Consider the following 144,179-nt stretch of genomic DNA (forward strand, 5'->3'; position numbering starts at 1 on the left):
GAGATGCTTTAACATATTCCATGCTTTGCCATTGCGCATCTGACCATCGACAGATTTGCAGATTTCGTCCCATTGCTGCCTGGATAGTGCGCGACAATGTTCCTCGACTGATCTGTTTACCTCAGCTATCTTCTTCTTCAGTCTTCAGTTCAGGCGCTGACCCTTCCAACGGTTCAGTAGTGCCTGTTTTGCCTCAAGAAGATGAGTGAGCCGGCTATCCACTCTTTCAACCGGAAAATCTGTGGTAATGGTGGAGGAGACGGATTTGATGTCATCTTTAATCTGTATGACCCACTGCTCCAAGCCTTGTCTGTGGCCATCTTGTTCCCTTTCCATCCTTATTTTCCTGAACTTATCCCAGTCTGTGAAGTGGAATTCTCTCTGCGTTTTACGCTCCACGGAGAAGGTAGTGGCAGGAATGCAGTGGTCACTCCCTACGTCTACAGCAAGGTTCATCCACTGGGCCTTCTTGATGTTCCTTACAAATGTAAGGTCCGGGGTGGAATCCCTGCAGTAAGATGTACCAAGCCTTGTTGGTAGGCTGGGGTCTGTGATTAGGGTGAGATCAAGTTCACTGGCACTTTGCCAAAGTCGATTTGTTTTCCGTTTGTTGTACTTGTAACCCCATGTACGATGAGGGGCGTTGAAATCCCCTGCTATGTCGAGTGGACAATCCCCGGCGATATTAACAGCTTTCTTTGGAACCATCTTGAACCCTTGCTTTTGTTCCTTTGGAATGCTGTATATATTAAGAATGAAAATGCTCTGACGGTTGCTGGTACCTGGCACGATCTCTACCATGACGTGTTCCAACCGGCCTGCTTCTATCTTGAGGTCGTGGGTTACGTGCGTTAGTTTGTTGCATACGAAGGTGCAGACTCCTCTCCCTTCAGTATCCCCTATTACAGGCCAGAATCCAGGCAACGTTACTTGCGGTGAAAGGGTTTCTTGTATTAATATAATATGAGGCCTTTCTTGGCTGCTCTTGATATACTGCTGCAGGGCTGCCTTCTTTTTAAGGTAACCTCTACAGTTCCATTGCCAGATACGATATGCTTCACGTAGCGCTGCCATCATGGTTAATACATGGGCGGCCAGAGCCTGATGCTGCACCTGTCTACAGGTTTGGTACGACTAGTTGTGGTGGCCGAAGGGGTGAGTTTGGTGCATGAGGAGGCCTTGCTGTATTGTGCAGATATGCTTCGACCTTTGTAATACGCAAAGTCATATGCTCTTCCAGTGCCGCCAAGCTTGACTGTAGCCTACCCATCTGCTCGCTAAGATTGGCTACTACTTTGCTGAGCGTGTCAAGAACCTCTTTCATATCTGACATGCTCGTTTGGTTGGCTTCCACGTGTTCTGCCATGACTGCCCTCTTTTTTTGTGGTTCTCGAGTCCCCCCCGTTTTCGGCCACAGGTATATCGACTGGCTGAGGCATTGGCTGTGAAGACTGCGTGCTGGTTAGCTTAGTGAGAAGAATTTTTATTTCCTTTAACTCAGCTGATAGCCTCTCATTCGATTTTGTAAGTCTCGCGTTTTCGTGCTCTAGCTGTGCAATTCTATCATGCTCTGCAGCTTACCTGTCATCAGCTCTGCCGCGCCGTTGCGCACTCGCTCAGCCCAGCGGCCTTTTGATGCAACTGCAAGCGTCCTCCCCGAGTGTGAAGCCGTGATCTCGAACTGAACGCCAGGCAGCTGGCCATTGGGGTGCCGCCCAGGCTGATTCCGACCCTCATGGTAATTTTGAGAACTCGAGCACCCCCGGGATTGTGAGTGGGTCTTGGGTCTATAACCTCTTCTGGAACGCGACCTCCCCCTGGAGTGGGGCCGCCTTTGCTGTTCTTGAGTAGTCTGGATGCTCTGGGTCCCGTAGGCTGGAATAAGCTGCTTGTCGTTGATGTCTGGACTCGATGTGATTGATGCGTCCCGGGCTTCTGCGGCTGCTCACGATCTTTCCCAACGTCTGCGTCTGACAACGTATGGCACTAAGAACCTGTTCTTGCACTCTTTGTCTGCCGTGGGATGGTGACCGTCACACAGCCTGCATCTTGGATTGCACTGGTGCAGGCTATCTGGGTTCTTGATCTCGCAGCCTCTGCAGATGGTTTCAGCTGGGTTCGGACAGACGTCAGACCGATGTCCCAGCTTTCCACAGACGTAACAAATATCGATGTTCTTGCGGTAAAGGGAGCACTGCAAAAGTGAAGGTCCATATCTCACGAATCTGGGCACCTTGTGTCCTTCGAACGCTATGACGATTGTCCCGGTGTCCTTGATTCTCTTGGCCTGCAGCGCGAGTGGGTTGTTCGCGTTCACAATCTTTCGGGTCAAAATTTCCCGAGTATCGCTTACGGGGATCCCGCGAATCACTCCTTTACAAGTATTGTGGGGTGCCATGGCGTACGCGCTAACCTCGAAAACTTTGCCTCCAATGTCAATTTGCTTGACCTTGAGGTATCTTGAAGCTCTCTCTTGGTCCGGAGTGCTCGCCACCATATTGTTCTGCTGCAAGTTGGAACAGATGATGTCCTGCATGGCCTCCTCCTCTTTGATGCCGGCCGCCAGTACTATCGCGTCTGCCACGGCTCCAGTGCCGATTCTCGAGATATTTAATCCTCCACGTGGTCGCAGCACAATTTTGCTGAAGTCCTTGGGTAGTGGCGGCATGCGTCCAGCTCGCACGATTGTATGCTTGGTATCATACCTACTACGACTGGTTTGAGCGTCTCCCGCAACGCCAGCCTTGGTCGAACCCGTGGCAGCAGGAACGCTAACCGTGGCTTGCTTATTCCTTGAGCGTCTCGTTTCGGCTTCCTTCCAACCCATGTCTTCCGTGAAATCCTCTGGAGAGATGTCCTCTCCATCTACTTGGTATTCCATTCTCAGTTGCAGGTTCTGGAACGTGCAGAGCGTTGCGTCACGTTGGCGCCGGGTCGGCGCATCGGCGACAATCGCCTCCTTGGTTGTTAGGCTTAAATCCCCCGGTGGCGTCGCCGTGTGAAAATGCCCCCAAAACGGTTTAAAAGTCCACTCACCAGCACAAAGGTGGTATCTGCTGAGTTCTTGAGAACTTAGGCACACGATGGGACTGAAAACTCAGCGACAAATTCGTGAATACCACAGGAAAGTATTCTTGAAAGCAGGAACCGATCTTCGCGCGTCCGCACTGGTCGGCACCTAGAGCGTCTCCTCTACATAGCTAAATGACACATTCGAACATCACAATCACAACATGTGCGTTATGCAACAATAAGACTACATGCCACACTTACGATGGGCTCGAAGCCGTTTCGCTTGCTTCACACATGCCAAATTTGGTATTACGTGACGTCAATGAATGACAAATGTATGTGACTGATGAAAACATGATAACCATGCGATGTGTGTCACGTGAGAACATGACTACATGCCACAGTCAAGGTGCCAATACGTCTCGACGTGACGCGGTAAGCGTGCTCGCCGGCGTTCATTTCGTTGCGTAACGCAGGCGTTGCCACGCCAGGCGCCGGTCCTGCCAAATACTCGCAGGCGCGCGCCGCGCTGCGTTGCTTTGACGCATGCGCGTTTCAGCGCGTCCGGCGTCCCTCCGTCACGAAAAGAGGGAGACGCAGTGTTGTCTGAATAACGCATAATATATGCGAAATGCAGCATGTCGCATTTTGCGCCGGTTGCCGTCGGGCCGCGCCGACGAATTCTGGTCGCGCCGGGCGTCAGACTATAATAGAGCTCCCATTTCGCTACCGTAGGGTCGCTGGGCCCAGCGTGCGCGTGCGTCAACAGCTACATTGCAGTAGACTGGGCCTTTTTGATGTGCTCGTGGCTGTCTCGCTAGCTTCACATATACTAAATTTGCTGTTACGTGACGTCCACGGATGATCAAAAATATGACTGGTGCCAACATGATAATCCTGACCCACGTGTCACGAAAGAACATGACAACATACCACGCTGGTAGCGTGCTCGCGGCCATTTCGCTAGCTATACATATACTAAAATTGATATCAGGTGACGTAAATAGATGACGAAGGTGAACGAGACATGAAACATGATAATAATGACACAGAAATTATGTACGACATCATTTACTTCCACCTCGTATAGTTCTGCTGATTTTAAAGTGACATATCAACATTTCTCATTAGGGCTTCGTATATCAACAACTCCCACTGTGCGTGGGGTCTGTCAATTTTTTTTCAGGAACTTTGCACCGAGGCTGCTGAAAGCCTCGTTTTCTGAAGAAACTGAAAAGAAGAAAAAACGTACAAGCATTATTATGTAGACACCGTTCCAACAAGAAATGTGAATAGATCTACGAAACATTATAGGCGCGTTTGCGAGCTGCATCGTTTCACACGTGCAGTTCACCCTTCAAGCAGCCCTCAGTTGTTTCCACCACAACAGCGTCCTCAATACGTTAGAAATAAGAAAACATAGCGTACAAGCTTCCTGCACGTAAGAGGTTTCAGGTAATTTTATTAGGCAGCCATCCAACATCACAGAGTGGCAAACAGGGTCTGGTGATCCCGTGAAAATCGACTTGAGCCTAGCCGTCCATTATATTGTATTGTGAACATTCTAGGCTGAATAACTTTGAACAGCGTCTCCCAATCGCTATCGTTCTTTCTGCACTAGTCTTTAGTCTACGCTACCCGCAAGTAAAGCATGTGAAACAATGAATTTTTGAAAGTGTCGAAGGGCCCCTTTAATGCGTATTTGCGACGATAGAATCTCTGCATATGCCTTCAGCTTTGCTTGCGTGTACTACAAGTTCTGTCTGAATCCTTGCACGCAGCCTCTTTCCTCTTTCAATCTAAATGTATTTTTTATAACTACGAAGGGGGCTTTCTGCGAGGACGCAACAAGGTGAATACCTATTATTTCTATTTTCTATCATTTTTTGTTCGAGCCTGAAATTCGCGTAAGTTTTACACTTGCGCATATGAGCAGACTTAGCCGCCAGGAGGCATATAAAATGCAATACTGCCGTTCACTTTAATGTTCATTGTTTGCGAAGCAACTGATGACGGAAGCAAGCAGACTTGCTATCAAACACGAGAACCGTAGGTGCCGTTAAGCATTCTGGCGATGCTCCGCCCATAAAATCTTGATAGTGAGTTTAGATAAAGATAGCATACTGAAAAACGTAGTTTAATTAGGCGACATAATAGTTCACATAACAGTTGGTATTTAAAAAGTACATTATTTTCGCTTCTTTCACTTTGAAAGGTCTGCTGGTCGTGCACATCACGGCTAAAATTAGTTCCTAGGATGAAGAAAATGTTCTTTACATTGACTTCGAGTGGAATGGAGTAAAATTATTGTCAAAATGTGGACACATACTTGATTGCAATGCGCACTTTCTAACGCTTTTACAAACTTTTTTGTCTTGTATTATGGGCCCAGAGTCTGTTTATTTTTCAGATTCAGGTGCTTTTCTTGTAAATGAACATGTGCCTACCAGCGCTGAATCAAATTGCTTAAGGATAACCATGAGGCGTGGGGCACTAACAAGGCAAGGTACTCCAATATTACATGTTCGTTTCTATATGAAGCCTGAGTCTGTCTTACAAGTTCCCTCTGGATCCACACAAATAGAAAGGTAACATTTCTGGCTGACTTTAACACGGTCTTTTTCAGAGAAATAGCTATTCGCTTGTGTCAACGAACACATATAAAATAGCAAGATGCCATTGTCGATGGTTAAGGCCAACTACTTGGAACTGGTCGCTGACCCCTTGCAATGATCGCGGAATATCGCGGTCCTTAGTGAGGCACGTCACCCCAGCTCAACATCATTTGGCGTAACTATAATTACTAGAGACTATTTTCAGTGTAAAAATATAGGTTGAAATCTGCGTCAGCACTACATTCGCGAGATTCATCTGTTCAACGTCGGCAGTTTGAGGTGTCATTCGCTGCGTACAGACCCCGGGCGTATTAAATAGGGTTTGAGGCCATTCCTAACTGTATTTCATTTTGAACGATTCGTATACGTGTATAGGGGGGTCTTTTCATATTGCAGATAAAGGAATTTTTTTTGCTGCAATGTTTTTATTGTAAGGTTGTCTGCCTTGCATAAAGCTTATGCTAACGCTAATTACAAGGCCTCCCCAACGAAGGTAAACGTGATAGAGCGATGCCATATGGGCAAAAAAACATTTTTATGGTTTTGCGCTACCATGCACAGTACTGCTAAACTAAGCGAATAAATGCAATTCGTTGAACGAATCAACAGCACAATGACAAGGCATTCTGCATAACGTTTCATCTCGCTCTCTCCATGAGTCATTTCATGCCTGTCGGACAATTTATGGTGCTCAATCGAAATCTAGTTGTCTAAATAAATATGAAAGAGTCATCCTCATGAGAGTATTAGCGGCACAGAATTTGTCACAATATTTGAAGTGGCAGCACTTTTTCGGCATACAAGGACCGTTTCAATTTGACAAAATGGCGAAAAACAGGTTTCCAAAATTAGCTGAAGATAAGTGCTTGTAACCCCAGTAAACTTACCTTGCGAAAGGTATTTTTACTTTGGTTTTGCAGAGACCATGCCCAGAGTGAATCATTATATTCAAATCAAATCAAATCAAATTTTATTTCCACCCTGTACAAACTTACAAATGGAGGACTACAAAAAAAAAGCGGCTGAAAGGTGGCTTGACTAGTCCGTAGCCCAAAATACTCAAGTCATGTGAGCAGCAGCGAAATAAAAACAGTTCACAAACGAAAACATGAAAGCATACGATTAGTGCAGAATAAAACTATACTGTAGCCTGCAAAAAAAACAAGAATACAACACCAGGATCAATTAAATTAGTTTTCCTATACAAACTTAGATATAAGTGCAGGTGAGGAACAACAAAATAAATCAAAATCGATTAACTAAAATAGTTTAACTACGATGTTAAAGAATCACATAAGCGCTCTATACCAGTATTCAAATGGGGCGTGACAACTTTTCAATGCTCTCTGTGTCTGGTTTTATAGTAGTAGTCATTTGTTTCCAAATGTGCTTTCCAAATTCACACCATCTTTCCAAAGGAAAAAACACAGATAAGATGCAACGCAGCAGTGTTGGGCACGGATTGAACGTCGTCACGAATTGAACGGCACTAACGCTGGTGCTGCGGTGAGTGCTGGAAGATTCGCTTGAAGCGATGGCTGGCGTATGTCTTGTGACACGTACGGACATGTCCCGACGCGTACGGTAGGAGCGCGTCAGGTTCATTGCACGTGAACCGACGATTCGGCGGTGGAACGAGCAGGTATCGTGGTAGCGGAGTGAGTGGCGATAGTGGCAGATGTCGCGGGCGAATGTATGAGGGTAAAGCCAAGAGGCTTTAGATGAGGCGGCATCTAAAGGTGGGTCGGCAAGAGCACGGGAGGTGAGAGAGAGAGAGAGTGACGTCAGCGAGCACTACGAGGGAAGCATGACGTCAACGCACAGCGGTGGCTAGTCCTACTTCGCACCGCTTCAACACTTGCGACAAGGGAACGCGTTCATACGGACGCACGTACTATGGGAGCAATATGAGCTCGAACACAAGAGAGTGTTCCGGGATAACTTAACCTGAAGTGTTCCGGGAAACCGCGATAACGTGATACATGGGTGCCGCTGCCGAAACAGAAGGGGAAAAGGAGGACGCTCTTCCGCTGGCTGTTTGTACTCCCGTATATTCGCTGCTGTGAAACGGCATGAATGAGAGCCACCTTGTTTCTATTTTTTTAACTCATTTTGATAGCAGCAGATCATATCGCCCACGTCTCAGGTGGATGCAAGCATATAATATTTCACGTGCCAAGACCATGATAACATTAGAAAGAACGTCGTGGTTTGAGACCCCAGGTTTATTGATGCAACCTGAGATTTATTTAACGTGCACCTAAATCTGTTTGAAGTGCATACGGTGCGATGACAACGGACAGAGAGTGCACACGCATCGAGTGTCACTTCTGCTTACATTGTGCGTCACACCACTACGCTTGACATATGCAACACCAACATGCCCTGTCTGTCATTGTTGCACCAAAATCTGAGTGCACTATTACTGCGTTTTGCTCTCGTATAAATGCAGCAGGCGTTTGCGGGAATCCAACTAATGACTTCGATTCTAGCACCACAACACCTAATCATGCTAACTTACCGGTGGCTGTTGCTTGCAGGACCTGTCGGTATAAACGCTCTGCGTCAACACGCAGCACAAATCTGTTTACAATGAGCGGCGACGAGAAGTATACAGACACCAGCTGAATAAAACACTTGCAAGACTCGCAGTACGGCATTTTCAGTGTATTAAACTAGCAATCTCCAGCGCTTTCGCAATTCCAATGGTTGTCTCGGAAAGCAAGAGCCCAATCGCGAAATGTACAGTTGTTGTTTATTTGCTGTTTTTTTAGTTTACAAACACGCTTTTATTTATTATGAGAGCGGTCATCGCGCTGCTTTCAGTTAATTAATAGTTTGAAATACTGCGTGTGACATAAATATTTTCAATGTAACGAGAGCGTGGAGTATCGGTGAACTGTCGTAATCCACTCTTGACACATTTGCTTCTCGCACCACTTTCATTGGAAACGGCAGGATTTGACGGGCAGTTTTCAGGTCTTCGTCATATTTAAACTTTAGTAGCAGATCTCAATGCAGCTGTAGTGCGTGCCTGCTTTCTAGATGACGAAGGAGCGCTGCCCATAGCGTGCAAATGCGAGATAAATCCTCTAAAGAACACGTTTTCGTGTGCGCAGTGGGAAAGCAAGCAAGCGCGGCCCGTCCAAGCTCAGGGAGCTTTGCTCTTTCTCCGCTCCGTTGGTGAATGGCGCTGCAAAAACTTGAGCTTGTTCTCTCTGTAGACGTTTTTTTCGTGGGCGCCACCATCTTATCTTGCTAGCGGGCGGCCCTTTTTTGGTCCGGCAACCCATCTGGAATGCGGGAAGCTTGCTGTTAGCATAGGCGGAAAGCGTGCGGCTGCGGTTTTATCATTCCTTTTTTAGTTTTTACACAATTAATTTCGACTGAAGTGACGCGGGTTCTTTAGAAAATGAATCCATGAGACGTTATGACAAAGTTCAAGTCGTTTAGGGTCAATTGTTTTATTATAAAGTGCCACGAACGATTCCCCCTCTGTTGCAGTATATTCACAGCACCAATTTTCTGCTAGCAGAAAGCACGGGGTTTTCAGGTCTTTCTTTTCCAGAATGAGCAGCAACACTTCGAGAGCATAGTAAATATATTTCTTGAGCTGTAGTCATCCGCTCTCTAACAAGAATTCTTTACAGCACGACGTCAAATCGGCTACCACTTTCATGAAGCCGTGCGTCGGAATGTAGTGGTTCGTCTTTATTCTGTGGTACTGATGGTTTTTCTAAACTGTGAGCTAACTGGTGTCTCAATTGTTCCTCAACTATGAAGGAGTGACCATGTCCTACTTGCTCGTTGGTTTTTACACGTGTGCACTTGCATACAGCTCGTACATGAAACGACGCTGACGTGCCTGCGCGTCCTCTTTTTATTTTCTTTTTCTTATCGCGATGTTTGAGGGACTATCGGTGCCGCGGTACTTTGACCTGTGATAGACAGAAATGTTACGTGGGGCTGCTTATCGGGGAAATATTGTAATCAACGGAATAGCTGTAAGATGCCTACCTTCTGTTCTTATCCGAGGTTGAGCATCGGTATCGAAGTCGTTGCGGTTCGTTCACCTGAAAAGAAGTGCTCTGAACATACCCGAGTACTTGTGGAAGGTACAAAGTTTTTCCTGTTTATATTTGCAAGTCATAGAAGCCGCTGCTTCTCGTCAACGGGAAAATGATGCAACTTGAAGAGTCTACAGTCACAAAAACACCACGTCTGGTGATGCACACGGCCTCTTTCTTCCGACAGCAGTTTTTTTTTTCTGGATGTGTTGTTGCCCTCAAAAACAGCGCATCGGTTCCCTGATGATCAATTCTTGGCCGCCATATCAATGAAGAAAAACAAAATCCGCAGGTTGGCCTAATACACGGCAAATTACTCGATAACGCCACACATGCCAACATAGACGTATACGCCCGGAGGGGGGGGGGGCAAGGTGGCGCAAGTTACTCCACTGAGAAAAGTTGCTCCCCGCCACTTTACAAAGTGGTCACTGTCGGCTGTATGCTTAATAAAACAACCAAGCTGAAGTTTTTCTTCAGTGTAATCATTCAATTTTTTTCGTTACGAGGAAACGAAAATATTACGAGAAAGATTACAATATAGTGATAATTTTCCAAAATTTCAGCAGCGACGATTTTCTTGAAGGCTCTTTAAGACGCTCTTCACCCTGTGCTGCAGCGCTGCGGAGCAGACTGGCGCTGAATAGTACTACATTACTCCTTCATGCCTTTATTCTGCTGCGACTGGCCGATGTAGTGGAAAATGGGAACGAACCAACTTTTCATGGACCGGTCAAAACATTTGCTGCTTCGCGAAAATCATTTTCTTTCATCAAAAAGCATTACCATCACCGCTGCTTTGTTGAAACTGCTGTGAGCACATGATTTCGACTAATCTTTCTAAATAGTTTAGTTTTGCCCTACTGTAAGCGCCAAGAAAGATTAGCGCTTTAGTCACCAATATATCTTATAAGCCTTGCTTATGTCAACTCTAAGTGACGGCGGCATGCTTGCAAAGTGGCCACAAATAAAGTAGTGGACTCAAACTCTGTGGGACGCTAAGTAGATGAAAATACTCAGCATACCTTAGGTTTCTCAAGGATTGCTTCACATTTAAAACTGAATTCTTGGTGAGCTGTCTTTAGTCATTTAAAAATTTCATTGAATGATAAAATGTTTACTGTTGAGGAGGCCGCCATCAACTTAATTGTATTCATGCGGAAAGTTATAAGGTAGCCATAATGCACAAAAATCATCACGTGTATTATCATTACATGCATGACAAACATATATGTGTTGTCCCAGTGCATGCTGCTTAAAACTGACTGTCATTTTGTTACGCGTTTCAACAAGTGCTTTGTTTATGAAAAATTACATGAAGGTGCAAGTACGTCAAATAAGTTGTATCTTCCATGATGCTTACACACTCGCGAAAGTGTTGATATGCCACTGCATGCCAGCGTCAACACACACACACACCAGGCCGCCGCCCACATGCCAGGGAGGAGGAATGCGTTGATTGCCAGACCGGACATCCTCAGCCGATGCAAAGGTTTATCAACAGCATTTTGAAGCAACAATATCGCAGCGGGAGTGTTAACAACAGGTGGAAGTCTGCCGCCGTTTCCACTTCGTTCCTGAAAGCAGCCGTTATGAACAAGCAGATGTAAGGTTCGGGGCTATTCGCCATGCGCTCGCGTGTTCGATCTTATATTGCTCACGATAGTTCATAAGGCGCTACACACGTAAGTCAAAGAGTTGATTCTCATCTAAAATTTTGGTGTGATGGTTACTAAGGAGGTTCGTCAGGATGTTTTGCGACATCAGATGGGCAAGCATTCGACCAAACTCCTACAAGAAGGAAAAAAAGTATATATTTTCAACGTTCGAGGAACAAAAATAGAAAGAAACTGTAAGCGCAGAGCTAAGTGTGAAGCTTTATGTGAAGTTAAACCGTAGCACTCAGTCGTAAGCAAAATGTCCATGGCCCAACTACGCTACCATACTAAAGTTCTGAGCGAGTACAGCTCTTGAATAAAAGTGATGGCTTCATGATTTGGTACGATGACTTCGTAGCGTGGTGAGCTGAACGAAGCTAGTCAAGACAGAAGTGGGGGGGCTGCAGGTGGTTGCAGGCACCGTCGTCGGCACCCGTACGCGCTATCATGTACGGCGTCGTTGTGTAGTACATTGCGCACTCTAAAGAACACAGCACTCTCAAAAACCCACTCAAGAACCCACTCTCAAGATTCCAGCACTCTCAAGAAACGTTTTTTGGCGATCTTCAGTGACTTTGATTGCATCTATCTATCTATATATCTATCTATTTATCTAGCCGCTTACGTTTGTTGACGTGCTGGTCAACCCATGAACAATGTCAACATCTCGTCGCGTACGTTGACGTTGTCAAACACTTCCCGCCTGACAGTGGCACATACCCAAGGGCGAGTATGCGGCGTTAGTATGCGGTTATGTTTCACCGGTGACTGACACATTGTATCTAAGTACGAACTACGAGAACACACACGGGCAATTTTAACGCACGAGTCCTAAGATATACCCAACATAAGTAACATCGACCGGAAGAATGCAAAGGATAAATGGCAGGGTCCCAGCTGAAATTCAACCCAAGCATTCTGCGTGGTACTGAAGCATTTTACGGCAGAGCTACGCCAAGTATCGGCACTACTTTTCAAATGGACGCTACACTTCATGAAAATCAATAGTGGTTGCAGTGCAGCCAACCCAATTTCATAACCATTACAGATGTACTGCTTTGATACAGCCGTCACGTCGGGTTAACGTCAACTGCGGTTAGTTGCCATGCGCTGAATGTAGCAGTGTGCAGGGCCAGCATCCTCACGAGCATCAGCGCTTCATATCAGCTTCTGGTGTTGCTGATACACATGTTCCAGTCCACATCGTTACGCAAGTGCAAACAACTGGTTATATAAACATCTGCAACTCTTCAACATGTGTCTGTGCGTGCAACATTTTTGCGTATATTTGGCGTCATTTCATGACCTGTCACTCAATAAAAAAATTCCAACACGGCCACCTTTCCTCCACATGCTTCACATACCGTCAATTCCCGGGTACGTGGAATCTGCCAAATGTTTAATATTGCATTAAATATTGTCTGTTTTAAGGTGAAAAAGTAACATTGCAACAAATTGCAAGCATTGAAAATAGTTTGAAATAAATGCGCGATACGTAGACGAAGACATGATAAGCAGGGACAAACGCTTTTTACCAAAAGGAACTTTTAATCCAGAAGCCGTGAAATATTGCTAGACAGATGAAATATTTTATCAATTTTGCTAATTTTTGCAATTTGGACTTGTCGAATGAGCTAATGAAATGTTTCATCTGTCAGTATATATATTTTAAAAATTTCCGAACATGCTTTCAGTTGGTATTAAGCGTTTGTTCCTATCTATCCTGTTCATATCTACGTACTGCACCCTTACTTCAAACTAACATGAATCACGAATTAGACTAATCAACCATTTTGACAATTTGAATTGAAAATAGATTAGTAAAAAACGCAGATGATATTATGCGGCAGGTGTGACTTTGGAATTACTTATTTTCTGAAATTAAAATTATATTTTCTTCTTCCTTTCTATGCATTATTGCATATATAATGGTTAAACCACTCAAGGGTGGAAATTTAGTTGTGATGTGCAGTTGTGCGCGAGCCTACAGCAAGCGCTGACGATGTAAACATGTTCCTATTGCGTTCAAACACCCTAGGAACAGGACATCGCTATCGCGTTCAACTTTTAAAGACGCAGTATAAGGGTCCCCCAATTTTGGGGGACTCTTCAGCTTCTATATTACGTTCCCAGGGCATTGTTAAAACATTTATTTTTTGAAATTCTTTTTAACTTGCTGTGCACTCAATGCGCATTGCCTTGAGGATGCAGTAGCGTGTGTGCCTTTTGTAGAGGATGACTGTCTTTAAACTATGAAGTCACAATGATAATTCCATGTTTTGACGCCCGACGGCCATGTACGCTGGTACCACGCATGATTACAGCAATATTTCATGGGGGAGTGGGGAGGGACGTATTAACCCCTCTCACCCGGTAGCGGATATCGGCTGTGGCGCCGTACACGGAGTCCGGACGTTTCGCGCGCGCGCGTCGGCGAGTCAGATCTCTCCGGGACGACTGAGGGTGAGCAGGCATCTCTTTTACGTCCGTCGACTCCTATTGTTTAGGGCTCGTTGGACTTCGCCAACGGTGCTTTGCGCCTACGGCGAATGCTCACCTTTTGTTACTCCTTGCGAACGTTAGGCCGAAGAGCGGTGCAGTGTCCTAGTGCGTGGTAAAACTGCGCCGACCCGTATTTATCCGAAGCCAACGCGAGCGCATTTGCCCTCGCTCGAGCAACCGGGCACTTGTTCCGGTATCTCCGGGAATCACTTTTACCACGGAGACGTGCTCGCAGCTACCCTATGTAGTACTTCTCGCCCATGGCGTGGATAAGCCCATTTGCTTTCCCACCGCCCTTTGCAACAGGCCCTGTACAGCATTTTGATGTTGCCGTAGAAAATAAAGTGTTGCAACCATGAGCAGGACCGTGTTCTTGCCACGGTGATGGTTAGGCGTGTCCTGCGGCTCGCTAAGACTGAACCCACGCTAGTGGCCGTAATCCTTCGGGATACGTGCGCATTACACTGGCGCCCACCGCAGTATCAAAAGCTCTGAACTTTTGACTCCTCTTAGCGAGGCAGTTCGCCTGCGTGATTCGGGCTCGTCGCGACATGTCTGCTTCACGTGATTTTTGTCCGCTGTCCTTTTTAGCGGATGTCTCGTTGCTCAAAGAGGCCGTTGCCACTATTGACGAGAACCTTTCAGCACATGTCCATGTCGCCACCCCCTATTGCGGTGAAGACACGAGGCGCCTATCCGCTCCCTTTGGAGATGGTGCGTCGTTTTGGAATGGGCCTTTTGCCCTACCCGAACGCTACGCACAAGCGCCACGCACAAGGCTGCTAATGTGCCCTTCGGCGTGCGTGGCAGTTCATCGGCGCAGCGCTCGCAGTCGGTCCTCTGCGGAATTGATAAGGCGCAGGCTTTGGCCCATGCCAACTTTTTTCCGCCGTCAGCCATGCAACCTACACTTCGAACGCACGCTGAGCAGGCGCCAGGATTGTCAACGTCACCCGCAACAAGTGCGCGTTATATTCGACGGCAGGCAAATTTCACAAGGAGCCTGTTTTGCTTTGGGATTAACGCGCAGGGCGGTGGTTCGTTTGAAACCGCCCCACTGATCGAGCTGGGCGACTGCTCAGCTTTGCTTGACCGCGCCGCTAACGCACGAACGGTAATTTCTGCGAAGCTGGTGTGACGACGCAGACGTTGCTGCAAAACGCCAAGCAGATGATCCAAGCACTCTCGGGAGCTGTGCAAACGCTTTCAGCTGGTCCGAAAAGTGGTCACCCCGCTGTTATGTTACATGTGCCAACCTACCGTCGATACGGTGATCTGCTCACCGCCCGAGATTACCTCGACTCTCTGTCCCGTTATCAGAGAGTAATGGGTTTGGATGATCAGGTGGTGCTCGAACGTGTTGTTTCAGCTGCACTGACTGACACGGTGGCGAGATGGTATCGGCTTGCCAGTTACCGTGCAGCGACCCTCGAAGAATTTCACGCGTGTTTTTTGCGCTGTTGCGACTCCAGGTCCCGCGGGTCTCAGTTTGGTAGCGGGCCTCCATTCTAGGACTCATCGTCGAACAAGTCAGATGAGGCGCTCGTAATAACGTCAACAATTTATTTACATGATTAGGAACTGAGAATTCGAAAGGAGAACAAGAAGTCAAGAACTGTACATGAGAACTGTTGAACTGTAGAACATTAAATATACAAACAGTCTTCGGCTTATATAGCGCCTTGTTGCCAACCCTGGGCGCATTGGCCGCGGCTTCCGCCAATAGGGCGCTCCATGGTCTAGGTGCTCCACCCACGAAGGAGGGGAAAGACACCCCACAATGCATGTGGAGAGGGCACAGTCTACACGATGCGCAAATATGGTCATAAACGCACTGCACCAACGTTTTCGCACACGTCACTAAGTTTCTCGCACATCTGATGATCTTGGTTTACAAGATTCTTGTGGCAGTTGGGTGAGGTTCGAAAAAGCGGTTGCCAGTACACGTGTCAAACTTGCCTGACTGTTTGGGTACGACAATGTAGTGATGGGCCAGCATATCGTCAAAATATTGTCACCAATCTTGTCTCACTCAAGGAAACCTTCCGCAGAACTGCTCGTCAGGCTAGGACAAAAAGAAAAACTGCTCCAACCCAACCTCTTCGTCCTCTTCCACACGAAAAACCACGCGAATTCATGCGGCATTAGTCCCCCCTTTTAAAAAGCATCGACTCGATGCTTCTAAATAAAAAGAAGAAGAAAAAAAAAACCCATAATTAGAACACGCGTTGACGCAGAGAATGACAAAGTGAGTGCCAGGGAAAACAAAGAGGGCGCACAAGCACTTGGACCATGCGCGAACACAACAGCACCAGTGGAAGAGTCAAGAAAAAAAAAAAAACACCACATGAGATCACTGTCACGTTTGCGAAGTAACTCGCAAGCACAGAGACTATTGTGTGTAGTACGGCTTGAGTCGTACGACATGCACAGTTTCGGGCCGATGTTGTCGACGTGACGACACTGTGCCGTCCGGAAGTACTTCGTATGTAAGGTCACTCACACGTCGGATAACCTTGTATGGTCCGAAATAACGGCTCAGAAGCTTTTCAGACAAGCCTGGTCGTCGGACAGGAGTCCACACCCACACTCGTTCACCCGGGTGGTATGCGACGTTTCGACGGCGAAGGTTGTAACGTCGTGCATCTGCGTCTTGTTGGTGACCGATGTTCACGCGAGCCAGTTGACGAGCCTCTTCGGCGTACTGCGTGTATTGCTCGGCTTCTGGAGAAAGAGCATCGCTATTATCGTACGGCAGCATAGCGTCAAGCATCGTTTGTACGTTGCGTCCATAAACAAGGTGGAAAGGTGAAAATCGGGTTGTTTCCTGCATTGCCGTATTGTATGCGAACGTGACGTATGGGAGGATATCGTCCCAGGTTTTGTGCTGCACGTCCACGTACATTGACAGCATGTCCGCTATGGTCTTGTTGAGCCTTTCCGTCAGTCCATTACTTTGTGGGTGGTAAGCCGCTGTTTTTCGGTGACTCGTGCAGCTCAGTCTGAAAATGTCCTCTAGCATTTGTGCCGTAAATGATGTTCCTCTATCCGTAATCACACATGACGGCGCGCCGTGCCGGAGGACGATGTGCTGCACGAAGAACTTCGCCACTTCAGACGCCGTGCCGCGGGGTAATGCCTTTGTCTCAGCATACCGGGTCAAGTAATCGGTTGCCACTATAATCCATTTGTTACCAGTGGCCGACAAAGGGAAGGGTCCTAGAAGGTCCATTCCCACGAGGTCGAAAGGTGTCCGTGGTGGTGTAATAGGGTGGAGAAGGCCCGCAGGTTTCACGGGTGGCGTCTTGCGACGCTGGCACTCGCGGCAGCCTTGCACGTAGCGGTGTACACTGGTCGAAAGTCGTGGCCAATAGTACTGCTGGCGCACTCTGGCGAGAGTCCGCGAGTAGCCCAAGTGTCCCGACGTGGGCTCGTCATGGCACGCGAGGAGGATGTCATCCCGCATGTCGGCTGGTACAACGAGGAGGAAGGCTTTGTTGCTACCTCGAGCATTTTTCTTGTAAAGAATGCCCCTCCTTAGACAAAAGGATGACAATTCGCGAGCGATGCGCCGAGGAGTGTGAGAATTTCGGCCTTCTAAGGAATCAATAATAGGGCGCAATTCCTGATCGGCTCTCTGTCTAGACATAAAGTCAGAATCACTGAGGGCTCCGAGAAAACCATCAGCATATTCCGAGTCCATATCAGGATGTCCCACGGGTGCTCGAGAAAGTGCGTCGGCATCTTCGTGCTTGCGCCCAGACCTATACACAATCATGATGTCAAACTCTTGCAAGCGCAAACTCCACCGAGCGAGACGACCAGACGGGTCACGGAGATTGGCCAGCCAACACAGCGAATGGTGATCGGTCACCACCTTGAAGGGACGGCCGTAGAGGTAAGGTCGAAACTTTGCCGTTGCCCACACGACTGCGAGGCATTCCTTCTCTGAAGTGGAGTAGTTGGCCTCGGCTCGAGAGAGAGTACGACTGGCGTAAGCTATGACATGTTCTACGCCGTTGTGCCGTTGTACAAGGACAGCGCCAAGTCCGACGTTGCTTGCATCCGTGTGAACTTCGGTATCAGCGTCCTCATCAAAATGCGCAAGAACAGGTGCCTCTTGCATTCGCTGCCGTAACTCTGTGAAAGCTGCTTCTTGCTCTGTAGTCCAGGCAAACGGTACATCATCTCGGGTGAGTCGCGTGAGCGGTTCGGCTATCGTCGAGAAGTTGGTAATGAATCGGCGATAATAAGCACACAAGCCGAGAAAACGCCGTACCGCTTTTTTGTCTGACGGCACAGGAAAGGTGGCGACTGCTGCAGTTTTTTCTGGGTCAGGCCGCACTCCATCCGCACTCACAACATGTCCCAGAAATTTCAGCTCATCGTAGCCGAAATGGCACTTCTGGGGTTTTAGCGTGAGTTCGGCCGAACGAATAGCTTCCAGAACCATTCTTAGACGCTTCAGATGTTCTTCGAAACTCTCGGCAAAGATGACCACATCATCAAGGTATACAAGGCAGCTTTGCCACTTCAAGCCAGCGAGGACGGTATCCATCATTCGCTGGAATGTTGCGGGAGCCGAACAGAGGCCGAAAGGAAGAACTCTGAATTCATAAAGCCCATCGGGAGTTACAAACGCTGTCTTCTCTCTGTCTCGCTCATCGACCTCTATCTGCCAATAGCCGCTCTTCAAATCTATCGATGAAAAATACTTCGCGTGTCGTAGCCTGTCGAGAGAATCATCAACCCGTGGAAGCGGGTAGACGTCTTTTTTGGTGACGCTATTGAGTTTCCTGTAGTCAACACAGAATCGCAGCGTTCCGTCTTTCTTCTTTACTAGAACGACTGGCGAGGACCACGGGCTGCTCGACGGTTGTATCACCCCGTCGTCAAGCATCTCCTTTACCTGCGTCTGTATAGTCTCGCGTTCTTTAGCCGAAACACGGTAAGGTTGCTGGCGGATTGGGCGAACATCATCGTCGGTAATAATTCGGTGCTTTATGAGGGGTGTTTGACCGACTCTAGATGAAGAGGCGAAGCAAGATTTAAATTCCTTCAGCAGGGTATGCAGTGCGGCCCTCTTCTCGTCCGAAAGCTTCGAACTGACGTCGATGTGGTCCAGAAACTTATCTCCATCAACCATTTCCTCGGATGCGAAGCACTCGGTGACATCCGCTACACGGTCTCCGAAGGCCACGGTGGTGCCGCGGAAAAGATGTCGGTGCTCGAAGTTAAAATTTGTGACGAGTATCTGCGACCGTCCGTCACGCACACGCAGAATGCTTCGCACTGCACACACACCTTGAAGCAGTAAAAGGGATACGTTGCTCTCGGCGACCACGTCACCGTCTTGGAGGTCTTCACAGGTGACTTCTACGAAAGCAGTCGCTCGGGGAGGCAACGTCACGCTTTCGTCGGCAACACGCAGCGCAGGTCTACGACAGCTATCAGCGCCTCGATCGGTTGCAAGTTGCGTCGAGAAAGTCACCATTCGCTCGCGGAGATTTATGATCGCGCCATTCTCTCGAAGGAAGTCCATTCCAAGGATGAGCTGACGAGAACAGTCGCGTAGTACGAGGCAGGTTACCACAAACGTTGACTCGCGTATTTCCACTCTTGCGGTACAGCGACCCAATGGAGTAATAACGTGGCCTCCAGCAGTGCGAATACGCGTCCCATTCCAAGGTGTCATCACTTTCTTAAGACTGGTTGCCAATTTTCCGCTCATAATAGAATAATCTGCACCTGTGTCCACCAATGCGCTGACCTGAAGACCGTCTATCAGCACGGGAATGTCGAGTGAGACTCGGCCACTGGGTTCAGACGCACAATCCGGCATTTCTCTCGCACTGCACTCAGACGTCAATTCAATGTCTGCAGCGTTTTGTGGAAGCGTCGATAGGAGGTCTTCCGCACTTTTAGTCCCAGCGACCTCGCCCCCGAAGGTCGCTGCCTTCAGTTTTCCCGACGAGGGCTTGGGGAACGTCCCCGTGCCATCGTACTGAGACGTGGTCCAATAGCTGCGGGTCGTCGTGGAGATGGAGACCGCGATTGACGCCGTGGGAAAGGCAGACGTTGCTGCGCGAGGTAGTCCTCAATTTCTCTTGGCCTCTGACCAACTAGGGGACGAGGCGAATGAATAGAGAAACCGCGCAGTCCAAGTTGTCGGTATGGACATTCCCGGTAGATGTGACCGGCTTCACCGCAATGGAAGCAGAGGGGTCTTCTATCCGACGTACGCCAAATATCGGACTTCCGCGGAGGGGCACGGCGACCGTCGATGTCCAAACCAGCATGCGCAGATTGAATTGAAACTGGCGGCATCGTCTGGATTGGGACTGCAGGGCTTGAGACCGGCATGGAAGTGCGCAGAGCTTCGGCATATGTGCGGTTCCCAACATCAGTGGACGCAGGAGGTGGTTCTAGATTTGTAACCGTTGGTTGAGGGCGACGGCTGTGAAGCACCTGCTGGACCTCGTCCCGAATAATATTGGTGATGCTGCTTACCTCCGGCTGTCTCGCCCCGTGTAGTTTCGCGATTTCCTCGCGGACGACGGAGCGGACGATTTCGCGAATCCACTCAATGCTGTTGCTCCCGAAGCTGGCGGAAAATTCAGTAGGTGATGCAGAATTCACTTGCCGGTTGAGTAGGGCTGACCGCTGATGAAGTACCCTCTCCATCGTAGTGGCTTCGGTCAGGAATTCTGCTACACTCTTCGGAGGACTCCGCACTAGACCAGCAAAAAGCTGCTCCTTCACGCCTCGCATCAGATAGCGTAGCTTTTTTTTCTTCTGGCATTGCCGGATCCGCTCGCCTGAAAAGCTGCGTCATGTCCTCCACGTACATGGTGACGGTCTCATTAGGCATCTGGATGCGTGAATGCAATGCACGTTCAGCACGATCGCGGCGGTCGGGGCTCCGGTAGGTCTCCAAGAGGCGATGCTGGAACTCGCGCCAGGATGTCAAGACATCACTTCTGTTCATGAACCACGTTCGGGCGCCGTCTTTCAAACACGCGTAGACGTTGCGGAGTTTGGCGGCTTCGTCCCAGTAGTTGATCGCTGCGACGTGTTCGAACTCGCTCAGCCAGTCGTCCACATCCTCAAACAGCTCTCCGTGAAAGGGACTAGGCATCAGCGGGTTCTGGACAGTGCAATAAATTGGTGCCGACGACGTAGGAGTTTCCATGACGCCTTGAGGCGAAGTCATAGTCGCTCTATGGATAAGCTGTGCCGGTGTCTCTGGTGGTAGGCCTCGTTGGCGGCGGCTTGTTCTGTGAACTGGCGTGTCCACGGGCACAGGGCTTGTGTTCCGGCTCCTGGATGGGCTCTTGTGCATGGGGTGCGTCGTCAGTTGTCGTACCCAGCACCTCCACCAATCTTGTCACCAATCTTGTCTCACTCAAGGAAACCTTCCGCAGAACTGCTCGTCAGGCTAGGACAAAAAGAAAAACTGCTCCAACCCAACCTCTTCGTCCTCTTCCACACGAAAAACCACGCGAATTCATGCGGCAATATGCTACCCCATTCAGCCAACCCTATGGAGAAAGGGGGAAAGAGGAGTAGACAACTACTCCCTCGTCGTCGAGGCGGGCTCCCGCAAGGGCTGCAGCAGATAGTGCCTTTTCCTTCCCTTCAACCCCACATTCCATTCCTCGTTGTTTGCTAGGAGCAGGGGCTTAGCTGCGAATATCCTTGTTTGCCTGAAAAGCTTTGCTCGCAGCAAACACAATGGCCTTTCTTGAGTCAAGCTCACAATGGCCTCTCTTGGCTCCTGTGTTTTCTTTGCGCGAACCAGTCCCGAAGCCCTCGTTCAGATTTTGCCGAGAGGAAATCAACCTGTCTTGACGGCACACCCTTGCTTGGAATGCGTCGACATATTTTCGTCCCGTTCACAGAGGCCGAAAAACTTCAGTATTGATGACGCTCGTAACATCACCGAGCACATTAACAGAATGTGGAAGACTGGCAACGTTCCGCCTGAATGGCGCGAGGCAACCACCATACTTATCCGTAAACCGGGTAAACCGTTAGCGCTAGGTTCACTTCATCCCGTCTTGCTCACGTCCTGCGTGGGTAAGGTGGCTGAACATGAAATACTCAATCGAGTCACAAAATTTGTTGAGGAGCGCCAGATTCTACCGATCAACCAAATTGGCTTTAGTTCGTCCCTCTCCACGCAGGATGTAATGCTCATGCTCAACTATGAGCTCAAGGATAAGATCACCAGAGACAATAGAGCCATTCTAGCGCTCAACCTCGAGAAGGCGTTCGACCGCGTCAAGCACTCTCATCTCCTCGACTTGATTCGCGAAGCAGGATTAGGTACGCGTTTCTACAACTATGTTAGCTCGTTCTTGCGCGAATGGATGGCTAGAATCCAACTCGGCTCGATGAGCTCGAAGAAATTCAACCTGGGACCGAGGGGCGCACCCCAAAGGGCCGTGATATCTCCGTTCCTGTCCAACCTCTCCATGCGCGCTCTGTCACAACTCTCACAGATCGGCAGCATCAGTCACGCCTTCTACGCAGACAACATCACCGTCTGTTGTACGAGTGGCAGTGACGGGCATATCGAGGAGCGACTGCAAGACGCGGTGAACATGATACAAATATTCCTACGCCAGGCCGGTCTTTCGCTATCAGCAGAGAAATCAGAATTACTTCTATACCGCCCGAAATACAAGGCGCGCAGAAATGTATACGCGGGGATCAATGTCCTGACGGCGGATGGTACAACCATCCCCACGGTGGACCAAGTTCGCATACTAGACCTGGTCATTCAGGTCAACGGCCATAATGACGTCAGTATTTCTCATTATTCCAGAAAGGCCGAAGCAATGGCTAAATTAATTAACAGATTAGCTAACAGAAGTGGCGGGCTGTCTAAGGAGAATCTCCGCAGACTGTTTCACGCTTTCCTCATGTGCTACATCAACCATGTGGCTCCCGCCCACCTGTGGCAAAAAGGAGACATACGCCGTTTCGACGTGATCATCCACCGGTCCGTTAAACAGGTGCTCGGGTTACCTGGCAGCACCCGTACGGTCAAGCTCAATGAGCTAGTCATTCATAACACATTCAAGAAATCGTAGAAGCTCAAAAAGTATCTCAAGTTGTATGGCTGTCTTCCACTGCAGCTAGGAGACGGTTACTAGCCCACCTCATGCTCAGATCTCCCGTATCCCAAGAATGTCCGCGGCAGCTCCCCGAAGACCTGCGAGCAAAATTAACAGTATCCCCGATACCCCGTAACATGCATTCCACACGTAACGTTGGGAGACGTCAGGCACGGGCGCGAGCCGTACTCCGTACCGCAGCCTCTATGGAGGATAACGTGGCCTTCGTAGACGCTAAGCACTATGGCTCTACCGACCACTTTGTCTCGGTGGTTACAACACTCAAAGGCGAACACTTGTCGTCTATGACTTGATTAAATTGAAACGCTGATTGCGCCGAGCAGGTCGCTGTGGCACTAGCTGTCACTGCCACCGATCGCACCGCCATTTACACGGATTCGCGCGCAGCCGCACGGGCCTTCATGACGGGCTCAGTTTGTCGGGAAGCCGCGCGCGTTCTCTCTGCTGCCCATTGGTCAGGAAAAAAGCACATAATCTGGTTCCCGGCACACGTTGGCCGACACGTACACGGAACTATCCTTAATGCCAACAAGTTGGCTCACTCCCGGGCGCGAGGTCTCACATTCCACGCCGGGGAGGACCTCTCGAAGGCTGAGGACGTCACTTGTTTCTTCAGAGACCCGTTGCTGACTTTTAAGGAAATTTGCAAACACTACCAGTTGGAGCGCCGGAAATACCCACTTCGCACCCACACTTAACAAGACCTCAGTCCATAACTCTACGACTCTTATGCCTAGTTCACACTGAAACATCCGCTTTCTACAGCGACCGAAATTCTCCTGCCGCCGAAACGCAGCGTCGTTAACACTGGACGCGCCCCGCGCCGCCGAATATGCCATCTACTACGGGGCGAACACGGGATGGATGCGCTGTCACCCGGTTGTTGTCGCGGCTCGCAAACGCTACTACGCTATTCGGTGGTGTATACTTCGACGATTCTCGTACGCAAGAAGCAAGAAGACAGTACTGCTTACTTTGCTGGCAAGTGGCTGTCTTGTAATGCACGAAGAGCAGTAAAACCACCGACGCCAGCGGCGTTGGTGGGTTCGTTTTGCTCTGCAAGACCGCAATAAGCTCGGTCACGCCAACAGCAAGCTCGGTCACCTCTTTCACGAAAAACGGAGGCGAAGTAGGCACAGAGTAGGTTAAACTACCGTTCATTTCAACATTGTTACGTGCACTGCGGCATAACAAGTGAGTAGGGCTTGGCCGCCATTTTTCAAAATTCCTTGACTAGTACTCCTATTGGTCCGCGGTGACTGATTCGGCGGCAGACGCCGCAAAAATCGGTCCGGGAGCGATCGGTGCGAAGAGCGCCCTTTCAACGGATCTCACCGCCGCTGAACCGGATTCGGAGCACTTTCGGCGCCTGGAATGCTCGGTGTGAACGCGGCCTTACAGACGGAGGCGTATGCATCGTCTCTAACTTGCTCTAAATACATAGATGACATAGATCTGTTGTGCCTGCGCTGTGGTCATCCCAAATGTACTCTGCAACACATGCGGTGGCAATGCCCTGCGTTGCGCGAGAGCAGCGAATCTCCCTCTACGGAGGCGGACTGGACCTGTCTCCTCACAAGCCACGACAAATGAGACCAGCTTAGGGCCATCCAGAGGGCCCACGACATAGCCGTGAAGTTTAACCTCCCCGTCCCATCGTGGGAGTGGCCTACCGATGTCGCCCCCTAAGGGGGATTGAGCGCTGCCTCCGGATAATAATGAAGTTCTTTGCCTGCCTGCCTGCCTGTCAGCTTCCTTCCTTTCACAATTTTGAACCTCACAGGCTTGAAAAAACTCAAAAGACGCGCAAAACACGAGTAGCTGAAACACGAAGAGATGCACATTAGTAAAGACGCGGCGGAGAACGCTGGTTCTGCGAACGTGGGACGAACGCGCGATTCCGGCGTACCGGCGTACCACAAGGATTTGCCACTTGATGACACCGCCCCACCTGCTGACGTAGTGCGAGTGCAAAAGATTCATTACTCATCCCTCCTCCTTTCACGGTTGATGTTTGTTGCACGCGGTGACTAGACTTACCTTGTGAGGCAAACTATGAAGCCTAGAGATCTAATTCTTACCTGTTTTACCCATTTCACTATGTTTAATTGCGCCACGTTCGGCGAACGTTTGAACCACCAAAAAACGCCTGTGAGATTTATCATTCATTCAAAATATATAGTTTGTAGCAATGAGTGGTCAAGTTAGTGAGCACAAATAGATACAAGACACAATATGCATCTAATATTGTGCAATACTCATTGCTAGTTAGCGTCTAAAAGAAAATAATTGAGTTTCTCCGGTATTGGCCTGCACAAAAATTAGCTATATTTATTGCTGCCTTGTAGGTTTCCTTATGAATATAAAGGAGTTTTTCTCTTCATAGATTCTAAGAAAGGGGCCTGCTGCTTCATTATAAAGAAGTTCAGAGTATCCGCTTGTATGTATAGTTTTGTCGCTTCAGCGGCAATGCCTGACAGAGTACATCTATAAACTACCCAATGACGCAATATTAATTGATCAATTTTTTTGTCAAAGAGCTAAGTGACTTCGCATGAAAAATAAGTTTAATGTAGTTCAGATAGCCGCTAAATATTATGGCTCAGCTATGTAAAGAAAGATATTTCTAAACGAACATTCATTATTTTGCCATGTTCATTGGATCGTAAATACAGTACAACTTAGTTTACGTCCAATATCTCGTCCAGAAATTTCGAATGGCACTTCGTCTAAAACCACAGTAAATTTCGCTTTGTTACGTGAAATAGTTTTGCTATACTCGCAGTACAACGAAGGCTTGTACAGCAAAAATGCTCTAGTTGCTCACATTATTTGCCTTGCTACTAGGTAACGCTTTCGACCAGGCATTAAAATCTGATGTCATTGAAAAGAGGGAACAAAAAGCTTCTTGAAGTAGCCCAATTCAGTTTTCTTTGTGAAGCGCCGCGAGCCCAGTGAATCTGCAAAAAATACGTAAGAGGCGGAGTGGTTGGAGCCGGAGTGGGGCCACCACCTTAAGCTGAATAAGTTGCGGCGTAACTTAAAAGTAGGCGAAAGTTATAGCGCGAGAACAGAACTACGACAAAAAGACAAGAAGGACACGAAGGACACTTGTCTCTTATCTCTTTGTGGTCATTCTGTTCTTGCGCTATAACTATCGTCATGTCATACCAACTAGCCCAAACTACCTTACTTCTAAGTTAAAAGTAGGGTTTATTCGTGAATTTTAGCGCTGATGGTAACATACACTTCGTTCTGGACAGATCAGAATAAAATAACACAAAAACGTCTATTGTCAGCACTCGGGAAAGACTCGTCATAAGTAAAGAAATATAAGCCTCTCTGCACAAAAGACATTTATGAATAATTGAAAACATTTTGAAAGGCATCTGTAACCTGTGCACAGCAAATGGCACTTGAAACATCCGATGACCGCTACATAAATCTCGCAAACGTGGCCTTGACGCAAATTTTAATATATATTTCATGCAATGTGAATTACCTCTGAAGTCCATTTCATACCAAAGAGAGTGAGGCGTCATGTGCGTGCCTTACTAAGGACAGTACTTTTTCGCATGCACTACTATCGGTCAGTGATTACTTCGAAGTAGTCAGGCTTAGTCACTGGACACACTGTTCTCTTTGTAGACGTTCATCGACACAAAGGAACGGTTACCCATAAGAAAAATCTTAGGGGAAATGTCAGTCAAGGGCATTACACTGCTGTTATGTGGTATTGAAGCCGACGTATAAGCCAGACGCTGACGTTAATAATTTCGGGCATGTATTTTCCGTATCACTTATTTCAATATACTGATTGTCTAATGCTTTCCTGAATTCATCTTCGAATGAGTACCTGAGGCCACAGAATGAATGAATGTTAAGCCACAATCATGGACCAATATCTGTAAAAGCCTCAAAAAGTACGCACTGAAAAGAAGCACTGCTTGTGCGTCTTTCCCGTTTTGCAAGGTAGTAGATTAGAAGCCAAAACATAAAATATTAAGATCGTCAGACTTCAACTCTGCCATCATTTTGGGCCTCCAATTTTCCAGAGCACAAGAAGTGGACAGTATGTAGTCTTTAATTGTTGACTTTTGTGAGCAATATCACACAACATGATCAGGGCCTTGTGTTCGATTGTGACTTTTCCAAGTAATTTAACTTAGTTTGCTTTTCTTCTTCAACTTTCCAAGAACCTTGATAGAATCAATGCATGCAAGTTTATTAGCTCTGCTATTACAGTCCAAGTCTGACTGCTGGCAACGTCCAGGGCTTCGCTAACAACATAAAAAACACAATCACTTACATTTTTACCATTTCCGATCCACACAGCTAAGCCTGCTCTTAGTCGTAAACGCTAGAGTTACAGAAAATGTTAGAATGAGACAGAAAATACTATGATTTGGGGAAAATAACTACAAAGACAATATCTCTGCATGCCAGATCTAGGCAGCTCTTAGCCCAGCTGAAGATGGTCTAAAACTGGTTGTCTTTCACACATTCAGACGTACTAATCCTCAGCCCAGCTGAGAATTCGCCTGTCCCAGTGAACATCTGGCCCTCGTTTGTTCCAGTCCCACCTGAGGATTGTCCCGTCGTTGTAGGCGTTAGGCTTGCGCCTCAGTGTTCCAAAGCGGAGGGTTTTACCGTATTCGCTAGTGTTTTCCTGCACCATCGGTGGCTTGGAAAGACGAATGAGTCCGTTGATTACACTAGGCTTCCTGTGTTGGAATTCAAACGGTGCAGCTTGCTCCTTATCTATCGTAGCCAACCTTCATCATACAACGTAATCCAACCTTCAACCTTTGTTTCTCATACAGCAGCGCCTTTTGTTTCTTAACTTCATTTGGTATTAGGTGGACATCTAGCACCCACGTTTGATCTTTTCTGGCATTTTATTGTCATGTAGTACCCTCTTTTACACTATTTTGGGCATTTTGTCATGACGCCTAGTGACAACATAATAAGATAACTTGGCTGCATCTTCGAACAACATTCTCACAATGCACAGAATTCTGTGTTTACACATTATAGAAAAACTCGAGGCCTCCGCAGAACAGAATGACTGTTCAATACATAGAAGGAGACCACATGTACTCGGTTGTCAAACAGCCGCTACATGATAAAGACACACCTCAATGACGTGAATGAAATTTAAAAATAGCCAAAGTTTCCTATATATTTCTGAATTGATAGTTCTACTTTTGTTGAAACAATCAAAAGCAATTTTTCACTAAAATAATTTAATACCGGTACTCTCGTAGACAGCATCATAAATGGCCCTCCTGTACATTTCCTAGTCTCATCAAAAAATAATGCTGAATATTACAGTCGCATTTCAGCTCGTCCTCATCATCATACATCTAGCAAAGAAGGCCCTTACAGTTTCAATGGTATTGGCCTGTCTTTAAGGAAGGTGCAGCCTCATCTCTTTTACCAAAAAAAGTTGGTCGTAAGTCAGTAATGTTCCTGTCTTTTTTTTATTTACACTGCCCGTTTTGTTTTAATACTAGTCGTAGTGAATATTTTTTTTCAAATTAGTTACTGCATGAGCAGGTATTTCTTCAAAACAAACAGCCCCAAGCTCAAAAAAAAGAAAAATTTACAACAGCGTGACAGAATAACTACGCAATAAAAGGCACATACATTACGCCAACTAATCCAACAGCATTTTCACATATACTGACGGAAAAAAGATGAGGATGACCAGTTTCAACTTATAGCTCCGTGCAAACGTCCGGAGGCCCCAAAAAGTGATGCACGTAGAGGCGTCGCGACAACCGTGCATGGCTTGCAGAAATACTCTTTTCCCCTGTTCTGTTCGCAGGCCAACATTGTTACATTGTCCAAGTCAAAATTACGTCTCATCACTGTTCATCGCAAAGAGATAAAAAAAATTGACGGAACTCACGTACAGTGGGAATTGATGATATGTGAAGCACGGATGACCGATGTTTAAATGTCACTTTAAAATCAGCACAACGTTACGAGGTGCAGGTAAATGATGCCGTACATGACTTCCGTGTCATGATTATCATGTTTGGATGTGTCGTTTACCTTCGTCATCTATTCACGTCACGTGATATCAGCACATGGTTACGTTACGTTAGTGAAACGCGAGCACTTATAGTCTGACGCCAGGCGCAACCAGCGTCTGTCAGCGCGGCCCGACGGAAACCGGCGCGAAGTGCGACATGCTCCATTTCGCACCGATGCGTTACTCAGACAAGACTGAGTCTCCCTCTTTTCGTGATGGAAGGACGCCGAACGCGCTGAAACGCGCATAAGCACAATGTTACGAGGAGAAGGTAAATGATGCCGTACATGACTTCCGTGTCATGATTACCATGTTTGGATGTGTCGTTTACCTTCGTCATCTATTCACGTCACGTGATATCAGCACATGGTTACGTTACGTTAGTGAAACGCGAGCACTTATAGTCTGACGCCAGGCGCAACCAGCGTCTGACGGCGCGGCCCGACGGAAACCGGCGCGAAGTGCGACATGCTCCATTTCGCACCGATGCGTTACTCAGACAAGACTTCGCCTCCCTCTTTTCGTGACGGAAGGACGCCGAACGCGCTGAAACGCGCATAAGCACAATGTTACGAGGAGAAGGTAAATGATGCTGTACATGACTTCCGTGTCATGATTACCATGTTTAGATGTGTCGTTTACCTTCGTCATCTATCCACGTCACGTGATATCAGCACATGGTTACGTTACGTTAGCGAAACGCGAGCACTTATAGTCTGACGCCAGGCGCAACCAGCGTCTGTCAGCGCGGCCCGACGGAAACCGGCGCGAAGTGCGACATGCTTCATTTCGCACCGATGCGTTACTCAGACAAGACGGCGTCTCCCTCTTTTCGTGATGGAAGGACGCCGAACGCGCTGAAACGCGCATAAGCACAACGTTACGAGGTGCAGGTAAATGATGCCGTACATGACTTTCGTGTCATGATTACCATGTTTGAATGTGTCGTTTACCCTCGTCATCTATTCACGTCACGTGATATCAGCACATGGTTACGTTACGTTAGTGAAACGCGAGCACTTATAGTCTGACGCCAGGCGCAACCAGCGTCTGACGGCGCGGCCCGACGGAAACCGGCACGAAGTGCGACATGCTCCATTTCGCACCGATGCGTTACTCAGACAAGACTGCGTCTCCCTCTTCTCGGTATGGAAGGACGCCGAACGCGCTGAAACGCGCATAAGCACAACGTTATGAGGTGCAGGTAAATGATGCCGTACATGACTTTCGTGTCATGATTACCATGTTTGGATGTGTCGTTTACCTTCGTCATCTATCCACGTCACTTGATATCAGCACATGGTTACGTTACGTTAGCGAAACGCGAGCACTTATAGTCTGACGCCAGGCGCAACCAGCGTCTGTCGGCGCGGCCCGACGGAAACCGGCGCGAAGTGCGACATGCTCCATTTCGCACCGATGCGTTACTCAGACAAGACTGAGTCTCCCTCTTTTCGTGACGGAAAGACGCCGAACGCGCTGAAACGCGCATAAGCACAACGTTACGAGGTGCAGGTAAATGATGCCGTACATGACTTTCATGTCATGATTATCATGTTTGAATGTGTCGTTTACCTTCGTCATCTATTCACGCCACGTGATATCAGCACATGGTTACGTTACGTTAGCGAAACGCGAGCACTTATAGTCTGGCGCCAGGCGCAACCAGCGTCTGTCGGCGCGGCCCGACGGAAACCGGCGCGAAGTGCGACATGCTCCATTTCGCACCAATACGTTACTCAGACAAGACTGAGTCTCCCTCTTTTCGTGACGGAAGGACGCCGAACGCGCTGAAACGCGCATAAGCACAATGTTAAGAGGAGAAGGTAAATGATGCCGTACATGACTTCCGTGTCATGATTATCTTGTTTGCATGTGTCGTTTACCTTCGTCGTCTATTCTCGTCACGTGATATCAAATGTGATATATGTGGAGCTAGCAGAACGGCCGCGAGCTCGCTATGAGCGTGGTATGTTGTCATGTTCTTACATAACACGCGTGTCAGGATTATCATGTTTGCACCAGTCATATATTTCGTCATCCATTGAGCCCACATAACACCAAATGTGGTTTATCTGTAGCTAGCAAAACAGCCGCGAGCGCATCATGAAGGGCCCAATATACTGCTATGTGGCGTTGACGCACGCGCACGCTGGGCACCGCGACGCTACGTTAGCAAAACTCGAGCACTTATAGTCTGACGCCAGGCCTGACCAGCGTCTGTCGGCGCAGCCCGACGGCAATCGGCGCGAAATGCGACATGCTCTATTTCGCGCCCATGCATTACCCAGACAACACTGCGTCTCCCTCTTTTCGTGACAGAGGGACGCGGACGCGCTGAAACGCGCATGCGCCAATGCAATGCAACGCGGCGCGCACCTGCGAGTTTAAGGCACGACCGGTGCCTTACGTGGCAACGCCGGCGAGCACGTGCCCCGCGTCATGTCAAAATGTATTGGTGTTTTGACTGTGGCATGTAGTCATGTTCTCACATGATACGCATCTCATGATTATAATGTTTGCACCAGTCACATACATTCGTCATCCGTTGGCGTCAAGTAATATCGAGTTTCGTACATCTGAAGCTAGCGAATCTTCCACTAGTGCGTCATGAGCGTAGCTCTTAGTCATGTTGTTACATGACACGCATTTCATGTTTATCATGTATGCACCAGTATCATACCTCCGTCATCCATTCACGTCCCGTAATACCAAATTTTGTATAAGTGAAGCTAGCAAAACGGCTGCCTTCACATCATGAGCGTAGCCTGTAGTCATGTTATTACATGACACGCATCTCAAGATTCTCACGTTTGCACCAGTCGCATACCTTCGTCATCCACTGACGAACCAGTGACCGCCGGGTTGCTCAACACTCGCAAGATCACAGAGTGTCGTTGGCTGTTAGGAACCATCACATGACTATAAAGTTAAATAAACTCCCTTCTGTCGATGATAACCTTCGTTACCCCCTGTAGTCGCCTCTAATATCCAGCAAGTGCGCAGAACAATTTCTTCTTCACGAACGCAGCCGAAGGCTTCTCACAATCATCACTCCACTGGCTTAGTCTGTTGGTTTGTGGGGAACGACCGCCTGGCAGCGAGGCTGCCTATCACTACTCCAACAGCGAATGAAAGCCACTGAGCGATGCGCCGGAGAAATTGCAGAACATCCACCGAGGCATAAGCCATGCGCCGGAGTAGTTGCGGCGCGGTTACAAAAGCCTAATTAGGGAATTAGCCCTGTTTTCTTCCGGCTTTTTTTCGTTCGTGATTCACCGGAATAAAACGGTGGAAATAAATTTTACATGCTCCAGTACGCTCTAAGGCAAAACGGTGTTAAAAAGGTGTGTGGTTAATCCTTTTGGGGACTAATGGGGCTGCCACAACCATTAATTCCTTTAGGGACTAACGGCACCGGGTTTTGCAGTTAGTCCCCACAGACGAACTCAAGGGACTAACATTTAGTCTTCAGATTTCCACCTTATAGAGCAACTGGTAATCTCCACATTTACACTTTACCGGGCAACCGTTAGTCCTCTAAGTTGCACCTTGTCGGATGAACGGTTGATCCACTCAAATACTCCGATCAGATGGACTTTTTGTCCCCAGTTCAAACATTATTTTTGTTTATTTTCCGCCAGGCCGAATACTTTTTAGCCTGTTTTTCTGCGCAGTGAGCAACAAATTGCGCGGAAAAGACCACGCGAACAAGTAGTTAGCCACCTTTGTGTAACTGCTTTCGCAGTCATAGCAACAACAAAAGACAAAAGTGAGACATCGAAATCTTTTATTTTTCTACATATACATGGATTGGCCGCTAGGGGGCCACGGTGTGTGGACGCGCGTCGCATCGGCTCCGCAGATTTTCTATGGTTTTCGGCGATTTCTTTCCAGCCAATCAGTTGAGAGTATTCCCAAGTGACTGCGAAAGTCCTGCGGTCTCTCCCGATACCATTTGTGCAGGTGAGCCCGTGTTTCGGTCACTTCAAAGATGTTTCGGTCACTTCAAAGCCCTCAAAAAAAAGGCAGAAAACTGGCACTTTGAAAATGGAACTATTTCAGCGAAATTCGAGAGGAGGATGCGGATGACACCATAGTGAATACAGAAAAGGGCGTATAGAAGCTCCAACAAAGCCTTAAGATAGCCACTAAAATTGTTCCTAAAGAAGCGCAGATGGCGGAGATCGACAGCACACTATTTCATCTGTGGGAGGCAAGGACTAGCATCTGAAAGCACTGGAAAAGATAAAAATACAATCGTAATTTAAGAAAAAAATCAGCTGCATTAGACAAGGAGATAGAGCTCCATGCGAATCGGCTGACCCAACAACAATGGGAAGCCACGTGCAACTTGATGGACAGAGAAATGAAGGTGTCCAAGACTTGGAACATTCTCTGAAGTTTCCTAGACCCGCAAAGTATAAAGACTACACAGAGGCACAAGCTGCAACAAGTAGTACATAACTATGCAGGAACAGAGGAGAAGCTCTTCCACGAGCTACGAAAAAAGTACTTTGCAGACGCAACAAAAGAACCACTTCCCAGTTACAAGAGCCAAGACAACCTTATACTCGATGTTGATATAACGGAGGCTGAAGTTAGATTCGAGCTCGCTTGACTAAGCGCGAGGTCTGCTACGGCACCTCATAAATTTACTAATAAGACGCTTAGAAACTTGGATGACGAATCTATCAAGACCCTCGCTAAATACATGATTAAGCGTTGGGAGAGTTGGACCATTTCACGTGAATAGAAGACTACTCGGGTCATTATGATTTTGAATCCGGGAAAAAAAGCACAGTTAGATAACCTTACACCAATTTCACTGACTTCATGTATAGGCAAAATTATGCAACACGTCATTCTTACGCGTCTGACTACCTACAGGGAGGAGAACGCACTCCTCTCACATACCATGATGGGTTTTAGAGCTAACTTATCAACGCAGAACATCATGTTAAAGATGAAGCATCAAATACTCGACGTAGAGACCCGATCTTTAGACTTCAAGGCTAGCCTTGGCCTTGATCTCACTGAGGCCTTCGATACTATCACACACTGAGCCATATTACAGAATCTTCAGAACTAAGGATAGGACAGCGCACTTACGCATAAGTGAGATACTTCTCATCCAACCGCACTGCAAGAATTGCGATTGGAGAAACAAGGGCTGAAGAGATTGAATTGGGCAGTAGGGCGACGCCACAAGGTTGGTTGTGGTCTCCCCTGTTATTTATTGTAGCGATGATTGGCCTACCCGCAAAACTTGACCAAATCGAGGACCTTAGACATAACGTATACGCAGATAACATCACCCTCAAGGTGACGGGTGGGAGTGACGGCGACATTGAAAACATATTACAAGAGGCTGTTGATACTGTAGAGAGATATGTAGAAGGTAAGAGGCTTAAATATTCTCGCGAAAAGTTGGAGTCGCTAATTTATAGGCCCACATGTAGGGGACGCAAAAGCCTACAGGAAAGGCCAGACACCATGATTGTTGCAGGGGGAAGTAAAATACACACGGTAGCAAACCTACGAATTCTCGGCCTCCGTATATCTGAGAATGAACACAATAGAGAAACCATTAGGGTATTAGAAAACAGCGCCCACCAAACAAGCAGGTTGATCAAACGAATAGCCAAGAAAACTATGTATGAAGGAACACAACTCAGTTCGTTTAGTCTAGGCTTCTTTAGTCAGCCGCATCGTGTACGTCACCCCATGTCTTAAACTACACATAGCCGAACAGAGCAAAATAAATTGCATCATTAAGAAAGCATCTAAACAAGCGGTAAATCTACCGTTAAATAAGTCGAACGAGAAGTTCTTGGCTCTAGGACTACATAACACGCTCGCACAACATATAGAGGCCCACACGATGACAGAGTAAACCAAGAGCCCTACGGAAAGGCATAATTTGGACATAATTGGCGTCACGTACAACGTGCAACATGTGGTCAAAAAAGATATTCTGTGGGAGGCAAGGGGGCGTATCGGGGTACCTCCATTACCTAGAAATATGCATCCTGAGCATCACCACACTAGAAAAATAGAAAGAGCGGAAACCCTACATAAAAGGTTCAGCAACACCCGGGACGTGGTATATGTAGATGCAGCAGAACACGAGAATGGCCGTAACATGATAATCGTAGCTACAAATATTCAAAGGGATTCCAACGTCAGTGGCAGTGTACGCACAGATAAGGCAGAAGTGGCGCAGGAGGCTGCTATAGCACTAGCACCAGCCTCCACAAAACCCGAAGTCGTGATGAGCGATTCCAAAACCGCTGTTAAAAGTTATGCCAAGAAGAGCTTCTCACTGAAAGCGCTAAATATTCTGGGTACCTTTTGCGACGAGCAGGTAGTTCACATTATATGGACACCTGCTCACTTCTCCTTCCCCGGGAACAAAATCGCGCACGACCTGGCTCCAAATCTGGCTGCCCGAACAAGCGCTGCGCTAAGCCCGGGGACGGAGAGGACAACATGGTTAGTTATGAAGGTATCACAAAACACAACAGGCTAGGAAGGGTACGATTCCTCCAGCACATAGATCGCTCAACAAGCAGCAGGTGACGGCATGGCGCCTCATACAAACCAAAACTTTCCCGAACCCGGTAACTTATTACTACATCTACCCAAAGATATCCTCAGATTTGTGTAAGTTCTGCAATCAAAAGGCGGATCTCTATCATATAATGTGGGCTTGCCTCTCAGTGACAGAGCAACATAAAAAATACAGCAATGAAGAGCATTGGAAGACCACACTGCTAAGCACAGACCCAAGAGTGATACTCGACGTCTTTCGGCAAGCCGAGGATGCCATCAAAGCGCGAGGCCTCATGGCCGACACTTTGAAGACTGAGACAATTCTTCCAAATCTTGCCGTTGTTTTTCTTCTTTACTAAAGTCATTTCTTCCTCGTATGGTCAAACTGTAGTTCAAACTGTGGGTAAAGCTTCGCGAATCTTTAGACCCTTGCAAGTCACTCTCTCAATTATGGCTAACCATGCGAGGGCTACGCACATTCCCTGAACAGCGTTTTCCGTTTAAAGCCTTGGCACTATTCTAACGTAGAACGGACATCGACGTAGCGGAAATCTTTTGTAGGAAGATTGCAGGCCCTTCCTCTTGCGCAGGAGTCTGCTGCTACCACACCACATTTCTTTGATCTATGCGTGAACCAACCTATCTCAATGGTAGTGCTGGACACGGCTCTTGCTTCTTGTAATCGGTCTTCGTCGCCCGGGCCAGGTGGCAAATCATACCGGCTATTGTGCAACCTCAGCGATCGCGCACGTAGGGCTTTGCTGGACGTATTCAATGAGTCTTGGCAAGCTGGAGCTATTCCCAGAGAATGTAAAACAAGCAGTTTGGTTCAAATTCTCAAACCTGGAAATCACCCTTAGAGCTAACGTCAGAACACCCAATAGCGCTGGCTAGTTGCGTAGGCAAGCTGTTGGAGCGAATGATTCTTGCCAAGCTCGAGTGGTTTTTAGACCGCCATGAAGTATATCCAGACGGCATGGCCAGATTTCGTCATCTTCATACTCTCTAAAAAATGGAGTATTTAGGGAGCGTTTTCGCTATACAACAATAATCGTCATCTACTTCGAGTACTTTCTTCAAGCTATCGTCATGGTTCTGGTAGTTCTAGGTCCAAACGCCGCACGCACTATCAGTGATGCTTTGCATTTCCCAGAGCAAAGTGACCAGCGCTGCGTTTTCAAAAAAGGAAATGAGAGCAAGTCAGATGACGATTATGGTTGTGTAGCAGAATTACTCCCCAAATACTCAATTTTTTCTTAAAGTGCAGCTCTATTGACAACGTCAATCACTTGGTGACATACGTACAACACCAGAAAATAAGCCGATGGCTATCTGTAGCACCGTTTAGATGTCAAAGCCGCATATGACAACGTCTCTTACGAAGCCATGATTGACGTCCTCGAGTCCGTTGGTATGGGAGGGCGAGTGTACCGCTAGATCGGCTGCTACCTTCATATGAGATCATTGTTTTTGTAAACTGATGACGGGCCAACGCCACATTACATATATTGTCGTGTTTTCCAAGGTGGTGTGTTGAGCCCCACAATATTCAGTCTTGTTAAGATCGGCCTCGTAGAAAGCATGCCAGAGTCTGTGCAGAGATCTATCTATTTAGACGACATTTGTGTCTCAACGTCAAGTGTAGACGTCCACAGATACGTGCGAGACTTCAAAAAGCAGAGAACTCTATTTCAGCGTACCTTAGAGAACGAAGCCTCGAGACTTCTCCAGAGAAATTGGCGCTGGTTGCATTCACGTGGAAGGCAATGACATCATATCATATCACTATGAATGGGCAAATTCTCTGCCACACGCCTAACACAAAGGTGATTTGGGGTCACCATTGATTGATCAAAACCTCTGATGGAGTCATCGATGATGATACCATAGCTCAACTTTTCTTATTCCCTGGAGGACAAAAGTGGGGCACGTCAGTGCACGCAATGTTGAAGATATACAGGACGCTGCCCATGAGTTACCTGCTGTATAGCTTTCCATTTTTGATGAACGCTTGCAAAAGTAGTATACCTTTAATCAAAAACGCCCAGGGTCAGGCACTCAGAGTTTGTCTTGGACTACCATGGTGCACATCCACAGCGGAGACCATGGCAATCACGAAACATCATCCAGCCACAATGCACATTCTTGTGGAGGTGTTTCGAGCTCTCGCTCCTGCCCACCACCTCGCTTCGATTCTAGAAGACTGTCCAAGTGCCTCCTTCTGTAAAAGAATATTAGGTTACCGTGAGTGCCTTCCAGCAGGGCGTACGCCTTCGGAACGCATCCTGACACCCCTTGGTGTTTGGATCGTCTGAACCTACACTTGGCGTTGCCGGGAATTCGCAAGAAATCGGATCTCTCACGCCTGCTTTGAAGCAACTAACCATAATTATGTTACACGAAGGATACAAACATACGGTAAACTTCATGCGTATGGTTCGGAAAATGTTGGGGGGTTTGCAGGAGCTGTGATATTTCCAGCAAGAACTGAAACTGTCCCGTTCCGAACCTCTCAAAACAACTTCGACAGCCGCAGAACTCACGGCACACTGCTGCGCACTCCGCATCATTGATCAAGAAGCACCTCTAAAATGGTTCATTTTCATTGATTGGGAGCCAGCTCGGCAATGTATTCAAAATGCGCCACGTCGTGAACCTCGAGACCAATTGGTACTGCAAACACGACACCTGTGTCATCATGTAATTGTAGCGTGAGAGGAAGACGAGACGGCGGCCAACGTGGTCGTGTCTTCTCTCGCCACTTTATTCCACGCCTCAAACGGAGCCGCGGTGGCTGTCCACGTCCCACACACCAAGTGCGCTAGATTGTTCTAATCCTCGCGCAGCTCGAGCTAGCATCAGCTGCGCGATAGGCGCGGCGCCGTGATTGAGAAATGATGATGGTGATGATGGCACTTCAGGGCTCCCCCCCCCCCCTAGCGCTTTGCGCGATTTGAAGACGTATGAAAAAAGAAAGAGAGCGACAAATGCTATATACCTGAACGACGATCCATGAAGTGTTCATTTGGCAAGTCCAGGTTGTCAACGTTTATGGGCCATCGGTAAGCAGTGTGTCTCCGGTGGGCGACTCTGGGAGAAGCGCAAGGAACGAAGGAGGAAGTGCCGGGTCGCTGTGGTAGCCGACAAGCGGGTCTCACGGTGACCTGTTCGGACAGGCCGAGAGTGGACCGTGTGTCGCGAGGTCATGCTGCTAACGTCGGCAGAGGGTCGGCAGTGCGGGTTTTGACGTTGGGGTCCACGCAACACAGACCTCAAAGTCGAGCGGCGTCTGACGTGCCGGTATAAATAGACGTGCCGACGCCCGCAGGAACGTGTCCTAACAATACCACCAAGTGTGCGGTGGGTAGTCGGTTACACGACTAGTGGTGGGACATTGCGTCGGATAGGCCGAGTAGGCGCTTGCGCCGTCTTCAGGGCTGTGACTGCAACTCGTGGCTGCGTAGCAGGGCGGCTCAAAAGTTGCCGCGATGTGTGACGCCAAGCACGTTGTCGTCGCCGACGTAGGGTAACGGGTCGTAGACACGTAAGAGGTATGAGCATCGTCGCGGTTGTGACACACCAGCTGGCGCTGTGGACACACGTCTGGTTGTTGCCGTCCGGAGGCAAAGGCTCCGGGTAATGGTGGTGGTGGAACCCAGTTAGCGTGGGCTCGCCCGGAGTATTGGACAGGACACCTGTGCTCGTGTAATGACCTCCGGTAGCCCGCGCACGAGGGTTGGCGTGCAGGTCTGCATAATTGATGACTGCTTCCAGCCAACACCCCTTAGATTGCTCTACCGCAGGCGTTGCATGCCTGGTGAGCCCTGTCTGAAGCGGACCGGGCACGTCGTCCTCAAGCGCGTCAGTCATAGTCGCAGCGTCTTGGAAGCTTGGCCGTGGTTGATGGCTGGTGGCTTTAACTTCAGCTGCGGGAAACTGCGAGGACGATGGTGGTCGTTGCTGGCAGGACGTGCAGAACATTGAGGCTGGTCGACAGTCGCCTTCGGACATCGGGGAGGGTGAAGGTTCCGCAACCGGGAGATGAATAGCGGGCGTGACAATACCCATCGTCGTGGTAGCCACCAGGGCGTTCGGTGAAGTTGCCGTCGTAGAACCTGACCTGTCAGCCGTGTTGTGAGCCATGGAGGTCGGCCGAGACGAGCCGGTGGTAAGCGTGCCTGCGGCGTCGTCAGCCGAGGACGATGAAAACACAAAGCTCGTGGCTGACTGGTTGCATTCAGCCCAAATGTCGAGAACCTTGGCAGATGGGCAGTCGGGCGCAGGACACGCGTCGCTAGTGGCCAGACGAGAGGTCAAGTCTCGTTTATCGGACGTTGTTGAAGGCGAAAGCTTCGAGGTCGGGAAGTCAATAACGGGCGAAAGGCCACCTGTGCCAGACTCCGATGCGGGCGGCAAGGTGGTCGTCATGGAGTCTGGTGGGGCCACGGTATCGCGTGCCGTCGCTTTCGTGGAAAACATGGAGGTAGCAAGCAAGCCAGAAGGACCATCGGCCGAGGACTTCGAAAAAACGCACTTCGTGGTGGACAGGTTGTCGGCAGCAGGAACGACTTCAAGAACCTCGTCGGATCTGTGACCGGGTGCGAGACTCACTGCGCTAGTGACCGGACCCAGGGTGGAGGGAGACGTTGTCGGGGAAGTTAGGTTGCGGTCAGATGAGAGCTTCGGGCCGGAGGGTCCAGCACGCTGCGACGCAGGGAAAACCTGAAAGTCGCGGGTAAACGGCAGCGGGTGGTGGGTGAGGCCAAAGCTGGCAAGCACCGCAGAGCAGAGGTCATCGTAAGGTTGCTGGCTGAAGGTTGAAGTGGCAGAGAGATGACGCAACTTTACCGGAAGGGTGTCATGAAGAATGGCGTGCATCAGCGGCTGGTCCGTGACGCCATTCAACGCAAGAACGGCATCGAGCTGCATGACCCATACCTTGGGGTAGGTCGATTGGAACGGCGGCAGTGGCGGGCAGAGTTGCGGGAACATGGCCGCGGGCCGCTCGGCGAAGGGCGTGTTCTCCGGGTCACCAATGTAGCGTGAGAGGAAGACGAGACGGCGGCCAACGTGGTCGTGTCTTCTCTCGCCACTTTATTCCACGCCTCAAACGGAGCCACGGTGGCCGTCCACGTCCTACACACCAAGTGCACTAGCTTGTTTTAATCCTCGCACAGCTCGAGCTAGCATCAGCTGCGCGAGAGGAGCGGCGCGGTGATTGAGAAATGATGATGGTGATGATGGCACTACATAATGAAGCAATGACATGATGTAAATTTTTGATGGTTTCCAAGCCACTCCGGCATCATCAATAACGAGCATGCCAACGATGCAGCAGAGAACGCTCTCGAAATGGTATTATTGACTCTTTCGACTATCACGAAGTGACGAAGCAGCAAGGCTTAACACACACGCGCACACACTCGCAAGATCTGTGTGGCACATGCCAGGTTTGCTTCACACGCGTCTTAATCGCTTGGATCCGTGCCCACAATTTACCATTCCATTTGGTTTATTCCGAGCTGAGACAACCGTTCTTTGCCGCATGTGGCTTGGAGTGTCCTATACGAACGCCTTTGCTTGCAGCATCAAATAGGCAGACAGTGCTGCATGTGACCATTGCGGTGCTGACGAAACCATCGAACACATTTTGTGCCAGTACCCTCAGTACAGCTGTCAAAGGCAGTTCCTGTCAGCAGTGTTCGCATGCCTTGACGACCAGCCGCTCTCCGGAAAATCAATTTTTCATTGTAGTAGAAAGAAGTTTTCATAGTAGTAGAAAAGAAACTTTCATCTTTACAGCTGTGTGTTGAAGTCGGTGAATGTCAGGCTATCTTTCGTCAAATAACACTTCCTAGAAATATGCTATGACTGTGTCTAGTTTTTATAGGCCACCTGGTTCATTCGTTGATATACTACGTCAATTTATATCTGCATTTGTAAAGGTACAGGTTGATAACCTCCCATTAGTTGGGTATTTTTATCTGCCAAAAGCTCTATGAAGTAATCAGAGTTCGCTGATTTTTTGTGGTGGTCCCTTGTGCCAATAAACGATGAATATGGTCACTTTATTTGCGCTGTCTCAAATGATGTGTGAATTTACAACAGGAAATTATGTACTTCACATGCTGCTCACAAACGAACCTCTTTTGGGGATTCGTCTCAAAGTGGCTCGTGCAATACATATATAATAAAGGTACAGTTTGTTGGTGCTCAGCTCAGCTTTATGAAGCTGAGCACCAACCAACTGTACCTTTAATCCTGATGAAGGCCAGACTCTAGGCCGAAACGTCGAAATAAACCATGTTGTGACCGCTCACGAAGGATCTACTTGACTATATATATATATATATATATATATATATATATATATATATATATATATATATATATATATATATATATATATATATATATATATATTTATATATATATATATATATATGAAATCTAACAGACAATAATGCCAAGAAAAGTATAGGGGAAGACATTAGACCGAATCGTAAAGTACATATGAAAAAAAGTGGGTGAAAAGATAACTTGCCGTGGGCAGGATCCGAACCTGCGACCTTTGAATAAAGCGTTCGATGCTCTACCACTGAGCTACCACGACAGCTATCCCCCCAGCCACTTTATTGGGTTTATAGGTGAATTAAACGTGAGAGTGTCAGTCAGTGCCACCAGTAGCCATGGCGGCGAGTGTAGCACACTCTTTTGAGCCTATTTGGCGTCACGTAGCACGTGAACTTATTACGAGTTGGCAGCTGACCAATAGTCCCTCGTACTTAACCTAAAGGCGCTAAGTCTGCCAGTACGGGGCTCCAACTATATGTACATATATATATGGTACGCAAAAAAAACTAATAAACGTGCTTGTTAGGATATATATATACAAGGTGCGTACTTTGCTTATGTGAGGTTATATGTGCCCAGAATATATCTGTTGTATTTATTATCACAGACATAATGGCTAGTATTAGGTGGTATTGGTGCTGGTAGAATCGTAAATGCCGCTAAAGAAAAAAACGACGATTGCTAGCATGCGAAATAAGTCTATGAGTTCGCTTTGTCATATTTTTAAGGAAGCAAAAGAACAAACAAAAACCAGTGATCGGACCATCTTGATGTTCGGCCGACCTCAGGTTGCAGCCGTTTTCCACAACTTTTTTTACGTGACATTTTCTGGTGGGGGTGCTGGGTAGCATACTATGCATTGCGACTAACACGAAGATTATCCTTAATTACCTAGTAACGCCTTAAAAGACCTAGGTGACCTTCGACGCTGTCGGCGGCAATTAGGCCAGCTGCCTCAGTTCAGCCCCCTTAAAGAACGCTCCGAAAACATGGCAATTGCAACAACGGCGACCCAGACTCCACAGGCTCCAACTCCGCCTGCTGCATGGTCTTTCTAAGTCTTTCGAACCTCCAAGCCATTTCATGGCTACACTTTCGAGGAGGGTGAAGACTGGCTGGATCAGTACGAGCGTGTCGCCGTCGCTAACGAATGGGAAAACCGCTGGAAGCTCGGGTACGTGTACTTTTAACTCGAGGATGCGGCACGCATTTGGTACGAGAACCATCAAGCTGCCTTGAAAACCTGGTCGGAGTTCTGCACTCAGCTGCGGAACACGTACGGGTGTTCAGACCAAAAAGAACAAGCACAGAATCTGCTCAATTGCAAGAATCAAAGACTTGACGAAAGCGTTGCGATGTTCGCTGAGGAGATGTCTCGGCTGCTCCTGCGAGCTGACTCCGCAATGTCGAAAGACAAGGAAGTACGCTTACAGATGCGGGGCGTTAAAAAACAGCTCTTTGCAGGATACGAGCGCAACCAGTCAGGCACAATAGCGGAATTCCTCCGTCATGCTACAGCGATGGGGTGTACGCTAAGGCAGCGGTCTTCACAGTAGGAGTGGCCGAACAACGTCACCTGACATACTCGGCATGAATTTTCAGGGTGAGCATGGCGCCGATATGAGCCTTCGAGAATCGCTCGTGACGTTTCTCGAAGACCATGCACAGCCACCTTCATTTATTTTTTAGGCGGCTCACCTGACGATGCTGCGAGAATCAACCGTGAAACCGTGTGCTCATCTGCGCAATTCAGAGCTTACCTCCTTCGAACGTCGAGGTCCTAACCACCGCCGCAAGTGCCATGGTACTCGCTTTTTCCGCAGCCAACGCCGCTGGTTCCTCTGGATCATCACTCGACTCATCCACAGATATCATGCGGGGGACGTCTCGTCTTGCGCAGGCGCTTGACTGTTTTGTGATGTGAACTTCTGGATCCTAGCAGTCCACGTCAATGTCAGTAGTTGCATCGGAACTACCAGAAATAGGATAATTTCCTCAGGATGTCATCTTGTGGATCAAAACGGTAAACGCTCTTAGCGTCTGGCTGGACCATCGGAAATGGCTGGTAGCCATTGACCACTTTTGTGATGCTGCCAAACTATGGCACAATTATGAAGGCGTCAAGAAACAGTCCTGGCCTCAATGGAGTGCCACGTTCGGATATGCATTTTGCCCAGTTTTTTATGCCTTCAACTCTATTCCTGAAAACCAACTCTACGGAAGATGGGGGGGGGGGGTGAGACATGCCACCTCGATGGGGCAGTTAGGGTGCCCATCAAACCCTGCCTCAGAAATCGACCTTCCGAGGAGCAGCATCTCTTATTAGCTGCTCCTTGGACAGTTTTGCAGATCATCCTGAGGCAGTCGTCGACACTAGCCCTTAGGTGTACTCATTCCTACAGGTATCAGGCTCGCCGCTGATACTTGCCACAGAACTCACCTTGACAGAGACCAAGATGATCTCTAAGCCACAGCAATGTCTGAAAAGACCTCCATGTTGCTCCGCGCTTGAGTGCCTGGAGCCGTCGGTCTACTGTGTGACAATTTCAGCTCCGTCCCAACCACCTGGGAACGAAGCCCTAGCCACCCCTCCCAATTGGGTGCACATTCAGGAGCTACGTCATTCCCGGCTATCAGCTCAGTCATGGCCAAGTATCAGGGTAATAGAGAGTTTGAGAATTGAGGACCCAAGGCACTGGGTCCCCAAGCTTCGTTGTGCGGCTGCTCTTCCGTTCACAGGATCATAAGAGTTTGAGAACTTGGTCAAACGCAGGCTGCATTAGGTCAAAGGCTCCTCACGAATAGGCAGCGGCAGTCAGACGCATGTCACGTCAGCTCCGTCGGAAATCGACCAATGTTGTGGACTTTTGGCAAATATCCACCACAAACTGGTTTCAGCGTTTTGGCGAAGTCGTCAGGAACCTCTGGATACCCATTTTATCCAGGTAGGCCCGTTTCTCGGCAATCTACGACCAATTGAACATCCCGCGACGCCCGAGCTTGGCTGAGCCCAACGCCGACGATGCTTACGCCCGGGCTCCCCAGCCATGGCAGCATCCACGAAGACAGGATACGGCCCCAGCACGATGCAGTGGGTTGACATCGAGGTGGCAGAAACACGGGAAGACTCCTTACGAGGTGAAGACGAGTATCTTCAGATCATGGTTCGCCAACTGCAAGAGAAGCTCGCTAAAATGAAGCCCCGAGGCTCGATGGCCACCGCTCAGCCACAGGCTCGCAAAACAGGATCAACACCCGCAGCTTGCGTTGAGTCCCCGCGGCAGCTGGTAACGTGGAAGCCAACACACACGCCTCGAATACGGTCGGACGAGTTGGTTATTGCGCTTAAACCAAAAATAACCATGGACCTGCATGCTGCGTTCGGCCCAGGTGGGATTGGCACCGCAGTGCAACGCTTCACCGGCAGCACCACGAACGCTGGTATCTCCGTGTGGCCGGTGCGGGACCAAAACATCGTTGTTGTAGGTGTGAAAACGGAAAGCCTGGCCTCGAAGCTCATCGGGAACATCACGCTGACGATCGGGGACCGCCAGGTACCGTTTCAAGGGCATTTGAATTCAGCCGGAGAAACCTGCAAGGGTGTCATCACCATCGCAGACAATGAAACTTCGGAATCCCTTCGACGGAAGCTCGAGAGGATCGACGGCGAAATTTTGTATGTGCGTAAACTCGGAACATCCAACGTTGCAGTGGTGACCTTCAAAGGCCGCCGCGTTCCAAGATTCATTCACTACTGCTGTGAAAGCGTGCCAGTGTGCTACTACAAAAAAAACGGTTCCAGCATGTTACCGGTGTGGAACAGTGGGCCACAGTCTAGATGCGTGCCCCAATCCAGACAATCAGTGGTGCATTCACTGTGGTGCAAAGGTGGAACTCACTCTGGAGGGCCCAGCGAAGCACGACTGTCAACCCGATTGCCTTATATGCGGTGAAAACCATTTCACCGGCTCTGCGCAGTGCGTCGAAAAATTTCAGAAGGCATGGAAGCCCGCTTTACCACAGCGGCAACATGGACTAAAAACAAGCAAGAAGAGCTTTCACCACCTCTCAAGACTGACGAAAAAGCGAAGCCTATGCATAACAAGCCCAAGCCGATCAAAGCCCCAGCCGGACTGAAGTCGAAGCCACCTACCTTCAGCGCCGAGGATTTCCCGTCACTGGCAAACCCGCCAAAACAGGTGAGCAATTGGGTAGGGGTCTCTTCTCAGTGTCCCACCACCACCACTGTCTCCCCCTCTAATCCTGAAATTGTAAAACAATTGGAAGCCATAAAAAACGCATTGAAACTCTGGAACGCGAAAGACGGACGCTGAAGGAGTCGCATGCTGCTACTCTTCTACCACCGTCGGAACCGGTGGCTATGCACACCACCGACTGCTCGGACGATGAGCAGGACACTCAGTCAGACGTATCGGGTAACACTAGTGTGTCTAAAACTGTAGTAGGTGCTTCGAACGACATAGAAGGTCGACTAAGCAGACTAGAGACTAAACTTGAGGAGCAGAACAAAATGATCCTAGAACAAACCAAGCAAAGGTTTCAGTCCAAGCGGCTATGCAAGACCTCAAGCATAGCGTTTTGCCAATTCTCACAGCCAGTGTACTACAAACAATTAAAGATTGGCTCACACCCCGATTGGACCAACTCAAAACTTGCATTAGGACAACGGAACAACTCCGACGCAAAATTGTTCATAACCAGGCAAATCCTGAATCCAAGAGCAGCATAGCCCAACCGTTAACAAACCAAACTGAGCTCCCCACGCCTCTCCAGGCTCCCACGCTGGCTGCAGTGGCGAAAATGACACCTCCTCAATAATAAATCCATGATGGCAGGCAGTTCTAAACGTAATAATAAAAGGTCCAAGCAACAGCAACTCGATATTTTTCAGTGAAACTGCAGGGGGTGTAAAGATAGAAAAAAAAGGGCCACTCTCAACCTTTTCCTGCAAAGTCAACATTTTATCCCTGCAGTTTTGGCGCTACAAGAAACTGGCTTACAGGAGAAATCGCCTGGTTGCAACTAATTTCAGGAAAGTGCGTCCACCTGTGTTCTGTACACAAAGAGCATACCGCTTGTCAGATAGACGTTGATCTGTCAGAGGTGCAGGAATACAAAATGGTCAAAGTCCTTCCCAATAAAACATGAGATCTTAGCTTGTCCATTCTAAATGTATACAGTTCTCCAAAATCTAGGCAATGCGTCTTCAACGAAATGTTTTATAAAGCGAATAAGGAAGCAGATAAGTGCCCACTGGTGATTTTGGGTGACTTTAACGCCCCCAGCTATCACTGGGGTTATACCCGTGAAGTCCCCAAGGGACAGAAATTGGCAGAACTGATATCCACTTTCCGTCTATCGCTTCTCACAGATCCGATGAAACCCACAAGAATTGAGAATTCTGTAAACCGAGATACTTGTCCGGATCGATCACCGACTAAGAACCTTTCCTACGCAACATGGGAAAACTTAGAAGAAACGCTCGGCAGTGATCACTACTGTCTCTTCAGAATCACACTCTCCACCAACATAGGCCCTAGAACATGGAGCCAAGCTAAGCTGCCAGATTGGACAGCCTTCCGCTCACAGGTGATCTCCTCTGAGCCAGGGGCGGGAGGATATACGGGATGGGCAAAACAGCTCCTTGCCGCCAATTACAAGTGTCATAAAATTATAAAGACAACGGAAGACACCCCCACCGTCAATAAGTACCTGCTCCCCCTTTGGGACGCCTGCAGAAGCTTAACTAAACGATGGCGGAAAAACAAATTCAACCGCAAGCTCAAACTTAGAATAGCCAAGTTGAGTAAGCAAGCGGAGGAATAGGCTGCACAACTGAACGAATTCAATTGGATAGAACAGTGCAATGTTGTAATTTAGAAAATGAATACAAGGAAAGCATGGCGCCTTTTTCGAGCTCTCATGGACACGGCCCAAACCAAAGGAGAAGCGCAAAAGCAGCCCTGTCGAGCCCTGCACAGTTTTCAGGGAACCAACTCTCCACTGGCTGATGCTTTGTGCGCTATATACCTATGTCGCACCACAGATCTAAACAGTAACGCATATGAATATGCAGGTAGAGAAAACAGTTAGATCGAGGCCCCTTTTGAAATGTGCGATCTGAAAGCAGCACTGAAAACAAATGCGCAGGGGCACTGCCCCGGGCCGAGACCTGATCACGGTAAAACTGTAAACTATTAGCGAACCTGTCAGACGATTCTTATCGGCATATATTGCAGTACATAACGTGATCTGGGATGGCCAACCACTGCCAACTGAATGGAAAACAGCAGTTGTCACATTCATCCCCAAACCAGGAAAGCAAATCAGCATGGACAACCTCAGACCTATATCATTAACTTCATGTGCCGGCAAATTAATTGAAACAATGGTTAGAGACCGTCTCGCCACGTACCTAGAGCGCAAGGGGTATTTCGCAGATTCTATGTTTGACTTTAGGCCACACCTGTCTGCGCAAGATATCCTCTTGCAACTAAAACGAGACATTGTCCAACCCATTCCCTCGATGCACAACGACAGGGCAATCCTTGCACTCGACCTTAAAGGCGCATTCGACAACGTTAAACATGAAAGCATCCTGAAGAACTTGAGTAGTACCCATTGCGGTAAGAAAATCTTTGCCTACATCAGAGACTTTCTCTCTGAGAGACTGGCGTTCATTCGCATAGATAACGAGCAACATGAACCATTCAAAATGGGGACGCGGGGTACCCCGCAAGGAGCTGTCCTATCTCCGCCGCTATTCAACATTGCCATGATGAAGCTCCCGCAAGCAGTGACAGTATTCGAAGGAATATATCATGCAATATAGGCCGATGATATAACAATCTGGACAAATCGGGGCAGTTTAGGAGAAATTGAAGACCGCCTGCAGCAGGCCGCCTCCATTGTGGAGGACTATGTGGCTCAGTGTGGGTTGCAGTGCGCTCCAACCAAATCTGAATTCCTGCATATCAGAGAAAACATTAAAGATAGGACAACCATAAACTTAATGGTATCAGGATCAACCATACGAGAGGTTTTAGAACTACGAATCCTTGGCCTTCTGATTCACAACAGAACAAAAAACGGCACCATGCTATACAAGCTATGGAAAATTGCAGAACAGGTAAGGCACATGATCCGCCGAGTGTCAAACAAGCGCGGAGGGCTACGAGTAAGGGACGCGATTCAGCTCGCCCCTGCTTTTGTAACTAGCAGGATTCTATATTCAATACCATAATTAAGAATGACAAAACACGTAGAGAACAGAGTCGATGCCATTCTTAAGAAAGTAATTAAGCGCGCACTTGATTTACCCATCAGCACTTCAGATCAGAAACTCTGCTAGGGAGTCTTTCACTCTATACAAGAGCTCCAAGAAGCCCACCTCACAAATCAATATACGCATCTTACGCAGACGCCCCCTTGCGGCGCCTACTGGACCGCCTCTTGATTCGGCACGAATGCGAAATTGAAAACGCGGAGCGTATTACTGAACTTTGGATAACAAAACTCTGGGTGTCCGCGCTTCCCCGCAATATGACCAGGCAGGCGCACCAGGGTAGAAGGCAAGAGCGCGCTGAGGCACTTGAACAACGGCTTGGCTCCCGTAATGGGGTCTGCTACGTCGATGTGGCCGGGCCGTCACCTAGGGGATACTACACGGCGGTAATACATCAAGGAACGCAAATGGACGGCTTGACCTTCAAAGCCACGAGCTCAAGTAAGGCGGAGGAGGGGGCCATTGCACTGGCAGTATCCCATCCAAACTCAAAACAAATAGTTACAGACTCTCGAAGAGCCTGCGAGAGCTATCTTGCAGGAGAAATCTCTCCATTGGCTAATATACTTTTAAAATTCAGCATCAAGACCGCGATCCTACCCCAAAACGTCTTATATGGACTCCGGGACATCAGGGTCTACGGGGTAACGAGGCTGAACATGCAGCGGCCCGCGTGCTCACTTCCCGGGAAGCTCCCCGTTCCCCTGAAAGACCTGAACGTCCCACACCTTTAACACGGTTTCGAGAAATCAAAGAATACTACATTGAGCAACGCCGCTTGTATCCCGCACCAGCGAAGGGTTTCTCGAAAACGTAGGAGCGCCTCCTGTGGCGCCTACAGACAAACACGCTGCTCTGTCCAGCCATACTCAAATATTACGATCTAAAAATAAGTGGGCAGTTCCAGTACTGTGGGGAAATGGCCAACACTTACCATATGATCTGGGCCTGCCAAATGAACCCAAAATTAACCCCCTTTCCCAGCCCCACCAAAGAGGACTGGGAGACGACCCTACTCAATAGCTCCACACTAGAGGAACAGTGAGCTCTAGTCTAGCGGGCTCAAGTGGCGGCCTCCACTAATGATGTCCCGGGCTAGGGATGTCAACCAGCCCGGTGAGGATAAGGGCTAGCTGGCAGAGCCGGCGTTAATAAAGGTTTTTTCCTCCTCCTTTTTCTTGGGTCAAACGCACGGGGGGCACACCGTGGCCAAATTCAGTTATGCGAGACGTGGGCCATACGACAGCATGGCTCGCGCTGCGTTTTCTTCGTCTCGCGGGTGATCCAAAATGTCTTGGCTCCTTAATCTTCACCACTGTGGAGACTACAGGGCCCCTAAGCCAATAAAAACAGTGATGAGCCTCTCCACATGGATTCATTCGTGCCGTATCATCTGCTCACCGTCTCCAAGGCATCCGCTCGCTAAATTGTCTATACACACTCATCGTGGATAAGGCTGGTTTAATAATCTGAAAGTACAGTAAAACTGTAAAACTGTGAAACAAACAGTCGCACCAGGAAATTGAAGCGTGGATTTGTTGTTCTGCAGGCTGAAGCTCGGTAGGCACTTATGCCGGTGGATAACTACACTTTGTGCCCGTTTCTCTCCGACGCTTATCGTTGCTCTCGTATAACTGCTTCTCCGTCGACGTGTTCTTTCACGTCTCCCGCTGCAATAATTCTTTTCTCTCTTTTTTTGTTTCCATCGCAGAAGTATCTGACGCGCACGAAACACTGTGCCATGTTGCATGTCAGATGTTTGAAGATGCGGCGATCTTGGTCTGGTGACGCAGCCCAAGCCATGCTTCGGCGTGTTAATCTTAGCACATGCGGCTAAGCAAGCAGCATATCTCGCTAATAACAACAGCCCATACCTGATGTTGTATCCTCAGAGTAAGATCAAACAAATCGATGGTGGAACTCAACATTCATTTGTTGCTGTCAGCGCAGTGGGCGTGTTGCAAGAGCAAATTTGGATCGAAGCGGGCGGTCGCTTTTGCATGAATGCTGCCATGTTGATTTAGAAATGCAGTTACCGGGGGTAAGAGACAAAAACTAATTTCATGCGTACGAAATAAATGCGAGCAACAAACGTATTACATAATGATGTGGCGTATTATACACCAAACAGCACCAACTTTAGTCAACCCGGTCAATTTTAAGGCACTTAATATATCTGGGACATGTTTTTTTTCTGCGCAAGTGCGTGGCTTTCTTACATCCCATAGCTTTGGTAGTGCTGAAGCAAAAGGTTCTCGGCCTTGGGTAAGCATGAACACAAAATCCCAAAATTGGCTTGAGTTCTGCGCATGCGCCCTGGTGCGTCGCAAGCTTATTGGGTCCCCAAGCTCCTTGGGGCCCCAATTCTTAAACTCCTTAATAGCAACGCAGGGACGCGTGCGCGTGCTAGGCGATAGTGAAAAGACGAGAAAAATGAGGCAAACCAATAAAAACTTTCTATCTATCTGCATGTATGTCTGTCTGCCTGTCTGTCTATCTAGCCGCGAAAGTGTCCATGCTCTCGCAGTTGTTTTCTTGACTTGGTAAAACTAAAATGCTCATCGCGAGACTTCCATGTAGGGCGAGCCTAAATAATCACAAGTATACACCCCACGTGATAGGTCATCTGGTGGTCTCGGATTGTGAAATGACAACACAAAACAAAACCTATTAACAGATTGATTGATTAGTCGTATGTGAGGGTTAACGTCCAAAAACCACCATATGAATATGAAAGACGCCGAAGTGGAAGGCTCCGGAATTTATGACCACCTGAGGTTTTTGAACGTGCACCCAAATCTGAGCACACGGGCCTACAGCATTCCCGCCTCTATCGGAAACGCAGCTGTCACAGCCGGGATTCAATCCAGCGACCTGCGGTTCAGCAGCCGAGTACCTTAGCCACTAGACCACCACGGTGGGGCAACCTGTTAGCAGCGGAAACACAATTTGAAACCGAGACATTATGAGAAGAAGGCGCTGAAACACCTCGAAATTCTCTAAATTAATTTCTCATAACCATTTTATAAGGCATTAGGTATACAGCTGATATTTGATCCCTAATATTCGTTTCTTGGCCACTCCCGCAGAGTGGGTGTGAGCCATTTATACAAGCCATCATTATCATCATCATCATTATCAAAATCATCATCATCATCATCATCTCACGTGTTCGTCTGCTGTTTGTGTGTGAGTATGTGTATGTGTGTGCGTGTGTGCGTGTGTGTGTGTCAGTGTGATTTGCCGGCGGCTCTTTTAACGACACGCTCTCAGCTGCTAAAATATCTTCTAATCTCGACGACAACAGGTGTATACCAGGTGAGATGACTACAGAACGTGACGAAAGTATGCTTCATAAATTTCAATAAATAATGAAAACACACATCAAGTTTCCTAATGATGATACCGCTTCGACAGGGACGTGTGTCGACAACAGTTAAATCGTTAGAACACTAATAAATTGCCCGAACGTGTTCGGTAACAATTCGGACGTAACAGTTCCCGATGCTCAATTACTCAACCGGCAGTTGCAAAAAGCTGCATTGTCATGAAGAAGAGCGTAGCGTATGGCCACCTACGCGAACGGAAGTCTACTCTTTAGAACAGCCAAGAATAAACATCGTTGTTTCGCGTAATAGAATAGACATCGTCCAGTAAATCACTAAAATTTATTCCTAAGTATTAAACATGCCAACTTGCTAGGTTTTTGTCGTGATAACTTTTCTCGTAAAAAGCACAGGGTTCCTGCGTTTCTGAAGAGCACAAGTCGAGTGAATTTTCTTTCATTCTGGAAATATCCTACGTGGGCTCAGCAGATTACGTTCATGACATACCCTGCTTTAATCTTGAGATGGTACAATGACTCTGAACAAAATTCGTAAACAGGGCAGCACCGTCATTCTTTATGTATAGAGACAGAACGATGTATTCACCTTTATTAACTTAGGTGACGAGCCTCAGGTGAGGCATTCTTTAAAAAGCGAACTTTACAATGGACTGGCAGATAGCCAGAAGTAACCAACTTGATTGATTGATTGATTGATTGATTGATTGATTGATTGATTGATTGATTGATTGATTGATTGATTGATTGATATGTAAAGTTTAACGTACCAAAACCACCATATGACTATGAAGGACACCGTAGTGGAGGGCTCCAGAAATTTTGACAACCTGGGGTCCTTTCACATGCACTTATATCTGAGCACACGGGCCTACAGAATTTCCGCCTCCATCGGAAATGCAGCCGCCGCAGAGAAGTAACCAACTCACGCATTGCATCACTTGCCAGTGTGCGACAGTGCTACCAGAATCCGTTGTCCCCCTTGCTAGCGACCCCGACACGTGTTTGGCACTTTCAGTTTACCCTAAAGCTGACACTCTAAGGCAAAATTACCCGAAAAAGGAGTAACGGAGCCCAATAGGCGCGCACGATGAACGGATAGACCGTTGAGGAGCAACCACAGAGGGAAGCGTGCCGCGCGAAACCACACGCGCCAAAAAGGATGAACCGCCCGCACATTGCTGGCAGCGCGAAAAGCGTGGCCAAGGTGCCCAGCCCTCCAGGCACTGCGCCGTGCTCCCGATAGGGTAGCAGAAATTATGGGTCTTTTCTCATCTTCTAACCACTTTCACCACCACCACCCAGCCCTCCTCATAACTTCTCCTCCTCTGCTGGCTCAGTCTTTCCCCGTATTTTGCCGGCGACGGTTGGCGTATTGAGCCGCGCTCGGAGTGCTTGACCACGGCCGCCTGGTTTTGAGGATCTAAGAATTACGACGTGGTGCTTGTGCGTACGCTTGGATGAGCGTGGGCTGCTGCTATTTTGTTTCGCTGCACCCATGAAGTCTGGAGCAAGTTTCGACACGTCACCACGCCGCGCTGTATATCTCTGGCTTCAAGATAGTCACAACCAACGCACGGCAGCAACAGTTGGGAAGGCCAATATGGCGGCCGAGAAGGCAGCAGGCCTATCGGATATATACTTCAGTCCGACTCAGGGCAGAAAACAGCGCTGGATTATAAGGCAAGTAGGTTATCATTCGTTATTCGGCTCTACTTGTCGCGTGTGCGATACGATCGCGCTTGCCGGCAACGGGCTCGGTGGTGTTGTATATCGCACGCACGAAATGCATCGCGAAGGTCAGCTTCGGCGTATGCAGTTCGCCTGTGCTTTGCGACTGCCTGTAAATTGGCCGCCATTGCCGAAGGCCTCCCGTACGCTCGCTGATCGAGTGCTTGCCTGTCTTCGCCGCCGCGATGAGCCCCAGGCTGACGATATTGGGCTGAGACCTCGTCGCTGTATTGGCAGTCGTCGAAAACACGTTGCGGGTTCTCGCAAAGAGCTTGGTTGTAGTATGTCGCGCGCTGTAAGTGCCCCAGCACGGGCTGGCGGGGATTTCGCTAGCGTCGGAACTCACTGAAAATCGGTCGCCATTACAGTCGGTCGCAAGCAGGTCTGCGCCGTCCGCTGGTCGCGGTGGCAGACTCGCGTTTGCGCGCTGCACTCGCTCGAGTTTGTGGAACAGGGCCGCATTATCGTCGATTTCTACGGCGCTAGCTCCAAACCAGCTCGGCGCTGTTCGTGGCGGTGGCCAAGCGTACGCTCGCTCTCCTGTTCGATATTCTCTTGCAGCAGACACTGCGCGTGCAGCGCCATGTTTGGTCTCGCGTTCGCTTGCTCGAGCTGAACGACGTCGCTCGCTTAGGACTCACCGACTTGTTAGCGCCACGGAGGTTCGCGGAGTTATGGCTGCAGCCGCCGCTCTTTAGTTGTTGCGCTACGGGGATCGAAAGGATTCTTTGACGATGTGTAACATCATGATGAAATTATTAGCATGTCATATCTCACGTACGTGTTCATTTCACTTTGCACGTATTTCTCATATGCATTTTTAATCATCCTCTGTCACGTGTGACTTACTATTTTACGTACCTATTGTGCAGTCGTCGGCACACACCGTGCTGAAGGCTGTGTGCGCTGGCAATCTGTGATGCCTGACATCCATATCTTTCGTCAAAGCAGCTTCAGATGGACTGTGCGACATGTGGAGGTAAAGTTATTTGTGTGTCATATTTTAACACTTGTTTTTATATTAACGTGCACGTACTTGTCTTGCGTGCATCTTCATCTTCTGTCTTGTGTGTCTAACTATTTTTGCTATCTTATTGTTCGTACAGCCGTGGGAACACAACAGGCTGCGTGCGCTGACATCTTCAATGCCTGTCATCTATCGCTTCCGTCGGAGGAGCTACCCAAGGAGTGAACATGATTTGACAACGAGACTGGACTTGTACACTTCACCATGAATTCACTTAAAATAATGGAGAAACTTTATGTGTATGTAGAAAATTAAAAGATTTCGATGTCTCACTTTTGTCTTTCGTTGTTGCCGTGACAGCGAACGCACTCACACATAAGTGGTAACTACTTTTTCGCGTGTTCTTTTCTGCGCAAGTTGTTGCTAACTGCGTAGAAAAACAGGTGAAAAAAAGTATTAGGCCTGGCGGAAAATAAACAAAAAAGGATGTTTGAGCTGGGGACAAAAAGTTCATTCGACTGAAGTATTTGAGTGGATCAGCCGTTCGTCCGGCAAGGTGCAACTGTGAGGACTAACGGATGGCTGGTAAGGTGTAAATGTAGGGATTAATAGTTGCTATATAAGGTGCAAATGTGAGGAATAAATGTTAGTCCTTTGAGGTAGATTGTGAGACTAACGGTTACTCACTAAGGTGTGAAATTGAGGACTAAATATTAGTCCCTTGAGTTCATCTGTGGGGACTAACTGGTAGACCCGGTGCCGTTAGTCCTTAAAGGAATTAATGGTTGTGGCAGCCCCATTAGTCCCCAAAAGGACGAACCATACACCCGTTTGCCTTAGAGTGCACGCCTATCCGTTCGACACACCTGACAGCTTCTTGTGCATTAAACAGTTGGTAGTTGGCGCTGTTCTGTCTTCTCTCCTGCTCTTCCTGCTTCACGATATGTTTTTTGCGCCTCAGTCTTCTCCACCAAGTATGCACCAACTAGCCCAAAAACAAGTCCTTGTGCAATACGACTTCTGAAGAGCACTGCAATTCCTTTTAATCCTTGCGTTGACCTCATTGGATATTATACCAAACCATGGGCACATGGCAGTGTCTGTCTGTCTGTCTGTCTGTCTGTCCGTCCGTCTGTCCGTCTCTCTGTCTGTCTGTCTGTCTGTCTGCCTGTCTGTCTGTCTGTCTGTCTGTCTGTCTGTCTGTCTGTACCACCATCTTACCTGCCACCCTACATTCAAGGCATCACGAACAAATTAGAGGTGTTATGGCCACATATTACAATTTTACAGCACGAATAACGCATAAAGGCATCCGTTCAGTTGAAACGCTAGAATGAGCATTGCTTTTTCGAAGGCAATTCTCATAGGGATAACCATTTATTGAAATCGCATGCTGATTTGAGGTCACTATACCACTCCGAAAATTTTTTGACCAAGGTATCATATTTTCAAGTTATTTTGCTCTAAAATGAATGCTCTCAGCTCTCATTAAAGGGGAGCTTCAAACCAGTGCTAGTAAACTTTATTAGGTACATTACTGCTGTAGAAAGAACACAGCATGACCGCTTTAAATTACCTCCAAGAGCTTCTCGGCTGCAACTAGCATGCTCGCACCCACTTGCAGCACTCTGGATAAGTTCCACTGTGACGTTCACGCTCGCAACCATCCTCTCTTTCTGGCTTTGTGGTGTTGCAGCTGGAGGGAAAAAGGTCACCTTAAATACATGTTCACGCTCACATGGAGAACACAATACGTCTAAAATTATCTACGAAGTACAAGTGGACAACCATCTCAAGCACAAGTTTACAATGAGCCGCAGATCTCAGAAGTATTAATTTATCCACAAAACTGAAGATATCTAAAACGAATATAGCGTTAACATCGCAGGTGAAAAAAAAAGGCAAACAACAACTATGGGAACGCTTCTTATGAAAATGTACCTTCGTGCTTCATAGGCCCTTGAACTAATGAACTGCTGATTTACGAACAGAGCCCTTACACACAAACCTTGCTAACTTGTGGAGCACGCTGCAACCACCATTAAAATTATGGTACGACAAAACAATGTACTTGAAGCACAGTCTGGGATCACTCCGAATAAACCGTGGCATCGACATTCTAGTAACCGCCTACACACTGATATTGTGGAAATCCAAATGAACTGAGATAACTAGTGTTTGTCAAAACGTTCACTACATCAGTCTGTGGCAATGTCTGGTACTATCTGCCAACTTACCAACTTAGTAATTTTGCCAACATGAAAGTGGCTGCTTAGAGTGACTGCATGAAGGGAACTAGTAATACAAGGATTGTAACTTTACCATGGCATTCACTAGGTTGTTAGCACGCTTAGTAACAATAGAATTACAATTATGCAGCTGCAAGCTTGCACGTATTTCGCTTATGTGTGCTGTTCACTGCTTAAGATTGACTCAAAGATTCATTTAAACATCCAGCTCGTCTTTTATTATCTTCACCACAAATCTTACTCTCTTCATTTTGTGCCCTATTTACTACACCGTATCTACCAACGATTTCAGCATCCCCGCAACCAGAATTTTCAATACAGTAGTTGAAGAGGTTGGTAGCATATTGCTGGTGTCCTAACAGCTGAGTATTAGTACTACCGTGACTCATTCCGGAATACAGTTTCTGGAGGCCACCCTCATGTCGAGTTTGGCTGATAACTAATGCGGCACCTATGACCTACGACTATGCAATCACTCATGTGATGATACTGCACCAATAACCCATTTGTTTTGATGGGCTCGAAATATTCATTATAACACCCCCCCACCCCCCACTGCTTTGGGTCCTTGTTAAATTGAGTTTCTTAAGTCTCTAAATAAAAGTACTTCCGTCAGGTGTTGAATAATAATCTATTTGAAAGCCTCCTGGAGGTTAATTTCTGCTTGTTTTGTTACAGAGTGTTGTTTTATTTTCTATGGCCTAATTTCAATTAGCCAAACACACTGCAAGCAATATGCACGCCACCTCTGCCATTGCACCCCACCCTTTTTTAACGGGCGCAGTAAAAGTCAGATGGGTGATATCTTAGAAAATTCAAACGGAGAGCCTCGGTAATAGAATGCGTCAAAAATGACTGCGATGCTCATTGCTGACGAAAAACAGTGTCTTGTACACACAATGAAACAAAGCAGCACGGGGTCTTTTTATTGTATAATATTGTATATATAAATACTAAAATAAAGAGAGCGAGAAAAATTTTCAAGTAAAAAATACTGTCTTGCTCTATAAGTGTCAAAGTACCATTGGTGCAATTCAGACCTACGCACGGGGTTTCCAAACCATGGGTCTGTCCATCGACTATTTTCGTCCAATTAAACCAGCACTCTCGTCCAGCAGCAGTACTGTTTTGTACTAAAAATAAAGAACATTTATGTAGTCAAAACCATTTTGTGCCACAATAAATTTGATAAACTTTATAATACGACGAAAGCTGCGCAAGCAGCAGATGGCAAATGTGGAACGAAAAAAAAAGGTCGATAATACTAGAAATAACATATGAAGGCAGCTTCCCACTAGTGGTTCCCAGCTTGATAAAGGACGCGGCTGGGCGGCTTTCTTCGCTTTTGTTTTTTATCTTTTTTCCACAATTATGGTCTTTTTTTCCTCAGCTCACTATTTTCGGTATGTCTGTTTCTTTTCTCGGTTCTTTTCCATGTGTCGCTTTCTCCCTTTGCATGTTGATTTCTTTACCACACATCAGTTATATAATTATCAACAGCAGAGCTTTTTGAGCTAGCCGTAATTTATGTCTGTGGCCTATTATAAAATATTGATCACCACAAACTTAAACAGCTGTGTGCCACACGTTTGGTGAAAGCTTCACTATTTATGACTGATTTCATGACTATTCGTGACTGAGCAGGAGAACCTGAGTACTTACATTGATAGAATTCTAAGGAATGGGAAAGGTAACTACAACAGCGAGAAACGCCGAAGCGATCGAAGGCTTTGGCGAACGACGACGTGACCGCAGATCTATGAGAGGTGGGACCGCTTGGTATCAGCTGCGATTTCCGACTACGTTGTTTTGACATGTGTGTCCGGTGTGTGTCTATCTGTGCTCTAAATCTAACTTCTCTTCGCAAGCTACAAACGCAGAAACAAGTTAGCATGACCTCGTTATAAACTCGCAATGACCTAGAAACAAACTTGACACAACCTGCTTCACCTACTTAGCACTAGGCACGACCTTGAGGCCATGAGATTATTCTTCATAATCGTGAATTTCTGCTGCTTCAAGCCTTGTGCGGCTCGTAGCGAGCTTCGCTTTTTTTCTCCCTCTGCTTTTTTCCCCGGTCTCTGTATAATGAGCCCCGCCGCGGTGGTCTAGTGGCTAAGGTACTCGGCTGCTGACCCGCAGGTCGCGGGTTCAAATCCCGGCTGCGGCGGCTGCATTTCCGATAGAGGCGGAAATGTTGTAGGCCCGTGTGCTCAGATTTGGGTGCACGTTAAAGAACCCCAGGTGGTCGAAATTTTCGGAGCCCTCCACTGCGGCGTCTCTCATAATCATATGGTGGTTTTGGGACGTTAAAACCCACATATCAATCTCTGTATAATTATTATTTCCTTATCCTTACCGTTTTTCATGCCTACAGACTTCATGCTGTTTCTTTGAATAAATTTCTTCAGCAAATCATCATCATCAATCATTTTACCCTTAAGGGCCTCTCTCGGGGCATTACATAAGGGGGGGGGGAACAATCCAAGTACAAATTTCAATGAAAATGCAGTTCATGGTTACAGTTTTTAAATTACTAAAACATACAGGTAGCAACAAAAAACAAAAAGAAAACAGAGCATGTCAAACGAAATATTCAACAGTCAATTCGCGGTCAAAAATATACAGGCGGCAGAGAACAACCAACGAAGAAAGACAAACAGCGATTAAGAGTCAAGGGTAGCTAGTAATAAATCTCTAAATTTAACAGCAACTTGTTCGCTGACAATAGCATCCGTCAAACCGTTCCACTTATCGATAGCCATAAGAAGAAATGATTTATTAAAAGCGTTAGTAGAACCAAACAGACGTTGGATACTCAGGGAATTAAATAGGCGACGAGATGTTCGGACAGGCGGAAGTAAAAGTGAACCATGTAGGTGAGGAAAGCAATAGTAAAGGTTATGAAAAAGACAGAGACGTGAAATTTTGCGTCGAGCTGACAAATATTATATATATATATATATATATATATATATATATATATATTGTAATGACGAAAACCGAAACTGGAACTCTCTCTGGCACAGACTCGCATGCTAGGAGGAAGAGGACGAAGACGAAGCAGAATAAGAACAGCCGGCCTGCAGCAAAGGCGTTGTGTCTTATTTCTCTCGTCGTTACAATGGCGCAGTCGATGAAGAAGACGTCATACGTCCCGGCTTCGTCATCCAGGACGCCCGCCGACGTGCAGATGCGGTAAGCGTCGCTCGGGGACGGCGTCAAGGCCTCCTCAGCAGCTGTTCACCTGCCGCCACTGCCACCACCGTTCGGGGATGGCGCCAAGGCCTCCTCGGCGGCTCTAGTATACCCATCACCGGTATTTCTTCATGAAAAGGGACACCGTCTACGCGTCCTTCGCCACGGATTGTGCCGTGAGCACAGGTCGACAAGTGAACCCTGCGGCACAAGCCACCTGTCCGTACCCTCGTGGATCATCGGCAGCGTGGTTCTCTCATCGTAAAAACGCTGTTCACGCTTCCTCGATCATGGAGCCGACAGCCCTCCTGCAGCCGGGAGCACCTGTGCCGCCATTCGGGGACGGCGTCCAGGCCTTCTCGATGGCTCCTGGGCAGGCTTGCCCCGGCCCCACCACGACAGTACATGGCCTGTCGTTGACCGGGAATGCCGTTCACGCTTCCCACTGCGACAACGTCCTGCTCAGTGCTTCATCGGCACCTCAGCCGCTCAGGGGTGCTGTTCAAGCTCCCTCGGCCGAGGGTACCACAGCAGTGAGTACGCTGATCGGGGAACACGTCCCCACTGGCTCCGCATGTGGGCCGCCCGAGAGTGCCACCGAGCTTTCGCGCACCATTGCGCGACTCCGCCTCGAGGTCGGCGCCCTGACAGCGTCGAGTTCTGCGATATTCCCTGCTGCCTTGCCGGGACTTCACATTATCGATGAGGCGTTGGCCGCGGCCGCCTCGCAAGACCATTCAACAACTTCCCCCGAGAGCCGCAGCAAGCTCCAGTATACTCTCGCGGCTCTTTCACACCAACTTGGCTGTGTGGCGTCGCTATTTTCTGGAGCTTCGCCTGCCGTGACACCACCACCGGCTGCCTCCGAGCTACCCGAGTTTCGCGGCTTCCAGGACGATGCCGTCGATTGGGTGGCTACCATCAATGCTCTCGGAGCTCGCAAGGGATGGAGCGACAATCAGAAGTGGTGCGTGGCCTTAGACCGCCTTCAAAATCCTGCTGCTGCGTGGCACAGGTACGAAGGCGTGCGGCAGCAGTCCTGGGCGGACTGGAGCGCCAAGCTCATTGCTGCGTTTGGAAGAAATGAGTCTGACCTCACTGCTACCTCTCATTCTACCCTCGCCACTACCGAGCAAGGGGCTATTGAGAAGCACAACGACGAGGCAGCTGCACCCTCTGCCAACCTGCCCTACCTCGGAGATCAACCTCACGAGGCGCCGCGCCCCCCTACAGCTGTGCCGCGTGCCCCCTCCCCGGACAGCTTCCCAGAGTACCCTGCGGCAATCATCGAGACAAGCTGGACGGTGTACTCCTCCGGGCAAATCTCTGACTCCGCGTCGACACCTGACACACAATTACCCTTGACCCAACTTAGGACCGCCTATAAAGCACAGAAGCCAGTGAGCCAGCCTCCAAGCTGGTCAGCCCCAAATGGCCTGGATCCATTGACCTGCTGCGTGACGACGGCGGCTCTTTCACAACCAGCCGGAGACCAAGCACACGTCACAACGGCCAGTTTGACCCATAGTAAGGAGCCGCACCATCCCCTGCCACCTTTGCCGTCATTGGCCGAGTGCGTGGACGCTCGTAACTTGCCAAATGCCGTCTCCCCTAACGAGCCACAAGTGCCTACTCCACCTGAGGAGGATGCCATCGAAGTCATTCCGGTGCAGTTCACGGTTGCTCCGGATGGCGAGGCAACTGGCCATGTCGACATGAACGCACGTGACGGATTGGCAAAAACCTCCACTTCGACCAGCAGTGCATCAGCGAAGACGCTAGAGCACGACTTGCGTCGCAAGTCTACGCGCAAAGTCTACACAGCGATGTCGCTGATATCTATCGATATAGCCCATCGTACCTTCCCTCGCTCTGAACAACGCAGGCGTCCCCGCTCAGTGTGGGCCGCAGTACTGCATACTGGTGTCCCTGCAATGTCATCCAAGCAGCGAAGGGGTAGTCATCGCGATGGTCCGCCACCAATGCGATCACTCCGCACCAGCCAGTATCACCTGCTGGGTTTACATTCTCCAGGTGACTACATTAACTTGCCGCGCGGACGCGACCTGCAACGACCACCTCGACACAGCCAGGGTCGTCCACCAGAGTACAGGACAGTTCCACAGGACAGCTCGAGGCGTGCACATGACAGACTACCACGGCACTCCCAGTGCCGCCCTCCAGAGAAAATTGCCTTTGCGCGCTAGCAGTCATGGCCGAGTGTAATGACGAAAACCGAAACTGGAACTCTCTCTGGCACAGACTCGCATGCTAGGAGGAAGAGGACGAAGACGAAGCAGAATAAGAACAGCCGGCCTGCAGCAAAGGCGTTGTGTCTTATTTCTCTCGTCGTTACAATATATATATATATATATATATATATATATATATATATTTGTATTGCTAGTACACCTTTAGTGGTGAGCAGAAGAGACGTTTACTTTGTGGAAAACGTAGCGGTAGAACCGACCAGCTGTCAAGCGGAGCGAGCGCGAGCAGCAACAACACTCTTCCTTCTCTTCTTCAGCTGGCGTTCCGGCCTGTGCCAAATATCAATGCTACAAATCACTCCCCCCTCAGAAAAGGAGCCATCCTGGCGACCTATGGAACGGGTACGACGGGTGGGTCGTAGTGCGGCTTCAATCGATCTACGTGAACAGTCTCGCGGCCTCGATGCCGTCGGTCTGTTGATGGTTGAACCGGCTCAACAATATAGTTAACCGGTGAGGCCTGACGTAGGACTCGGTAGGGGCCTTCGTACTTCGGCAGTAGCTTGGTGGAAAGACCAGGAACAGATGAGGGAACCCGAAGCCATACCAAGGCGCCAGGCGAGTATGACTGCGAAGACAGGTTTTCGTCGTGACGGTTCTTCTGGTACGCTTGATCTTGGGCGGTTAAGGAACGCGCGAGTTGCCTGCATTCTTCTGCATAGGTGGCGACTTCAGATAGAGTTGTGGATTCCGAAGCGTCTGGATGATACAAGAGAATGGTGTCCATGAATGAGGAAGGTTCGCGCCCGTAAAGGAGGAAGAACGGAGAGAATCCTGTCGTAGACTGAGTGGCGCTGTTGTAAGCGTAAGTTACAAAGGGTAGTATGCGGTCCCAGTTGGTGTGATCAGCGGACACGTACATGGATAGCATGTCGCCCAGTGAGCGGTTAAACCGTTCGGTCATTCCATTCGTTTGCGGATGGTATGCGCTGGTTGTCCGATGCACAACGTTGCATTCGCGAAGAAGGGCTTGTACCGCTTCGGAGAGGAACGTACGGCCGCGGTCACTGAGTAGCTCACGAGGCGCGCCATGGCGTAGAATGAGATTGTGAAGGATAAATAAGCCAACTTCACGTGATGTGGCCTCTGGCAGCGCAGCAGTTTCAGCATAGCGTGTCAAGTGATCAATGGCGACAATCACCCAGCGGTTCCCGTTAGGCGTATAGGGAAGGGGACCGTACAAGTCAATTCCGATGCGGTCGAAAGGGCGGGAGGGGCAAGGCAACGGCTGCAGTTGTCCATTGGCTATGTGTGGTGGGCTTTTTCGGCGTTGACATTTGGAGCACGAACGCACGTACTGTCGGACAAAGCGGTACATTCCGCGCCAATAGTACCGCAGCCGGAGACGTGCATACGTTTTTATCACACCGGCGTGGCCGCATTGAGGATCCGCGTGAAAAGAGTCGCAAATGTCGGCACGTAGGTGGCGAGGAATCACAAGCAACCACTTGCGGCCGTCAGAAAGGTAGTTGCGACGGTACAGGAGTCCATCGCGGATGGTAAAGTGTCGAGCTGTGCGCTGCAGTGAACGATTGGGCGTAACTTGGGACGGCCGAGACAGTAACTCTATCATAGAGGCTATCCAAGCGTCTTGGCGCTGTTCATAGGGCATGTCCGCGTACGAAAGTGCCACAGCATCGAGGCTGGATACAGAAGTACTTCCGTGTTCATGGGGAAGTGGAGAGCGGGAGAGAGCGTCGGCATCTGAATGTTTGCGGCCTGACCTGTAGACGACACGGATATCATAGTCTTGGAGGCGTAACGCCCAACGAGCGAGACGGCCAGATGGGTCTTTTAGTGACGATAACCAGCAGAGGGCGTGGTGATCAGTCACGACGTCAAATGGACGGCCATAGACGTAGGGTCGAAATTTTGTGATTGCCCAGACGATGGCTAGACATTCTTTTTCTGTGACTGAATAATTCTGTTCAGCCCTAGTAAGAGTGCGACTGGCATAAGAAACGACGTACTCGTCGTATCCAGACTTGCGTTGAGCAAGAATAGCGCCAAGTCCGACTCCACTTGCGTCGGTGTGTATTTCTGTAGGGGCATCAGGATCAAAGTGACGGAGAATCGGTGGAGATGTCAGCAATTGACGTAGTTTCGCGAATGCCTTATCGCAATTGGAAGACCACGCCGAAATGCCCTCGGTGTCAGAAAGTAGCCGTGTTAAAGGGGCCATGACAGATGCAAAATTACGGACAAATCGGCGAAAGTATGAACATAAGCCGATAAAGCTCCGGAGTTCCTTAAGTGTCGATGGCTTCGGAAACTGGGCGACAGCACGGAGTTTTCCAGGATCAGGTAGAACGCCGTCCTTGCTGACAACATGCCCTAAGATGGTGAGCTTCCGGGCGGCAAAATGGCACTTTTTTCAAATTTAGTTGGAGCCCAGCATGTGTAAGGCAATGCAGGACACTTGCGAGGCGCAGAAGATGGGTATCGAAGTCTTTTGAAAAAACGACGACGTCGTCCAAATAGCAAAGACACGTCTGCCATTTAAGGCCTCGAAGTATGTTGTCCATCAGACGCTCGAAGGTGGCTGGGGCGTTACAAAGGCCGAACGGCATCACGTTAAACTCGTACAAGCCGTCCGGAGTTACAAACGCAGTCTTGGCGCGGTCAGCTTCATCCATGGGTACCTGCCAGTATCCCGATCGAAGATCCAGCGAAGAAAAGAATTCTGCACCTTGCAAACAGTCGAGAGCGTCGTCAATTCTGGGGAGCGGATAAACATCTTTGCGCGTGATCTTGTTAAGGCGCCTGTAATCCACACAGAATCGGATGCCCCCGTCCTTCTTTTTGACCAGTACCACCGGGGAGGCCCACGGACTGTTAGACGGCTGTATAACGCCACGATTGAGCATATCAGACACTTGATCGTCTATAACTTGGCGTTCGGCGTGGGAGACCCGGTATGGACGCTGACGCAATGGTGCGTGGGTGCCAGTGTCAATACGATGGACAATTGCAGATGTTCGGCCCAGACTGGTTTGTTTGAAGTCAAACGATGAGCGGAAGTGGTCGAGAAGTGTCAAGAGTTGAGTTCGTTGGTCAACAGGAAGGTCAGGATCAATCGATGGAAGGAAGACGTCGAGGGAAGAGGTGGCGGATGTGAGAGCGGAAGTAACACTGGCGATCTCAAGGCTTTTTGCTTGATAGGGCAGTTGACTGGTGCAAACACAATCGATGTCCTCAAGGCGGCCGATGCATTCGCCACGGAATAGGGTGACTGGTACAGAAAGGAGATTCGTGGCATAAATGTTTGCGCAAGTGGCTTCGACCGTCAGAAGAGCAAAAGGCAGAAGAACGTTTTTTCGAGAAGTGAAGTCTTCTGACGGCGTGAACATGACGTCCGAAAAAGCGGCATGGTCGCACGAGATCGGCACAATAACAGAAGACATAGGTGGAATATCAGTCTCCGCGGCGACGACAACACGAGAAATAGAAGGCTTATTATAATCGTCGTCGGAGAGCGATGACAATTCTAGTTCGGCCCGGGCACAATCAACAACGGCATGATGTGTGGAAAGGAAGTCCCAGCCTAATATGACGTCGTGTGAGCAGTGCGGAAACACGATAAATTCAACCACGTACAGAACGCCCTGGATGATTAACCGAGCCGTGCACGTCATAGAAGGGTTCACGTGATGCGCTGTTGCCGTACGAAGGGAGAGACCAGAAAGCGGAATCGTAACTTTTCTTAACTTGCGACACAATGCTTCACTCAATACAGACACGGCAGCTCCGGTATCTATTAATGCTTGAACGGGGATACCTTCAATCAAGACAGTTATTTCATTATTCGGTAGAGAACGAGGCCTTGTGGAGTTCGACGGTGGCGCAGTTCTTGCCTCCGGAACTGCGATGGTCAGTTTTCCGTTTGGGCAGGTGGTGCACGCCGAAGCATTGGTGAAGGCGAACGTCGGCGCGGGGAAGGCGATCGGCGTGGGTTGAAGGCGCGGCGGCTCGGCGGAGAAGTGTCCGAAGCTGCATGGAACGGCAGCGTCTGTGGTGGTTCTGTGGGGGCGTAGCCGTAGGTGCCATCAATAATGCCTGAGTGAGGGACGCGCCGGCGACAGAACCGCTCAACATGGCCAGGCTGACGACAGTAATAACAGATAGGTCTGTTATCCGATGTACGCCAAGGGTTGTTGGGAAGCGTTGAAGGACGGCGGTAAATGGGAACATGCGAGCCTGCCGGTACGTGTGTTGCGTAGAAGGCGTTCGCTTGGTGGGCAGGGTCGACGACGTTTGACGGCGCATGTACCTGCCTTCGCGCGACGTCAGCGTAAGTCAGGGGAGCGGACACAGGTGGTGGCTGGTACGTGGGGGGAAGTGCCTCGCAGACTTGCTCTTCGATGGTTTGGCGCAGTGACGAGGTCAGCCCATGCGTATTGCTGGGAAGCAAGGGGGCAAGGGACAACTGGCGTGCCACTTCCTCTCGGATAAATTGCTGGATTTGCGGGGTCAATACAGTCTGTTCTGGAGATATTGCACCAACGGTCAATGCTGGCGTGCTGGTCATGTCGAAAGTAGGCCGTCGCGTTGAAATGCGCTGTTTTCGCAACTCATCGAAACTTTGGCAGTGTTGGATGACTTCCGAAACTGTTTGCGGGTCTTTAGCCACCAGCATGTGGAAGGCATCGTCCTCGATGCCCTTCATAATGTGTTTTACCTTGGCGGTTTCCGACATGTCAGGATCAAAGCGACGGCAGAGGCCTACGACGTCCTCAATGTAGGACGTGAAACCCTCTCCCGACAGTTGGGCGCGATCCCGCAAGCGCTGTTCTGCACGGAGCTTGCGCACTGTCGGTCGGCCAAACACGTCCGCGAAGGTGGTCTTGAAAGTGGCCCAGTCGGTAAGCTCGGCTTCGTGGTTGTTGAGCCAGAGCTCTGCTACTCCTCTGAGGTAAAAGTGGACGCGGCCCAGTTTGTCGTTTTCGTCCCACCTGTTGTTGACGCTTACTCGTTCGAACGAAGAGAGCCAGTCCTCGACGTCCTGCTCATCGGTGCCGTTGAAGATGTCTGGATCTCGCTCTCTCGGGACGCCGGGACAGTGGACAGGTGGAGATGTAGGAGCCGTCTGCTGTGCAGCGTCGATGGACATTGTTGATGGCGAAGGTAGAGTTCGGTTGCGGAGTTCCAGGATGGAAAAAGGTACCCAGCACCTCCACCACTTGCTAGTACACCTTTAGTGGTGAGCAGAAGAGACGTTTACTTTGTGGAAAACGTAGCGGTAGAACCGACCAGCTGTCAAGCGGAGCGAGCGCGAGCAGCAACAACACTCTTCCTTCTCTTCTTCAGCTGGCGTTCCGGCCTGTGCCAAATATCAATGCTACAGTATATATATATTAGGGTGTTTATTAGCCGGCACACAGCGCGACAGTAACAGCCAAGCATGGACTCTCCCCGCGAGCGGCGTCTTTTTTGGGTAGACCCACTAGAAAGCACTTGAAGGTTCAACCCATTTGAGTGTTCGGAGGCTTCTCTACAATTAACCCGGGGTCGAAGAGGGAGCCGCCTGGTGACCTAACAGCTTCTCACTATGAGCGGGTTATCGTAAGCTTTCAGGCGCTTCACGTTATCTATGTCGTGCCTGTGACGACGCATGTCCACAGATTCTTCAATTGGTTTGATCAGATAGTTGACCGGAGAGGTGCGCTCGATCACACGGTAGGGACCTTCGTATTTCGGTAGTAGTTTGGAAGAAAGGCTAGCCACAGAGGTCGAGATTGAGAGCCATACAAGGGAACCAGGAAGAAACGTGGGCCCTGAAGTGGCGGAACCATCACGAATACTCTTCTGCCGCTCTTGCTCATGCGTCGTAAAAGTCTTGGCAACCTCGCGACACTCTTCAGCAAGCCTGGCTGTCTCAAAAATAGGTGCACACTCAGATGAATCCGGCGTGTACGGAGTATCGTGTTGATGGTGTGTGGTGGGTGACTTCCCTACAGCAAGAAGAAAGGTGGAAAACCAGTCGTGCTCTGAAGGGAAGTGTTGTAGGCGTGGGTGACGAAGGGCAGTATGGTATCTCAATTTTTGTGGTTGGCAGCGACGTACATCGAAAGCATGTCGCCGAGGGTGCAGGGTGCAGTTAAAGCATTCGGTGAGACCATTCGTCTACGGATGGTAAGCAGTAGTTTGGTGGTGGAAAGAATGGCACTCAGTGAGAATGGCTTCGATGACTTCTGACAAGAAGACATGGCCTCGATCGCTGAGAAGCTCCTGGGGTGGACCGGGGTGCAGTATGAATCAATGATGTAGAAAGGACGCAACATCACACGCAGTAGCCGCAGGGAGAGCGGCGGTTTCGGCGTATCGCGTTAAATTATCTACGGCGACGATGACCCAGTGGTTACCAGCCGACGTCAGAGGAAGTGGTCCACACAAATCGATACCTATGCGCCAAAACGGATGGTCAGGGCAAGGTAATGGTGGCAGACTGGCTGGCGACATGTGTTCTGACGGTTTGCGGTGTTGGCAAGCGAGGCAGGAGCGAACGAACTGCTGCACGTAGCAGCACATTCCGCGCCAGAAGTAGCGTTGTCGAATGTGATGGTAGGTTTTGAATACCCCAAAGTGCGCACATTGCGGATCAGAATGGAAGGATTCACATATCTCTGACCAAAGAGTGCGGGGTATCACAAGTAACCACTGCCGGCCATCGGCGTCGTAATTGCGTCGGTGTAGGAGGTCATCACGAATGGCGAAATGGTGAGCTCGACGACGCGAGGCACGCGTGGATGGCGTTGCGGACGGATCAGAGAGCAAGTCGATAAGCGGGGCGATCCAATTATCCTTTCGCTGTTCGGTAGCGATGATGTCAACATCAATGACAGAAATAGCAACCGAGGATACTGAGCAGAGCACACCACCTTCAGGCAGAGGGGAGTGTGAGAGGGCGTCGGCGTCAGCATGCTGGCGTCCGTTGCGGTACAGCACGCTGATGTAGTCTTGTAAGCGAAGAGCCCAACGGGCGAGACACCCTGAGGGATCCTTCAATGATGACAGCCAGCACAGTGCATGATGGTCGGTGACGACATCGAATGGACGACCATACAAATAAGGTCGAAACTTTGTAAGGGCCCAGACGATTGCCAGGCACTCTTTCTCCGTGACGGTGTAGTTTGTCTCGGCTCTCATAAGCCTACGGCTTCCATATGCCACGAAGTATTCAAGGAATCTGAAATTGCACTGTGCCAGGACTGCACCAAGGTCTACACCACTGGCGTCCGTGTGTACCTTCGTTGGGGCCGTAGGGTCGTAGCGGCGTAGAATGGGAGGAGACGTCAACAAATGGCGAAGCTTCGCGAAGGCCTCGCCGCACTCGGACGACCACGAATTGAGAGGCCCGTTACTTCCAAGGAGCTTCGTCAGCGGTGATATGATCGAGGCAAAGTTTTGTATGAAGCATCGGAAGTATTAGCACAGGGCCACAAAACTCCGCAGTTTTTTGACGGACGCATGGGGAATTCGGCCATGGCCCGAAGCTTGGCTGGGTCAGGAAGAATGCCATCCTTTGACACGACGTACCCTAGGATGGTGAGTTGCCGTGCTGCAAAGCGGCACTTCTTCAGATTTAGTTGCAAGCCGGCATGGCTCGCACGTGCAAACACTTCTTTCAGGCGTTGGAGATGCGTGGAGAAATCTGGAGCGAAGACAACAACGTCATCGAGGTAACACAAGCACGTGTGCCATTTCAAGTTGCTTAGAACAGTGTCCATCATGCGCTCAAAGGTCGCAGGTGCATCACACAGACCAAACGGCATGACGTTGAATTCGTACAAGCCATCAGGTGTGATAAAGGCAGTCTTCGGTCGAGGGTCATCAGCCATGGGTACTTGCCAGTACCACGAGCGCCGATCGAGAGAAGAAAAAAATTCGGCTCTGTGAAGGCTGTCAATTGTGTCATCAATACGCGGCAGGGGGTAAACAACCTTGCGAGTGATCTTATTGAGCCGTCTGTAGTCCTCACAGAACCGCACAGAACCATCTTTCTTCGCAACATTAACAACAGGAGACGCCAATGAACTGTCCGAGGGCCGAATCACGTCACGTTGGAGCATATCGTCAACCTGCTCGTTCATTTCCCGACGTTCAGCAGGCGACACGCGGTATGGACGTTGCCGTAATGGTGGATGGGCACCAGTGTCGACACGATGTGTAACAGTGGACGTGCGACCGAGAGAACTTCGCCCGACATCGAAAGAAGAACGGCATTCTTACAACAGGTCCAGAAGCTGGGGACGCTGTACCGACGTTAGTTTTTCATCAATGAATGGGACAAATACATCAGGAGATAATGAATCAGAAGTGTAAACAGCGCTGATGGTACGCGAATTGGGACAACGCGAGTCATCGGGTACGTCCAGAACTTGTGCGGCGTCGACTGGTTCCACTCTGCCGAGACATTCCCCTCGAACCAAGGTAATAGTGTACGGGGATGGGTTGCGGTGATTTGCATGGTCGCGAAACGTACTAGAACTTTCTGCCAGCACGGTCGCGTGGCGAAACGAGTGCAATTGTGTCGGAGAGACCGGGGCAGTAGGCCGATACGCCCATCGTCAAGCTTGGAGGCACTATAGTATCGTCTTTTACGAGAATCTTACTCAGTGTTGAGGGAATGTCTTCTGGCGTCAAATGCGAGAAGCGTGAGAGTTCCATTTCGGCGGCGGCACAATGGATGACGGCGTCATTGCGAGAGAGAAAATCCCATCCCAGGATGACCTCATGAGAAGATGCAGGAATGATGATGAATTGGGCGACATAAAGAATGTCCTGAACGGCAACGCGAGCTGTGCACCCTGCTTTAGTATGAATAATTGAACTAGCACGATCGTGCACCAACTCAAAAAATTCAAAATGAAAATTCGGTCCCTCTTTAACACTTAGGATAAATGCACTCTCAGCACGGTAGGTTGAGCTACAGTCTCTCATACTATTTGTATGTATATATTTTTGTGTATATTATGGAGTCTTGGTTTGGAAGACCTTTATTAGGCCCGAAGAACCGGCAGCCGACAGCTGAGATGATCGGACCAAGATGATGATGCTACGCGACAACGATGGGGATGCATGAGCCACACATGATAATGATGATAATGTACCGGTGAAGAGGATGCGTATACTAAATGCCCACATCAATTCCCCCCACGTGAAAGCGGCCAGCCTGGCCGCGGCAAGTCAAGGGGACAAATAACGTCGCATGAAGGGCTTCATACGGGAGACATGGACGACCTCTGTAGTTCGATAACGGCGATCTGCTGGGGCTACAAGTGGCGTCACGCGATAATTCACTGGTGAAGTCTCTTCAAGAACTGTGTATGGTCCAATAAACCGAGGCTGAAATTTGTCGCACAAACCAGGTGTGCGAACAGGCGTCAAAAGGAGCACTTCGTCTCCAGGTTGGAAGAATACATCACGATGCGATTCATCATAAACTAGCTTTCTGTCTTCCTGGCGGGCTTCAGTGTTTATACGAGCTCGTTGGTGGCACTGTGCGAGTCGTGAAACGTATTCCTCTGAAGAGGATGGAGATGAATTCACTTGGCAGGTAAAGAAGGAGACGTCCAGGAAAGTAGTAGGGGAGCGTCCATAAACTAGGTAAAATGGCGAGTAGCCGGTTGTTCGCTGAATGGCCGTATTGTAGGCGAAAGTGACGAATGGGAGAACAACGTCCCAGTTTTTGTGGTCTGGTTGAATATAGGCGGCGATCATGTCTGCAAGAGTGCGGTGGAATCGCTCAGTGAGGCCGTTAGTCTGGGGATGATAACTAGAGGCAGTCTTGTGAGTTGTGCCGGAGGCCTGAAGAAGTTCGTTCACTAGTTGTGAAAGGAAGGCCCTTCCACGGTCACTGAGCAACACACGTGGAGCACCATGACGCAGTATAATGGCTCGGAGGATGAAATCGGCAATCTCAGAAGCTGAACCTGTAGTAACGGATGCCGTCTCGGCGTAGCGCGTCAAATGGTCAATGGCTGTTACTATCCACCGGTTTCCAGCAGCACTGACTGGGAGGGGGCCATAAAGATCGACGCCTACAACTTCGAATGGTGTGGCTGGGCACGGAAGAGGCTGTAGTTTACCGGCGGAAGCAGATGTTGGTAGTTTTTTACATTGACAGGTAGTGCAGGACCCGACGTACCGAGCTACGCTAGTGGTAATGCCTGGCCAATAAAACCGACTTCGAAGGCGATCGTAGGTTTTATGGTAACCAAGGTGACCAGCAGTCGGATGGTCATGAAGTGCCCTGAGGACTTCGGACCGAAGCGATCGGGGTAGAACGGGAACCCAGCGCTGACCGTCAGGATGGTAAATTTTGCGGTACAGCACCGAGTTGTCCAGCTTAAATTGCGAGAGCTGGCGACGGAGCCTTGCATTAGGTGGACGGGAACTGCCAGTGAGGTAGTCTATAATACGTCGACAGTATGGGTCAGCCAACTGTCGAGAAGGAAAATCCGAAGGCAGCTGCTCCATAGAGGTGAGAGAGGAAACCGCCGTAGACGTGGACTCCGAGGGCGTGTTGTGCAAATTGACGGCTGAAACCCCGAGTGGAGTCGCTGGTAGTGGGCAGCGAGAAAGAGCATCGGCGTCACTATGCTTCCTGCCACACTTGTACACGATCTCAAAATCATATTCTTGGAGGCGTAGAATCCAGCGTCCGAGGCGTCCCGACAAGTTCTTGAGTGTCGAAAGCCAACATAAAGCATGGTGGTCGGTCACAATGGTGAAATGGCGGTCATGCAGGTATGGACGAAATTTCTGTACTGACCAAACGATGGCGAGGCACTCCTGCTCGGTGATCGTGTAGTTCCTCTCGGCTGCGGAGAGGACGCGGCTGGCGTATGCAACGACTCGCTCTCGCGAAGAGTTGTCGCGTTGCAGGAGCACGGCTCCTAAACCGCGGCCGCTAGCGTCTGTGTGCAGGAAGGTCGGTGCATCATCGTGAAAATGAGCAAGTACAGGGTCGGTCGTGAGGGCACTCTTCAACCTGTCGAAAGCTGATTCACATTCCTGAGACCACTGAAAGGGCATACCGGAAGCAAGTAGCTTATGAAGTGGTGCGGCTATGGAGGCAAAGTTTTGTATGAATCGCCGAAAGTAAGAGGCGAGACCAAGGAAACTTCGCAAATCTTTTGGTTTGTCAGGGCGAGGGAAGCGAAGGACTGCAGCAGTTTTATCAGGGTCTGGGCGAATTCCGTCCTTGCTCACAATATGACCGAGTACCTTGATAGATCTGCTGGCGAAATGGCACTTTTTGGTGTTAATTTGAAGACCAGCGCCCGCAAGACAAGTCAGGACCTCGTCCAAGCGTTGCAGATGTTGAGAAAACGTCGATGAAAAGACAACAATGTCATCGAGGTAACATAGGCAAGTCTTCCATTTCAGGCCACGCAGCACGGTGTCAATCATGCGCTCAAAAGTTGCGGGCGCATTGCATAGACCGAACGGCATAACATTGAATTCGTATAGGCCGTCCGGCGTTGCAAACGCAGTTTTTTCTTTATCATCTTCGTGCATGGGGATTTGCCAATAGCCTGAACGCAAGTCAAGGCTCGAAAAGTATTCAGCACCCTGTAAGGAATCTAGGGCGTCGTCGATGCGTGGCATGGGGTATACGTCCTTTCTAGTGATCTTATTGAGTGCTCGGTAATCGACGCAAAATCGTACGGAACCGTCTTTTTTACGCACCAAAACCACTGGAGACGACCAAGGACTGGTTGAGGGTCGGATTATCTCCCGTTGCAGCATATCGTCTACGTTTTCCTCAATGATTTTTCGTTCGGCTAGGGAGACGCGGTACGGACGACGATGCACAATGGATGTTCCGTCGGTCTGAATACGATGTGCTGTAGCAGTTGTCTGACCCAGGCTGGATGAATGAACGTCAAAAGAGTTTGCATGCTTTTGCAACAAATCAAGCAGCTGCTGCTTCTGCAAGTCTGTCAAGTCCTTGTTGATGGCTGCTGTAAAGGCCGAGGAAGCAGCATGATCTCCAGGATGGCCTTTAGAGGAGGCAGGGGTAAGAGGCACGACGCACACAGGCTCCAGATCGGCAACGCAGGCGACAGTAGTGCCCCGTGGCAGTAAAATTTTATCTGGTGTGGTGTTCGTAGCAGCGAGGACAGCTGATCCATCGTTAAAGCGAGCCACACCTGATGCCAGAGCTATGCCTTTATTAAGGCAATACGGTGACGGAGTGACCAAAATGTCACCAGAGTCGACGTCGTTGGACAAAACTGTCACTAATTGATGTTCGTTTGGTGGTAACTCGATGTCTACTGCAGCGATGAGTCGAAGTGGCCTGTAGGTTTTGTCGTTGAGCAAGTGGTCCGTGTCAGTAAGATGGACGACACGTTGTGCACAGCAAATAGCCGCAGAAGCAGAGGAAAGAAAGTCCCAGCCTAAAATGAGTTCATGGGAGCACGGGGATAGCACAGCAAATTCTATATGATGAAGAATTTCGTCGATTAGTACACGGGCAGTACAGAGAGCGGAAGGGCGAATCATTGTTCTCTGGGCTGTAACCAGTGTCGGTCCATCATAAGGCGTCGTGACTTTTCGAAGACGGGCACACAAATCAGCACGAATAACAGAAAACGCAGCCCCAGTGTCCACCAAAGCATCAACGTCCACTCCCTCAACTGTGACCGCAATCATATTGTAGGGGCGCGCTGGAGGAATTGGAGTCTTGTGTTGGAATGCAGTTTGTCCTCCAAAAACTGCATCGCTTAGTTTTCCGGACGCCGATCAGAAGTAAGGGAAGCGGGCTGAAGAGGAGAAGAAGAGCGACGGTAAGGCGACGGTGAACGGCGTCGGGTTGATCGGTGACTACTGCGCAGTTCACCCGATGCTGGCGGAGATGGAGACCGACGCGGCGGTGACGAATAACGGCGACCCTGGTACAAGGCTCCTGCGGTATAGTCCCGTTCGCGTATGTCATACCCTCGGCGCTCGTCTTGCTGGCGCTTGCGGCAAAAGCGTGCAATGTGACCACGATAGCCGCAATAATAGCACGTAGGCCGAGTCGATCGATGAGGAGTGTAGTAGCTTGCGCTAACTGCACCAGGAGAGAGAGAAGTCAGAGGGACAGGTGACGGCTCACGCGGTGGTGATGAAAAGCTCGTGGGAAAGCTTGTGGGAGGTTCGGCAGCAACCGACGCGTACGTTCGTGGCGGGGACGTCGAGCTGACGGTGCCTGGTGGTGCGGCGGCGGTGTGCGGGAACGATGGTAGAGTACGAGAGACAATGGGCTGCAGGTTGGCCTTGTGGGTCATGGACGTGAGCTCTTCCCTGATGACATCCCGCAATGACGTTGAAGAAGGCTGAATGGTAGATACTGATGGTAGTGTGAATCCCATTGATTCTAATTCTTCGCGTATTATCACCCTTATCGTTTCTCGTAGGTTTGGATCAGTCGTAATACGGGCCGCGTCACTGTCCGGTTGTAGGCGCATCGACTCAAGTTCTTCGAGGCGCTGACAGGTTGTCGCAACGTCAGCAACGGTAGCCGGATTCTGGATTGCAAGGGCATTGAATGCGACGGGTCCAATGCCCTTAAGAAGCTGGCGTACCTTGTCTGACTCTGTCATTGGGGTGTCAACCCGGCGGCAAAGTGAAAGGACATCCTCGATGTAGGATGTATACGACTCCCCGATGTGCTGTTTCCGAGTCGCAAGAGCTTTCCTTGCGAGAGCTGAACGGACAGCCGGTGTTCCAAAGACATGGCGAAGCTGATCTTTGAAGGCTGACCAGTCGGGGATGTCCATGAAGTGGTTGAGGAACCACGTCTTCGCGACACCCGTGAGGTAGAATGACACGTAAGCGAGTTTGTAGGTGTTATCCCACCGGTTAGCAGCGCCGACCCGTTCGAAATCGTCCAGCCATTCCTCCACATCTTCCCCGCGCATACCAGCGAAGGGATGGGGCTCACGCTGGAGGCTGTTAATGACGTGAAAAGGCGCGGCACGCGGTGGCGGAGTGGGAACGGCTGCAGCACCGACCTCTTCTTGGTGCGACATATTTCCGGACACCTGGCCCAAGCGGCGACCTGAACGTAGCTCCAGGGGGTAGAGTGGTCGAGAGGATGGCGGGGGATCCAACAGCACGCTCCACCACGTATGGAGTCTTGGTTTGGAAGACCTTTGTTAGGCCCGAAGAACCGGCAGCCGACAGCTGATATGATCGGACCAAGATGATGATGCTACGCGACAACGATGGGGATGCATGAGCCACACATGATAATGATGATAATGTACCGGTGAAGAGGATGCGTATACTAAATGCCCACAATATATATATATATATATATGTTATGTGTGCTCAGCAATGAATACTATTGTTATAATGGTTATTTCTATTGCTCTTTTTATTTGTATGTATATATTTTTGTGTATGTCTATATGTTATGTGTGCTCAGCAATGATTTCGATTGTTACAATAGTGATTTCTTTTGTTTCTTTTTTTATTTGTATGTATATATTTTATGTATGTAAATATGTTTATGTGTGCGCATTGCAATAATTTATATTGTTTCTATTGCTACTGTTACGCCCAGCGCGAGCAGGACCATGTCAGGGGGCTAACCACCTTCTTTTGTCCTGACCATGGCCAATGCTTTTTGTACTGTCCGAAAAATGAATAAAAAAATGCGATGTGAACTAGCGGTGTGAAGGGACAACCCAGAAAACGGCGTCGTCACTTTTCGAAGCAAGCGGCAAAGGTTTTCGTCCATGATTGATACGGCAGCTCCAGTGTCAATAAGAGCAGATGCATGAACACCATCCACAAGCACGTCAATGACATTAGATGGGCGGCTCTGAGGGCTTTCACAATGCGATAGCGTCGCAGTCCTTGCCTCTGGGACTGCGACAACTAGTTTTGCCGCTCACGAGCAGCCGAGCTTGGCCGCATGAGGGAAGGGAAACGACGTTGTGGAGACGGTGACCTTCGAGGAGACGGACCGGAGCGAGACGACAGTGGCATAGACGGCAGTTCGTCGTTATATGGATGGCTAAGCTGACCAGCAACAGGCGAAGAAATGGGAGCCGGCTGTAGTCGAGAGCAATAACGGGATACGTGACCGGCATAACCGCAAGAAAAACAGATGGGCCGGTTGTCGGGTCTGGGCCATTGGTTCGCCGGGGTGGATCTCGCCCGGAACGGTGACTGCAAAGGCTGCATAGTGGGCTGAAGGTGAGGCTGAGGGGTTGTGCCAACATACGTAGCGGGCATACCCGCAGCAAAAGACGGAGGTCGAGATGCAACTTCGGCGTAAGTGACTGGGCACGGCGAACCGCTGTCGAACTTGGCTCTAAGCATGCCACTCGTTTTGCTTATCCAGGTTCTTCTTGGTTTCGCTGGTTTCAACAACGCGCTCTGCAACTTCGGCAATCCACCGGTATCAACTACGAACGTGACATCTTGGCATGACGCACCGGCGCCTGACTGTCCGCCTATCGGCCACTTCGCTGGAGGTGTGACGTCACCAGGACCACCGGGTATAAAAGAAGAGCTGCATCGCTTCGTCTTCACTGGGCACGGCGAACCGCTGTCAAACTTGGCTCTAAGCATGCCACCCGTTTTGCTTATCCAGGTTTGCTTATCCATGATTCTTCTTGTCGAAGTGATGACATGCTACTAGTGGTTCTGCCGTGCCCTCGGCGCTGTCTTTGCATTGCGTACGAGTGTTTTTCTGTATTCAAAATATTGTTGTGTGGCGATGTTGAGAGTAACCCTGGTCCAGATATCCAGAAATCTTTAGATAAGATTATAAAATCCCAGGAGTCAATGCAGAACGCTATATCCGAAATGAAAGCCTTGCAATGCAAGCTTGATGCTTCGCTTTGCAGTGTAATGGCTAGACTTGAACAGATTGAAAAACATGTGACAGGTTTTCAAACTTCCCTGCAGCCTATAGCACCAATCGAACAACATCTGCAGTCGCTCCATAAGTCGGTTATTTCGCAACAGCAAAAGGTAGTGAATCTCGAAGATTACAGCCGGCGGTCAAATTTGCTTGTTTTTGGTGTACCCGAGGCTAAATCAGAATCTGAAAATGAACTGAAGGAGAAGGTTATCGGCAACATCTTTGATAAACGGCTTGGTGTGAAGGTTGCATCCGTTGGGCGTATCCACAGACTGGGAAAACGCATCAAGGAGACCGGTAACAGTGAAAATGATAGCGGTAGAGGCGAGCGAAAAACCCTACCAGTAATCTTGTACTTCCAAGACTTCAATGAGAAGATGGCTGTTTTCAGTAACGTTAAGAAGCTGAAAGGCTCGAAAATTTACATTCACAATAATTATTCCAAAGAAACTCTCCGCAAGCGAAAACTTCTCTGGGAATCGGCACGCAAGGATAAGGATGAAGGGCTGGATCCAAAACTTTATGACGATCAACTTAAAATTAATGACGAAACATATGTTTGTGATGATTTAACAAGTGGACGAATGAAGCTCATTTTGTCCCCCGCGCACTCGCAGTCGAAGTGATATGATCCCGGCAGCGATTTTTGTCGCAACAGGCTCATTGTATTGAATATGAATGCCCAAAGTGTTGTCAATAAATCCCAATCCCTGGAAATTGCATTACTTGCGCACAACCCCGACGTAGCAGTAATATCTGAGACTTGGTTAACCAGCGATATCACTGACGACTGCGTCTTTCCTTTATCGTTTTCGGTCTTCAGACGTGACCGTGGGTCACGAGGGGGGGGGGGTGGCTGTTCTGTTAAAGAAAAATGTGAAAGCTGTGGTTTTAAATCAAATAGAAGACCACGAAAGCCTGCTTCTCAAGATAACATTTTCTAGTTTCACTTTCGTCCTATGTGCGCTGTACAGACCTCCCAGTTCTGATTCTTCTTATTTGCGAAAACTTCAAGATCATTTGTTTAGTTTCCGCAAAACCAGGCTTATGCTTGTTGGCGATATCAATCTACCAGGTATTGATTGGCCTACTGGATGTGTCAGAGCCGCAGAGCACTCTGATATTCTATCCGACATTACGCTAACTCATAATTTAAACCAGGTTGTTCTTGAGCCCACCAGAATTTGCGGTACAGCTAGGTCCCTACTCGATCTTGTGTTCTTAGATCGCAGTTTTTCTGATTATGCATTACATGTAAGTGACGGGATTTCTGATCACAAGGTTGTAGTTACCAATGCCTTTCTATAACCTAAAAAACGTTTGGCGGGAGTTAAGCATACATATGTCAAAGACTACTCCAGGGCGAGGGACGAGTCTGTTTTGGATTACCTTGACATAGCTTACGAAAGCTTTCAAGGTAATGATGTGCGGCATTTGTGGGAAATGTTTAAAGAGCATTGCAAATTTTGTTTAAAGTCTTTTATACCTGATAAGAAAAAACGAACCAAAAGGGTCAATCCATGGATTAACCGAGATATTATTCACCTAAAACGGCGAATTAAACGTATCAAGAAAACTCGCAGTCCCGATTGTGACGTCTTAAATGGGTTAGTCTTCAAACTTTCGAGCAGCGTAAAATCCGCAAGGAAACGGTGTTTTTGCGAAAGTTTGCCTCAGTTCATTTTAAGCGATCCTGGAAAGTTCTGGAATCACATCCGTAGTGCACATAAAACGGTCGATCAATTATTGGTTGATGGCAAGATGGAAACATCTCGTCTCTCCATTGCTAATGCTTTCAATTCCTTTTTTCATTCTGTGTTTTCAAACGATCAAGGTGATGAATTTTATATGGAGGCTCATTCAGAACAGATCGAGCTTGTTTCTTTTGAAGGAGTTTTTGAAATGCTTCTGCGATTAGATCCTAAGTGCACTACTGGCCCGGATGAAATCCCGAACGCCTTTCTGCGTCGCTATGCAGAATCTTTAGCTCGGTTTTGGACAGTCATTTTTCGTGAATCTTTTCGGACGTCCGTGCTGCCCCATGATTGGCTTATGGCTAGGGTAATTCCAGTTTTTAAAAATGGAGACCGTTTCCATGTTGACAATTATCGACCAATTTCCTTAACGTGCTGTTGTTGCAAGATGATCGAACATATTGTAGCTAACCATGTTCTTAATGTACTGGAAAAAAATAAAACATTGAGTCCCTTCCAACATGGTTTTAGAAAGGGATTTTCTACTGTTACGCAGTTGGTCACCGCCGTTCATAGTTTTAGTTCAATCTTGGATCACTCCGGGCAAATTGATGTTTTGTTTTTAGACTTAAGCGAGGCATTCGACAGGGTTCCTCACGGTAGCCTTCTTTAAAAACCTAAACAAGCAGGAATTCCTTCTACACTTGTAAATTGGGTTAATTCATATTTGAAAGATCGAACGCAATTTGTAGACATCGATGGTACTTGTTCCTCTTCTCTAACAGTGACATCAGGTGTGCCCCAGGGAAGTGTGCTGGGGCCCCTGCTTTTTTTGTTGTATGTTAATTATTTAGTGTCTGTGGTTGTGATACTGTGAATATTGGAATGTTCGCGGATGATATCATGATTTATACTGAAGTGCAGTCTGCTTCTTATCAACATCGGCTAGATAGGGCTTTATGTGACATATCATCTTGGTGCGACAAATGGGGCATGAAAATTAGCACTACAAAAACAGTTCTTTTACGTATAACCAGGAAACGAAACCCCATAACTTTCCGGTACAAAATTAAAAACACCTTAATCGAGGAGGTTACTAAGTTTAAATACCTAGGTATCGTATTGAACTCCAGATTAGATTGGAATGACCACGTTCAGCAGGTAACTTTTTCAGCGCCAAAAAAACTTGGTCTTTTACGGCATAAACTTCGAGGTACACCTAGTAACGTTAAGCTTTTAGCGTATAATTCCATAATTAGGCCTAAACTGGAGTATGCAGCGGTTGTTTGGGACCCGCACACGAACAAAAACATTAACGAATTGGAGAAGGTTCAGAGGAGGGCTGTTCGTTTTATTTATAATAAATATAAAAGAAGTGATTCTCCGTCAGGTATCATGGCACTCAATAAAACCAAACCACTACACATTAGACGCCAAATCGCCCGCTTAGCTTTTATGGAATCCCTAATTAAGTGTAAGACTGGATTATCACCCACTCCATTCATTAGTCCATCCACCACGAGGAAAACACGACACACACATAGCCACAGTTTATCCCCATTCTTTGCCCGAACAAATACCTTTAAGTTTTCATATTTTCCACGCACGGTAGATGACTGGAATAAATTGCCAGAAAGAATTTTAGTGGAAATTGTTTGACAGCCCTACACGATCATTTTAGAAACTTTTAATTACTGACGTTCGAGTTTTTAGCAATGTTTCTTGAAGTTGTGCGTGATTTTCTAGCTTTATTTGGATTGGAAACCCTGCTATGTTTGTGCGAAAAATCGATTTCACCGTGGCTTGTTTATTTTGTAGTTCCAAGTGAATTCCGCGTTTTGTTGCTTCATTGTTTTTGTTACATTGCATTGCATTGTATGTGCGTGAACATTCTTTTTTTCTGTTCGTCCTGCTTGGACCATTAAATTGGTCTGCAGTATTGTATAAATAAATATAAATAAATAGGGGCTGGTGCTGAAACGACTTTAGGGGGCCTGGCGACAACTTGGGCGTAGGTGAGGGGCGCAGGAGCCGGAGGATGTTGAAGGTGGTACGCAGGCATGACCTCGGCTATTTCCTGCTCAATCGCCCGACGGATGGGAGGGAGAAGAGTAGTGGTCTATTGTTGAACAGCCGGTGGGTGGGCAAAGGGCAGGAGAGAGAACTGGTGCGCGATTTCCTCACGTATGAAGGACTTGAGGTATGCCAGCAGCGCCACCTGATCACAACTCGCCTCCAAGCCAGCAAGCCCTGCATATCGTTGTGTGGAGCGACGGGTCATCGAACGCCGCCGGCGGAGCTCCTCGTAGCTCTGGCACAGCGCGATGACCTCAGCCAATGTGCCTTGGTTTTTGGCAAGCAGCATCGTGAAGGCATCATCGTGAATGCCTTTTATGACGTTCCGGATCTTCTCTGATTCGGACATGCTGTTGTTGGATTTCTTGCACCAGTCCAGGACATCTTCGATGTAACTGGTAAATGAGTCACTGGCCTGCTGAGCGAGCTCACCAAGGGCTGCTCGGCTTGCAGCTTACGAACTTCAGGGCGGCCAAAATCGTTGGTGATAGCGGTCTTAAAATAGGATCAGGTAGCGAAATCGGCGCATGGTTGTTGTAGCACAAACTGCAACGCCCGCAAGGTAGAACACCAAGTTTGTCAACTTGCCGTCCTCGTCTTATTTGTTGGGGACGCTCACGCGCTCGTTAATGGCGAGCCAGTCCTTTACGTCAACGCCATCGGCACCCGTGAAGGTGCGTGGATCGCGGATCCTGGGGACACCGGGACAAGGGGGTAGCATGGGAGGAGGCGTTTGCTGAGAGGCGTCATGGGACATGGTAGATGGCAGGGTGTGCGATCGTAATTCCAAGGGCATCAAAAGTAATCGTAGCGCTCTGCACCAATTTGTTAGGGTGATTATTAGCCGGCACACAGCGGGCATACACAATGGCGACAGTAACGGCCAAGCACGGACTCTCCGCGCGAGCAGCGTCCTTTTTGGGTAGACCCACTAGAAAGCACTTGAGAGTTTGACCCATTTGAGTGTTCGGAGGCTTCTTTACAAGGAGGCTTCTTTATATATATATATATATATATATATATATATATATATATATATATATATATATATATATATATATATATATATATATATATATATATATATATATATATATATATATATATATATATATATATATATATAATTTTTTTGTCTCCTCTCCTGCATTACCTCCTTCTGACGCCTGCTTTTCAGTGGCACACCATTCTTGTATTATCTTGTATTATACTTTTATGTTCTGCGTGCTGGCCGAGATTGCCGAATGTTCACTTACGACGCTTTCCTTCGGATCATAGGTGAGTATGTCAGAATCTTGCCTCAAGAAATTTTTTGTCAAGAATTTCATTCTATTTCTTTGCATATCTTCTTGAGTACGAAATCATTTCATTTCGGGGTCGTCCAATACTTCAGTGACGTATTTCCGTCATAGAAAAGGCGTCGAAAAATAGGCATCATGAGAAATAAAAAAAACATTCTGCCATCGGGAGTTGAACCCACGACGTGAAAGTTAGTGACGACAGATGCCGGGAACGGTACCCACTAGGCCACGATGACACACTAGAGCCATTTTAAAAGCCCCTTTCATGTCTGGCACTAGCCTGTTGCAGTGCCCTTGGTAAATTGAAGTAATGAATTATGACCGCGAGATTCACTATCGATTCCATGAATGCATAGTTTCTAAGTGCCTTTCATATGCGGGGTGTTGTCAATCGGCAAAGTGCAATTTCGTCGACGCCTCAACACACCACGGGGTGGCGACACCAGCCCAAGCGTCTAGAAGCGTTGGCTTCACTCATGCAATTTATACACACCGAAAATAGCTCTGTTAGGTATGTCTGCTTCAATCCGTTATAAGTCGGCGTTCCCTACTTACAGCAGCACTGATATAATTTGAAGACGCTGTGGAAGGGACATTTTTCGTTTTCTTGGTATGCAGTGCCCCCTCTCTCTGCACACTGGATTAGTTAACACGTATAAAATATTTCATTTCCATTTAAAAGCTTTCGTCACTGAGCATCTGCAAGCCAGCCCCATTGCAACGAACATAATTGTGAAGAGTGAAGGCTGAATTACATTGACTGATATGTGGGGTTTAACATCCCAAAACCACCATATGATTATGAGAGACGCCGTAATGAAGGGCTCCGAAAATTTCGACCACCTGGCGTTCTTTACCGTGCACCCAAATCTAAGCACACGGGCCTACAACATTTCCACCTCTATCGGAAATGCCGCCACCGCAGCCGGGATTCGATCCCGCGACCTGCGGGTGAGCAGTGTTTGTAATCTTTGTAATAGCACGGCTACACAAAGTCTTACGTATAATAGCGCTTCTAACAGACCGTAAAATGCAGCCGTTAGCTCACGTATCTGCCCTAACAGTGATTGAGATGGAAACATGGGTAATTTGATAATCCTAAATGTTCTATATGCATCTACAGCCTCTGTATGTATACAGTGGAGGAAGCTCCTGTTTTTTGAACAGTGATACCAGCCATGGAGGCCGCATTTTAATGGTTGTGAAGTGGCGCTAGAAGACCCTGTATTGTGCGTTGTCTGTGCACGTAAATGTACCCGAAGTGGTCGAAAGTTGCGGAGCCCTCCACAATACGGCGTCTCTCATAACCCTAGTTTATTTTTCGTAAGTAACCCCCGATAATATTTATTATTAATATTATTATTATTAGTAGTATTATTATTATTATATATTATTATTATTATTATTATTATTATTATTATTATTATTATTATTATTATTGTTATTATTATTATTATTATTATTATTATTATTATAATTATTATTATTATTATTATTATTATTATTATTATTATTATTATTATTATTATTATTATTATTATTATTATTATTATTATTATTATTATTATTATTATTATTATTTCTAAAGCGTTATGTTGCATAGTATGAAAGTGCGTACTAGCAATAATACTATTAAACTCGTGAGCGTATACACGCACGTTCATTTACATCATCATTTCATCTTTTTCAGGATGAAACGTCTGACCGAGTGAGGCCGTATGAAAAAAAAGCCGCCCGCATCTTCCCCCGGGTGAACTCGAGTAAATGCGTCACATAGTGAGGGGGGGGGGGGGGGGGGAGCGGCATATGTGGTGTCATTTCTGCAACCATGGCCGATGTTTTGAACAGGCGCTGTTGTTCAAGTGTAAAGTAATATGCCGACTCTCAGCATGAGCCATTAGGACAGGCGTGTAAAATGCGGCCTGTTGTAAGTTGCTTGAGCTCATCTGTGTATTTGTTGTATTTGTTGGCAGATTGTTGTAGCCTCAGTATTCGGCTCCTCAGCTCTGTTTCTTTTTTTTCTTCCCTCGAACCTCTATGGTAGTGAACGAAGTAAAGACTGCATGGCTGTCAACTCAACCGGGGCGCTTTAGTCCTATGGGGCAGCCTACTCAGCCTTTAGCAAGCATTCATTACGACACGGTCCACGATACTTGTCGCTTGTTTCTCAGATGACCCACAAGTTGCCCATGGGCTGCCAATCAGCTTCGGGATGTAGTTTTACAGTTCACACGGCAGAAATTGTGAGGCAGCGTTACTCTGAATAGACTCGTGCGTTGACTGTTCGGACGCAGTGCGGTTGCGTTTAGTGCTACCAGTTGACATGCTTGCAATCGTGAAGGGTAAGTTTTGAGGCACCACTTTCAGGTTGAAAATGATAGCTACACATTTGACTGTAGTTCACAAATGTAGTAGGTATCAAGAGGCCAATCATTATGCCCGATTACTGCAAACTTGCATCCCTTCTCTGAACACCAGCGGTGGCTGCATTATGACGGAACGACAACCGTACAGTGTATTTAGGCTCAAGCCTGATATCCCTCATCGAAAGCTAAATCTGGAAGAGTGTAGATATTTTTTTGTTTTATTTCTTACATTGCTTTACGTATGTGTGCACTGTGCACATGTATTGCTTAATTTGGAACCTAGTGCACCTCTCGTAATTAGTCAGCGATAGATAAATACATGCAAAAAATACACTGCGTTACTGTTCCTAACACATCAAAAAAGAAAACGATTGGCATAGAATTTATTCAAACGTGTCACAGAGTGCACCTTTTTTGTAAGCCTAAAGAGATCTAAATGAGGAACAAAAACAGAAGTTCGTGCGTTTGAGAGTGATAGCTAATATTCGCTATCCTGCTTTATTGATTATGTGTTTGACACCAAATCGGCCGGAAACTTTCCGTGTGATTTTTTTGTTTTCAGGACGTTCTTCTGCATATGTGATTGTGGCCCACCATAAGCAATGAACTCTTGCGGGGAGCCGTTTTTTTTTTTTACATTAGGCAGCGATGACACCTGTTTTTTTATACCTTCATATAAATTTGTAGAAACAATATTTCACTCACATTGTGTTGTACTGCATTGCTCCAAGTATGTGATCAACATGACAGTTACCAGAAATGAGCCCAAGTTCACGCAGTTCGAGAGGTATCGATGGTTCTGCGAACTGAAAAAAAAAATTGATGTATTTTTGAATTCGCAAGCTTACCATATTGACGCAGTTGAATGCTTAAACGGCGATGCTCATTAGCACAACATGCATTTGAAGGGAGAAACCTACATATAAAAGAGAGAGAAGGAGAATAAGGATGAAAGAAAGGCAGGGGGGTTAACTATGGCTAGGCCTGGTAGGCTACCTTGCAGTGGGGAGGGGGTAAGGGGTATAAAAGTTACAGAGATAGAAGGAGATAAATGTCACTCATGCCATTGACAAACGGCATTTATGTTCTTAACATCACAGACGGTGAGTTACACCCGTGAATTAATGGAATGAACGCATTAGTTGCATTAACTTGTATGCGCGGTCTAATGAACCAAAATCCTGCCTTCCTATTGGTGAAGCCATGATGGTGCCGCTTGCGTCCTCGAACAGCAGACTTCTGAAGGCTTGCGAGAACGGAAGTGATGGTGTCAAGCAGTTGCAACACACTTCGAGCTGTCGGTGTTAGCATCTTCCTCAGAAGCAGGTGCACCAGGGTGCTGACCATGACGATAACTTGTCATCGTCCGTCGAGTTATGCGCTACCGATGAAGTATCCCTCACTGTTGAAGTCTGATGCTTGTCATCAGGTGAATGTATCTTTAAAATTTCGGGCCAAAGTCACCTGCATTGCTGGTAGAGGTGCTACTGTCCTTTGAGGCTGCTGCGTTCGGACTAGGTTGTAAAAATGAAGTGTATGCTTCACTGCTAGCAGAAACGCCTTTGTTCTTAGAAGCGACAGTGCTTTGCCCGAGAGAGAGAGGTGGTGGTTTTTGACATGCTTCGCGAAGTGACAAGGTTTTGGAGGCTTTGGAACAGAGATGGCGACGGGACCATCGTCGCATAATGAATGCAGCTGCTTCTTGGTGTGAGATGTCATCTCTGGCCATTTCCATCAGTATTGTTAGCTCCGTTCGAATAAAAGGACAGTCCTTCGAAGGGGTATCATACAGCTCATTGCAATTTGAGCACTTCAGCATCGTGGCCTAGCACGTGTTTTTGTTGTCGTGCCCAATGAATCGGCAACAGACGGTAGAGTTCATGCACACACCACTTACGTGACCTAACTTCATGCACTACCTGCACTCAAGTGGTTTCGGTACAAAAGGTTAAACTGCGTGTCAGAAGTGGCCCACCTTTACGTGTGATGGAAGTGATTTATTCTTAGATGTAATTCTTATGCATCGTGATGTTCTGCTACGACATATTGTCACGGGGTCGCGACATGGCCGAAGACAGGAGACTTCGTGTTGGGATTTAACTGTTTATTTGGACGAACCTGTGCCCGGTGAACAGAAAGTCCAATCACAGCAGCAGTGTCACACAGATAGCAGTCTCGGACTGATAGCGGCGAAGGGAGCGTCGGCCTTCGATCAACAACTCACAAGCGGCGAAGCGCGTCGGCATTTATACTCTTTCCATCGAATGTTCTAGCGTTATCGCTGGCGGTGGCGTAGGTTCCAGAAGAATCTGTACCGTCCGCACAGTGGGCGTGATCTTATCGAAATGATCTACTACAGTCCGGAACCTTCTTGATAACTGCAGGCGCGCTTTGCGCTGAGAATCGTGTGGTGTTTTGGGACGATAACGAAAACTTGAGAAATGGAACGTGGCATTGCCCCCCTCTGAAAAAAGGCATCGTCCCGATGCTTTAACTAAAGTTGAAGGTACAATAATAATGCAAGAAAGTACAATGAATAAATTACGATACAACAATAATACAAAAAACACTTTTTCAGTTTGTTAACGCGCATGAAACGGCTTGAGGCGCGCGACATGCACAACTTCAGGTCGCGATCGGCGTCGTTGAGAGTTCGTGATGCCGTCGGGGACAACCTCGTAATCAAGTGGGCCGAGACGTCGAACCACCCTGTACGGTCCGAAGTAGCGTCGCAGAAGCTTTTCACTTAGTCCACGTCAGCGTATCGGCGTCCACACCCAAACACGTTCACCGGGCTGGTATTCCACGAAGCGTCGTCGAAGGTTGTAACGGTGGCTGTCTGTCGTCTGTTGTTTCTTGATACGGAAACGCGCTAGTTGTCGGACTTCTTCAGCACGTTGAAGGTACTCGCTCACATCGAGGCTTTCTTCGTCGGTGACGTTGGGTAACATGGCATCGAGCGTCGTTGCCGGGCTCCTTCCGTAGACCAATGTGTATGGAGATATCTGCGTCGTCTCCTGCACCGCCGTGTTCTATGCGAAGGTCACATACGGAAGAATGGCGTCCCACGTCTTGTGTTCGACATCGACGTACAATGACAGCATGTCGGTGATCGTCTTGTTAAGCCGCTCGGTGAGGCCGTTGGTCTGTGGGTGGTACGCTGTCGTCCGGCGGTGGTTTGTTTGGCTGTATGCCAAGATCGCTTGAGTTAAGTCGGCAGTGAATGCCGTTCCTCTGTCGGTGATAAGGACCTCCGGGGCGCCGTGACGTAGGACGATATTTTCAACGAAGAACTTAGCTACCTCGGATGCACTGCCTTTTGGCAGGGCTTTTGTCTCGGCGTAGCGGGTGAGGTAGTCGGTAGCTTCCACGATCCACTTGTTTCCGAAAGCCGACGTCGGGAACGGCCCTAGTAGGTCCATACCAATCTGCTGAAAGGTCGGCAAGGTGGATCAATTGGCTGCAGAAGTCCCGCTGGCCTTGTCGGCGGTGTCTTGTGTCACTGACAGTCCCGGCATGTCCTCACATAACGAGTAACGTCGGTGGTAAGACGTGGCCAGTAGTACCTTTCTTGTATCCTTGCGAGCGTGCGAGAAACACCGAGGTGCTCTGCCATCGGATCATCGTGCAGGGCCTGCAGGAGGCCTGGTCGCAGAGCTGAAGGCACCACAAGGAGGTACTTCGCTCGAAGCGGTGAAAAGTTTTTCTTTTGTAGAAGACCGTTTCGTAGGAAGAACGACGCAAGTGCGCGCTTGAATACCTTCGGGACTTCGGCGGTCCTGCCTTCGAGGTATTCTATTAGGGCCTTAAGTTCCGGGTCGGCCCGCTGTCGTTTAGCGAAGTCGTCTGTAGTTATCGTTACCAAGAAGTAGTCCTCATCTGGGTCGTCGGGTAGCGATTGGTCGGGAATTCGAAGCGATTGCCGAACTTTTTCTCGCACAATGTCGGTGATCGAATCTACTTGAGGTTGCGCCGAAGGCGACAGTTTGCGCAGCTCTTCCCACACGATCGCTCGGATCGTTTCACGCAGGTTGTCGGAGTCACTGGCTTAAGCAGCAGCGCATTCTGGAGTCAGGCGACGATTATACTGTCTTGTGCGCATGTCCAGGGTTTTTTCGATGGTGGTCGCCTTGGATACAAATTCTTGGACGGTGTTCGGTGGATTCCTCATTAGTCGCGCGAACAGCTCCTGTTTGACCCCTCGCATGAGGAAACGAACTTTCTTCTCCTCAGGCATGTCTGGGTCAGCGTGACGAAATAGGCGAGTCATCTCCTCTGTAAAAATTCCAACCTTTTCATTTGGTAGCTGAACCCGGGTCTCTAGTAGAGCAGCGGCCCTCTCTTTGCGAGCGCCGCTCACGAACGTTTGCAGAAATGCGCCGCAGAAGACATCCCACGTTCGGAGCGTGGACTCCCGATTCTCTAGCCAGGTCCTTGCGGTGTCTTCCAGGTAGAAGTAAACACGATGGAGCTTTTCTTTGTTGTCCCAGTGGTTGAGGGCGGCCACACGGTCGTATGTTTCTAGCCAGGTTTCCGGGTCTTCAAACGATGACTCATGAAACGTTGGTGGTTCCCTGGGTTGATGAATGACGATCGTGGGCTGGGACGCTCCGGTTGTCATAGTCGCTGCAGTAGAGGTCATTGCCTTGGCTTTCCGCGCCTTGTCTTGTAGAAGCCCGTACTCCGGTGGGAGACCTTGCTGTGGGTGGCTTGTTCGCTGCTCTTGGTTGGCGTCGGTGTCTTCTCCGCGACGTGGGCTGGGTTCACGGCTTGACGGGGGCGTCCGGTACATGAACGAAGCAGCACCTCCACCAGATGTCACGGGGTCATGACGTGGCCAAAGACAGGAGACTTCGTGTTGGGATTTAACTGTTTATTTGGGCGAACCTGTGCCCGGTTAACGGAAAGTCCAATTACAGCAGCAGTCTCACAGAGATAGCAATCTCGGACTGATAGCGGCGAAGGGAGCGTCGGCCTTCGATCAACAACTCACATGCGGCGAAGCGCGTCGGCATTTATACTCTTGCCATCGAATGTTCTAGCGTTATCGCTGGCGGTGGCGTAGGTTCCAGAACAATCTGTACCGTTCACACAGTGGGCATGATCTTACCGAAATGATCTAACACAGTCCGGAACCTTCTCGAAAACTGCAAGCGCGGTTTGCACTGAGAATCATGTGGTGTTTTGGAACGATAACGAAAACTTGGGAAATGGAACGTGGCAATATACTTGCAATGATGGAATCTTTCTAAGCCGGCTTAATCAAGATTAGAAGGACCGAGTTGGTAGTGGAAGTGCTAACTTCTTTGACCAGTGGTATATGAGAGTGGACTTTCATTCCATTAAATTGCGTACCTTCACGCAATCTGTCAAGCGCAGTCGCATGATTGACGTCAACCGCTAGAATGTTTTTATGGCTATTCACTATGACTTCTTTTACTTCGTTCGGTATCAGTGCATCTAGCTGTACCAGTGCATCTAGCTGTTGACATTGTCTTTTTATCATGTAGTTCACTTTCGATTATGCTTTGTACCATTGACAATCATGCATCTGTTGAATTGTGTTTTTGCCTCCCCCTTATGTAACACCCCGCAAAGAGTCTTTCAGTGTTCAATAAATGATGATGATGATGATCAATCACGGCTTGCCGGTTAAGGCGTCTCATGTTGTCACTAGCGAGAATTTTGTCTTACTGACTACTATAGGTACCCGATATTACAAAGCACCATCTTACTGACTTACTTCTGTCCTACTGACTTTCTATCAGTACTCGATATTTCAAAGCACCATCTGCCATTTTGTCCTGGGTTGGACAAATACGACCAGTCGCATCACACACTTACAGCTTGCAATCGCTCGTTTCTTACCTTTAGTCTGTGTGAGCTTCTGAATGCGGCTGGCTGGTATGCACAATACGAGGGTGCTGCGGCAATGCTGGGAACAGGATGATACTTTTTTACACAAAGAACTCATAATCTACTTGCCGATGAGCTGTTCGAAATACCTACGTAAAGAATGGCGTTGATGAGATATGCATTCCGTTTTGCTGGGAGAGCTGATTTTCTCATGGAAAAAAGCCTTTTAGCTTCATTTCCCGTGTTCGTGTAAAGTTCGGTTGCCTCACCTGCGAGCGATGTAATGTAGACGCGGACTAAAAGAAGTGACACTTTCTTTTTTTATAAGTGCGTTGCTTTAAACGTCAGACGTGTACATGTTTTTGCTCAGCGAAGACAGTGGCAGTTTTTCTAAGTATGACCCTGCATCAAGCTAAATCAATGGTCCAAGTCTACTACTACTAGCCGTACTCTCGGTACAGTGCGCGCTTACGTGGAAATAGAATAGCGTGGGTTACTCTACTTTTTTTTCGGCAAAGCTTCGGTTGCTTTCTTGACTAACAATTGCAGACGGCCTTTCCATTTTGCAGGCGGGAAAGAATCAATGTGGCGAAGAAACTTCCCATTTGTCAAGGATGTACCGGCGCTGCCTGGCTTTCAGAGACACAGTTTGAACCATTTCAGGAAGCTAACAAATTCATCAAAATACTTTGCGAAACGCGTCCACGCTTCGATCTTTCCAAAAAATTACATGTTTTCAAGCGTCGGAACTTTGACCAAAGTATGTGGCGGGGATGTTCGTGTTGTGCACAAGCAAGCGAGAATTTCAACCTTCAAAGCGTACTTTTGTCCCAACACATTAGGAAATAACAATGAGTTATTCGTTCACACTAATTTGTCTTGAATTACACAGGACAACACCTCCTCGCTGATCGTAGGGGACGTCAATGTGGACATTTCAGAAACGTGGCAGGCTGGGTCAGTTGGTATTGGTTCATGGTGTAACTGTGCACAACACTAAGAAAAAAAGAGAAACACAAGCAAGCAGTGACTAATATTCGTTCTGATCACCAGTAGGTGTAAGGAATAAGCAAGCCTTAGAAACAAACTGATTTGATTGATATGTGAGTTTTAACGGCCCAAAACCACCATATGATTCTGAGAGACGCCGTAGTGGAGGATTGCGAAAATTTTGACCAGCTAGGGTTCTTTAATGCGCACCTAAATTTTAGCACATGAGCCTACAGCATTGCCACCTCTATCGAAAATGCACCGACAATGCAGAAACGGACGAAGCGCAGGAGTGGAACCGAATTAGTGCAGTAAGGTGAGGGGCACCAACGTACAGCAAATCTAAATACCACAGGTGGAACACCCTTAAATATTGCCCAAGGTAACGTAAATATTTTCCACGCAGTCAAGGAGACTACAAGAACGGGAAAGTGTGATTAGCTGCTGATATGCGCAGCTTGCGCAACCTTACGGGGCTTTTTATTTCTGTGTTCAAACAATATTGAAGTTCCATTAAAGAACGGCAAGCGCCCACAATGTATGTCGGTTGCACCAGCCACTGCAGGTCCGCATCACAGTGTTCTCCGAGTTTAACATTTATCCAGGATTGAGTCTGCTAACATAAATCACATACACAACTGATACCACCGTTCTGCGAGCGGCTTGCCATCTGCACAATGATATGGCCGCCGTATACCTTCGCAGCGCTTAGCAGGCCCGTGTTGTTTTACTTTGATTTAGGTGCCCTTCAAAAACCTCAGCTGGTTGAAATTTCCAGAGCCTTCTACGGCGTTTCTCATGATTACGTCGTGGTTTTTGAGCTATTAAGCTCATGTAATGAATAAATTCAGGGTCAATTCAGAGCTCCAATGAATTGAACGCTTGCGTGGGCCTACAAAAGAAAACGTGATGCCAACGGTTATTACTAATAAAGTCAGCCCTTTGAAATCACCCCTTCATTGCTGGAACTACAGGTCTGTGTCTCTTTCGTCAGATACTAAGTTGCTCACATATGTAAAGCACAAACGACCCGAGAGCTGAAGCGCTTCAAACGAGCCACTTCTAAGCTGCACAGGCCTTTCTTGCTTTGCACAGCTTTCTCTTGTCACAAGTAGGCTAGATGCAGGCACTTGAGAGCACATGTTGGCAATAAGAGGTGGAACTAAGACACAGTAAAGAAAAAATTGAAGGACCCTTAAGCTTCACCTCAAAAAGTTGAACGGGATGGTAATGTGCTGTCTCTAGGGCGTTCTTCAACCACTTGATGCATGAAATCTTTCCGACCTTGCTATTCAACCACCACGTGATCTTAAGGGAATAGGTGCAGCAACGCCAGTGCCTTGTGTAGTGGGTTACCGGCTTTGAACCATGAAGTCATTATGATAATGACGTGCTTTGACGTGCAATGGCAGTGTACGCCTACCACGCATTACTACTGCAATAATTCATGGCATATTGTGAAGCATGTATACAAGACGCGTGTATTTGTAAAGCATGAAAGTTACTTTCACTGCATTTCCAAGCAAAGGAAGTTATTTTCACTGTATTCACAAACAGAAAAAAAAAGGCGCGTGGATGCTTGTTAAAACACCTGCTTGCCACGCAAACTACCCGGGTTGGATTCTTAATACGACCCAGAATATTTTTTATTTACTTTATTTCCATCTTTTTCAAGTTTGAATTTTTGCTCACAACCAACGACGCCGACGCCGACGCTGACGCTGGAATTTCTGCAAAACAAGATATTTAACGATATTGCTTTAATGTAGTTTCCCAAGTAATCACTTTGACTCAGACTCACCAATATTGTTTTTAACTGGACTGACTCAGACTCCTATACTCGCTAAACTTTTCTGGAACTCAAACTCACCAAAATGTTAGTCACCTGCACACATTCAGGCAGATCGACAGACTCGCTCGGCTCGATCTGTGTCCGAGTGAGTCTGAAGAAGTTGACCTACGAGTGAATGCGCTCCCCTAGGCTTGAAACCATCGTTTATATCAGAACATTTAAATCATTCATTTCCATGCGGTCATTGGTTAAAGTCAGCCAAAGAACTGTGGATACCTAGCGCATGGGGCGTCACCCTGCTAAGCTCGAGGGCACGGGGATAGATAAATTACCATTGGACGGAAGTGCTTGTTCAGGTGTCCCGAGTGGTTGAAACCAATGATCCTTAAAATTAACTACAGGAGACTCTAGCGCTGCGATCGTTCAGCGACCATGTAAATGATAAGTAGTAAAGTAGTACACGGTTTGCCTATCGTACATGTGGGCGGCGAATCGCACTTGTGGCTTCATTTGTTGCTCTGTTTCAGATTTGTATTGAAGGAAAGAATAAATGCTTTTGAACTTTGGGACCTGATTAGAAATGGTAAGCCCAAAAGATTAAGGTGGGGAAGCGCAACCGCGGAACATTCGTTGATTATTGTTTCGTGAGAGAACAGCTACAAGCCACATGAACTCATAAGGAGCCAAAAGTACGAATATTAGACAAATTCGTGTACTACTAATTATTTCCATGCTCGCTGAAGCGCCGTGCGTTGCAGCCCCTATAGACACTATCCTCAAGCGGATATATAGGAAACTCTATGATCGAAACTATGGAGGGTTGTTTTATGTGGTGTGACTCACAATTATATCAGCATTTCACCTTGTAAATCGTCGAAGTTATTTCTACTGCTAATTTAACCAACAAGCTACGAGATTTTAATAGTACGAAGTAATGACTATCTTTTTCAAACCAAAAACGCAGCTTCTGTGCAGTGACAACTTCAGATTTAGTGGTTCGAGGTTTGAAGAGTAATGGACGGTTGGTGTTAGTCACGGAGTGCAACCTTGAAGGTACAATAACCTCATCCCAGAGAGATCGGAATGAATACAATGCAGAATGACGCCTCACATATGCACGCGGGAAAGACTCCCATACGCGCAGAAATATGACCTATTACTATCCAAAAGGCATCAGTGGGACCTATACATAGCAAATGGCACTTAAACTGGCCGACGATCGCTAGTGACGTTTATTTTAACATAAATTTTTTTGCATTGTTAATATCCTCTGATGAGGCCCATAACGCCGCAGAGAGACTTGGTCTTTCTGTTCCGACGTGGGAGTGGCCTCTAAGGTGCTGAAGCACATTCCGAAGGGCTCAATAAAGTTCATCCATCTGTCTACTGCAATTAGTGAGCGATACGTTCCATAGATATGTGGACAGGCTTTGAGATCGACAATCGCACTTCGTTGTCTTTCTAGGCCTTCACTGACACTAATAAATGGTTACCACTCTAAAATTATATGCCAGCCAAAAAATATCACCTTGTTATTCGTATGTGCACATAGTGAACTTTAATGGCCCACCCCGATGTCATGTAGTTAACCGAATGGATTTCTTGGTTCCTTGTTTTTAAGTGATACGCGCTGCTTGAAGCAATTCTACTACGTGCTGCTAGACGCATTCATTTTGCTAAAAGGCAACTTGGAGCCTGAGAATAATTGCATCATCCGCCCACATTGCACAACCAATACATATATAGAAACCTTTATGAGTGTGCATTTATTTCGAATGTGACCGTTTTTTTATAATTGCGCTGTATTCGAATCTAATTATTTTGTGACACGAAACTCGGCCGTTGCACAAAGACCGCATAGTTTATTGAATACCAACTGCTGTGGGTAGTGTTTAAAGCATGAATTGTGCAACGTTTTCCATTACACGTTATTGAGGTAATTATGCGTGATAGTGTGGTTGTCTTCAACTTTCCCTGAATTTTCAGTGGCATCTATGGATTCGAGGGCATTGTCTCTGGTACCATCGAGCAAGTCTGACTGCTGCTATGGTACGGTGCTTCGCAGGGAACGTTTACAAATTTCAACGACCGCGTTGTATATCTATATCTCGAGACACATAAGGATGTACGTCATGAGCGCCTCGTGGCATTAGGCACTTTTTTGTCTTTTTGTTCCTCAAACGCGCACCTATTTAGTGTAATCACGCGTGCACGTGCGGACAGATCACGGCCCCTTGCGGCGACCCAAGTAACTTACGAGTGTGCCGTGCTCAAATCAGCCGATGTAAAGATACTTAAGCTTGTGACGCAACTATGTTTGGATATATAGCATCATTTATCGAGAGTTCAACCAATTTTGATAACTTATTGTGATTTCCAGGCATCGTGCTGCGCAAGGCTCAGGCAATGTTAATTTTTTTTAAAAAAGGCTCCTTTAATAAGGGTTCTAGTTGGGCGTCTGCTGCACTCTTTGCGAGCGCACTCCGCCGTTGGAAATAGCTGAGACCCTGCATCCACGGAGCTCCTGCGGAAGCCCTACTCAACTGTCTGATTGCAGCCTTCACAACAGAGCCGAAAGGCTCGTTTTATCGCCGCGAATTGTATGAGACGAGGCCATGATGTGCACATCACAAATAGCATGGCCCTTAGGTAGAATACTTCACTGCCGTGCAGAACGCCTGGGTTACGTAGATTCTGGCTTGAGCTGCATTTCAATTTTTTTTTATCGGGGTATTGCAACCACCGGCAACGATGCTGACGCTGCCAGCGCATTTTCTGTGGCACAGTGTTTCTCACGCTATCCCCGTTAGAATTCTTAATTCTGGTTGATACAGACAAGGAATAAGGGGTGTTGCTTACGCTAATACCATGGGGGCTCTTACGCAGGCACGGAAGTGCCCGCCTGGTGGAGGAAAGCAAGAAAGAGAAATTAGAGGACCCGCTTTTCTTTTACACCCAATATAAATCAGAACAAACAGTAGGAAGAAGTAGACAAAGGGAGAAGGCAAAGAAGTTAACAAGAAAGATATCCGGTTGGCAACCCTACAACGGTGGATTAATGGAGTGGACGAAAAGATAAGTTGCTCCTGGCCATTACGGAAGCTGTTTCTTTCAAATAACGCGTGCGGTGCTCTGAAAACTAAGCTACAATGGTGTAGGTGTCGCCATCCGCACTATGGGATATGTAAGTGTATTTGACTCTTACGTTGCCGGATAAAAAAAAAGGCAGATGAAAAAAAGAGCTATTTTTCATCTGCCTCAGGAATATAGTTCGTGCCAGTTTGAAAAGCACTGCAGCACGCAGTGCAGCATGCCAAATTTTGCAAAACGAAAAGCTCTTTCAAAAATATGTGTTGTAGAGCAATAAAATATATTTTCTAATTAGTAAAAACGTGAAAAGTGTGTAAAACGTGAACAGTGTGCAACAGTGCAATATTAAACACTAAATATGCAAAAACAAACACATTGAGGACTCAAGAGCTACGTTTTGGAGATAAATGACCCAGGAACAATATAAAATATAAAAAAATTTTGTACAAAATGCTTCTATTCACATAGACGAAGAAAATCTGAGCCGTGGTGACGCTTCAATGCTCGTGCCATGTGATGAAGTATTGCTTAGTTTTTTGTGAGACACAAGTGAACTCGTACACCTTTCTCAGTAAATGGGATTTTTAAAGACGGTAGTCTTTCTTGGGGACCTTCCACGCAAAAGCTTTGGTCTGTCTGTCTGTCTGTCTGTCTGTCTGTCTGTCTGTCTGTCTGTCTGTCTGTCCGTCTGTACATTTGCCTGTTTGTCCCCCGTAACCGTGAACCGGGTACTCTAAACAGCACCAGTCGATACCCCGAATGGCCGACCCCATCCGCAGCGCCCACCAACGTTGCTCAAGGATCAGCGTTCATATGTGTGTGATTGTCAATTAAAAAGCAAATATTGCGCATATCAGAGGCACCATAACAACACATATATATTCTACATGTTCGTCTTTTACTAGAAAAGGCATACATATGTAATTCTAAGGACCGTAGTGCTTACCACGCTGCTCTGACCATGCAATGCTTGCACGAAGAAGCGAGTGTTTCCAACGCTTTGCTAAGATGACACGGTGGTGGCACCTACCTGTCGCCTTGCATTCTACACCTTATCACCACTGAGACGGGCGCGCACGCCCGTATCAGGGCCACGTGCTTTGTTTTCCAAGAATAACTGCCAGGTGGCACTCATGTCTCACGTGTGACGTGGCTTGATGCGCTCGTTCACCTCCGCTGCACACTCGGGGCACTCTAACGCAGCGCCTCCGGAATACCATTCACCAATTTTCTTGCGCAGAACATCAAAGAAAGGTTTTGTTCACTCTCTTCACACGCAAGATTATCGTCTTTCGACGACATTTGCAGATTACATTCCGATACGGGGCCAATTTTTAATGCTAAGAACCAGCGAGTGTTTCAGTACAAATGGATGCCCGTGATGTACATAATCTTTCTATAAATGGAATGTCCATACAACTTCGCTATTTCGTCCAACGTCACCTCTTTTCATGAGCCACCTCACTCCGCATAGGTTGGTGATTTAATATATGCATCAAAGGATATTTGGTTCATACTTCCACGTTGTATTAAAAGATTGAAGAAAATGGCGCGCAGTTCTAAAACGTTTCGCACTGCTTCATAGTGGGGGCCAAAATGTGCTCCGGTGGCCTTCTTGCCTTCAGAAGAAGCTCTGCAGTCGACGTCGGCGCACCACGCTTCAGTTACGTGTGGACCTCACGCGTAACTAAACCGTGCACAAAGGTTACCAGCTACGCACTTGCGGTGCAGGAGACAACCTGAGGCCGTAAACAAAATGAACACATGAATGGCTGCAGATGTCTCAGGCTGACGGACAACATAGCCACCATAAAAACCAAAGCTGAGGTGTTCTCATCCCATGACTCTAAGGTCGTCCTCACTCTATTCGCGTGGGGTCGCAAGACAATTGCGATCGGCAAGAATTTTTTTGTAGTTCTGTTTTGTTTTTATTTATCTATTTATCATTTTTAGGCACATGCGCCCACCAACGTGCGCGTGAGGACGACCCCATAGGAGCGACTAAAGACACTAGACGCGGCCCTGCGACTCATATACTCCTAACGTGAAAATCATGACATGCGTGTCATGATTTTCATGTTATGACTTGTCAACACTACATGCCACGCTCATGCGCTCGCGGCCGTTTTGCTAGCTTCACGTACACCAAATTTGGCATTACTGGACGTAACCATGTAACTCAACTGAACTATTTAATAAACTTGACTTGACTTGACTTGACTTGACTTGAATAGATGCCGAAGATACATGGCTGGTGCAAACTTGATAATTATAAGATGTGTGTCATGCAAGAACATGATTACACTCCACGCTCTTGATGCGCTCGGAGCCATTTCGCTAGCTTCACATATAGCAAATTAGGTGTTACGTGACGTCAATGGATGACGATAGTATATGACTTGTGCAAAATTGATAATCATGACATGAGTCTTATGTATTAACATGACAACATACCAGGCTCATGAAGTGCTTGGGGCCCTTTCGCTAACTTCACATGTATCAAATGTCGTATTAGTGAGCTGAATGGATGGAAAAGGTCGAACACGTCCGAACATAATAATAATGACATGCTTGTCATATAAAACATGACTACATGCTACGCTCATAGCACGCTCGCAGCGGTTTGGCTTGTTTCACATATACCGAATTTCGTATTAGGTGACGTGAGTATACGACGAAGGTAAATGACACGTGTAAACATGATAATCATGACATGCTTGTCATGTGAAATACGATTATATGCTACGCTCATAGCGTGGTTGCTGCCGTTTCGCTTGCTCTACATATACCAAATTAGGGTATCAGGGGATGGGAAAACACGACAAAGGCAAATAACACATCCAAACATGATAATCATTATATGCATGTCATGTAAAACATGGCTGCATGCTACGCTCATAGCGTGCTCACGGAAGTTTCACTATCTCCACATATACGGAATTTGGTATTACATATATGTGGAAACATATGTATTGGTACCATGTTTTCAGCATTACTAGCAAGAAGGCACAATGAGCGCCCGGCGGTGCATGCTCTCATTTCCTAAGCGTACTTTGCCCCGCAGAGAGGAGAAGGTGGACGCTCGCTCGCGCGCCCTCATCTTGCGGTGGGGAGGATCATTCGTTGGGCTGCCCGGTGGCCTTCACCGGAACAATTCTGTTGTAGTTACCGGTCGCAAAAAGGTCCCTGCGATTGTTGCCCAGTCTTTGTTTGCGAAAAAACCGCGCTTTTCAGACTCAGCGAAGTAACAACTGAGATACTTATTCGCACTCATCTGTGCCTGTGAGTACATTTCGTGTGTTAATTGTGCGTGAGAAACGCTTTGTCTTTGTGGCAAAGCTGTGACGTTTTTTCTTTAGTAAGTATCGCGTGCTCGGTGACTTTTTTTGGGGGCGAAGATCCTTAAAGCGGCACCCGTTCATCCATCGTCGTAGTCGTAGTGCGTAACCAGTTTTACGCTTTGACCTGCAAGGGCGTGCCGGTGGGAGATTTTTCATGTGCGTTGTTGAACAATAAAAAATTTGCAGCGTGAGCGTTAACTCAAACCCAAATTCTCCTGTCTCTCATTTCCAGTTAGCGGCCATTGGCATGTAAATTGAGCAGTATCTGACAAGAAAGGAGGGCTAGGTTATACTCTCTAGGCGTAACCTGCTTGGTTTTAGAAAGGTTTAGCGAGGGTTGGGCCGCAGTGCCATGAATACGGTGAACTAGTATATACCATGATTTCGAGGTGGTTAAAGGTGGGAAGTAGACACGAAGCGCAGGACGTAAGAAAGTGTGCGTGTGCCACATCTAGTTTAGTCCTTGGAATGTCCGCTGGATGGCGGTGCTTTTATATGCGGAATATATGATGAAAAGATGCGAGATGGTGGTACTTAGAGTGTTGACTAGAAGGACGAATGGATCCACAGACAGAAGCATGGACGGACGCATGAATGGCTGCACGTATGGGCGGATGCATGGATGGACGCAGGGGCGGATGCATGGACGAACGCAGGGACGGACGCACAGATGGACGTGCCGACGCACGAACAGACGCACGCACGGACGGGCGAATGGACGCATGGATGGTCACACAGACGGACGCATGGATGGACGGAAGCAAGAACAAATGGACAGATGGATGCTTCACCCCACTCTCCATCATTCACCCCGTCGATATGCTGCCATTTTTTTCGTTTTCTTGTAATGTCACTTAGGTTAAACAAACGTTAAGTTCTGTGTTGGGATGGTGAAACGTGCTCTATCACTTGTCACAAATAGCAGCCTTGAAGCGAAAATTTGGGTCCCTCTAAAGCTGATAGTTTAAATCGTGGGCTGTTTCACATGATCACCTCCTCACTCGTTTGTTAAAATTCGAAGCAAGAATACTTCAATGACCCTTGTCATCCTCATACGTGGCGTTTTCTTTTTCTACTATAGCCTCATGCTCATTAACCGAAACCGACAAGAATAGACTTTTTTGTGACTGACATTATAGACGGTTCTGCTGCAACAACTTTTTTTGCCATCGTGCTTCTGGTCCCTGAATACCAGAAATCTAAGTTATATATTGTGGCTTAACTATATGTGGCTCAATATTATTCTTATTCAGAAATAAATGTTACACTGGGTTCTTATCGAAATATGTTGTTTGGGCTTGAGCTGGCTCGTGAAAAAGTCTAAATCTACTCGAATGAATGGTATTGCAATATTTCGTGACAAATTTATTATCATGTTTGTGCTTCCGTCGGTGGCGTTCTTCGTCGTATGGTCTAATGGTGATTACATAGATTTGAGGAGCGACCAAGGATTGATATGATATATATGTAGGGTTTAACGTCCCAAAACAACCATATGATTACGAGAAATGCCGTAGTGGAGGGTTCCGGAAATTTCGACCACCTGGATCTCTTTAGCGTTCACCGAAATCAGAGCACGCGGTCCTATAGCATTTTCGTCTCCATCGAAAATGCAGCCGCTGCAGCTGATCTCGTGACCTGCAGGTCATCAGTCTAGTGCTTTAAACACTAGACCACCGTGGTGGAGCTCTTGGTGTTTAGAAAAAATGTTTAACGATTTCGAGTACTTCGTACTCAACTATGAGAGAGCACTGAGCCATCCCGCTGAAACCCTGAACGGTGCCGCAACTGAGGTGGTGCAAAAAGTGCACTATTATGATGTATCAACAATGTTTTCTCGTTCTTAGCATCAATAGAAAACGTTGATGATTGCTCCAGTTCTTCTTGTTCTTCTTAGCATGTTTTACGCCAGCCAATTTCGGATCACTGCTTTTTCGCAGAACTGAGCTGTGCTCAACATGTTCATTTCACATGTGTTTTATTTCAAATGCACTGTGTTGTAGAAAGAAGACATCATACTTCAGTGTTATAGTCGATAACACTAAGAGGCAAAGGGAAGGAGGAAAACACGGTGTCTTACTTTGTTTTCCCCAACAACATCATGACCATCAGTAAGTGCCAACTCAGTATTGGAAAGGTAATTGTGGAACACTAGAACTATATCAACTCCACTAGGACACAAATGAAAGATTATTTGTTCTTTTGGTCACGATTGTTGACGTATACTATAGTGTTAGTTTAATGAATAGGGCTCAATTACATTTAAACAGTCGCAGTATTTCGTTCATTTTTTATTTTAGAAACTGCCAATTTCAGTTGGCATTACAATGGGGACTTCATCCATTTCTATTCCGGCTGTTTTCTGAACTTACACATACTTATGCACGTTTTGCACATTCGTGAAAGCTATTGGAGTTTCGGTTCCTGCATTAGGCTATTTAAAAAAACGCCATATCTATTATGTTAAACTTAATCTAAGCTGTACTACAGAACCTCTCCAACTCTTCAATGCTTGGTCGTACGTCTTCACGCACAAGCGCGCAAATTTCTTTGATAACTGCATTCGTTCCTGAAATTGATGGATGTAGAATGAGGTCTGTCATCAATGGGCTTTCCTTCTTTTTTTTCAACTATGCAAACACTCATTATCTTAAGTTAAGCCATCGTAGAGTTCACGTAAACAGTGTTTATTATCTCAATAATTGCTGAGGAAGTTTGCCGCGGCCACAATTGAAATTTTCCAGCTGCGTGCTTTTACTTCATTCTTCCATCTCGAAAGAAAATGCCGAGAGCGCGAAATTGAATTCACGAGAAAATAATCACTCTAGCCACAGAAAATCTTGTTCAAATATGTCACAAAACGAAATATACTCTAAATGAACTTCGTGGCGTTCTCCTAACGTGAAAATTGCATATTACGCTAGCTCATGTAACTGTAGTGTTATCCCGCTTACATTTGAGTATCCCATCATATACAGGAGAGCTGCACCCCTGTACTTGATGTCAATTAAACACCTGTAGCCCCGTATGACACATAATAGGAGCACATCGCTGATGAAGCAGTCTGCAAGAGCCCTCTAAGTAATTCATACGAATTACGCTTACCGAAGTTGCACACTAAAAATAAGCACACTTTCGTGCGCAATGCGTTGTTTACAAATAAATATTTGGACAAACACCTATCTACGCATGCTCACAGAACTAATCAATCTATAAAAAAACCTCACCCTTACCAGTGTTCCTGAGACATCTCTGAAGTGATGTTGGCTGAAATCCTTCAGTCACCAAATATAGTGGAGGACAGCGTTCAAAGTATGCTTCTTAAAATCATTATTGAAAGACAGAATCTGATCAGTGCATCGAAGTTCTTCGCACTTTAACATTCAAGACTATGTGTGTATGAGGTTGCCCTTAACATTTCCCTGTATAATGCAAGGCTTGTTCTCAAGCCATCCACTTTATGTGCGCCTTGTTCAATAAATTTCATTCCTTAGTAAGCGCACTGTTTCTACTTGTTCAAACATTTTTTAATTATATGGTGACACTCAAAAACTGGTCAAGCACGAACGTAATTTGAAGTTATTGTTTTGTTATTTCATGCTGGTGCAGAAATGTAATAATTTATTGGAAAATATAGGGTGGCCCATCTGTACTGAAAAGCGCAAAATGTTCATGCCTCTTTGCTTGCATTAACCATGGGCATGGCCGATAATTATGGCCATGGCCATGGCATTTGAGCCGTGGTCAACTCCTTGCTCAGCAATATCTATATTATCATCATAAATGGCCCCAATCTCATTTGGTATCTCGCGCCATCTATCACCTGGCAGTGCCTGGCGTTTGTGGGGCAATATGTAGATGTATATGTAGATTCTAAATTTCTGGTCGGGCAATATTTCAGTTGGCGCATGTTCTCCTCGTCTTCTTTTTTCATCTTCTGCTTGGCTACGTGCGCCATGCGTGTATCCTCCCCCACTGTGCCTGTTTGTCCAGCGCGGGATGCATGCAATAGCTCAGATAGGCTCAGAACGAGTACAGAAAGAGAGATACATAAAGAGAGAGGGGAAAAACAAAGAAACACAGCAAGGAAGAAAAAGAAACAACGAAAAAAAAGAGAGAAAAGGGAAGGAAGGAAGAGGGAAGAAAATGTGAAAGACAGAAAAAAAAGCGACATAAATTGACAGAGTTAGGTATATAAAGAGACAAAACGATAGAGGAAACGAATCGTACAGAAAGAAACGAGTGGAAGAAACATATAAAAAAGCTTAAAACTGAGAAACATCAAGAAATAGATGAAGAGAGGAACGAGGAAACAGAAAGCCTGAGATAAGCTGCTATATAGCGCTAACTTTAGAGGCGGGAGCCAAGAAAATTCGATACGCACAAGCGCTATGTGTGCCGCATCCTCTTCCTTATTGTCCCTACAGTTGGCGTTACACAGCAGTTCACTGGAACGCCAACTAGCCCGAACAAACACCTTGCCGATGGAGACTGAAATGTCGTAGGCCCGTGTGCTCAGATTTGGGTGCACGTTACAGAACACCTGGTGGTCGAAATTTCCGGAGCCCTCCACTACGGCGTCTCTCATAATCATATGGTGGTTTTGGGACGTTAAACCCCACAAAATCAAATCAAAAAACAACTTCTCGCAAAAAAAGACAGAAAAAACACACATCAACGCGAAAGAGAGAAAGTGAAATGAAAATAAAGAGAAACGCGAGATGCCACCATGCCATGCTGTTTGGTCAAGCTTTGCACCACTAGCGTATGCTGCGCAATTTTTGTTTTTCAGAGCATGCACGCACCAAACTTCTGTTTGATCAGATTCTCACGGCTGAAAGCACGGCTGTTGTGATATGTTTTCTATACAAATATGGCACGTGGGCTACTTTCACTCACTTCAAAGCAGTAAGACCCAGTAGATTTGTGTCTACATCTAGAGATGTCGTGTTGACGTGGGCTCATCATGATTGAAAGTACTGCAAAACTTCACCTGCCCAGATTTCTTGTGTTTCTTGGTACTTTTGAAAGTGTGCTGCTTATATTGAGTTTTTTTTTACGGTCACCAACTGTTCGGTACAACGGAATCACACACTTACTATGCTTCTGCGGAGGACGCTGTTATCTTTTTCGTGGATTCATCCGTCATTCAATATGATCCTGGTTGAACGCGTCGGCTTGTGACGCCTCGGTAGCTGAGTCAGTAGCAGACTTAGCAGTTTTCACTGTGATCACCTCACGTTTTTAGTAGAATGGTCAACCCTTTATAACCCACATTATAAGCGACTGTCTATAAATGCGCTTACATACTTCCCTCGATTGGATGGCAAGGTTCTGGAGGCTAAATACAGCGCAAGTAGAAGGGGTAATAAATTACAGCGTATTTTCGACCAATCAATTTTATTGACACTGTAAATACAATTACTAATTTTATAGTCGATCATAACATAGTTTATACACTAAATTCGATGATTTACAAGTTATATGCGATGGTTATGTGCAATCAGCGAGCATTCTTACTAAGACAGAGCATTTTCAAATTTCTGCTTAAACTGTCCCCATTTAATGTGTCGTTGGACATGGTACTACGTTCGCCTAAGCAATTACGTCTAGTAAAGCAGTTCAACGAGATCTAACATAAAGGAAGAGCACCGCAAGAATATTTAATATATAATTACCTCAAGGTTAGTGGTCTTTTCTTCCCACTTGTGCACAGAAGCAACAAAAGTAAGTCGTTTCCTGAAATGATGCCGTGTCGCTGACGGTTATTGCTATTTCCCTTTTCATTTTTGTAGTACGCTGACTTATTGCATTTCTTCATTAGTAATGCGCTAGTATAAGGGCGCTATTCAGAAAACGGCAGGCACGTCAGTGTATCTGCTTCATTGTCTTCCACGGTTTGATCAGGATAATAGGTCAAGTTTTCATGGTAATGAATTTAGGTCGATAGTTAAAATTCGTTGACGTTTCGGGGGGAAAATGACAACTGGGTGCGCTGATTGTTCCTGTCAAACCGTAGTTAGATTATTGGACTATCCGGGACCGCGAGCACAGTATTTTACCGCTGAGCTGCGCTGGTGCTTGCGACTTGTTGGCAAACCTAGAACCAAAAGCACAGTGGAGCTCCAAACTAGGTCCGCTGTGTGCCAGCCCAGTCTTCTACCACAGAGCTAGGCTGGTGCTTGGGACTTGTTGGAAAACTTGCCTTAGGCAGGCTTGATGTCGGGAAAGCAATCGTTTAATAAGACTTATAAAGCGTTTTAAAACAGCGAAAGAACAACCAGTCGTCGGACAATGCCAATAGCACATCGAGTGGGTTGTTCGATGCTCCAACCCATTACAAAAGCTTGCTCCTGTTTAACTTTGACGCATACTCACTTCAGGCACAATTCTTCATCGTCCTCAACCACTGCATGAACAAATGGCACAATTTTTTGCAAGTGTTAAACAGATACCACTCTTCTCAGGAGAGTGACGAAAAATAGCGTAGCGAATGCTAGCGTTTAATACACAAAAATGTTATTATTAATGCCATAGTGGGTATCAAGCAAGTGTGCTTGCAGATGATATCCAAAGAGTGTTTAGAAAAAGCTCTGAAAATACGCTCTTCAATCTTTCGTGGTGACTGTGCAGCGCCTTACGCGCAAGTCTGGTGTTTTTTAAATGCGAAGCATTCCTTAGCAAACTTCAGCAAATTTAAGCGTATCTCTCTATCTATCTATCTATCTATCTATCTATCGATCTATCTAGCCGCCTACGACTTTTAACTCTCCTGGCCGTTTGGATCATAGCATCGATGCCAAAGTTGGTATGGCATAACATGACTATATGACGAGCACATTTAACTAGTCATAACATGAAAATCATGATATGTATGCCATGGGTGTCATGATTTATATTTCATGGCCTGCAGCTCTTGCGGTGGTTTCGTTGGCATGACATGTTGAAAAACTGGTATGGTATGGCACGATTGCATGGTGAACACAACTGACAGACCCTATCATGAAAATCATGACATGCGTGTCATGTAACAACATGACTACATGCCATACTCATGATGCTCTCGCAGCTGTTTTGCTATAGCGTCACATATACCAAATTTTCTATTACAGTACGTGAATGAATGACGAAGGCATGTGACTGGTGCAAACATTTATTTCATGGTATGCATGTCATGTAACAACGAGACTACGTGCCACCCTCTTGATGCGCTGGTGGCAGTTTTCCTAGCTTCACTTATACTTAATTTGCTATTACGGGATTTGAATGAGTGACGAAGATATTCAATCATTCATTCATTCATTCACTGTTTATTCAGACAAAAACAATGATTGCCTTGGTTGAAGGAACTAAAGGCAGATTACCTCTGCCTGACTAAGGTCCCTCCACCTATACATTTGCTCAGGTTAATATAATATACTACTTGTGCAAACATGATAAGCATGAGATCCGTGTTTTGTAACAACATGATTTCATGCTAAGCTCTTGATGCACTCACGGCCGTTTAGCTAGCTTCACACGTACCAAACTCGGTATTACGTGACGCGAACAGACGACATAGGTAAACGACACATGCAAACATGATAATCGCAACATGCGCGTCATCTAACAACATGACTGCATGCCACACTGAAGATGCACTCGCGGCCGTTTCGCTAGCTTCACATATGCCAAATTTGGTATTACGTGACGCCAATATTGACGAAGGTATGTAACAGGTGCAAACATGATAATCATGGAATGCGTGTCATGTGAGAACATGACTACATGCCACAGTCAAGGCACCAATACCTTTCGACGTGACGCGGTGCGCGTGCTCACCGGCGTTGCTACGCTAGGCGCTGGTCTTGGCACATACTTAAGGTCCCTAGATGAAACAAGTTTCCAAGGTAGCGACACCTTTCTCTTTGCTCCTCACCAATGTTCTTGGAGCGCCCCCTAGAAGGTTCAAGTGTTTCATGAAAAAACGAAAGTTTGGCTTCAGCTACTACGGTGAATAGGTGTAAATGAAACAATTTGGAACGAAATGAGTCGTACAATAAATGGTTAACTTTATGAACATAAATGGTACAACAGAAGAGCAAGCAGGATGTGCGTTACTCATCTGGCAACGTTGTGCAGTTTATATTTTACACCACTAGCCATGGCATCTCGCATCGTTCATCGTAGTTCGTCCAGTTCTCCGAATGCGTTTCGTTCGTGCTGCGACACAGTGAACGCGCGTCTTGCTCGATCCTGTCAGTGACGCTGCGACGAGCGATTACAGCCGGCTTGTGCACACGCAAGAAAAAACTACGGCCAGACTGGTACGAACACTTGACTAGGAGCCCTGCGATGACGGTTTTTCTTTAATGTGCCCATTGGGACAATCATGATGCCAGGTGATTCTGATGCGGTGCTCAGAACTTCCTGAAAAGTGAGACTTCTACTGGTGAGGTGTCTCGAAGCAGCGCGTTTCGGCTCATGCGTGAGCTGGTCAAGCGTGAAATGTTTCTGAAGGTGCGTTGATTACACCCTCCAGCTGCTCTGTATACGAGCATACACACAAGTATTTGTACAAACTGGCGTGCACTATAAGACGCGCGCCTGGCGTTTCAATAAAAACCGACAAATAAACTCACTTCGAAGATCCGCGTCGACGTACATTGACAGAGTTGCACGAAAGCGTTTGCGTGAAAAGTCTCATAGCTATACTTCACGGCATGCTTCATTTCGGATAGCACAATGTAAGTTGAAGAGAGCGAAAGCGTTTTCCGTTGTTTTACGGCGACGCAGCATTGTTCATAAACGCGGATATTGCATATAACGAGCACTACGAAACCATCTCGGTCAACTTGGAGCACACTGAAACGCTCCTCCTGTTCTGTTTACGTCCTGGCTACGATTTCGTCTTTGGTCACGGCAGGAATCCAGCTGGAGTTGTATGCGCATGCGTACTCGTTTCGAACCTTTTGCATAACGATAAATAACACCACCAGCCATTTGCAAGATCACGTGCGAGGAATGCACCAATTACAGACCCGGATGGCAGAGAAAAAGAGGAGTAATTGAGAGAGTGAGGAGGACGGCTCGAGAACAATGAGTGACGCTACCTTTTGTTTCAACTAGGAACCTTACACATACTCGCAGACCCGCGCCACGCTGCGTTGCTTTGACGCATGCGCGTTTGAGTGCCTCCAGCGTCCCTCCATCGCGAAAAGAGGGAGACGCAGTGTTGTCTGGGTAACGCATCGGCGCGAAATGCAGCATGTCGCATTTCGCGCCGATTGCCATCAGGCCGTGCCGACGGACGCTGGCCGCGCCTGGCGTCAGACTATAGAGTGCTCGCGTTTTGCTAACGTAGCGTCGCTGTGTCCGGCGTGCGCGCGCGTCAACGCTACATTGGAGTATGTTGAGCCCTTCATGACGCGCTCGCGGGCCTTTCGCTAGCTCCACATATACCGAATGGCGGGGCGCTGCGAGCGCTCTATGGTGACGGACGCACTCCACATCACCTCCGTAGATTTTCTGCCATTTCTGCGGACATCCACCTTGGTACCCCTGAGGATTTATCGTCCCCGCCAAGTTCTCCGCTTCGCCTAGACAACACCTTCGTCCAGGTGGGTCCAGTTTTGACGACTTGAGGGACATCCTTCACTCCCGGCTACAACGCCGCCTCGCTAAGGGCTCTCAGCCCGGCGATGGCGGCCGCCAACGTGGTTACGGGCTATGATCCTACCTCAAGCCAAGTACTGTCCATGGATATTTCATCCTCCGAAAACACTATGCCATCAGAAGACGAATACCTCGACGACATGGTGAGACTGTGGCAACGCAAGCAAGCCAAATCAAAGTCTGCGTCTCAACAACAACGAGACGCCACAGCTGGCCGCCATTCCCCAGCCTTGCAAGGAACGCCGGCGCGCCATCCCTCCGGTGTTGTGCCTACCTCTGCTCCGTCCTCGCAGCCAGCGAAGCAACACAAGTGGCGTCCGCGTCAGTCTCCTCGCCTCTCTCGCGACGACTACATCGTAGTAGTGAAACCTCGCGTTCCCTGCGAGCTACGCACATTTGTCCCGGCCGATCGCGCGGGCGACGCCATCCGCAGCTACCTCGGCGACCGGACTACCACGCAAATTCAAGTGTGGCCAATCTGGGAACAGAACATCTTGGTCTGTAGCACCACCATTTTGCCTATGGCACAGCGAATCCTCGGGGACTTCCAGCTGCAAGTGGGGGATCAGCAGCTGCCCGTTCGAGGCCACGCCAAGGCACCAGGGGATACATGCAAGGGCGTCATCAACGTAAACCCTGCTGAAAGCCCGGAGAAGATAAAGTCTGAACTGTATTGGCCTCTAGGTACTATCCTTGCGGTCCGCAAACTCGGAGATTTCGCGGCGGCGGTGGTGACTTTCGAGGGCACGAAGTTACCCCGCTTCCTCTTCTACCACTGCGTGGCGACGTATATCCACACCTACAAGAAAACGGTCTCTGTTTGTACCAAGTGCGGTACCATCGGCCATCGACCACCTCAGTGTCCTCACCCCGCTCCAACGCAGTGTGCAAAATGTGGAACCCCCGCACCTGCAGGTCTCAATACCCATGACTGCCACCCCAAGTGCCTCCTCTGCCACGGCGCCCATTAGGCTGGGACCAGTGGCTGCACGGCAAAATATCGAAAATATCGGAAACGCAAGCAGCCCTCAACATCTCCTCGAGGGACCACCTCATGTTCGTCACAGCCAGACAGCAGCACCAACCTGCATCATTCGGCTCCACCACTCCACGCCGACACTCAAGCATTCCCACCGCTCGAAGCACCAGCGGCGGTACCTCAGTTGAGCAGTTGGGCAGGGAAAGCTGCTTCTAAGCCTCCCTCACCCCCTTCTGTCGATCCTCTTACTCCCGAACTTGCGGCCCTTCGCCAGCAAGTTGCGGCACTTCAAAAGCAAAATTCTCTTTTAACTAAACAACTCGAACTCTTAAATAAGCGACTTCAACCCCAACAACAGTGTACTGCAAGGCCATCCAGTATTGCCCCCTCTGTCCAGGCGGCTACGCCAGCTACGTCCAAGCTTAGTCCTCGCGCTAAGTCCACTCCCATTAAACCGCCGGTTCAAGCAGCTGTGTGTACTCCAGCACTCAGAACCGGTGCCACATCTACTCCAGAAGCTCTTGAGGCTCCTGGGGCACCTCAGGTTCTCTTGCCCGCTAACCAAACTCTCCCTAGCGAAGAGCGCACCCCGCGCGTAAAGGAACGCCTCACGCGCGTCGAAGCTTCGATTAATCACCTCCTCACCAGCTTCTCGGTCCAACGCATAGTAGTAGAGGTTACCCAGGCTATTCAAGCCTGGGCAATCACCCAGTTTCAACCCAAGGCATCGCGTTCCCGCTCCTGCTCGGTGAGCAGTGAGGGTACAGCTCCACGGCGTCGTCGTAAGGTGGCTACCACCACCCCGCCGTCGGACAGTCCGGCCTCCGTGCCCCTCCCTGCCTCTGAGGATTCCGAGCGGGACATGGACGACCAAATATAATACCTAAGACACTCACGATGGCTACCAATCGTACGTCCCGTTCAAACATTGCGTCTAAATTTGAGATCATACAGTGGAACCCTGGAGGCTTCGGGAACAGGCGAAAGCGTTCACATCTTTCTCTTTTTCTCAGCTCACTTGGCTCTCAGCCGGCCGTCTTGGCGCTCCAAGAATCTGGCCCTGCTCCATCCCTTTCTGGATACTCCTCCTATGTAGGCGGCACCACCACATGCCTCCTCGTGCATAAAGCTTACACGGCGATACAGGTTGACCTCGATCTGGATCTTCCTTACGACTACTGCATGATATCAGTGCTGTCTCAGCGGAGGGGCCAATCATCAATACATATCTTAAACGTGTACTGTCCCCCTCGCCTTGCGAGGGCTTCGTTTGCGCATCTCTTCCATCGGGCGCTGGGTATAGCGGCCCGACAACCACTGGTGATTGTCGGGGACTTTAATGCCCCCAGCCCTCACTGGGGTTACCACTACGAGAAGGCCCGGGGCAGAGAGCTCCAGGAGCTCATTTCATCGCTGAGCCTGACGCTTCTTACCGATCCGGCACAACCCAAACGTTCCGGTAACTCAGTCACGCGAGACACATGCCCCGACCTCTCCCTCACCCGTCACATCCGCGATGCTACATGGGAAAATTTAGGGGAAACCCTAGGCAGCGATCACTTTTTACTCCGCATTTCGTTCACACCGCGGCAAAAAATGCGCCAACCCTGGGGCCAAGCCCGTCTCACCGATTGGAGTCAGTTCAGAAAGCAACCATTCCCCGCCGGCCTCTCCTCGACCGAATATGCAGCGTGGGCATCATACGCTCTCCATGTGAAACAAGCGAACACTCGCACCCTTGCAACCTCTAATTTGACTCCTGCAATCGATCCACACCTCCTACATCTTTGGCACGCTCGCCGCGGGCTCATAAGGCGCTGGAAACGCAGCAAACTTAATCGGAAACTTCGCGCTCGCATTGAGGCGCTCACTGCAGAGGCGGCCGCATACTCCGCCCAACTTTCCGATGTAACTGGGCAGACACCTGTTCGAAGGCTGCAAACCAGATGAGCTCTAAGAGTGCGTGGCGACTCTTTAGAAGCCTTCTCGATCCCTCCACCACCAGGGGAGAAACGCAACGCCAGCTCCACCGTGTTCTGCATGCCTTTCAGGGCACTACGGATGAACTCGCGCGAGAACTTTGTGACCGCTACATCTGCCGCACACTTGATCCCGCAGGCCCAGCATATACGTATTCCGGCGCCCCTAACACCGACCTCGACGCCCCATACACGCTTTCTGATTTACGATTTGCACTCACGAAAATGTGGCGGGGCACGGCCCCTGGACGCGACGGAATCACAGTATCGCTCCTGGCAAATCTTCCCGACCAAGCACACCTCTCGCTACTCCACCTTATAAATTCGATATGGGACGGCTCTCTGCTTCCAACGGAATGGACCACATCGGTCGTGACATTCATTCCCAAATCGGCAAAGTCCGTTAGTATTCAGGCAATGAGACCCATCTCACTTACGTCTTGCGCAGGCAAACTCATGGAAACCATCGTTCGCGAACGTCTTTCCGCCTACTTGGAGGCCAGGAGGACCTTTGCCGACCCGATGTTTGGGTTTCGCCCGCATCTGTCGGCGCAGGACGTCCTGCTCCAGCTTCAACACGATATTATAGAGCCGACTACTATGCGCCATAACGATAAAGCCGTGCTCGCTCTCGATCTCCGCGGGGCGTTCGACAACGTCAAACACAGCACTATACTCACTAACCTGTCTAACACAAACTGCGGGCAGAAGACTTTCAACTACATTCGCGCCTTTCTATCACATCGCACCGCCTTCATTCACCTTAATTCTACCGAACACGGCCCGTACTTATTAGGCACGCGGGGTACACCTCAAGGGGCAGTCCTGTCTCCTCTGCTTTTTAACCTGGCGATGATGAACCTCCCCTCTCTTCTAAGCGAGGTCGAGGGAATACAACACGCACTATATGCGGACGATATCACAATCTGGACCAACACCGGCTCCTTAGCGCAAATCGAAGAACGCCTGCAAAAGGCTGCCCTTCTGGTGGACACCTACGCAGGTTCATGCGGCCTGGAGTGCTCTCCAGCTAAGTCGGCTCTTCTTTCAGTCTCTCCGCTACCACCGCCTCAAATTTTTCTTCCGTCCGGGCCCGTCCCGTAAGTGCAAAATATTCGGGTTCTTGGCCTTCACCTCACTTCGTCCTTGGATCCAAAGGGCACAATAGCAGGCCTCAGACGCACCAGCGAACAGGTGAGCCACATGATACGGCGAGTTTCTACCAAGCGCGGCGGCCTCCGCGGGTCTCAGTCCCTCCGATTGGCCCACGCGTTTGTGACCAGTCGCGTCCTCTACGCCTTGCCTTACCTTCGCCTGCGTCGTCGACACGAGCACCAGCTGGACGTCCTTCTTCGTTCAGCATACAAACGCGCTCTGGACCTACCTATTGCAACTTCCAACAGCCAATTCGCGGCTCTGGGGGTACACAACACCTTTGCAGAAATGCGCGAAGCTCATCGCGTTAACCAAATCAATCGACTGTCGCAGACGCCTTCAGGGCGCCGTCTTCTACACAGACTTGGCCTTAACCCGATATCTGACCAAGACCCTCTGCAGCCGGTACCAGAGCTCCGGCGTCAAAAGCTATGGGTGGAACCTCTACCCCGTAATATGAACCCCGACCTCCATCCTGGCCGTAGACTAGCACGCGCCGCGGCCCTTCATACGCGACACTCCGATCGTCCTGGTGTTTTCTACGTGGACGTCTCGGGTCCCTCCCCCTCGGGTCACTTCACGGCTGCCGTGATTACAGAGCGCAAACACGTAGATGGCCTCTCCTTTCGAGCAGACACAGTAACGCACGCTGAAGAGGTTGCCATAGCTTTGGCCGCCTCTCACCCTGCCTCACGCACCATCCTGACGGACTCGCGCTCGGCCTGTTTTCAGTACCTTCAGGGTTCCCTTGCCCCGCTGGCGGCTAGCCTACTACAGGCAGCCTCTTGGCGCTTTAACCCTCATCCCATTCGTATAGTTTGGACCCCAGGCCACTCGGGCCTGCCCGGCAACGAGGCGGCAAATGCCGCTGCCCGCGCTTCTCCTGTCTGGGCCGTTGCCCCTCCATGTCCCGAGACGGAATCTGGCAATACCAACCTGACGCGCTTTCGCGAAATTTTGGCTTATTACCGGGCTTCGCGCCGCCTCTACCCGCACTCCGCACGCGGTCTGGAGAAAGCGGACGAACGACTGCTACGCCGCCTGCAGACGAACACCTTTATCAGTCCGGTGGTCGCCAGGCACTTTTTGCCAGAAATCAATGGCACCTGCTCGACCTGTCATGTCCTCGCCGACACATATCACGTCGTAGCATCGTGCCCAGTTAATCCCGTCCCTTTTTCATCCCCTTTTCCTATCCCAACTAGAGAGGCTTGGGAGGAGCACCTGCTCGGCTGCTCTACCTTGGCTGCACAACGCTCTTTGGTGGAGTGCGCACGGGCAGCTTCCAGCTCCACTGGCGTCCCGGAATAGGGTCTTGCCACTCTAGCACGCCGATGGGCCACGTCGGCACTCTCTAGTAGACTTTTTCTGAAATAAATGTTTTTACCACCACCACCTACCATATACCGAATTTCGTGTTACGTGACGTCAATGAATGACGAAATATATGACTGGTGCAAACATGATAATCCTGACACGCTTGTCATGTAAGCCTATGACAACATAACACGCTCATACCGTGCTCGCAGCCGTTTCGATAGCTCCACATACACTAAATTTGGTATCACGTGAGGTGAATAGATGACGAAGGTAAACGATACATCCAAACATCATAACCATGACACAGAAGTCATATACGTCATCATCTATCTCCACCTCGTAACGTTGTGCTGATTTTAAAGTGACATATTGACATTTCTCATTCCAGCTTCGCATATCATCGATTCCCACTGTACGTGGGATCTGCCAATTTTTTCATCTGCATTTTATGTCATCTGAAACTACTGCTTGTCGCACACTGAGTTATCAAACTAAAAAAAAACTGTTGTACCATGGGCCTTCTTGCCGATGTTCCTATCAGTTTATTGCGGTAATATAATTTCGTGCCAATCTCGTCAGCACCTTAGCCTAATATCTTTCCCTGAAAATTAGATGCGTGTAGACCCTTACGCTAACTGGCTTTTTTTAAATGGTGGGTGAGCGCCTTACCTTACTGGCGTGGAGGAAGTCGTGCTTAGGAGTCGTCGGGCAGAAGTGGCCCATATACCAGCCATTTTTTTTTTCATAATATACACTTAAACTGACCACGTACCGAGGCCTTTTTGACTCGATAGATGGTCAAATAAATGGCATCTTCTGATGAGTGCACTCGTTGAAAATTTAGGTGACATGGGGTACGAAAAAGTCAATTCGCTCTCACTATTTACATTTTTAATTTACATGCGTCAAGAAATTTTCCATTGAACCGAAGTCACTAAAGTTATAACGGACACGCGTTAAGAAACGTTCTGCTGAACCGCAGTCACAACATGTTTAATTCACCTAGTACTGATCACTCCCAATGAGGGATAGCTGATGATGGATTTTGACACCTAGCTACATCAACAGCAGGGGCTGAACGCACAAAACGTTTTTGTGTGCGTGCGTGTTTGTGTGCGTGTTCTGCACTTTTATTGCGGGTATATTTCTGCAAGATGCATTCCTAATTATAGACCCTGCATCATGCATACACTTAGCACTCCGGAGAGCAGCAATGTATTACACCAAAATATATGCAAGGAAATGTTTTCAGGTACAAGCTGTGCGGCGCCTGTGCTTCTGAACGGCGTACACGGATATTTATCTTATACAGACTAGCGTGTAGCAGTCAAGTGTGTTACATGCATTTTCTTCATTGACGCGAAAAATTTTTGCTTTCTTAGATTAGCGAAAATATCGTTCATTCGTTGTTTATAGCGATGCAAACTCTGTGCATTGAGAGATAGTGCCGTTATTATTATTTTATAACTATTACTTATTCTTTAAAGTCTGGTAAACATGCGGATAGGACGTATTGTGCCAGCAGTTCTACGCTAAGAGATTACAGATTCGTCACGTCTTTCGAAGGTCGGGTCTTTTTTTCACTCAGGCTTCCGACTCGTGTGGGGGAGAGAAGAGGGGTGTGGAATGCGCACTTCATTGTTCGAAATCCTGCCGGTCTGGCTGTTTTTTTTTTTCAAGTCTTTTTGGGATACTTCGACGCAAAATTTTGGTCTGTCTGTCTGTCTGTCTGTACATTTGTCTGCCCGTCCGCCGTAATGGTATTCCAAACGGCACAAAGCGATGCCCCATGCGACCAACCCTATCCGCAGCGCACACAAATATTGCTCAGTTTAAGCGTTGGTATTTGTGCGATTGTCAATTGAAAAGCAATTATTGCGCATATTTGAGGCACCATAACAACGCGTCAATATTTTCTATGTGGGTCTCTAACTAGAGAAGGCACACATAAGTAATTCTAAGGACCGTAGCATTTATCACACTGCGCTTACAGTGTAATGCGATGCTCAAAAAGGCAAGTGTTTCCATCGCTTTGCTAAGACTACACGGTGGTGGCAACTGCCCATCGCTTTGCGTTCTACACCTTATCGCCTCCGAAACAGGCGGGCATCTTTCTCCATGGGCACGCACGCCTTCCTCCGTTTTCGAAGATAACTGCCAGATAGTGCTCGTGTTTAACGTGTTTCGATGCGCTCGTTCGCCTTCCTTCATCTTTCGACGACATTGGCAGTGAGACCTGCAGATACGCGGCCATTTTTTTTCCTTTCTCTTTTTTTTTTAGCAAGTCGAGTGCGGTGGTGGTTGCACAGGAAGGAGCCATGAGAAGTTGGCGAGCACTGAACGGGTGAAAAGGCGCCTGAGCCCTTTTAAAGACGATAGTCTTTCTTGGGGAACTTCGACGCAAAAAATTGGTCTGTCTGTCTGTCTCTACGTTTGTCTGTTTGTCTACCCGTAATGGTACCGACTACTCTAAACGGCACCAGACGATACCCCAAACGGCCGACCCCATTTACAGCGCTCACGAATTCTGCACAAAGTTGAGCGTTCATACTTGTGTGATTGTCAATCAAAAAGCAATTATTGCGCATACCTGAGGCACCAAAACAACACGTATATATTTCGTACGCATGCCTTTCACTGGAAAAGCCATACATAAGTAAATATAAGGCCGTGTTCACACTGAGCATTCCGGCCGCCGAAAGTGCTCCGAATTCGGTTCGGCGGCGGCGAGGTCCGCCGAAAGGGCCCTCTCCGCGCCGATCGCTCTCGGACCGATTTTTGCGGCGTCTGCCGCCGAATCGGTCACCGCGGACCAATAGGAGCGCTAGTCAAGAAATTTTGAAAAATGGCGGCTAAGCCCTACTCACTTGTTATGCCACAGTGCACGTAACTGAATGTTGAAACTAACGGAAGTTTAACCTACTTATTGCCTACTTCACCTCCATATTTCGTGAAAGAGGTGACCGAGCTTGCTGTTGGCGTGACCGAGCTTGTTGCGGTCTCGCAGAGCAAAACGAACCCACCGACGCCGCTGGCGTCAGTGGTTTTTCTGCTCTTCGTGCATTACAAGACAGCCACTTGCCAGCAAAGTAAGCAACACTGTCTTTTCTTGCTTCTTGCGTACGATAATCGTCGAAGTATACATCACCGGATTGCGTAGTAGCGTTTGTGAGCCGCGACAACAACCGGGTGACAGCGCATCCATCCCGCGTTCGCCCCGTAGTAGACATATTCGGCGGCGCGGGGCGCGTCCAGTGCGAACGACGCTGCGTTTCGGTGGCAGTGGAATTTCGGGCGCTGTAGAAAGCGGATGTTTCAGTGTGAGCTAGGCATAAGGAACATAGCGTTTTTCACGCTGCGCTAACCATGCAACGCTTGCACGAAAAGGCAAGTGTTTCCAACGCTTTGATAAGACGACACGGTTGTGGCACCTACCTGTCGCCTTGCGTTCTACACCGTGTCACCTCTGAGACGGGTGCGTTCGCCTGTCTCAGAACCACGCGCTTCGTTTTCCAAGATAACTGCCACATAGCGCTCATCTCTCACGTGTGACGTGACTTGGTGCGTTCGTTCGCCTCCGCTGCACGCTCGAGCAACTCTAAAGCAGCGCCTCCAGAATACCATTCCCCAATTTTTTTGCACAGAACATCGAAGAAACGTTTTGCTCACTTTCTCTAGACGCAAGACTATCGTCTTTCAAAGACATTTGCCGATTAACATGCAGATACGGGGCCATATTTTTTTTGTTGCGATCAAGAAAATAGAACCATAAAAGAATAATTTGTAGAGTGTTTAAGGATGCGTTATGAAAACTTAAAACTTAGTTCTGAAGCAAGCTGCACAGTAATACAGTTACACACATCTGAAGTGTAGATTTGAGATACCCGCTTCGCGCTTGTTGTGTATCTCTCCACACCGCACTTCTTTCTTCACAATCGCTCACCAAAGTAACACATGCGGTTCATTCTTGTCAATTGATTTTTCTGGCCCTGATTTCTGGTAAAGTTAGTGCCGCGATTTACGCAGACTTTCTGCTCAAAAGTGAAGAAGCTACTCCGCTGCATGTGATGCAATTGTTACGATACGGACATTTGTGCTGGCGGCACGGCTGTTCATCAGACCCAACATCTCAACCTTCCAGCGAAAAAAAAAATGGACACCTCGCTTTCATGCAATACTCCAGCGCAGCTTCTTTTCTGCAAACTACATAAATAGACGCCGCCACTTTGATTTGTGATCAACATTTACTGCATTTGCTGGATCTGCAAACCAAGTGCCCCAGTGAATAATTTTTATGGTAAGTTTGTCATTTTTCATTGCCTTCATACATTCTATTCGCAAGTTATGAACACTAAAAAAGTGTCGTGCGTAGGAGGTTCTCGGAATATTCAACTGCGTAATTATTTGGTTTTACGATCTTAAGTGGTCCTTTCCTAAATACTTTATTTTTATAACAAGAGTACAAGATGTTATCTTTTTCTTGCGTTTCTTACAGGTGGGCCTCACCCTAGTTATCCGGAAACAAGTGCACCACCAACTAAATGATTGTAGTTGTCTCTATTTTCGTTTTTGCAAAAACAAACATAGATGCTAACAGATTTTTGTTTTGCTTCTTGAATTGAACAATTTATAGAACACCGTGCATCAGTGTGTACGTGCGTGTGTAGTATTATTCATGTGAATTGTGTACCCAAGTCCAAATTCGTGATTATCGCCCAGTTTATACCTTGTTATGGGGCTGAACGTGTTTCCAATTGAAATAACGCACGCGACAAGAAATTGTCGCTCGGGCGAGTTTTCATGATCAGCCTTATTTTATTGCTAGCAACTGCTTATAGAATGCACTGATAGCAGTTAATTGGGTACTGCTTTTGAAATAAAATATTCATGTGAGAAATTTTCAAAAGTTATTAGCATGAAGTTTTGACAATTGCATAACGCGCTTGCATATTACATGATTTTCACCAAACACAATAAGGGTTGATTGTACATTTTTCTACAAAGTTTCAGTTGACACTCGGTACAAAAGTTCAATTTGACTCGCTCAAAAGACGCTCAATTCATCGGCAAAAAAACGACATTCACTAGAATTACGGTGGCCAATATCCTTGTGTAACCCAATAAAAAAGTCAATAGACGCTTAATTTAAACGCAGTACATCCTACAGAGAAAATTCAATGTACTCTGCTCACAATTCTTTCAATTGACACTCAGTACAGACATTCACTAGCTGGTCACTATAATCCCTTTTGACTCGCTCAAAAGACGCTCAACTTATTCGCAAAAATGACATTCAATAGAAACACGGGGGTCAATACCCTTGTGTAACTGAATAGAAAACGTCAATAGACGCTTATTTAAACACAATACATCCAACCAAAAAAAGTCAATTTAGCCTCGATTAAATCGCTATAAGCATTTTTGTAAGGGTTATATAAATATAGGACTGGCCGCATTTACCAGATGGTGATACGTGTCCGTATTGTAGCACTTCAATGATGCAAGCAGATGCATACCACCTTTATGGACATGCCACGGGTTACAGCCGCAACGCTCCTGCCACCTTCTTTAAGTCGGCCTTCGCTACAGTGACACAACCAGCTACAACCGCTGGATACATGGCAATACATTCCACAAGACACTACTTCACTTCATACACAACACCGGCCTAACAGAGCACATTTAACAAACATACCCGCAAAAGTAATATGCCTTAAAGGTAAGTCTATGTCGCAATAAAAAAAAGAGTGTGAGCTCTACTAAAGCTAGAATATTTAAGAACCGCTACCAAATGCACCAATCCGAGAACCGGCTCCGCAGTAGAAGTGCTCACGGTGGTTACACGGTTCATTATAGACCCAGTACTGAAATGTTTCCCAGGCCCTAAGTTATATGAGCGACTACGCACCACTGCGAGAGGGGCCAGAGCAAAAAACAAAATGCCGCTCCTTGCACCGGTCACCACAGATTTTTGCAAAACCAAAGATTTTGTTTTCTGTTTCAATAATCGTCACTCTGATATTTTTCTGAATAACATAATTGTGGTAGCAGCACACACTCTCCTACATGGCTTAGTGTATATGAAGACAGATGTTCCAAAGAGTACAATTATAACTGCAGTGAGCAGTAACAGTTTCTCTGCATGTTCTAGATGTGTGTGTGCGTGCGTGTTTCTGCGAAAAAAAAATGAATTAAGAATGAATAGTATTTACCTCATTTATTTTTTACCTTTGTTGGTCCATCAAACTTGTCTTTTATATATTGACCACACGTTCGATAGTGCACAATCTTAGACTTTTTGGAGTAAAAATGGCCCACAGATAAATCTCCAAACGCTTTCAAACGTAATATATTATTAAACGAGCGCTTTTTTTTGACGCAAAAGGTAGATCAAAGCTGATAAGCATGTGAAATTGCGGCGAACGCTTTATCTTTTAACTGGAGAAGATGGCGGCAACGAATTCACCGCCTCCCGTACGTACGCTCGCTCTGGCAAAAGGAGTGACATCACGGTGGCAGTGAGCAAGCCTGAAAATATTCTTCTTGTTGGCATTGGCTCTTATTTCCACAGCTGACTACGAAATTGCTTGGAAAGTTCTGCTACCTCTGGTGCTAGCCAGGCATTGCTTCGTTTAAGCAGCTTCCTCAGACGGAAGAAGAGATGGTTGTGTAAGGAACACCAAAAAGAGTAAATGAAGCTTGCGTAATACCACCCTCACCTCGAAAGTGTATTCTGGAACGTGGCGCTGTGGTAGTTCTTGGTCGACGCTCGGCTGTACTACTTTAATGCAGCCGTCACGTCGAGTTCGGGTCAATGGCAGTTAGGCGCCACCCACTGAAATTTATTTATGTAGCAGTGTCGAGGCCTACAATTCTCGCGAGAACCATCGCTTCAAATCAGCTTACCGCTTCTGGTGTTGCCAATATACACGTTGCTAATGGCATCGTTGCGCCACTGTACAAAGCTAATTAAATTGTAACAGAGAGTATTTAATAAGTTAACGATGGTTGGGCTAACACTGCACACAGCACGCAAGGATGCGAGACAACTGGACAGTCCAGACAAAGCGCTACATCGTCGTCTTCATTCGTTCTGTGTCATTTCGACGCCCGTGCCTAAGGTACCCGTAACATTACCCCGGGTGGCAAAGCACCGTCCTGGTGCCTGCTTTTATTAGACGGACGTGTCACTGTCATAGGCCTAAAGGCGAGAAACAAGCACAATGTCAGTTCTGCATGCTATAGTCGGGTTTCTAGTAGAAGAAATTCCATAGGTAAGAGCTGTCACCTGGCGCAGACCTCGGTGAGACCCAATGTATTGCGATAAAAGTTTCTCGCAGAGGCCCACACGACAGGATGGGAGCCACAGTGCCACGAGAGAGCTTGGAGGACAATCTACATACCTATGTCGGTGGTCATAGAGCGCGTTTTGTGCTTTCTGGGACGATGATAACCTGGCGCAGGCTACTTTATACCTGCGATGAAAGCACGTACGAAGCATTTTGCGCGTACGAAGTGGTGGACGAAGGTTCATGCGCAAGCAAGGGTATCGAAAGGTAGAAAGGAATCACGGCCAAATAAAAGATAAAACGGTGAGTAGCCGGCAGTTTCTTGACGCGACGAGTTGTAGGCGAATATTACGAAAGAGAGGGCAGTGTCCCAATTGGTGTGGTCGTCAGAAACATACATTCCAAGCATGCCTTCCAGTGTGCGGTTGAGGCGTTCAGTAAGTCCATTAGTCTGAGAATGGTAGGAAGTCACAAAGTTGTGCCGCGTAGCACAGGATCTAAGGAGGTCGTCAACCACACGAGACCGGAAGCAGCGGCCACGGTCCGTGAGTAGGTGAGAAGGAGTGCCATGCTGAAGTATGATGTCGTAGAGAGGGAAATCTGCGACGCCCGTATTACAGCTGGTCGGTATCGCTCGAGTAATTGCATCGCTCGAGTGCAATTCAATTGTTTCCCATTGCCGATGTTTTGAACGTACTTAAAAAATCCAACACCACCCGATGAAAGGGCTCGGCTGCTACTTCAATAGGTTGAAGGTAACCGGCAGCAAGAGACGTAGGCTTCTTTCGCCACAGGCTCAGGTCACATGCAGCACCATAGCGGCCAACGGAACGATAAAAGCCCTTCCAGAATACCCGTCACCGGTCATGTTCATAGGTTCTGGAGGCACATAAATGTCCAGAAGTTAAGGCGTTTTGAAGTTCTTGCAAGAGGTCCTTCCGCAGATCGTGTGAGATGACGAGCGCAAGTACCGCGCTGTCGGGCGGTGGTACAAAACGTTGCCTTGGAGCAAAAATAGGCTAATTAAAAGGTGTTTATGGCAGGATTGAAGAGTATTAATCACAAATAGCAGGGATGGATCTCCACGTTCTTCGTCAGTCATGTGAAGAAAATCTGTTATGGCTAGGATTTTGGCATCGGCTTCCAACTGGGAGGAGTTGGGTGGATCAACACCGTGTCGAGATAAACACTCGGCATCGCTATAAAACTTGCCAGACTTGCACAGTCTGTTTCACACTTAGGGGAAATCTCGGAACTCATGAATCGTGGTATGGCTAGCGCTGCAGTCAAGTGCCGGATTCAGTTCATGCAGGCACAGACACTTTAAGGGCCATAATCTTGAACCATGTCATCTGCTATAGCGGCACGCGAGTACAGCGTTGGCCGCACGACGTGTTAGCCGATCCGAGATTTCCCTTAGTGTGAAACAGACTGTTCGAGAACGTGCACTGCTGCAATCGCGATGCCTTTCGCCCGAGTCTTGCTGTAGGATCCTTCAGTGTTGCAAGAAAGCAGAGCTCATGGCTGACAGACAGCAGAGCTCTGCAAACGAGCAGAGCTCCTTTGCAGTCATCTGTGATGACTGCAAACGGGCGTTCGTATAGCTACGGATGGAATTTCACGAAAGCCCAGACGAGAGCCAGGTATTCCCGCTCAGTAATAGAATAGTTCCTTTCCGAGTGGGAAAGTGAGCGGCATGCGCACGCTATGACACGGTTTTTGCCGTTCTTCATTTGAGCGAGTATTGCCCCTATGCCGTGCCACTTGCGCCGGTGCAAAGCTCCGTTCGAGCGACTCGGTCAAATTGAGCCAACACAGATGGTGATGTGAGCGCGGAAATCAGTGACGCAAATAAATGTTCTTCACGAGCACATCAGCCAGCCTGCGCTGGGACCAAAGGATACCCGATCCATGGCTGCAGAGATGGACGTAGTAGAAAACACCTACTCGTCGCCACTTCAACACTACAAACTCGAGCGACAGGTGTACCCACCACCCTATCCAAGACTAACCAAAGAAGAGAGCGTGATTTTCAGACGCCTACAAAGCAATTCTTACATACATGGCATATTGATGCACCGCCTCTACCCAACTACACATGGCTACATGTGCCTGCTCTGCAGCGTACCAGACGCCCCGGCACACTTGCTCCCGGAATGCCAGTGTCATGCTAACCACGACGTGCAACTAGAGCGGGACCAAGCCCCAAGAATAAACGACGACCACCTAATGAAAACGTGGGAAGCTAAGCTCGTCTTCGGGGACCTGGAAAACCAGCGACAACTCGTCACCAGAGCCAAGAGGGCAATCGAAGCCAGAGGTTTTATGGACTAGGGAACCCTCCAACTTTAGGGTGACACTGGGCTTCGCTTGGAACACTGCTTTCTAAATGAACGTTCATCGCTCTCTCTTGTCTTCACACCAGGAAAAAGACACGTTTTTTTCTTAGGAGGCGCGTGAGGGTCCAAGAAATACCCGCGTAGTTGATGAGAAAACAGCGGAAATATTAGCAAAACCCGGACGTCTTGCGTAGAATGTGAGACCATGAACTGGCGTAAAGCGCGGACTTTGTCAGGATCGGGACGTACACCAGTGTCGTAAACAAGGGTTCAAGTAGCTTGATCTGACGGCGTCCGAAGGTGCACTTCGACGCAAATTAAGCTGCAGGCCAGCACAGCGAAAAACGTCAAGAATGGCCGACAGACGTGGACGATGGCTTTCAAAGATTGGCGAGGATGCAATGCTGTCGTCTAGACAGTAGAGGCACGTTGACCATTTAAAACTACAAAATAGGGAGCCCGTCATGCGTTCAAACGTTCCAGGCGCATTGCACAACCCAAAAGGCATGACCTTAAATTGATAAAGCCGATCGGGTGTAAGGAATACTGTCTTCTTATGAACGTGGTCATTGACTGTAATTTGTCAACATCAAGATCGTAGGTCCAGTGAAGAGAAATACGTCGCACCATGGAGGCAGTCGAGGGCATCGAGAATTCAAGGTAGAGAAAAGACATACTTCTTGGTTATTCGGTTGAGATGGCGATAGTCGACGCAGAACCGCCAGGTGTTGTCCTCCTTTTTAACAAGCACAACAGGTGATGCCCAAAGACTGATTGAAGAATCTATGAAACCTTTGTTGAGCTTTTTTTCTACCTCACTCTAGATTATTTAGCGCTAGGATTGAAACACACGGTAGAGTGCCAAGTACTCTAAATCGTTAATCGCTTTCTTCGAAACAAGGACGCTTATAAAAGGGACTGGTGTGCCATTGTCGATGCGGTGGGCTACGACGCTTGTGCGGCCCAAGAAACAGTCGGCAATACCAAAAATGTCGAGATAAGAAAATAGAAGGGCACGGGGTGCTTCAACTTGGGACGGCTACCGGTCGTTTGATATCATTTTGTCCAGGAAAGCTCTATTCTGCACGGCTGTGACAGGTTCGGCCACGGTATTGATGTCAGGAACGAAAAATGAAACTGTACATTGCTCCAGAGTAGACAGTTGTGCTGAGACAATACTTTGAGGATTGACCAGGGTTGACTCCGGGAAGTTGAGAACAAGGAAAAGCGTCTTCTTGTCGCTAATCCTCACTACAGTATGAGAAAGCATGACGTTCCGGGAAAAGAGCCAGGTCAATGAGTGAAGCTGCCAGGTAGTCGCCATCAGAAACAGGTGAAAACGGCGACATGGAAAGGCACACAGCGGCCTAAGGTGGTAATCGTAGACACTCCACGGACCGTAGCCGTGTGCGAGCTGCAGAAGAGATATCGGAGTACAAAGACAACTCTAGCCGCAAACTGCTGGTTAAACAGTCAATGGGGGTTGAGTGCGTGGTCAAGAAGCCAATGTTAATGATTTTGATTTGTGGGGTTTAACGTCACAAAACCACCTTATGATTATGAGAGACGCCGTAGTGGAGGGCTCCGGAAATTTTGACCACCTGGGGTTCTTTAACGTGCACCCCAATCTGAGCACATGGGCCTACGACATTTCCGCCTCCATCGGAAATGCAGCCGCCGCAGCCAGGATTTGAACCCGCGACCTGCGGGTCAGCAGCCGAGTACCTTAGCCACTAGACCACCGCGGCGGGGCCAGAAGCCAATGCTAAAAAATACGTCGTGTGGGTAAGCGTCTAGAACAGCGGAGAGGACTGAAGTTTGAAAGCTGGCCACAGTGACGTGAGCAGTGCACATACTTCGGCTGTCGTCGGCTACTCGCACAGTCGAAGACATAGCACAGGTAAGAACACTTTTTTGTTTGGGGGGGGGGGGGATCGAAAACATGAACTCATAACAGATATGTGGGCACCCGTGTCCATTAGAGCTGTAACGGTAAGGCCATCGATGAGAACACTATGTAAATTTCGTCAGGAATTAGTGGTGATTAGAGATTTTTTGGTCCGAGTTGTCAATGCAGCACCACCTCGAGGAGCTGCATCTGTTAGTTTCCCAAGAACTGCCCAGAAGATGCCAGTGACGGAGAGCGATGGCGTTAAGAGGAGGGGGGCTGGCGACCCGGGGGCGATGGCGAGTGGCTGGACGGGGTTTTCTGGGTGAAGTCAGTGTAGAATGGTTCAGAGCGTAGCGTAGAACGGCTAGGTTGGAGGTCCTAAACGTGGTCAGCGGCAAAACGAGGTGGTGAATATGGCCGACGATCCTGTCGGCGGTCGTGTAGAAAACGTCCAGGAAGACCATCTGTTGCGGCAGTGGCAGGAAATGTGGCCAACACGATAGCAAGAGAAGCATATCGGTCGATTATCTTGTGTGCGCCACTCAGATGGATTTCGGTAGCGGGATGAGAACCACGGGACCGATGCGGCAGCAGCAAGTGGGGTGGCGTAATAGTCAGCGATATGAGCGATAAGATTTATTGGCTGTGGTGGGTGGCTCGTGTTTTGAGGAACTAAGATACCCATGTTGGCAGACTCTTGTCGCACAACGGCTTGAATAAGCGATATTGAGGCCAAGTTATCTGGCACAAGGAGTCGATAAGCAGAGGCCGCCATGGCGTCCAGCTCCTGGCAGACAATCCTTGTGATGTTGGAGAATTCACGAATAGACGTGGCACCGCGGGATCCTCAGAGGAAGAAGTCGCAGAGGTGTTCGAAAGTCGAGTGAAGCGTTGAGTGATTCTTTTGCATTTGGCTTGTTCGAACCACCGACATTCACTGACAATTTAGTCAATAGTGGTACGATTCTTGCAGATAAGAATGTTGAAAGCATCGTCAGCTACCTCCTTCAACACATTGCCGACCTTGCTTAGCTCTGTCATGTATTTGTCGGCTTTTGGGCGCAAGACTAGCACGTCTTGTATATAGGTGACGTACGACTCGGTTGAAGATTGAACTCACGACGCGAGTTTCTTGCTGGCTGCCATGTGTCGAGCAACTGACCAGCCAAACGAGTCACGGAGCTTCTGCTTGCTCACGTCCCAACTCGTCAGTTCTTACTCGTGCGTCTCATACTAGGCGCGTGAAGTACCTCGTAGGTGAAAAATGATTTTGGCCAGCATAAGCGTCCCATTCTACCTGTATTGCTTGCTGACGCGCTCGTATAGGACGAGCCACTCGTCAATGGCAGTTGTGTCGGTGCCGCGAAATGAACCACGATTTAGAAGATGGGAAGGGATCACAGGTGGCGGAGCAGGCGTGGACTAGACGGACGGCGCAACGTCTTCAGGCATCGTGGCTGGCTGAAGCTGACGTCCGCTATGGAGATCCAGAGTCGAAACTTTACGCAGCACTTCCACCAAAAATATGTTACGGAGAGTATTTAATAAGCTAACGCCGGTTGAGCTAACACAGCACACAGCTTGCAAGAACGCTTGGCAACAGGTTGGTTGGTTGGTTGGTTGGACCCAAGAAAAATGGCTCAACCCTCCATGGGAGATCGACCATGAATCACGCGGCAGTGGCATATTTGAGGGCGAAAATGAGGTGGGGCATGCCGTCGATTTTTTTTAGATAAACGAAAAGATTAGTTGTCCTAACAGACTATTATGAATTCTTATAGAAAAAAACAAATATAAGTGCTACTATAGTAAAAATAAGAGGATTGATAACATAAAAATTAATTCCGTATTTGCATGTTTTACTGCAAATGTTGAAAAACAACAGTTTTGCGTGCGGAGAGAGTGAACAAAACGTTTATTTATTGTTCTGCGCGAGAAAATCGGTGAGTTTTATTCTGGAGGTGCTGCTTTAGAGAGTTTCAATGCGTGAAGCGAAGGCGAACGAGCGCATCGAGGCACGTTAGACATGAGCGCCATCTGGCAGTTATTTTAAAAAAAATCAAGGAAGGCGCACGCGCCCGTCTTGGAGGCGATAAGGTGTAGAACGCAAAGTGACAGGCAGGTGCCACCACCATGTCTTCTTAGCAAAGCGTTGGAAACACTTGCCTCTTTGAGCGTCGCGTTGCATTGTCAGCGCAGCGTAATAAACGCTACGGTCCTTAGAATGACTTTTGTATGTCTTCTCTAGTATAAAGGCACGCATACAAAAAAAATTGGCCCGAATCTACATGCTACACTGTAAACATCATCGAAAGACTATAGTCTTGCGTCTGGAGAGAGTGAACAAAACGTTTATTTTATGTTCTGCGCAAGAAAATCGGTGAATGGTATCCTGAAGTCACTGCGTTAATGTGTCTCGAGCGTGTAACGGAGGCGGACAAGCGCATCTAGGCACGTTAAACACGAGCGCCATCTGGCAGTTATCTTCGAAAACGAAGGCGTGCAGCCCGTGGAGAAAGATTCGCGCCAGTCACGGAGATGATAAGATGTAGAATGAGCAGCGAAGTGCAAGTGCCATGACCATGCCGTTGTAGCAAAGCGTTGGATACACATTCTTGAGCATCGCGTGGCACTGTCAGCGCAGCGTGTTAAACGCTACAGTACTTAGAGTGTTTTGTGTGTGTCCTCTTCTAGTATAAATGCAGACATACAAAACATAGACATGTTGTTATGGCGCCTCAGATATGTGCAATATTTGCTTTTTTAATTGACAATCGCACAACTATGAACGCCCAACCTTGAGCAATATTGATGGGCGCTGCGGATGGGGTTGGCCGTTCGGTGCCGTTTGTGGTATTGTCGGGGCAGACAAACAGACAAATGTACAGACAGACAGACAGACAGACAGACAGACAGACAGACAGACCAAAAGTTTTCTGTCGAAGGTCCCCAAGAAAGACTACCGTCTTTAATATTGAAGTGTTGTTATGGTGCCTCAGATATGTGCAATAATTGCTTTTATTGCGATACCAATTATATGGACACTCTCGACTGGATTTTGCCGCCAGCGTCAGCGTCGCCGTCACTCACCGTATTTGTATCTTTATAGATGAAAATTTAAGAAAGAAAAAAAAAACAGGAAGAAACACCCCGGTGCACGGAATCCAACGTGGGACCTCAGCGTCGTGAAAGAAAGGCGTTAACCACTAAACCACACCGGAGCACGTCCTTTACCGCTCAAACGGCAAGCTATTTTTATCTACCATTTAGCGCTGCTCACGAGCATCTCGGAGGGAAGTATTGTGTTTTCAGCATTACCAGCAAGATGGCGCAATGAGCGCGCGTCACCCCATCGCACAGCAGCACGCGCTTTAATCTCCCACGCATACTTTTTCTTGCTGAGAAAAGTGGAAGGACGCTCCTTCCCGCGCCTTTATCTTGCGGTAGGGAGAAGGGGACGATTGTACGTCTTGGCTGCATTTGGTTTTAACTGGGACGATTCTGCTGCAGTTAGCTGGCGCAAGAATGTCACTGCAATTATTGCAGTCTCCGTTTGCGAAAAGCGCGTGCTTTCTGGACACAGCAAAGTAGCAACTGAGACGCTTATTCACGTGCATCCGTACCTGTGAGCCCATTGTGTGCGTCATTTGTGCATGAGATACGCGGGACACGTTTCGATCTCCTTTTCATTCTGCGTGTGAACTATAAATTTGTTGCTATCGCATTCATCGCTTCGCCTTTCTGGCAAAGCTGTGACTTTTTAATTGACAGTTGCACAAGTATGAACGCTAAAGCTTGAGCAATATTGGTGGGTGCTGCGGATGTGATTGGCCGTTTGGGGTATCATTTGGTGCCGTTTGGGATATTGTTACGGCGGACAAACTGAGAAATGTACAAACCAACAAAAAGACAGACAGGCCAAAATTTTTGCGTCGAAGTACCCCAAGAAAGACTATCTTCTTTTAAAAAATATATGAAAGTGACTAATGACGAAAATAATTGTTGAGGATGTACTTGTTAGATTAGCATGGTAGCTGTTTTGATTCTTTTCTATTGTAATATATCGCTTTATATATGTTTCTGTTGCAGTGACCTAGTGCCGAAGCCCCTAGGGAGAGAAGTCCCGTTTAAGAAAGCTCAAGCCCGTGTTGGGGAAAGCTGGCGTTGGAAATTTTTGCCTTAAGTTTTCATACCGGCAGCATTTCTTGTAAAAGTGCTGTATAATTTTTGGTTATGTACAATAGTGACAATGGGGGGATAAAACAAAACCAGGCCTGTCTAGATAAAAGTTTAAAGGTTGAATGCTACTTCGCAATTTACTAAACGTCACTTCCAATTGTCTTGTTGCACACCATGAGCTGTACCACTGAAACTTAACGTGCTCAAAATCTGCGCTATCTAGAAAAGGAGAGTTGATGTGTTCCTGCCATATGCAAAAATGTTGACATCGTGCTATTGCATATAGGCCGCATGGTCTTAGAATATTCAGGACGAAATTCTGAATCGATTCTGCCGCTTCATTTAGTGATTGTCCAGTGTGACGTGGCACCCAAACTGAACACACAACATGAACGTGATTGGGTATATATGCACAAAATTTTAATGAACAAGACGAGGTCTTTGGTACTGTCAGAGCAGTGCAAACGGACAAAGAATCAGTCAGTATAACAAACGAAAAAATATTTGTTGGGAGCTTGCGTATGGCCAGAATCACTGCCAATAATTCTGTCTGGAATATCGGCAGCCCAGACAGAGCCCCACAACCACATTGCCGCGTTCATTCCTTCTTTGTCATTTCAGCGCCCCCGTGCCGGGGGTACCTTTACATACCCGTGACAATATACAACATATGAGGCTGTTTACCGTGTGTCTGTGCGTGCTTTTCTACATATCTTCAGCGCCACTGTGTAACGCCTTCCTCAATAAAAACGTTACAACACAGTCACCTTCTAACCACATTCTTCGCATAACATCGATTCCCAGGGTACGTGGGATATGTCAATTTTTTCGCTGCCCTATACGATAATGTTTTCGCTTATCCATCTCCCTCCGTCCTTCTCTCTGTCTCTTCCCCCCCCCCCAACACACACACACACACACATATATATATATATATATATATATATATATATATATATGTATATATATATAAAGAGATATTACAAACAGTAATGCCAAGGAATGTACAGGGGAAGTTATTAGAACCAATGGAATATAAATAAGAAGAAAGAAGAAAGAAAAGTGGATGAAAAAATTACCAGCTGTGAGCAGGAATCGAACCTACGACCTTCGAATAACGCGTTCGATGTTATTCGAAGGTCGTAGGTTCGATTCCTGCTCACAGCTGGTTATTTATTCATCCACTTTTCTTTCTTCTTATTTACATTCCATTGGTTCTAATAACTTCCCCTGTACATTCCTTGGCATTACGATCTGTAATATCTCTTTAATATTGTGTTAAAACACGGAAATACGAGCCCTTAGGTATACACTTCTCTCCCTTATTATATATATATATATATATATATATATATATATATATATATATATATATATATATATATATATATATATATATATATATATATATATATATATATATATATATATATATATATGTATTGTTTGTATAAAAAAATGTATATATGTATATATGTATATACATATGTATATATGTATATACATAATACAAATGTATATATGTATATATATATATATACATATATATATATATATGTATATATATGTATGTTTATGTATTGTTTCACTAATACTACTGCAACACGTTTTGTGCACGATCCCCCGTGGTGTAAGGTAAGTTGCGCCATTCTTCTGGGGATCATCATCATCGTCTGCGGAGATGGGTTGCGGAAGATGCAAGGTGGGAATGAGGGGAAGTAGAGCGTCAAAGCAAAACTGCAGAAAATAATAAATAAATGGGAAACATTGCGAGCATTCTTTGAACGCTACAATTCATAAAAAAACAATATGCTATGAAAGTCTTCTTAGGAACTGAGGTGTTCCATCCGTGTTGGAAGAATTTCTCTTCCAAAACATGTGACTGAATAAACTGTAGTTTCTTGTACAGAGGTCTGACATCATTATAGTGACATATGTTTAAGTGAGCTTTGGGACATGTTTGTCATAATTTATTCCGCGCACAGCAGAAGGCCCCAGTATGCTCAGACTATCGCTGTTTTGCACTCACAAATGGGCGCGAAGCGTTACTAATATTGTGTCGTAGCAATACCACCATTGTCCAAAACAATTTTACGAGCACTCATTCGGAAACATTTCACTGTAGCCACCACTTGCGAAAGCTATGTGGAGCACATACCCTGCTGCACGTCTAGAGCGCAGATACTGAGGGGCCTATCACCGGCCCCTCAAGAGATATTTCCCGTTTTGTGGCTTCTTGGGGAATTATCCCCTTCTGCACAGTGTGCATGCACGGCGGGGCAATGGAAGCCACCAAAGTAGACGTACTAATTACATGCATGTGTTCGCCAAAGTTCATATCAGGTGTCAATTCACGCATAAGGTAGTGAATTTTTTTCTATACGTATAAAATTAACCTTAAACCTGTAACGCTTATTGGACACGGTTGCTAAATTCGCCTTGCTCCTCTGTGGTGATGCAGTAGTGACGAATCTCAGTCATATCTTATTTCTCTTTGTTTGAACTATGACGGTGCTGAAGATTTTGAAAAGCAGCAGAGCTGACGAACTTTTCAGTCAGCGACACCGTGAAGGTCGTTGAGGTCTCATCTCTCGTCCATCTATTTTTTTATCACAACAAAATGAATTAATGAAAGATGCACGCACGGGTGCTCACAATTGCGAATGTTTAACTGATGCCACCTTAGTATATGAAGACCTGCTTTATTCTCCTATGGTTGTGATGTATTACTGCCCACTTCCATAGCAGTCGCATTAATGTGGAGGCGAAATACAAGAGGCCCGTGCACGTTAAGCAGCACCAGATGGCAGAAAGTTTCAGAGAGCTCCTACACAGCCTCTCATAAACATATCGTGATTTTGGGAAGTACAACACAAACATCTAATAGCATTAAATGTAGATTAATCTTAGCAACACGTACTGCGCTTCTTTCTGTTTCGAATGGGAATCAAAGTGCATAATAATGAAAGAAGCGAAAACTAAACGCAGCTATCAGTTTACACATTACACGCATTCACCATAACCGAAGGACATTCATTGTTCTAGTGTCCTTATTTCAGTAAACCTAGTTTATCTTGCATGTACAAACGCAGACGTTAAGAAATTGTGCAACGTCCATTTTAGTCTGTCGGTGCTGAGCTACATGATGGGCTGCCCGATTTCTGCGCACAGTAAGAGTTACACTGTGTGTATCATTTCGGCCAAAAGGTTATCATCCGCAAACGCCTTTGATTAGCGGCTCAAAAGGCCTGGACTGCAAACAAAGCGCTAGATTTACTTGGATGATTGTGAACATGATACCTGATATTGTATTAATATTCAAGACATGCAATGTCCTTAAGCTACCACAGGCATCGTTCAAAAGTGTTCATGTAATCTCACTATGCGCAAGCTGTCAAAAGGATTATTTCAGAATTCAGTGTTCAAGTTCTTGCGAATCACTTTACTCGACTTCGTGTGCCTCGTAACATTGCTTGAAGGTATACCAAAACTCAACTAGAATAGCACTGTGCTGAGCAGATCGATCGTAGCATGCAGTTTTTTTAAAGTCCGAAAAGCGTTACGCGGCTACTTTGGAGAAAATTTCCTTTGGTCAGCTTTCCTAGAAAGGTTTTCTTTTGCTATAATGACGATTTGGACGATATGAGTTTCGCCCGCTCACTGCTTTTGCGTGCTGGCGTATTGAAGGAAAGAGCAAGCAGCTGCAATGGTTTTTTTTATTCACTCCGGCAAAATGTCTCAGCAAAGGTTTTGATACTAAATTGTGTTTAAAAAGACGCTTCGACGAGAAATGCTTAAGTGTATTTAAGGTCCTCCTATCGAAACGCCGACTAGCCTGTCTGAGGCACTTCCACTGTTCACCCTGACTATCCCACAAAGGGTATGAGAGAAATTTTCGTTTTACAACAGAAGGGGAAACTGTTGATTCACCATAAACCACGTTATGGAATCCATCAACATCATGAGCTGACAAAAATATCAAAACGTTTTGTGTGATTTTTATTAGAAAGCTGCTTCGGATCATAAAACTATTCGAAGAGTTATGCGGTATAGCTTCTAGCTTCCTTCAATAAATTTTAACACAACGTTGTATGGGAATGAAGGTTTGGCAATGTCTTGCCATAATTACAACTTACCAACAAAGAGATGATTCACTTAAAACAGACCATTCTAAAAAAAACTGCTCCAAAGCGGCTAACACTCTTTCTTTATTCCTTTCGGCCCTGTCGTCCTATAAAAAGTACAGGGAGAACGTTTGCTGCCAAATGTGACCTAATAAGGTAATAAAATGAAAAAGACATTCGAACTATTCTTAATACACCTGCACAAGCATAAGTAGTAATTTTTCCGTCGTTGTCTTCCTTGGAACCTTCCAAAGATGAAAACAAAATGGCAGATTGCGATAACGACGACACTCGCCATAATCATATAATAAAAGACACCTTACTGTATAACTATTAGATCAGTGAATGTGGTACTTTTTTATGTTGTTTCCAAGATATCTAACTTGATATTTACAAAGTTGGTCTTCCCCAACACTAACGTATCGTCCGCAGCGATGCACAATCTTCATGCCCTAAGTATAGAACATTGGGGCTCAGTGAAACTGTGTCGCACCTCTTAACTCATATATAACTGATTTGAGCAATTGATACAAAACCGTTTTTCTCATAAGTCTCAAAGCGCCACTATTTCATGACCATAATAGTCTGTTGATGTTTTCTTTAACATTTAGTATTTTTGTTTTGCGGTGGCTGCATTTCCGATGGAAGCGGAAATGTTGTAGGCCCGTGTGCTCAGATTTGGGTGCACGTTAAAGAGCCCCAGGTGGTCGAAATTTCCGGAGCCCTCCGCTACGGCGTCTCTCATAATTATATGGTGGTTTTGGGACGTTAAACTTCACATATCAATCAATCAATTGTTTTTGTTTTGACGCAAAATGGCAATATTACATATTCTAACATGTTTTAACACAGCGCACAACTACGCGGACAGAAGAGAAAAAGAGATAAACCCTTCTTATCTTGCATGCGCGCAGTCGTGCACTGTGTTAAAATATGTTCAAGTACTGTCTACAACTGGCCCATCTTTCAGCCTTTTTACAATATACTGCATGTTTCACATTTTCCCACAACGAACACAAATTTTCTCGTGAGTAATGAATTTATGATTGCTGTTTTAGGTTCCTATAGCTATGAAAGAAAGGAAATACTTGGGAAAGATTCAAGCAGGAACATTGCCAGAATACTGTGACAAAGTCGGGAGAAATAACATTTTGACTCATAGTGCAGCTTAAATTTCGCTGTGTAGCAGTTCAAGTAAAACTATGGTTTATATAGTTTCGCATAGTATTGTTTGTAAGTAAGATTTGCAGGAAACGACAAAAGAATAGTTTTTGTTTCAATGGCAGAAAGAAATTTCTATCTGGACAACCACAAGGTAGTAGGAAGCGTACATTTTTTTGTATAATTTGCCCAGGGTATCTTTATGATGTTTGAGGTATACGCCGATGCGTGATCATTTACCACTGGTGTGCATCATGACATGATGCATCCAAAGTGCACACGTTAGAGATCATTCGGACCTCAATCTTAATGGTTCATCAGTGATGAAGATGTCTAGGTCGTTGGCAGCGCTCATGATATAGGTGTTTTTTATGAGCAAGAATGGCTTTTTTCTGAGATGTAAGGGCGTTACAGACACGTTAAAAATGCCCGCCATGGTGTAAACCACTTTACTGTGTTGAGAGCTTACAAGACCACACGACATTATTAGCCAGGGCGTACTGCGGTAATCCGCTTAAATTTTGACCGCTTTGGTTTTTTTTAACGTGCACATTAATCAAAGTACACCGGTATGCTGGAACCAATGCAGGCGCTGTGGTCTGGATTTGAGGCTTCATTCAGAAGCTTTTACATCGAACGCTAGCTACCGTTGCTGGTGACGCTGAATTCTTTATATCACAGATTAAAGCACATTGCCTAATGGCGAAACAACTTTACGACGCTCATATTATCCCGCTTTCGAGTAAGCAACCTGAACAGTCCTGCCATATTGTTTCAAATTTTGTGAACGACTAACGCAAAAGGCAGGTAAATGACGAAGAAAAGGAGTTTGGCGAAGCACGAGTGCCTACTGCGACTCATTTGCCAGTAAATCCTAGTTTTGTTTTTCAAGAGTCACCATCACTGTGCGTAACTACAGCTCTTTCTCCGGTAGCTGCTGGCATTTCAGCAATCACAAATAAAGAAAACACTGTGCCAACCACATATGGAAAAATGTCGGTTGACAATTATGAATAATACCACACAGCTGCATATGCAATGGGATAATATTATTGTGGTGTTCTATAGAGTACAGGTAGTGCTGCACATCCGATGCCGCATTCGTACCAATGACCTCAAGAGCAGCTGGTGCTGTATGAATTTTGTCATAAATATTTGCAAAAGTGAGTAAGCGCAATATGGCGGATGGTGTGGAGACAGCGCTTTTTCCACTGGAAATGATATTGCTGACGTCCATTACGAGCCTGCTGCCTCGAAAGGCACGTGCATTTAGTACAAGCTGTTTTCAGTTGGTGCCAAAATGAAGGTAGAAAATGAAGGTAGAAAAGAAAGTACTGTGCCACATTTATTGTGGATTTTTGCTTCTTTTCTTTGTTATTACTTGTTTGTGCATTGATGATCTCACCTTCGACAATGGCATTACCATAGGAATATCCATTAAATATCAAACTGAATAACAGTCCCACACTTAACAATAAAGAGCAGAATGAGAAACTCACACCGAGTCTTTGGCCAAATTCACAGTTGTACTAAACTCAATGCTAAGGATTCGTGATAAGTGGACATGGCTTTGTAGAAGTATAAAATCAACGTACCGCACAGTGTCTACAGTGAAACACTCGGTGCCGTTTTATATAAGGCGCTAATGGACAAAAAGCTGAAATGTTATAAGGCGTCGACACGCACGACGCGTGTACTGAATACGACAGCAACCAGTTAACAAGCAAAAACAGTATCTTTTATTCCTCCCACTTGGAAGTGTAGATATAGCAACTAAAAGGGTAGGAGGGGGGAGAGAAGTGGGTCAACGGAAAGATAGCGAGCACAAAGACGTGCGCCACTAGCGCTTGCAGATGAGTTAAATAGGTCTGACGTCACTTTCCAACATCTCTCTTCCCTTAATACTGTAGTCGTACTTGTTTTCGTTATCGAGTAGAGCGCCGCAGGGCTTGGGGTAGGGTCTCGGGTACGGCTGTGGTAGTGTTGCTAGCTGTGGCTTCAGGGTCAACTTCGTTATCTGTAGCATCGTTCCTCTGTTCAACCGACGGCATCAATGACTGTTGATGGTCGCTAGAAGGGCCTGCTTCTGATGCTTCCTTCTCCGGTCCTTGATCTGAGCCCAGCGTTGGAGTCAAAAAGTCCCACTGCCGCAACTGGTCGACGTGTCGTCTCACTAGACAGGTCAGCGTTCGCACTCCAATAATCCGACAGCCGGCAGTGGACTCGACAGTTCCTGGCGTCAATCATTCCACCCTTTCCGAAGTTCCGAGCACACACAGGGATGGAAGAGGCCACTCATCGGTGTCATTGGTGTATCCTGCGTATACAGGCGCGCGCGTCCAAACGGTATTTTATTTGGTACCCAAAAAGAAGCTCAGACAGCGATTTCCCAGTGCTGTTTGGCGTCTTCCTGTAGTTGAAAAGCACCTTGTTCAGGTCACCTTCCAACCGTCCCCCTCCTAACTTCTTTAGGCCCCCTTTAATGGTCCTGACTGCTCTTTCTGCCAAGCCGTTAACTGAAGATGATAAACAGCCGTGCGCAGGTGTGTTATGTTGTTCATTTTAACAAAAGCCAAGAGCATGTCACTGGTAAACTGCACCCCGTTATCAGAGACGATTGCTCGTGGAATGCCTAATCGGCAGAATATAGCACGCAAACAACCGACTGTGCTCGCAGCGTTGGCTTGTCTGGGCGGCATGGCTTCCATCCACTTGCTGTGTTCGTCGGCAACCACAAGAATCATGCTTCCTGCAATAGGACCAGCATAATCAATATGCACTCTTGACCATTTTTCTCTTATTGCGCGCCAACTCATTGGTATTGCTGACATCGGCATCGGCATGTTTTGAACACGATTGCGACATGATGAAGCAACTCGCTTCATATTGCGATCTAACCCTGGCCACCAAAATGATGATCTTGCGACCACTTTCATAGCAGATGTTCCCTGATGCGTCTCATGCGAAAGGTATAAGATACGGCATCACACCTCCGTCGGAACAACTACTCGACGGCCACAGTACAACAAGCCGTGAGCCATTGACAGTTCCCATTTCTTCTCCACGAAAGGTTTCATGTTCTTTCGTAAATTTCATCACTTCACTCAGGAATGGGTCACCTGCCGTAAACTGCCTTACTTCTTCAACTGAGACAGTTTTCTCATTAAAACCAACCAAAGCTAGTGCGAAGTCTGGTTGATTTGCTCCTCGAGGTTCCGGATCTCCAGTGCGTTGTAGCAATCCGCTGAGGACGTCAGCATTCAACAGCCGCTTACCAGAATAATATTCCAGTTGGTAGCGGAAACCACCCAGGTACAGCGCCCAGCGTTGTATTCTGGCGGCAGCCAAGGTTGGGGTTGCTCAGTCCGCCATCAGCAGGCTCACCAGTGGTTGATGGTCCGTCACCAAAATGAATTCTCGACCTACGAGGAAATCCCAAATTTGCACAAGAACAAGGGCTTCGCGTTCTAACTGAGTAATTCTTTTCCGCCTTTGTCCAAGTCCTAGATCTAAAACCCATGAATTTGTTGACTTTTCCGAATGTGCGGAAGACACTGCCCCTATTCCCTCTTGCGAGGCACCAAATTCCAACTTGAGGGGTTTTTTGGGATCATAGTGTGCATGCATAGCTGCATTTTGGAGGCATTGTTTCGTCTTACGGAAAGCTGCTTTTTGCTCCCGGCCCCAGAACCAAGATGTGTTGCTCGCTAATAACTTGTATAGTGGTGCAAGCAAGGACAACATGTTTGGCACGAACTTAGAATAAAATGGAAGCGTTCCCAGAAAGGCCCGTAACTGCTGGACATCCTTTGGGTTGCGGGCTTGCGCAATCGCTTCTACGTTCCTCTCTATTGGGTGCGAACCCTCACGATCAATATGATGACCCAGATACGTCACGGACTTCTGCTCAAAAGTGCATTTGTCAAAGTTATCTTCCAACCGTCCCCCTCCTAACTTCTTTAGGCCATTTTTAATGGTCTTCACTGCTCTTTCTGCCAAACCGTTCGACTGAGGGTGATAAACAGCCGTGCGCAGGTGCGTTATGTTATAGGCGTCTTTTAAACTTAGCGTACTGAATAAGTCGCCATCATTAAGGCATGGGAAAGTATCATTTATGGCTGGTAAAAGATATTGTTTCTATTCACAGACTGGATTCAACGTCACCTTGAAATCAACACATATCCTGATGGTGCCGTCTTTTTTTAGTACAGGCAGATTAGGCACAATTCATTAAATGTTGTGAAGAAATGTGGCATAGCAGGGCGTTATCATGAAAGCAATCTGTTAAGTACTCGCTTTTAACTGTCAAACGCAACACTTGTGGAAAGATCGCTGTCGCTATGTTTCGCTTGTGAAAATAAGGTAGAAAGTTCGGTGTATAATGTAAATTCGAGGTCAAAAGCGGTATCAGCGTCTCTACAAAAGCAGCAAGAGCTGGCCGGGTGTACGGGCAGCATCGCAGCAACAACCAGGCAGTCTTAGCTCGCGTCTCGCGCCAACGTGTCGATGTCGCTTTAATAGTGGCCATTCCTCTTCACTACACTTCGTCTCCCGTCGGAAAAGGAGCCATCCTGGCAACTCATGGTGAACAGAGTATGAGCGGATCGTAATAAGGTTTCAACCGCTGTACGTGAACAGTTTCACGACCCCGAAAGCACTGGTCTGTGGATGGCGTAATGGGTTCGACGATGTACTTAACAGGTGAAGTCTGTGAGACAATGCGGTAGGGTCCCTGGTATTTTGAAACAAGCTTCGAAGAAAGGCCTGTAGGCACAGCGGGAACCCAAAGCCACACAAGAGTGTCCGGAACAAAGTTAGGGTACGGCTGGTTATTGTCACGTCGAGATTTTGTCTTCATTGGTCGACAGTTGTAAATGACTGGGCGAGCTTACAGCATTCGTCGGAACGGCGGGCCGCTTCAGAGATAGGCATAGACTCGGAGGAATTTAGGTGGTAGGGTAGAATGGTATCTAGTGTGGTGGAAGTGTCTCGGCCATATAACAGGAAAAATGGCGAAAAGCCCGTAGTTGCCTGTGGAGCAGCGTTATATGCATACGTTACTAACGGGAGAATGAGGTCCCAATCAGAGTTGTCTGAGGCAACATACTTTGATATCATGTCCCCTGGGGTACGGTTGAATCTTTCCGTCAAGCCATTCGTCTGCGGATGGTAGGCGGTGATAGTCCGGTGAACGATACGGCATTCGGCAAGGAGTGTGTTGACGACTTCAGACAGGAATACACGTCCTCTATCGCTGAGAAGTTCACGCGGTGTGCCGTGACGGAGAATAAAGTTCCGCAGGAGAAAAGAGGATACGTCGCGTGCTGTGGCAGCAGGCAAAGCGGCTGTTTCTGTGTATCGCGTCAAATAGTCGACACCGACAACAATCCAACGGTTTCCGGAAGCCGTGAATGAAAGAGGCCCGTACAGATCGATCCCACTGCGGTCATAAGGCCTCGCTGGGCAAGGGATTGGCTGGATCGGACCAGAGGCATGATGAGACAGAGCTTTCCGTCGTTGGCACTGTGGGCGTGACTGAATGTACTAGCGCAAAAAGGTGTACATGCCTCGCCGATAAAACCGGGAGGAAAGCCGAGCGTATGTTTTGAAGATACCCGCATGTGCGCACTGAGGGTCCGCGTGGAAAGCTGAACATATTGCAGCACGAAGATGGCGTGGAATGACGAGTAATCTTTTTTGGCCGCCGGACTTGTAGTTCCTGCGATAAAGGAGGCCATCACGGACCTCAAAGTGAGCCGCTTGACGGCGCAAAGTTCGAGAAGATAGAGAAGTCAACGGGTCCGAAAGGAATCGCAGAAGAGTGCTGATCCAGTCATTCTTACGTTGCTCAGACGCCATGTCGCAGTTTTCTGGGAACGCAACCATTTCGTCCATGGCAGATGATATGCAGAGCTTTCGGAGGACACCGGTGAACGTGATAGGGCGTCGGCATCAGTGTGACGTCAGCCAGACCTGTAGGCAACACGCATGTTGAACTCTTGCAACCGCAAAGCCCAGCGAGCTAAACGGCCGGAGGACTCCTTGAACGTGGATAACCAGCAAAGCGCATCGCAATCGGTGACTACGTCGAAGGTGTGACCATATAGGTATGGTCTAAATTTACCTGGAGCCCATATATTTGCCAGACACTCCTTTTCTGTCACAGAATAGTTCTTTTCCGTTTTGGTGAGGGTACGGCTTGCGTATGCGACTACGTACTCCCCGAATCCCGATTTGCGCGGCTCGAGCATGGCACCGAGTCCAACACTGCTGGCATCGGTGTGTGCCTCAGTCGAAGCACTCGGGTCAAAGTTACGCAAGATTGGCGGCCAGGTTAACAAGCGGCGCAATTTTTCGAAGGTATCGTCACAGGCGGGTGACCAAGCGTAACTTTTCGAGTCACTGCACAGAAGTTCAATCAAGGGGGCGCTAATCATCGCGAAATTCCGAATAAAGTGGCGGAAACAGCAGCAGAGGCCAAGAAAGCTGCGCAGGTTCTTGATTGATTTGTGGGGTTTAACGTCCCAAAACCGCCATTTGATTATGAGAGACGCCGTAGTGGAGGGCTCCGGAAATTTTGACCACCTGGGGTTCTTTAACGTGCACCCAAATCTGAGCACACGGGCCTACAACATTTCCGCCTCCATCGGAAATGCAGCCGCCGCAGCCGGGAATCGAACCCGCGATCTGCGGGTCGGCAGCCGAGTACCTTAGCCACTAGA

The 144,179-nt window shown here is 47.6% G+C and overlaps 1 protein-coding gene across 25 annotated transcripts; it reads right to left on the bottom strand.

Moving 5' to 3' along the window:
• Window positions 1-4,077: 4,077 nt before the first annotated feature.
• LOC119180070 (uncharacterized) lies at window positions 4,078-107,158 on the bottom strand. 25 transcript variants are annotated; one of them, XM_075869367.1, is made up of 6 exons: window positions 104,621-104,804; window positions 92,328-92,443; window positions 92,187-92,253; window positions 87,024-87,124; window positions 56,870-56,989; window positions 4,078-4,242 (listed from the first exon to the last, which is right to left on the bottom strand). In XM_075869367.1, the coding sequence occupies exons 2-5, from the start codon at window positions 92,354-92,356 to the stop codon at window positions 56,893-56,895; spliced, it is 294 nt and encodes a 97-aa protein (XP_075725482.1). In that variant the 5' UTR covers window positions 92,357-92,443; window positions 104,621-104,804; the 3' UTR covers window positions 4,078-4,242; window positions 56,870-56,892. The 25 variants fall into 25 exon arrangements, 16 of the variants coding, with proteins under 16 accessions (XP_075725482.1, XP_075725474.1, XP_075725478.1 ...); XM_075869369.1 differs by lacking the exon at window positions 4,078-4,242 and adding an exon at window positions 11,129-11,271; XM_075869368.1 differs by lacking the exon at window positions 4,078-4,242 and adding an exon at window positions 37,627-37,813.
• Window positions 107,159-144,179: the final 37,021 nt, after the last annotated feature.

This window comes from Rhipicephalus microplus, chromosome 7 (genome assembly GCF_043290135.1).
Source record: "Rhipicephalus microplus isolate Deutch F79 chromosome 7, USDA_Rmic, whole genome shotgun sequence".
NCBI lineage: Eukaryota > Metazoa > Arthropoda > Arachnida > Ixodida > Ixodidae > Rhipicephalus > Rhipicephalus microplus.

Bases quoted from the DNA above. Each gene is read 5' to 3' on its own strand.
- LOC119180070 (XM_037431211.2), bottom strand. The intron at 58,676-87,023 runs GTGAGTGAAATA...CTTTATTTTTAG, and splicing joins GCAATGCAGTACAACACAAT to TACAAAACAGTACTGCTGCT. The intron at 56,990-58,564 runs GTACTTTGACAC...TTTTCCCTCCAG, and splicing joins AGGTCTGAATTGCACCAATG to CTGCAACACCACAAAGCCAG.